Source organism: Staurois parvus, unplaced genomic scaffold (genome assembly GCF_062004578.1).
Source record: "Staurois parvus isolate SC_StPar_1 unplaced genomic scaffold, SC_StPar_1.0 ptg001379l, whole genome shotgun sequence".
NCBI classification, from domain to species: Eukaryota; Metazoa; Chordata; class Amphibia; order Anura; family Ranidae; genus Staurois; species Staurois parvus.
Window position 1 is genome coordinate 1 of NW_028319175.1, and position 111262 is coordinate 111262.

A 111262-nucleotide genomic window follows, 5' to 3' on the forward strand; every position below is an offset into this window, starting at 1 on the left:
GTGCAGTCATGTTGGAGCGACCCATTCTTTCACCAATGTTTGTAGAAGCAGTCTGCATGCCTAGGGGCTTGATTGTATACACCTGTGTCCATGGAGGGGATTGGAACGCCTGGATCACATGATATGGAGGGGATTGGAACGCCTGGATCACATGATATGGAGGGGATTGGAACGCCTGAATCACATGATATGGAGGGGATTGGAACACCTGAATCACATGATATGGAGGGGATTGGAACACCTGAATCACATGATATGGAGGGGATTGGAACACCTGAATCACATGATTGGAGGGGATTGGAACACCTGGATCACATGATATGGAGGGGATTGGAACGCCTGAATCACATGATATGGAGGGGATTGGAACGCCTGAATCACATGATATGGAGGGGATTTGAACACCTGAATCACATGATATGGAGGGGATTGGAACACCTGAATCACATGATTGGAGGGGATTGAAACACCTGGATCACATGATATGGAGGGGATTGGAACACCTGAATCACATGATATGGAGGGGATTGGAACACCTGAACCACATGATTTGGGAGGCGGGGACAATACTTTTGGCAATATAGTGTGTGTGTATATATATATATATATACATACACTCACATACAGTTAGGTCCATATATATTTAGACACAGGCACGATTTTTTTGTTTTTTTTCAGGTATTTTCCAAAACGTATCCCAACTCTGGTTCTATAATGGATCTGGGCGGACAGTGCGCACTCTCAGGTGTAATTGGAGGGGATGTACATCCAGATTGTGGGAGGGGTTTAGGAATTACAGCTCTTAAGATTCGCCATCCCCCCTTTTTCAAGGGACCAAAAGTAATTGGACAATTGAATATAATCATAAATAAAATCTTCATTTTTGATATTTTGCTGAGAATCCTTTACTGGCAATGACTGCCTGAAGTCTGGAACCCACGGACGTGACCAAGGACTGGGTTTCCTCCTTTCTGATGCTTTCCCTGAAGTCTGGAACCCATGGACGTGACCAAAGACTGGGTTTTTTCCTTTCTGATGCTTTGCCTGAAGTCTGGAACCCATGGACATGACCAAGGACTGAGTTTCCTCCTTTCTGATGCTTTCCCTGAAGTCTGGAACCCATGGACATGACCAAAGACTGAGTTTCCTCCTTTCTGATGCTTTGCCTGAAGTCTGGAACCCATGGACATGACCAGAGACTGGGTTTCCTCCTTTCTGATGCTTTGCCTGAAGTCTGGAACCCATGGACATGACCAATGACTGGGTTTCCTCCTTCCTGATGCTTTGCCTGAAGTCTGGAACCCATGGACATGACCAACGACTGGGTTTCCTCCTTCCTGATGCTTTGCTTGGCCTGAAGTTTGGAAGCCACATGTCCTTTAAAAATGCTCAGAAAGCACGACAAAAGCACAATAAAAACTCCTATGCATGTGACAGTTCCTCGTTTCTAGTAACCCCCACCACACCTGAAGATTATGGCATTAGGGGTGGGGAGGGCGTCAGAGGATGGAAGATTTCTACGTAAACCACATCTTCACCCTCCAAATTAAAGGTCCACCCCTCCTTTGGTCTGCTTCTGTGTAGAAGCTTTTTTGTTTGCCCCGGGGCTGCACTGAAATGAAAATTCTGGACTGGAACTGAAAATTCAGGATAAACACAGGAAGTCTTGGCATGTATGGGTAGCCATAAGCGGCCTGATGCTCAGTGATAGTCGGTCCTTATAAAAAGAGACGAAGGGGGTCACTGCCGGTTCTAGAGAAGAAGGGGGTCACTGCCGGTTCCAGAGAAGAAGGGGGTCACGGCCGGTTCCAGAGATGAAGGGGGTCACTGCCGTTTCTATAGAAGAACGGGGTCACAGCTGGTTCCATAGAAGAAGGGGGTCATGGCTGGTTCCAGAGAAGAAGGGGTCACGGCCGGTTCCGGAGACGAAGGGAGTCACGGCCGGTTCCTGAGAAGAAGGGGGTCACACCCGGTTCCAGAGAAGAAGGGGGTCGCGGCTGGTTCTAGAGAATAAGGGGGTCACGGCCAGTTCCGGAGAAGAATGGGGTCACGGCCGGTTCCGGAGAAGAAGAGGGTCACGACCGGTTCTGGAGAAGGAGGTCACGTCCAGTCCCAGAGAAGAAGGGGGTCATGGCCAGTTCCAGAGAAGAAGAGGGTCACGGCTGGTTCCAGAGAAGAAGGGGGTCACGTCTGGTTCTAGAGAATAAGGGGGTCACAGGCAGTTCCGGAGAATAAGGGGATCACGGCCGGTTCCGGAGACGGGGGTCACATCCGTTTCCAGAGAAGAAGGGGGTCACGTTCGGTTCCGGAGAAGAAGGGGGTCACGGCCGGATCCGGAGAAAAAGGGGGTCACGGCTGGTTCCAGAGAAGAAGCGGGTCACAGCCGTTTCTATAGAAGAACGGGGTCACAGCCGGTTCCGGAGAAGATGGGGCTCACAGCTGGTTCCAGAGAAGAAGGGGGTCATAGCCGGTTCCGGAGACGAAGGGAGGCACAGCTGGTTCCGGAGACGAAGGGGGTCACAGCCGATTCCAGAGACGAAGGGGGTCTTGGCCGGTTTCAGAGAAGAAGAGGTGACCCCAGTGACCGGCCAGTTCCGGAGAAGAAGGGGGTCACGGCCGGTTCCAGAGATGAAGGGGGTCACGTCCATTTCCAGAGAAGAAGGGGGTCACGTCCATTTCCAGAGAAGAAGGGGGTCACGTCCATTTCCGGAGAAGAAGGGGGTCGCGTCCGGTTCCGGAGAAGAAGGGGGTCGCGGCCGGTTCCGGAGAAGAAGGGGGTTGCGGTCAGTTCCGGAGAAGAAGGGGGTTGCGGCCGGTTCCGGAGAAAAAGAAGGTCACGTCCCAGAGAAGAAGGGGGTCAAGGCGGTCCTGGAGACGAAGGGGGTGACAGCCGGTCCCGGAGACTAAGGGGTCACAGATGGTCCCGGAGAAGAAGGGGGTCACGTCCCGTCCCAGAGAAGAAGGGGGTCACGGCCGGTTCCGGAGAAGAAGGGGGTCACGGCCGTTTCCAGAGAAGAAGGGGGTCATGGCCGGTTCTGGAGATGGAGGTCACATCCAGTCCCAGAGAAGAAGGGGGTCATGGCCGGTTCTGGAGATGGAGGTCACGTCCATTTCCAGAGAAGAAGGGAGTCATGTCCATTTCCGGAGAAAAAGGGGGTCGCGGCCGGTTCCGGAGAAGAAGGGGGTCGCGTCCGGTTCCGGAGAAGAAGGGGGTCGCGTCCGGTTCCGGAGAAGAAGGGGGTCGCGTCCGGTTCCGGAGAAGAAGGGGGTCGCGTCCGGTTCCGGAGAAGAAGGGGGTCGCGTCCGGTTCCGGAGAAGAAGGGGGTCGCGTCTGGTTCCGGAGAAGAAGGGGGTCGCGTCCGGTTCCGGAGAAGAAGGGGGTCGCGTCCGGTTCCGGAGAAGAAGGGGGTCGCGTCCGGTTCCGGAGAAGAAGGGGTTCGCGTCCGGTTCCGGAGAAGAAGGGGTTCGCGTCCGGTTCCGGAGAAGAAGGGGGTCGCGGCCGGTTCCGGAGAAGAAGGGGGTTGCGGCCGGTTCCGGAGAAAAAGAAGGTCACGTCCCAGAGAAGAAGGGGGTCAAGGCGGTCCTGGAGACGAAGGGGGTCACAGCCGGTCCCGGAGACTAAGGGGTCACAGATGGTCCCGGAGAAGAAGGGGGTCACGTCCCGTCCCAGAGAAGAAGGGGGTCACAGCCGGTCTCGGAGAAGAAGAAGGTGACGGCCAGAAACGCAGGATAGAAGTCATTGAAGTGTGACAGAACACATCTCGGGGCGGATCGCTGCATTTCTGATTGTGGATTGTTGGGAGAAATGTTGGATCTTTCCCAATATGGTTCCAGTTATGGAGGGCAGAATGAGATGAGGCTTTTGTTGTGATCTCTGCAATTTCCTGTGCAGATGATGTGACCCGTCGCTGAGACCTTTGTTATAATATGAAATGAATGGAATTATGGGATTGATGTGGCAGATAACACAGCACAACTCCCTCCTCCGGGACCGGCACCATCATTATTATTGGTGGAATTGGTTTCCATGCAGCCGGCTCATTTCATTGGTTTCATAAATTCATTTTCCCCAAAGTAACAACTCCGTTAAAAAAACCAAATCAGTCGGCAGCCGGCTAGTGTTACCTGGAGCAAGTGCTGCCGCTGTGATGGAGAATCTGAAGCCTGTGTGAACAGACGCCAACACGGCCAACAGCCAGAACCAATGTCAACCTGTACTTTTAAAGCTCTCAAAAGGGGACGTTTGGAATATATATTTTCTTGGGGGGGGGGGCAGGTATCTAGCTTTTGTAGGTATGCAGTCCCGCTTCTGCTGGAATCACCTAGGCCTTGATAACCCGGCTGAAGCTTTTCTTTATCGCGGTATATTATATTTACAGTTGTGACCAAAATTATTCAACCCCCACTGAAATTGAGTGTTTTGGCCAGTTTGACATTGCTTTTGATCATTCAGTCATCTTGCTTACATTTACATTAAAGAGGCACTTGTAGGTCAGACAAATATAACATAACAGTTATAATGAAATAACCACAAATGTCTTTTCTGTGCTCACAGCATTATCAGTTTTATTCAACCCCCAAGTGACATTCAATCTTAGTACTTAGTACAGCATCCTTTTACAGTTATAACAGCTTTTAAACGTGAAGCATAGCTTGACACAAGTGTCTTGCAGCGATCTACGGGTATCTTCGCCCATTCTTCATGGGCAAAGGCCTCCAGTTCAGTCACATTCTTAGGCTTGCGCACTGCAACTGCTTTCTTTAAGTCCCACCAGAGGTTCTCAATCGGATTTAAGTCTGGTGACTGCGATGGCCACTCCAAAATGTTCCAGCCTTTCCTCTGCAACCATGCTCTAGTGGACTTGGAGGTATGCTTGGGATCATTGTCCTGTTGAAAGGTCCAACGTCTCCCAAGCCTCAGGTGTGTGACGGACTGCATCACGTTTCCATCCAATATCTCCTGGTACTGAAGAGAATTCATGGTACCTTGCACACGCTGAAGCTTCCCTGTACCTGCAGAAGCAAAACAGCCCCAAAGCATGATTGACCCTCCACCATGCTTCACAGTAGGCAAGGTGTTCTTTTCATCATAGGCCTTGTTCTTCCTCCTCCAAACATAGCGTTGATCCATGGGCCCAAACAGTTCTAATTTTGTTTCATCAGTCCACAGAACACTATCCCACAACTTTTGTGGTTTGTCCACATGGCTTTTGGCATACTGCAGTCGACTCTTCTTATTCTTTGGAGACAGCAAGGGGGTACGCCTGGGAGTTCTGGCACGGAGGCCTTCATTACGCAGTGTGCGTCTTATTGTCTGGGCTGAAACTTCTGTACCCACATCTGACAAATCTTTTCTCAGTTCCTCAGCAGTCACACGGGGACTTCTCTCCACTCTACGCTTCAGGTAGCGCACAGCAGTCGAAGTCAGCATCTTCTTTCTGCCACGACCAGGTAGCGTTTCAACAGTGCCCTTTGCCTTGAATTTGCGAATGATGCTTCCTAAGGTGTCTCTTGGTATGTTTAACATCTTTGCAATCTTCTTATAGCCATTGCCCTTCCTGTGAAGAGAAATCACCTCTTCTCTTGTCTTCCTGGACCATTCTCTTGCCTTCACCATGTTTGTAACCACACCAGTAAATGTCTAGAAGGAGCTGAGTATCACAGTCATTTTAAAGCTGCCTAATTGGTGCTTATTATGCTTGATTGCTGCTCGGTGACATCCACAGGTGTTTTCAATACCTGATGGAAAGCACCTGTATGAACCTCTGTTCTTCAGAGTGGTAGTCTTTAAGGGGTTGAATAATTGTGGCAATGAAGAAACCACATAAGAACCATTTACTACTGTATTACATAAACAATTGATGTCATTTTAGTTGCATTTGGGTAGTTACAACGTCCTTGTAGGATTTGATTCTGAATACAATTCCAAATGTACACTATAGTCCCTAAACCCCTTTACAGCATTGGGGGTTGAATAATTTTGGTCACAACTGTACGTGTTTTAAACTTTTGTTTTTTCTTCTTCTTCCTGGTTTCTGGCCTAGGCCAAAATGATGTCATACACCCCAGGAGTCTTCATGGGAGGAGGGGAGGTGGGGCTTTCTCAGCTAAGCACACCCTCCTGCCTGCATGCCTGAGCTAAGGGCAGATGGATTCCAGTTAGTAAATGCTACATGAATCATCTTTCCTTACTCAAGATGGCCCCGGCTAGAAATGCTAGGGGGGGGGTTTTACAAACTCAGCAAAATAAAGCATGAAGACATGGATTTATGGTTTGGAGATGGATGGATGGGGGGGGGGGGAGGGAGTGGATGGATGGTTTTGGGATGGATGGAGACATGGATAGATGGGGGGAGTGGATGGAGACTTGGTTGGATGGATGGGGGGGAGCGGAAGGATGGAGACATGGATAGATTGGGGGAGTGGATGGATGGGGGGAGTGGATGGAGACATAGCTGGGGGGAGAGTGGATGGATGGAGACATGGATAGATTGGGGGAGTGGATGGATGGTGACATGGATAGATGGGGGGAGTGGGTGGAGACATAGATGGGGGGAGAGTGGATGGATGGGGGGAGTGGATGGATGGAGACATGGATAGATTGGGGGAGTGGATGGATGGGGGGAGTGGATGGATGGAGACATGGATAGATGGGGGGAGTGGATGGAGACATAGATGGGGGGAGAGTGGATGGATGGGGGGAGTGGATGGATGGAGACATGGATGGATGGGGGGAGTGGATGGATGGAGACATGGATGGATGGGGGGAGTGGATGGAGACATGGATGGGTGGAGTATGGATGGATGGGGGCAGAGTGGATGGAGACATGGATGGATGGGGGGAGTGGATGGATGGAGACATGGATGGATGGGGGGAGGGAGTGGATGGAGACATGGATGGATGGGGGCAGAGTGAATGGATGGAGACATGGATGGATGGGGGGAGTGGATGGATGGAGACATGGATGGATGGGGGGGGGGGAGTGGATGGAGACATGGATGGGTGGAGGATGGATGGATGGGGGGAGTGGATGGGTGGTTTGGGGATGGATGGAGACATAGATGGATGGGGGGAGCGGATGGAGACATGGATGGGGGAGAGTGGATGGATGGGGGGAGTGAATGGATGGAGACATGGATGGATGGGGGGAGTGTATGGATGGTTTGGGGATGGATGGAGGGATGGATGGGGGGGGAGTGGATGGAGACTTGGTTGGATGGATGGAGACACAGAAGGACGGGGGGGAGTGGATGGAGACATGGATGGGGGAGAGTGGATGGATGGAGACATGGATGGATGGGGGGGTGGATGGATGAAGACATGGATGGGGGGGTGGATGGATGGGGGAGTGGAGGGATGGAGACATGGATGGATGGGGGAGTGGAGGGATGGAGACATGGATGGATGGGGGGGGAGTGGATGGATGGATGGATGGATGAAGGAGTTTGGTTTGAATAATGAAAATGAATTATCCAGCATTTCAGTCTGTGGTGCTCACATCCAGTTCAGTTCCTCTGTAAGAGCCGAGTCACACCTCCACGGCACAGGAAGACGCTCCATGCGATTCAGTGGTGTGCGATTTTCATTGAATTCATTTGAATGGGCTAAATTCGCACTGGATCACGCCAAAAGTAACACATGCACTACTTTTCAAAACTGCACAGCACCAGATTGTATTTGTAATCTGCATTTAAGGTGTCATCGGGATTATACTGACCCCCGCAGCAGATTGCACACCCAGTGTGGGAAATGTTTACAGAATGTGGGTTTCCCGCACCACCTTCCAGTGTGAGCAAGCCCTAAGTGAACTTTGTTACCTGCATGGACCCGGTTTTATTTATTTATATATATTATTACCGGTACTTATATAGTGCCGTCAGTTTACACAGCGCTTTACATATATGTATTGTACATATACATCAGTCTCTAACCCTCAAGGGGCGTGTGTGTGTATATATGGTGGAGGACAGTGGAGGGATTGGCAGAGAGGGATGGAGGTCAGTGAAGGAATTGGCAGAGAGGGGTGGAGGACACTGAATGGAGGCCAGTGGAGGGATTGGTAGAGAGAGGTGGAGGACACTGAATGGAGGCCAGTGGAGGGATTGGCAGAGAGGGGTGGAGGACACTGAATGGAGGTCAGTGGAGGGATTGGCAGAGAGGGGTGGAGGACACTGAATGGAGGCCAGTGGAGGGATTGGTAGAGAGAGGTGGAGGACACTGAATGGAGGCCAGTGGAGGGATTGGTAGAGAGAGGTGGCGGACACTGAATGGAGGCCAGTGGAGGGATTGGTAGAGAGAGGTGGAGGACACTGAATGGAGGCCAGTGGAGGGATTGGCAGAGAGGGGTGGAGGACACTGAATGGAGGTCAGTGGAGGGATTGGCAGAGAAGGGTGGAGGACACTGAATGGAGGTCAGTGGAGGGATTGGCAAAGAGGGGTGGAGGACACTGAGTGGAGGCCAGTGGAGGGATTGGCAGAGAGGGGTGGAGGACACTGAATGGAGGTCAGTGGAGGGATTGGCAGAGAAGGGTGGAGGACACTGAATGGAGGTCAGTGGAGGGATTGGCAGAGAAGGGTGGAGGACACTGAATGGAGGTCAGTGGAGGGATTGGCAGAGAGGGGTGGAGGACACTGAATGGAGGTCAGTGGAGGGATTGGCAGAGAAGGGTGGAGGACACTGAATGGAGGTCAGTGGAGGGATTGGCAGAGAAGGGTGGAGGACACTGAATGGAGGTCAGTGGAGGGATTGGCAGAGAAGGGTGGAGGACACTGAATGGAGGCCAGTGGAGGGATTGGCAGAGAAGGGTGGAGGACACTGAGCAGCTGGTAAGATAGATGAGTCTGGTAGCATTGATGATAGACTGGAGGGGGATGAGCTTATGGAGGGAGTCAAAATGAGAGATAACAATGGCTTGAATAAGGGGCAAATTGTACTGATGTTACGGAGGTGAAGCTTTTGATCATCTATTATACACGGCTCAAAAAAATGAAAGGAAGACTTTGTAATCAGAGTCTAGCATTAAGTCGATGAAACTCCTGGAATATTGATCTGGTCAGGTAAGTAGCAGAGGGGGATGTTAATCAGTTTTAGCTGCTTTGGTGTTAATGAAATGAACAACAGGTGCACTAGATGGGCAATAATGAGATGACCCCCAAAACAGGAATGGTTTTACAGGTGGAGGCCACTGACATTTTTTTCCTTCTCATCTTTTCTGACTGTTTTTCACTCGTTTTGCATTTGTCTAGGGTCAGTGTCACTACTGGTAGCATGAGGCCATACCTGGACCCTACAGAGGTTGCACAGGAAGTCCAACTCCTCCAGGATGGCACATCAATACCTGCCATTGCCAGAAGGTTTGCTGTGTCTCCCAGCACAGTCTCAAGAGCATGGAGGAGATTCCGGGAGACAGGCAGTTACTCTAGGAGGGCTGGACAGGGCCGTAGAAGGTCCTTAACCCATCAGCAGGACTGGTATCTGCTCCTTTGTGCAAGGAGGACCAGGATGAGCCCTGCCAGAGCCCTACAAAATGACCTCCAGCAGGCCACTGGTGTGAATGTCTCTGAACAATCAGAAACAAACTTCATGAGGGAGGCCTGAGGGCCCGACGTCCTCTAGTGGGCCCTGTGCTCACTGCCCGGCACCATAGAGCTGGATTGGCATTTGCCATTGAACCCCAGAATTGGCAGGTCCACCACTGGCACCGCTTTTCACAGATGAGAGCAGGTTCCCCCCGAGCACATGTGACAGACGTGAAAGGGTCTGGAGAAGCCGTGGAGAACATTCTGCTGCCTGTAACATGGTTCAACATGACCGTTCTGGTGGTGGGTCAGTGATGGTCTGGGGAGGCATATCCATGGAGGGACGCACAGACCTTTACAGGCTAGACAATGGCACCCTGACTGCCATTAGGTATGGGGATGAAATCCTTGGATGCATTGTCAGACCCTATGTTGGTGCGGTGGGTCCTGGGTTCCTCCTGATGCGGTGGGTCCTGGGTTCCTCCTGATGCGGTGGGTCCTGGGTTCCTCCTGGTGCGGTTGGTCCTGGGTTCCTCCTGGTGCGGTGGGTCCTGGGTTCCTCCTGGTGCGGTGGGTCCTGGGTTCCTCCTGGTGCGGTGGGTCCTGGGTTCCTCCTGGTGCGGTGGGTCCTGGGTTCCTCCTGGTGCGGTGGGTCCTGGGTCCCTCCTGGTGCGGTGGGTCCTGGGTCTCTCCTGGTGCGGTGGGTCCTGGGTCCCTCCTGGTGCAGTGGGTCCTGGGTTCCTCCTGGTGCAGTGGGTCCTGGGTCCCTCCTGGTGCAGTGGGTCCTGGGTCCCTCCTGGTGCAGTGGGTCCTGGGTTTCTCCTGGTGCACGTCAATGCCCGGCCTCATGTGGGGAGAGTATGCAGTCAGTTCCTGGAGGATGAAGGAATTGATACCATTGAATGGCCCCCACGCTCCCCTGACCTAAATCCAATAGAACACCTCTGGGATGTCATGTTGCGGTCCATCCGACGCCGCCAGGTTGCACCTCAGACTGTCCAGGAGCTCAGTGACACCCTGGTCCAGATCTGGGAGGAAATCCCCCAGGACACCACCTGTGGTCTCATTAGGAGCCTCCCCCGACGTTGTCAGGCATGCATACAAGCACGTGGGGGCCACACAAACTACTGAGGACCATTCTGAGTTGCTGCATAGAATTTTCAGCAACATGGACTCGCCTGCTGCATCATTTCTTCACTTTGATTTTTGGGGTGTCTGTGAATTCAGTCCTCTGTAGGTCGATCATTTCCATCCAATGATGGGGTGTCCTTACGTTCCTCACCCATCCCCCGTCCATACCAGTATAGAGATCCAGCAGGAGATTCCTCCCCATTGAGATCTGATGGGTTTTCAAAGTCTTCCTTTCATTTTTGTGAGCCGTGTATATGTTCTCACCTTCAGTCTGTAAACTCTTTAGACCCGCATCACATAATACATGTTTTTCCTTCACAGGCACCCCATCCTGCCCCCCCCTGTACATACAAGTACTATGGACAAGTGCCGCAGTCGACCTCGCAGACCGGACAAGGCCTTATATGTGCCCAAAGCCAGGCGAAGTATGGATGAGCCGTCCAGCGGAGGAGACAAAACGTCTGAACACCTACCGGCTTCTATTTCCAAATCTCCTATCCAGAGGAGACACAAGAACATCAAAGCTGACTCCATTTCTCAGGTCCATGAACACGGGAAACAGCGGACTTGTAAAAGTGTAAAATCCCCCGATCCAAAGAGAAACACTCAGCACAAGAATGACAGGGAGCCGGTCTGCATGGAAACAGAGAGTGGAGACAATAATTCCTTGTGTGGCGGAGTTGGTAAATTAGTCCTCAATGAGGAGACTTTGTCAGGGGGCTCAGTACAGAACTTTCTGTCTGAATCTCTCCTCCTTCCCTCTGCCAAAGCCTCCCCATCAAAGGAAGAGGAACAGTTTGATGTCCATAGCAGACCTGCCAGCCATAGTCTAGAACAGCATGAAAATACAACACAAAGGTCAGCAGAAAGAACATTGCAGCCCGACAGGATGACGGTTACAGCAGAAGATCAGGGCACATGTCATTCTAGAGAGGCATCTCCGTCAGATGAAAGTCTAGACAATCCCAAGCTGTCCAAACATATAGACGTGCCATCAAGCACCATAGACCAGGTAACGGGGTGCTCCGTGTCTCCATGTCCTCAGGGAATGACGGATTTACCGACGGGGAGCATTCTTCATAGCGGCGAACCCAAAACGCACAATAGAAACAACACGACCAAAAAACAGAAAGCTGTTTTATTCCACGGCACAGACTGCACAGAAGTCATTACTACAAGTGGAATGGCTATGGAGCCGCCTGGACAGCTTACTGTCTGCACAAGCGATGCAGATAATGCGGCTCATGTCATCCTCTATAAAAAGCCAGAAAGTATTGCTGGAGGAAAATTAGATTCCACTTGTGCAATAGCGGAGAATGTCTCAGAGCTTGCAGAGAGGGATAGCAGTGCCATTCCGTGTGCCATTGAGCTCAGCATCAGAGCTGCAGATGAACACATCGCCCATTCTAAAGCGTGCTTGTCTGAGAGTGACGGAGGTGGAGTAGATGGCATTTATAAATCTGAATTGTCTGGACACTGTAATACAGAACACATTAGAATAGAGAATCACAGAGAATATGCTGGAAAGGGTGAGACTGAGAATGGCCCTAGGTGGTTTTCCCATGCAGATACACAGCAGGAATTCAGGGTGTACAGAACTGGAAGCAGTGGGGAACTCATTGACAATCCTGGATTAGAGAAACCATTTGTAGAGGTTCTACCAGCTATGGCCAGCATGGAGCCAAACCTGTGTGCGGCCAGTGCTGGACAAGTACCAGATGGGGCAAGCATGGAGGAAGAAGTACCTTCAAGGACTAAGCCCTTTTTGGATACTGAGCAAATGCCCCCAGCAGTGGTAGAACAGGTTTCTCCTATAGAGAACATGGAACTGGTGGTAAGTTCTACAACTGTTGGCTCTGCGGAATTATCAGAGCAGGTGACCTTCGAGGAGCATGTGCCATCGGCCAGCGAAGACATTGAGGAAGATGGACACGAGCGAGCTCAGAATGTAGAGTCATGGCCTGATGGGGGCTGTACAAACTCGAGGGAACTCTTGAAAAATTCTGGTGGTCTGAAAGAAGACTCTTCAGCTGGAACTGACTGTGAACTGCAGAGGAGTAAATATGCCCCAAAGGGCAACTCTATAAGAAGTCTAACTATGAAAATGTCAGAGAAGCGAACTACGTCTGCTGCAGCTAACCATGAGGAGGAGGAGAGCTGGGACTCCCTTTTCAATGATGATGGGGACTGTGTTGATCCTCGACTTCTGGAAGAGGTAATGCTTTGTTGGGAGTTCAGCCTTGATTTTTATAGCCTTCCAGTCTGGGATGGTGTGGGATTCTCTAAAATAAAATTGCGAACAATCAAGTTTTCCTTAGATTTGCTGCCCCGGTATACCTGTACTGATTGCACAGCCGTTCGGTGGGCACCTTAATGGGGAGTTTTGGCAAGTTATAGAACATACAGTTTTGGCAAATCTGAAGTAATGTATGTATTCTGATCTTTCAAACAAAAAGGCCGCAAAAGCCTAGAACGGGTGGGCAACTGTAGCCCTCCAGCTGTTGTAGGACTACAAGTCCCATGAGGCATTGCAAAACTGACAGTTACAAGCATGACTCCCAAAGGCAGAGGCATGATGGGACTTGTAGTTCACCAACAGCTGGGGGGGCCACAGTTGCCCACCCCTGGCCTAGAGCATTATCGACAGCACTTCACTGAACGATAAAAAGAGTACATACTCACAAAAGCCCACATGTAACCGTGTTGTACGTAAACAGACTGAAGGGTCTTACGATGCAAGTCTTCTGGTTCAAAGAACAGCTGACGTGTTTCGGGGGACATGCCCCCTTCTTCATAGCACACTATATATTTATATACAATATAAGAGTTACAGTGCCTTTAAAAAAGTATTCCTCCCCTTGAAATGTCCCCCATGTTGTCACGTTACAACCAAAAACGTCAAAGTATTTTATTGGGATTTGATGTGATGGACTGACACAAAGTGGCACATAATTGCGACGTGGAAAGAAAATGAGAAATGGTTTTCAACATTTTGTACAAATAAATCTGTGAAAAGTTAGGGGTGCATTTGTATTCAGCCCCATTTACTCTGATACCCCTAACTAAAATCTAGTGGGACCAATTGCCTTCGGAAGTCACCTAATTAGTACATAGAGTCCCCCTGTGTGTCATGTGATCTCAGTATAAATCCAGCTGTTCTGTGAAGCCCTCAGAGGTTTGTTAGGGAACATTAGTGAACAAACAGCATCCTGAAAGCCAAGGAACACACAAGACAGGTCAGGGCTAAAGTTGTGGAGAAGTTTAAAGCAGGGTCAGGGTATAAAAAAAAATCCATATGTCCAGAGAACAAACAGTGTTGTGAGAATGGATGGTACTTTAACCTCACACGGAGATGTACCTTTATTGGAAATGCATTAAAAACATCCACAGTACTGGTAGCCAGGGCAAGGAGGGAGAACCGTCCGCTCCTCGGATGTAACCAGGGGGAGAGTGCTCCCTACACTGCTGGAGTTGCCGGAGCTCGCGGCGTCCCAGAACTGACATTACCGCAATCTCGGAGGAAGTGGAAGGATCCTGCCTTGGAGCGCAAGCCGGGCCAGTGACCTAGACTTATATAAAATCTCCCAAGCTTTGCTCATCTCACGGAGCACTGTGTTCAATCCATCATCCGAAAATGGAAAGAGTACGGCACAACTGCCAACCTACCAAGACATGGCCGTCCACCTAAAAAACCTACCAAGATATGGCCGTCCACCTAAAAAACCTACCAAGACATGGCCGTCCACCTAAAAAACCTACCAAGATATGGCCGTCCACCTAAAAAACCTACCAAGACATGGCCGTCCACCTAAAAAACCTACCAAGACATGGCCGTCCACCTAAAAAACCTACCAAGACATGGCCGTCCACCTAAAAAACCTACCAAGACATGGCCGTCCACCTAAAAAACCTACCAAGATATGGCCGTCCACCTAAAAAACCTACCAAGATATGGCCGTCCACCTAAAAAACCTACCAAGATATGGCCGTCCACCTAAAAAACCTACCAAGACATGGTCGTCCACCAAAAAACCTACCAAGACATGGCCGTCCACCTAAACTGACAGGCTGGGCAAGGAGAGCATTCATCAGAGAAGCAGCCAAGAAGCCCACATTTTTGGTTGTGACATGACAAAATGTGGAAAATTTCAAGGGGTATGAATACTTTTTCAAGGCACCGTAGTTTTGTAATTTACACCTTTGAGTGAGCTCTGTAGGTTGATCCCACATCCGTATGCATGTCTCTTCTCTGACGCCACCCCTTAGTGGGAGGGACTGATGAAAGGTGCTACATATCAGAGAAGATGGAGAGCTCAGACCAGTGTTGCTCTGAAGAAGGGGGCACATCCCCCGAAATGTGTGTAAGACCCTTTTGCTGGTTTACGTACAACGCTGTTAGAACATTTACTTTTGTATGTACTCTTTTTATCCTTCAATAAAGTGCTGTTATCGCTCTAGCCATTTGCACCCTTTTTGTTTTGACTTTGTAGAGTTACAAGATTCCCTGATCTTAGGAGGGCTGCATCGGCCTAATTCCAGTCCGGGTTGAGAGTCTTCATTTGTGGCGGTCCATATGGTTTTTCTGGAATCTGCTACGGTGTCTATATATTCTTCTATGTGACGTTTATCTTCTGTTCCTTGTGAAAATCACACCATTACTTACCTTGAAAGTAACAGACGGGGGCGTTCAAGTCCAACCGGGACTTTCCATTTTCCAGGTATAAAACGTGATGCCGGCGTGGCGGTACTACACAGAGCAGTAAGTGGTAAGTGTGTCCTATTACTGATAGGGGCGCACATGTCGCAGGTCAGTCCAGAGACCGTTAGTCAAGATGCAAGACAACAGTTTTAGCGTGTGCATGGGACAGCGCGTGGCGATGATGTTTCTGGTGAACGAAGGCGTAAAACCTGCGATATCTACAGAAGACTTGAAGCGCAGTACGGCAATGAGACGCTTAGCCGCAGGAAGACATTTGAATGGTGGAAACGTTTCAAAGATGGTGGACACCAGTGTTAGTGCGTGCCTGGAGCAGCGTGTGGCGATGATGTTTCTGGTGAACGAAGGCGTAAAACCCACCGATATCTACAGAAGACTTCAAGCGCAGTACGGCGAGAGACGCTCCGCCACAGGAAGACATTTGAATGGTGGAAACGTTTCAAAGATGGTGGACACCAGTGTTAGTGCGTGCCTGGAGCAGCGTGTGGCGATGATGTTTCTGGTGAACGAAGGCGTAAAACCCACCGATATCTACAGAAGACTTCAAGCGCAGTACGTCGAGAGACGCTCCGCCACTGGAAGACATTTGAATGGTGGAAACGTTTCAAAGATGGTGGACACCAGTGTTAGTGCGTGCCTGGAGCAGCGTGTGGCGATGATGTTTCTGGTGAACGAAGGCGTAAAACCCACCGATATCTACAGAAGACTTCAAGCGCAGTACGTCGAGAGACGCTCCGCCACAGGAAGACATTTGAATGGTGGAAACGTTTCAAAGATGGTGGACACCAGTGTTAGTGCGTGCCTGGAGCAGCGTGTGGCGATGATGTTTCTGGTGAACGAAGGCGTAAAACCCACCGATATCTACAGAAGACTTCAAGCGCAGTACGGCGAGAGACGCTCCGCCACAGGAAGACATTTGAATGGTGGAAACGTTTCAAAGATGGTGGACACCAGTGTTAGTGTGTGTATGGAGATGAGGTTTCTGGTGAACGAAGGTGTAAAACCCGTGATATCTACAGAAGACTTCAAGCGCAGTACGGCAATGAGACACTCAGCCACAGGAAGACATTTGAATGGTGGAAATGTTTCAAAGATGGTGGACACCAGTGTTAGTGTGTGTATGGAGATGTTTCTGGTGAACGAAGGTGTAAAACCCATGATATCTACAGAAGACTTCAAGCGCAGTACGGCAATGAGACACTCAGCCACAGGAAGACATTTGAATGGTGGAAACGTTTCAAAGATGATGGACACCAGTGTTAGTGCGTGCTTGGAGCAGCGTGTAGCAATGATGTTTCTGGTGAACGAAGGCGTAAAACCCGCAGGTATCTACAGAAGACTTCAAGCGCAGTACGGGGATGAGACGCTTAGCCGCAGGAAGACCTTTGAATGGTGGAAACGTTTCAAAGATGGTGGACACCAGTGTTAGTGTGTGCATGGGACAGCGAGTGGCGATGATGTTTCTGGTGAACAAAGGCGTAAAACCCGCAGATATCTACAGAAGACTTCAAGCGCAGTGCGGCGAGAGACACTCAGCCGCAGGAAGACATTTGAATGGTGGAACGTTTCAAAGATGGCGGACACCAGTGTTTAGTGTGTGTATGGAGATGTTTCTGGTGAACGAAGGCGTAAAACCCACGATATCTACAGAAGACTTCAAGCTCAGTACGGGGATGAGATGCTCAGCCGCAGGAAGACATTTGAATGGTGGAAACATTTCAAAGATGGCGGACACCAGTGTTAGTGCGTGCCTGGAGCAGTGTGTGGAGATGATGTTTCTGGTGAACGAAGGCGTAAAACCCGCTGATATCTACAGAAGACTTCAAGCGCAGTATGGGGATGAGACGCTTAGCCGCAGGAAGACCTTTGAATGGTGGAAACGTTTCAAAGATGGCGGACACCAGTGTTAGTGCGTGCCTGGAGCAGCGCGTGGCGATCATGTTTCTGGTGAACGAAGGCGTAAAACCTGCAATATCTGCAGAAGACTTCAAGCTCAGTACGGGGATGAGACGCTCAGCTGCAAGAAAACATTTGAATGGTGGAAACGTTTCAAAGATGGCGGACACCAGTGTTAGTGTGTGCATGGAGCAGCGTGTGGCGATGATGTTTCTGGTGAACGAAGGCGTAAAACCCACCAATATCTACAGAAGACTTCAAGCGCAGTACGGCAATGAGACGCTCAGCCGCAGGAAGACATTTGAATGGTGGAAACGTTTCAAAGATGGTGAATGGTGGAAACATTTCTTAGATGGTGGTTCGTTCATCAGTGACCACCCCGGCCGTGGTGGTTCCCAGCCCACAGCAGTCATTCCTGTGAACATTCATCTCATGTAGAGCTGATCCCGGATCATCGATCGTGAATTGGAACAAGAGACGAATCTTTGAAGGAAACGGTGAACACAATGATGAGGAGGTGAAGCTGGCAGCCTTCGGGGGGTTCCAGCATCCTGACAAATCTTTCTACGCCAAAGCTTTCCAGCCGTTAGTGACACGCTGGGATACGTGTATAAATGTAGCAGGGGAGGATGTCGAAAAATAAATGCAGCTTTCACTCCTTGAAATTTGTTCTTTTATTATACAAACTCCAAAGTCCCGGCGTGACTTGACCGTTCCTCGTATGTGAAGTCATTGTTGGTGATTTTCATAAATTCCCTTTCAGCCACTGGACTTGCCAATGCATCTGACTACTTCAGTAGAGCGGATTCTTCTCCCTCCGTGTGTATCATAGCCCTCTGCTCTCCTGGGAGTGTGTAACATACTCTGTGTGCTGGCCCAGCTCCTCTTCACCTCCATAAGGGGAAGGAGCCAAGGGTGAAACTATAGAGTGACAGTCCTGATGTTGCTGACCTCACATCCAGGATGGCGGCACCCATGTGGTGTTGAATATTCGCCCCTCACAAAGAAATGATCGGTCTAACAATGGAATGTTCGCCCCTCACAAAGAAATGATCGGCCTAACAATGGAATGTTCGGTGTAACACTGAGAGACCGAATACAACAACAAATTCAGCAGAAATGCGTCTAACAAATGATGACTGATCTGCATGTTCATGAGGGAAAGAAGGATTTGATCCCCTTCACAACACATGACTTAGTACTTGGTGGCCAATCCCTTGTTGGCAATCACAGAGGTCAGACGTTTCCTGGAGTTGGCCCCCAGGTTCGCACACATCTCAGGAGGGATTTTGGCCCACTCCTCTTGGCAGATCCTCTCCAAGTCATTAAGGTTTGGTGGCTGACGTTTGGCAACTCGAACTTTCAGCTCCCTCCACAGATTGTCAATCGGATGAAGGTGTGGAGACTGGCTAGGCCACTCCAGGACCTTAATGTGCTTCTTCTTGAGCCGCTCCTTTGTTGCCTTGGCCGTGTGTTTTGGGTCATTGTCATGCTGGAACACCCATCCACCACCCATTTTCAATGCCCTGGCTGAGGGAAGAAGGTTCTCACCCACGATTTGAGGGTACATTGCCCCGTCCATCGTCCCTTTGATGTCCCCTTAGCAGAAAAACCCCCCAAAGCAGAATGTTTCCACCACCATGTTTCACAGTGGGATGGTGTTCTTGGGGTCATAGGCAGCATTCCTCCTCCTCCAAACACGGCGAGTTGAGTTGATGCCAAAGAGCTGGATTTTGGTCTCCTCTGACCACAACACTTCCCACCAGTCCTCCTCTGCATCATTCAGATGTTCAGTGGCAGACTTCAGATGGGCCTGGACATGTGCTTTCTTGAGCAGAGGGACCGTGCGGGCACTGCAGGATTTCAGTCCTTGTCGGCGTAGTGTGTTACCAATTGTTTTCTTGGTGACTGTGGTCCCAGCTGCCTGGAGATCATTGACAAGATCCTCACGTGTAGTTCTGGGATGATTCCTCACTGTTCTCATGATCATTGACACCCCACGAGGTGAGATCTTGCATGGTGCACCAGACCTAGGGAGACTGACACTTGTTTTGTGTTTCTTCCATTTGTGAATGATTGCACCAACTGTTGTCACCTTCTCACCAAGCTGCTTGGCCATAGTTTGGTAGCCCAGTCCAGCCTTGTGTAGGTCTACCATCTTGTCCCTGACATCCTTGGACAGCTCTTTGGTCTTTGCCATGGTGGAGAGTTTGGAATCTGATGGTTTGATGGCTCCTGTGGACAGGTGTCTTTTATACAGGTAACACAATGAGATTAGCAGCACTCCCTTTAAGAGACTGCTTCTAATCTCAGCTTGTTACCTGTATGAGAGACACCTGGGAGCCAGAAATCCTGCTGAATGATAGGGGATCAAATCCTTCTTTCCCTCATGAACATGCAGATCCGTCATCATTTGTTAGACGCATTTCTGCTGAATTTGTTGTTGTATTCTGTCTCTCAGTGTTACACCGAACATTCCATTGTTAGACCGATCGTTTCTGTGTGAGGGGCGAACATTCCATTGTTAGACCGATCATTTCTGTGTGAAGGGCGAACATTCCATTGTTAGACCGATCGTTTCTGTGTGAGGGGCGAACATTCCATTGTTAGACCGATCATTTCTGTGTGAGGGGCGAACATTCCATTGTTAGACCGATCATTTCTGTGTGAGGGGCGAACATTCCATTGTTAGACCGATCGTTTCTGTGTGAGGGGTGAACATTCCATTGTTAGACCGATCGTTTCTGTGTGAGGGGGAACATTCACCATCAGCAGGGGAGCAAATACACATTTCCTTCACTGTATGTGGTTGGTCCAAGCTGGAACAATGTGTCTCCGTATAAATATCCAGACCTGGAGTTCTTCTTATATAGTCTAAGGCTCCGTTCACACCTATGCAGTTTGCTTTTTTCTACACGCATTTGTGCCGTGTTTTTACCATGTTTTGTTCAGACTTTTTTTTGTATCTATCTCCTGTCTGATCGATGTTTATAAACAATGTTACTTTGTGTCTCTCTATTCCCCGTCTGAAAGATGTTTGTAAACAATGTTACTTTGTATCTCTATCTCCCGTCTAATCGATGTTTATAAACAATGTTACTTTGTATCTCTATCTCCCGTCTAATCGATGTTTATAAACAATGTTACTTTGTATCTCTCTATCTCCCGTCTGATCGATGTTTATAAACAATGTTACTTTGTATCTCTCTATCTTCCATCTGATCGATGTTTATAAACAATGTTACTTTGTATCTCTCTGTCTCCCATCTGATCGATGTTTGTAAACAATGTTACTTTGTATCTCTCCTGTCTGATCGATGTTTATAAACAAAGTTACTTTAAAGTGGAATTTTTTGGACTGTCGTGCGTTTCCGCAGAAGGCATTGGTGTGAGCGGAGCCTCATAGACGTTTGTTGTAGCAGAGATTGGTTTGTCTGTGGAGTCTCTGTAAAGAATACCGATTATTATAATACAAATATTCTAACTGAAGTAAAAGGTTGGAAGAATGGCGATCGTCCCGCCTTGTGGGGTTCCCTTCCTGAGCCCTCCAGGATCCCCGGGGCCCGGGTCACTCCATATGTCCGCTTCCAGATCTGAAGTCAGAGCTCCCCCCCCCCCACAAATGTGCGAATAATCCGCCTTCTCTGGGAATCGCGATTTCGCGTTGTCATTATTTCGGTGATAATTAAATCCGTGTTTTCCTCGTGTCTCTCTTTATTTTATAATCCTCCACAACTGGTTTTTAATTAGTTGCCGTGAATATTGTACATTGTGAAAATGTCATTTCTTCCCGTAGCTGACGGCGAGAGAGGAGAGCCAGCCGAGCGGAGAGGAGCCTCCATCTGATCACTATGAGCCCCAAGAAGCCGCCATGGACGATCTAGAACTGTCACATGTCATCGAGATCTATGACTTCCCCGCTGAGTTCAAGACGGAGGATTTACTGCGCACATTCGCCTCTTACCAGTGAGTGTCGTCTGTGAACGGCGCACCGTTCTCCTCCTCATTAATTATGCAGCGCAGGAGAATATTAAGTGTCCCTGTCAGCTGGATGGGATGTAACACGGCTTATTTATACATTATCGGGGCTAAAAGACGCCCGGCGCCGCGCCAATCCTCCGCCAACACGACTTCACTGATTACTGCAGGAAACACGTTCTGCTGCCTTGGTGTTAAAGGGAAACCAACTGCCATTGGCTCTGAGGCTCCATGTACACCGCGGCCAATAAACTGACAGTTAGGAGCTTCTCTGCATTTTCCCAACAGCCCCTGAACCCTCCCTAATGTCCTCCTGTCCGTATTCTCTATGTCTCCCGCTCCGTGTCTTTGACAACAAAAAAGATCCCAATTTGTGTAAATTAATCGGTTTACGTGAAATTTATAGCATTTACAAATGGCGGGATGGATACGAGGATTTTACATTTTTTTTATACTAGTAATGGCGGCGATCAGCGAGTTATAGCGGAACTGCGGCAGCATTCTGACACTGGGGGGGGGGGGGAGGGGACTGACTAACTGCCACTGACATCCCCAGTGACACCAATACAGTGATCAGTGCTAATACAAAGCCCTGACACTGTACTAAAAGCACATATTTTTGCGTTACGGCGCTGTGCTACTTTAACTGACAATTGCGCGGTCATGCAACGCTGCACCCAAATGAAATTTACACCCTTTTTTCCTACAAATTCTACTTTCTTTCGGTAGTATTTAATCTCCTTTTTTGCGCTATAAACAAAAAAAAGACCAACAATTTTGAGAAAAAAAACAATATTTTTGACTTTTGCTATGAAACCTGTCCAGTAAACAAAACTAAAATCAAATTTCGCCATAAAGTTCGGCCAAAAATCCCGCTCCGTGTCTTTTGGTAATAAAAAAATCCCGATACCTGTAAATTAATTGGTTTACGTGAAAGTTATAGCGTCTACAAATGGCGGGATGGATACTGGGATTTTTTTTTTTTGTTACTAGTAATGGCGGCGATCAGAGGCTTATAGCGGGATGTGGCAGACATTCTGACACTGCGGGGGAACTGACTTGGTGTCACTGATATCCCCAGTGACACCAATACAGTGATCGGTGCTAATAAAAAGCCCTGACACTGCACTAATGGCACTGGGCAGGAAGGGGTTAACATGTGGGGCGATCAAAGGGTTAACTGTGTGCTGTGTTACTATAGACATGCTGTGCAGAGAAATACAAAGCAGCATGTCCTTGCTGACAGGGGAGATATTTGTGCTGTTTACAAACAGATCTCTCCCCTCTCAGCTTTGCCGGGAATTGGCGACCGGGACTCGGTGATTGACATCTCTAGCCAGTCCACGTGCCCGGAAATGCAAAAGTGTGTGTGCGCGTGTGCGCGTGTGCGCGTGCGCGCCACCCTGTAGCAGCTATAGGGCAGAAGGAAAGTGGTTCAGTTTAATTTCTTTTCTCATTTATATACACATATCATTATATATATATATATACGTCGTTATATAATGACAAAGTGAAAACCAAATTTTTATGTTTTCAAATATATTAAAAAGAAATAACTGAAATATCCTTTTGGCAGAAGTATTCAGACCCTTTGCAACAACACTTGAAAATTCAACTCAGGTGCCTCCCATTTCTCCTGATGGGAGATGTTTCTACACCTTGATTGGAGGCCACCTGTAGTACATTAAATTGATTGGACGTGATTTGGAAAGGCACACGCCTCTCTATAAAATGCCTCACAGCTGACAATGTAAACTGTATCAGAGCAAAAGCGATGAGGTCAAAGAAACTGCCTGCAGAGCTCAGAGACAGGATTATGGCAAGGCACAGAGCTGGGGAAGGCAACAAAAAAGTGCTGCGCTGAAGGTTCCCCAGAGCACAGTGGCCGCCATCATTCTCAAATGGAAGAAGTTTGGCGCAACCAGGACTCTACCAAGAGCTGGTCGCCTGGCCAAACTGAGCAATCAGGGGAGATGGACCTTAGTAAGAGAGGTGACCAAGAAACCCAATGGTTACTCTGACAGAGATCCTGTGTGGAGATGGAACAAAGTTCCAGAAGGACAATCAACACTGCAGCCCTCCACCCATCTGGGCTGTATGGCAGAGTGACTAAACGGAAGCTTCTCCTCAGTGCACAACACATGAAAGCCCGCCTGGAGTTTGCAAAAAAGCACCTGAAGGATCTCAGACTCTGGTCTGATGAAACCAAGATTGAACTGTTTGGCCTCAATTCTAATCGTTATGTCTGGAGGAAACCAGGCACCTTTCATTGCCTGCCTGATACCATCCCAACAGTGAAGCATGGTGGTGGCAGCATCATGCTGTGGGGGTGGGACTGGAAGACTGGTCAGGGTTGAGGGAAAACTAAATGGAGTACAGAGATATCGTCAATGAAAACCCGTTTCACAGTGCTCTGGACCTCAGACTGGGCTGAAGGTTCACCTTCCAACATGACAACCAACCTAACCACACAGCCAAGACAGCGCAGATGTGGCTTGGGGACAACAAGGTGAATGACCAGGAGTGGCCCAGCCAGAGCCCTGACTTCAACCCTGTTGGGAAACCTGACAATGGCTGTCCACCAACGGCCCCCATCCAACCTGACAGATCCAAGAAGAATAGCAGAAAATCCCCCAATCGAGGGGTGCAAAGCTTGTAGAGTCATGGCTGTCCACCAACGGCCCCCATTCAACCTGACTGAGCCAAGAAGAATGGCAGAAAATCCCCCAATCCGGGGGTGCAAAGCTTGTGGAGTCATGGCTGTCCACCAACGGCCCCCATTCAACCTGACCGAGCCAAGAAGAATGGCAGAAAATCCCCCAATCCGGGGGTGCAAAGCTTGTGGGGTCATGGCTGTCCACCAATGGCCCCCATTCAACCTAACTAAGCCAAGAAGAATGGCCGAAAATCCCCCAATCCAGGGGTGCAAAGCTTGTGGAGTCATGGCTGTCCACCAACGGCCCCCATACAACCTGACTGAGCCAAGAAGAATGGCAGAAAATCCCCGAATCCAGGGGTGCAAAGCTTGTGGGGTCATGGCTTTCCACCAATGGCCCTCATCCAACCTGACTGAGCCAGAAAGAATGGCAGAAAATCCCCCAATCCGGGGGTGCAAAGCTTGTGGAGTCATCCCCAAAAAGACTCAAGGCTGCAATTGTACCAGAGGGGCTTCAACCCAATACTGAGTGAAGGGTCTGAATACTTAATACATGTGAAATTTGAGGTTTTTTTCTTTTTCATAAATTCACAGATATTTTTAAAATTATATTTTCACTTTGTCATTATGGGCAGCTGAGTGCAGATCAACGAGAGAAAAATGAATCGAGAAATCTGCAGAATGCAACATGACAAACGGTAGAGGAGGTCTGAATACTTCATGACGTCACTGCAGATTTCTGCTTTACAAACACTTTACCTCTGGAGGACCTAATATTCAGAGGAGTTTGTAATCCTCTTCAGCCAATCAGCATTCACCCTGACCCCGTGCATCGCTGGGCAGGTGACCCCATGCATCGCTGGGCAGGTGACCCCGTGCATCGCTGGGCAGGTGACCCCGTGCATCGCTGGGCAGGTGACCCTGTGCATCTCTAGGCAGGTGACCCCGTGCATCGCTGGGCAGGCGACCCCGTGCATCGTTGGGCAGGTGACCCTGTGCATCGCTGGGCAGGTGACCCCGTGCATTGTTGGGCAGGTGACCCCGTGCATCGCTGGGCAGGTGACCCCCGTGCATCGCTGGGCAGGTGACCCCGTGCATAGCTGGGCAGGTGACCCCGTCATTTCCTGTTTCCACTTCTAAATATGAAGACTGTTCTCTTCTGCTTTACCTACAGAGACTACACACATCACACTGGAAGTACATCTTTAAAACTGGTGTTCTCCTTTAAGTTTCCAAATGAATGTAAAGAGCCATTGTGCTGCCCGAGTGTTCGACCTGGGGAATAATCATTTCATTTATATCTCACTTTTCTTTGCAGGAAGAGAGGATTTGACGTGAAATGGGTTGATGATACACATGCCCTGGGCGTGTTCGCCAGTCCCATCACAGGTATGGCGGGCTCTGATTATTACCGAGGACCTAAATGTTGTTTTCCGGACCCCGCATTCACTATATCCGCTCTTCCCAGACCCGGCATTCACTATATCCGCTCTTCCCAGACCCCGCATTCACTATATCCGCTCTCCCCGGACCCCGCACTCACTATATCCGCTCTCCCCGGACCCCGCATTCACTATATCCGCTCTCCCCGGACCCCGCATTCACTATATCCGCTCTCCCCGGACCCCGCATTCACTATATCCGCTCTTCCCAGACCCGGCATTCACTATATCCGCTCTTCCCAGACCCCGCATTCACTATATCCGCTCTCCCCGGACCCCGCATTCACTGTATCCGCTCTCCCCGGACCCCGCATTCACTATATCCGCTCTCCCCGGACCCCGCATTCACTATATCCGCTCTCCCCGGACCCCGCATTCACTATATCCGCTCTCCCCGGACCCCGCATTCACTATATCCGCTCTCCCCGGACCCCGCATTCACTATATCTGGTCTCCCCGGACCCCACATTCACTATATCCGCTCTCCCCGGACCCCGCATTCACTATATCCGCTCTCCCCGGACCCCGCATTCCCTATATCTCCTCTCCCCGGACCCCACATTCACTATATCTGCTCTCCCCGGACCCCGCATTCACTATATCCGCTCTCCCCGGACCCCGCATTCCCTATATCCGCTCTCCCCGGACCCCGCATTCACTATATCCGCTCTCCCCGGACCCCGCATTCACTATATCCTCTCTCCCCAGACCCCGCATTCACTATATCCGCTCTCCCCGGACCCCGCATTCACTATATCCGCTCTCCCCGGACCCCGCATTCACTATATCCGCTCTCCCCGGACCCCGCATTCACTATATCCGCTCTCCCCGGACCCCGCATTCACTATATCCGCTCTCCCCGGACCCCGCATTCACTATATCCGCTCTCCCCGGAACCCGCATTCACTATATCCGCTCTCCCCGGACCCCGCATTCCCTATATCCGCTCTCCACGGACCCCGCATTCCCTATATCCGCTCTCCCCGGACCCCGCATTCCCTATATCCGCTCTCCCCGGACCCCGCATTCCCTATATCCGCTCTCCACGGACCCCGCATTCCCTATATCCGCTCTCCCCGGACCCCGCATTCACTATATCCGCTCTCCACGGACCCCGCATTCCCTATATCCGCTCTCCCCGGACCCCGCATTCACTATATCCGCTTTCCCCGGACCCCGCATTCACTATATCCGCTCTCCCCGGACCCCGCATTCACTATATCCGCTCTCCCCGGACCCGGCATTCACTATATCCGCTCTCCCCGGACCCCGCATTCCCTATATCCGCTCTCCCCGGACCCCGCATTCCCTATATCCGCTCTCCCCGGACCCCGCATTCCCTATATCCGCTCTCCCCGGACCCCGCATTCCCTATATCCGCTCTCCACGGACCCCGCATTCACTATATCCGCTTTCCCCAGTCCCGACATTCAATATGCGGGATAGATACTGGGATTTATTTTCTTTTTTATACTAGTAATGGCGGTGATCAGCGACTTATAGCAGGACTGCGGCGGGCATTCTGACACTGAGGGGGAACTGACTAACTGCCACTGGCATCCCCATTGACACCAATACAGTGATTGGTGCTAATAAAAAGCCTTGACACTGTACTAATGGCATTGGGCAGGAAGGGGTTAACATAAGGGCCGATCAAAGGGTTACCTGTGTGCTGTGTTACTAGGGAGACATGCTGTGCAGAGATACAAAGCAGCATGTCCTTGCTGGCAGGAGAGAGACCTGTGTTTACATACTGACCTCTTTTCTCTCAGCTTTGCCCCGACGATCGCCGAGTGCTGGCTGGGAATCGGCGACTGACATCCCCAGCCGCCAATAGCGCATCGGGTAGGGCAGTGTGCGCGCCTCCTACCCAGAAATGCAAATGACATACATACATCAGTGGTTCATATAGTGAACTCGGTGTAGTTATCCCCCCTGAGGTCATCACAGAGGACAAGGGGGCGCTCTTTATGTCTGGAGGAAAAGAAATGTCATCTCCAAACACGGAAAGGTTTCTTCACAGTAAGAGCTGTGAGAATGTGGAATAGACTCCCTCCAGAGGTGGGTGTGGCCAGCTCAGTGGATTGCTGTAGGAAAGTCCTGGATTCTTTCTTGGATACACAGAATATAACTGGATATAACATTTATAGGGAAAGTTGATCCAGGGAATATCTGATTGCCTCTCGGGGGATCAGGAAGGAATATTTCCCCTCCAGGAGCAGATTGGATCGTGCTTTGCTGTTTTTTTTGCCTTCCTCTGGATCAACTGTGGGTGTAGGATTATAACTTTTTTGTCTTTTTTCAGCCAGACTAACTATGTAACTATATACAGTTGTGTTCAAAATAATAGCAGTGTGTTGAAAAAAGTAAATAAAGCTGAAAATCCTTCTAATAGCTTTTATTTCCATCCACACAAATGCATTGGGAACACGACACATTCTATTCCAAATCACAACATGAAGAAAAATACATCAAATTTGTGTTGTTCCTCTGAAAAAATGGAACAAAAGTGAATATTAGACTGTAGCAAACTTGCTCATCAGAGTTGGACGCGGAGTTCCCCTTTTCTATTAGAAGTATTCCTCAATCCTTTATTTCCTTCTCCCTCCCTTCCTGAGGGGCACAGGGACAGATGTGGTGTGTGCTGGTTATGGGTCAGCCGCAGGCTAAGGCATCCTTAGTCCGGTGCCGGGCAGTCTGTGAAAGTGTAGCTTTCCTCACCTACGTCATGATAAGGCCAGCATTCCTCAGAATTGGGAGCCCTGACCCCAGAACCTGTGTCGGCTCCCCCATCATACAACACATAAGGCAGCATCTTCCAGGAATTGGAAGAGATTGTAACCTCATAAAACCTAACAGCGAAGGTGACAGAATGAAATGAACATTCCTCAAGTCAGTTTGTCCCCTGTGTTTCATATCATGGATTATGAAGATATTGGTTTTAATTCAGAGTCCGCCCGAGATCCCTCCCTAAACAGAGCCAGTTTGGCCAGTTACTCAAAGGCACACCCCCCCCCCCCCCCCCCCGCTGGAGGACTTTAAAAAAGCACAGTAGGCCTGAGGGAAGCTAAAGAGATCTCCTAATTTTACCATCGTAATAGCAGGAGATCAAAGACCTTTCCGCTACGCAACTTGGATCTGCTTACCTCAAGGCTGAACATGGCAAGCAACCTAACCTTTTAACTCCTCCCTGTTATCTCTGTGCTGTGCTGTTTTCTATATATAAATATATATATCTAGTTACATTTTCTTTGTAAATATTTTATTGCACCTGTTTGACTCTTTTAGTAATAAATCTTTCTTTCTGAAAGAGTTAAACTGTTTCTAAGCGCTTACTTGCAATTCACGAATTCCTGCCTTTTGAAGAGACGCTACAGTGTTTGTTTAATCCTCTGCCCAATTGGCCTGCGGTGACCGTATTGGACAGACGACTTTTCAACCATTACAGTGTATATTGGATAAAGAGAGTTTCCCCTTTCTCTGTACAAAAAGTGGTGGTGGCAGTAGAGGGTTAGTTGCGTGATTAACCCGACCCAGTAACAAGCGCATTCAGGCTGCCGGTGCGTCAATTGTGTTCCATTAGCTGGACAATCGTTGTGCAGGGTGCAGTTGGGTGTGGCATTGTTACGCGCGTCACATCACGTTTATAGATCGGCCGGTCCTTCGGTCACCAATTTGGTGAGAAGGTCTGGGGTCTGACGCCTCGGGCGTGACGTATTTATGTTGGTCACGGTCGAGCGATTGTCGCATATTGAGGGTGGCGATCGGGTGACCGTGACATAGACTGTTCAAAAAAATGGCCGTGTTTGTATTCTTCTTTACAAACTCCAACATTCACTATATAAACTGAGAAATGTTTGAAGATTTTGCTTTCCTTTGAATGACTTCATGAATATTTGGTTGTAGTCGCACTGTTTCTGAGAACTGCTGTACATCTGTGTTGCATGGAGTCCCCCAACTTCTGGCCCCTGTGATCAGGTATTCCAGCCCAGGATGATTGGACCACATTCCACAGTTCTTCTCGTTTTTTTGGTTTGGCCTCAGAAACGGCATTTTTGATGTCACCCCACAAGTTTTCTATTGGATGAAGATGCAGGGATTGGGCTGGCCACTCCATAACGTCCATCTTGTTGGTCTGGAACCAAGATGTTGCCCGTTTACTGGTGTGTTTGGGGTCGTTGTCTTGTTGGAACACCCATTTCAAGGGCATTTCCTCTTCAGCATAAAGCAGCATGACCTCTTCAAGTATTCTGATGGATTCAAACTGATCCATGATCCCTGGTATGCGATAAATAGGCCCAACACCGTAGTATGAGAAACATCCCCATATCATGATGCTTGCACCACCATGCTTCACGGTCTTCACAGTGTACTGTGGCTTGAATTCAGTGTTTGGGGGTCGTCTGACAAACTGTCTCCGCCCACTAGACCCAAAAAGAAAAATCTTACTTTCATCAGTCCACAAAATGTTGCGCCATTTCTCTTTAGGCCGGTCAATGTGCTCTTTGGCAGATTGTAACCTCTTCAGCACACGTCTTTTTCCCAACAGTGGGACTTTGCGGGGACTTCTTGCAGATAGCTTGGCTTCACATAGGAGTCTTCTAATTGTAACAGTCCTCACAGGGAACGTCACACCTTCTTTCATCTTCCTGGAGCTGATTGTTGGCTGAGTCCTCACAGGGAACGTCACACCTTCTTTCATCTTCCTGGAGCTGATTGTTGGCTGAGTCCGCGCCATTTTGGCTATTCTTCTATCCATTCCAATGGTAGTTTTTCGCTTTCTTCCTCGTCTTTCAGGTTTTGGTTGCCATTTTAAAGCATTTGCCATCATCTTAGCTGAGCAGCCGATCATTTTCTGCACTTCTTTATATGTTTTCCCCTCCAATCAACTTTTTAATCGAGGTACGCTGTTCTTCTGAACAATGTCTGGAACCACCCATTTTCCTCAGAATTTCAGAGAGAAATGCACTGTAACCAGCATGTCCAACATTTGCTGCCTTCCTTCCTTAAATAAGGGCAATAATTGCCACCTGTTTATCAAAGAATGAATGACGTCACTAATAGAACTCCACACGGCTATTATTGTGAACACGCCCCTTTCAATGAGTGATTCAATGACACAGAATCAGCAGCATGCATGTCATGACTGTCGGGTCTGTTGGATTTCTATGACTCTACTACACCTGCTAGGAAATTATCTGCCATGTAGAAATATCATTTCCACCAAAACCAGTGATTGATCCGGTTAGTGATGTCTGACGGCTAGTATTTTCAACACAACTGTGTGTGTATATATATATATACTGTATGTGTGTGTTGGTGATTTTGCGCAGCTGTGCCCCCCTGTAGCAGTACTTCTATAAGGCAGAAAGCAAATGGTTAAAGTAGGAGGAATATAAATGCCTCTTATTGCCTCCGCTCTTCTCCTACAATTTGTTGGCGCAGTTCTATAACACTGGATACAAAGCATTGTACTGATTACTGGATTACTTTGATTTTTTATTTTTTTTCCTTATTTATTGATATTTTCAGTGAGGACCGACTGACTTCAATGAGTTTCCTTCTGTTCCACAGCCCGTGATGCGTTGTCCTTTAAAAACCCTTTGCTGAAGGTGCGTCCGATGTCACAGGCGACCAGAGCGTCCCGAGCCAAAGCCCGAGCGTCTGCTGGTAAGAGGGAATGGGAACATGGATCACATTCACTATATCCGCTCTCCCCGGACCCCACATTCATTATATCCCCTCCCCGGACCCCGCATTCGCTATATCCACTCTCCCCGGACCCCGTATTCACTATATCCCCTCTCCCCGGACCCCGCATTCACTATATCCGCTCTCCCGGGACCCCGCATTCACTATATCCGCTCTCCCCGGACCCCGCATTCATTATATCCCCTCCCCGGACCCCGCATTCACTATATCCGCTCTCCCCGGACCCCGCATTCACTATATCCGCTCTCCCCGGACCCCGCATTCACTATATCCGCTCTCCCCGGACCCCGCATTCACTATATCCGCTCTCCCCGGACCCCGCATTCACTATATCCGCTCTCCCCGGACCCCGCATTCACTATATCCGCTCTCCCCGGACCCCGCATTCACTGTATCCGCTCTCCCCAGACCCCGCATTCACTATATCCGCTCTCCCCGGACCCCGCATTCACTATATCCGCTCTCCCCAGACCCCGCATTCACTATATCCGCTCTCCCCGGACCCCGCATTCACTATATCCGCTCTCCCCGGACCCCGCATTCACTGTATCCGCTCTCCCCAGACCCCGCATTCACTATATCCGCTCTCCCCGGAGCCCGCATTCACTATATCCCCTCTCCCCGGACCCCGCATTCACTATATCCCCTCTCCCCGGACCCCGCATTCACTATATCCGCTCTCCCCGGACCCCGCGTTCACTATATCCGCTCTCCCCGGACCCCGCATTCACTGTATCCGCTCTCCCCGGACCCCGCATTCACTGTATCCGCTCTCCCCGGACCCCGCATTCACTATATCCGCTCTCCCCGGACCCCGCATTCACTATATCCGCTCTCCCCGGACCCCGCATTCACTATATCCGCTCTCCCCGGACCCGGCATTCACTATATCCGCTCTCCCCGGACCCCGCATTCACTATATCCGCTCTCCCCGGACCCCGCATTCATTATATCCGCTCTCCCCGGACCCCGCATTCACTATATCCGCTCTCCCCGGACCCCGCATTCACTATATCCGCTCTCCCCGGACCCCGCATTCACTATACCCGCTCTCCCCGGACCCCGCATTCACTATATCCGCTCTCCCCGGACCCCGCATTCACTATATCCGCTCTCCCCGGACCCCGCATTCACTATATCCCCTCTCCCCGGACCCCGCATTCACTATATCCGCTCTCCCCGGACCCCGCATTCACTATATCCGTTCTCCCCGGACCCCGCGTTCACTATATCCGCTCCCGCCGGACCCCGCATTCACTATATCCGCTCTCCCCGGACCCCGCATTCACTATTTCTGCTCTCCCCTGCTTTAAACCTCTCCACAACTTTATCCCTGACTTGCCTGGTGTGTTCCTCGGCCTTCATGATGCTGATTGGTCACTAATGTTCTCTAACAAACCTCTGAGGGCTTCACAGAACAGCTGGATTTATACTGAGATCACATGACACACAGGGGGACTCTATGTACTGATTAGGTGACTTCTGAAGGCAGTTGGTTCCACTAGATTGTAGTTAGGGGTGTCAGAGTAAAGGGGGCTGAATACAAATGTCCCCCACACTTCTCACAGATTTATTGGTCACAAATGTTGGAAACCATTTCTCATTTTCCTTCCACTTTACAATTATGTGCCACTTTGTGTCAGTCCATCACATCCAATCCCTGTAGATACATTGTAACATGACAACATGGGGGACATTTCAGGGGGGGAGGGGGAATACATTGTAACATGACAACATGGGGGACATTTCAGGGGGGGAGGGGGAATACATTGTAACATGACAACATGGGGGACATTTCAGGGGGGAGGGGGAATACATTGTAACATGACAACATGGGGGACATTTCAAGGGGGAGTGGGAATACATTGTAACATGACAACATGGGGGACATTTCAGGGGGGAGGGGAATACATTGTAACATGACAACATGGGGGACATTTCAGGGGGAGGGGGATACATTGTAACATGACAACATGGGGGACATTTCAGGGGGGAGGGGGAATTCATTGTAACATGACAACATGGGGGACATTTCAGGGGGGAGGGGGATACATTGTAACATGACAACATGGGGGACATTTCAGGGGGGAGGGGGAATACATTGTAACATGACAACATGGGGGACATTTCAGGGGGGAGGGGAATACATTGTAACATGACAACATGGGGGACATTTCAGCGGGGAGGGGGATACATTGTAACATGACAACATGGGGGACATTTCAGGGGGGAGGGGGATACATTGTAACATGACAACATGGGGGGCATTTCAGGGGGGAGGGGAATACATTGTAACATGACAACATGGGGGGCATTTCAGGGGGGAGGGGGAATACATTGTAACATGACAACATGGGGGACATTTCAGGGGGGAGGGGGATACATTGTAACATGACAACATGGGGGACATTTCAGGGGGGGAGGGGGATACATTGTAACATGACAACATGGGGGACATTTCAGGGGGGAGGGGGATACATTGTAACATGACAACATGGGGGACATTTCAGGGGGGAGGGGGAATACATTGTAACATGACAACATGGGGGACATTTCAGGGGGGAGGGGGATACATTGTAACATGACAACATGGGGGACATTTCAGGGGGGAGGGGAATACATTGTAACATGACAACATGGGGGACATTTCAGGAGGGGAGGGGGAATACATTGTAACATGACAACATGGGGGACATTTCAGGGGGGAGGGGGATACATTGTAACATGACAACATGGGGGACATTTCAGGGGGGAGGGGAATACATTGTAACATGACAACATGGGGGGAATACATTGTAACATGACAACATGGGGGACATCTCAGGGGGGGAGGGGGATACATTGTAACATGACAACATGGGGGACATCTCAGGGGGGGAGGGGGATACATTGTAACATGACAACATGGGGGGGGGAATACATTGTAACTTGCAAAGGCAAACGCACGAGTCAGCCCCACATTGGTACGTAAACAGGGATCGCACCACAAATGTGAGGTATCGCCGTGAACGTCGGTTTGAGAACAGTAATCCTTGCTCCAGACCGCCTCTGTGAATCTAAAGCGGTAACCTGCAAAAGCTTTTAAAGCGTCACCTATGGATAATAAAATGTACGTAGTTTGTCACTGTTGCACGGGCGTGCGCAATTTTGGAGCGTGGCAGGTTTGGTATCTATTTACTCGGCGTAACAACATCTTATACATTTGTAACAATTAAGTATCATATTGTGTTTTTATGCAATAAAATTCATTAACCCCTTGGCGCCGGCGCCTCCCGGCCCTTTAAGGGTTTCAGAAGCCGGGAGGCGGGGCGAGGTTTAGGGTCATGTGACTGCCGTGACGGCGGGACACTGGGAGGCCGCACATTTGCGTTCAGCCGGCGTGAAGAGGTTAAAGTGTTTTTTTTCCAAATACTATGTGACATAAAAATTGCAATCCTCACCAATTTATTCTCTAGGGCCTCTGCTATGAAAATAAAACAATAATGTTTGGGGATTTTAAGTAATTTTCTAGCAAAAAAATACAGATTTTTTTACATGTAAACAAAAAAGTATAAAATAAAGTAGTCCTGTTCTTGAAGTGGTTAGTTAGCTTGGACTTTTGTCTGGCGATCTCATTGGACCGTGTGTGTCCGGATGGATTGGATCTGAATGAAACGTTTTGGATTGCCGCTCAGCTCCCTGTATGTGAATCCATTAGTCTCTCACCGTGGATGTTGGCAGGGGGTAAGACGTCATCACGGCTCTATGACTAAGGTGGGGGCAGGGTGAAACGCATCGGAGGAGGGCGTGGTCTGGACGGGCTGAGGCTGCTTTTACTCGGGTCTCTCTGGAGTGCAGCAATCGGGGTTCCCTTAGTGAAGTCAGAGACAGACAGGCGAGCAGCATTCTCAAGAAGGTCAGCTTCAGCAGCCTCCACGTTCCTGTCAGTACAGGTCTCCTCGGTGTGACGCCTTCCATGAATTATTCCTTCTACTTCTTCACACACCATCTATTAATACTTCATAATCCTTCTGATCCCTTTCAAATCCAAGTGTCCTGTAGATAATCCATCCAGGGAGTAGTAGTCGCACTTAACGCCTCTCGGTGGTTGTCAGGCGCAGGGCATGGAGATGCAATGACATCCAATGTCACAAGGAGCCGGCCGTCTATTTAAATCACGTTCCTCCCAGTCGGAGATTGCTGGCCTCACGCTGAGTTCCCTTCGGGATGCACGTTAGCAGAAGACGGCGTTTTACTTCTTCTTCCATCTTTCCAGGGCTGAAAAAAATGCAGCTTGAAAAATGTTTATCTTTTATCTACTTTCCTTTTTAACCTCTTGCAGGCCGCCTGCCACAGGTTTCCTGCAGCTGAGAAGCCCTGCTGCACCAGATCCTGTTACATGTTCAGGGGGAAAAGAATGATTTGATCCCCAGCAGATGGTGCAAGTTTGCCCACTTATAAGGAAATGAAGGGTCTATGATTTGTATCCTCGGTGTATATAAATGATGGAGATAGAATATCAAACTAAAATCCAGAAACAACGCAATAAAAAATGTTATAAATGGAGTTGCAGTTCGGTGAGTAAAATTAGTATTTGATCCCCTACCAACCAACAATGATTGTGGCTCCCACAGACTGGCGAAGAGCTCATGTGGTACACAGATCAGTCCTGTCACTGTAAGAAGGCGCTCCTAACGACAACACATTATGTGTATAAAAGATACCTGTCCACAGTATCGCCTTCTGCCATTCAAACCTCACCACCGTGGGCATGACCAAAGAGCTGTCAGAGGACGTCGGGGACAAGATTGTAGACCTGCACAAGGCTGGAATGGGCTACAAGACCTTCGGCAAGAAGCTTGGTGAGGAGGAGACAACTGTTGGAGCGATATTCGCAAATGAAAGAAATACAAACTAACCCTCAATCACCCTCCTCATTCTGGAGCTCCATGCAGGATTTCACCTCATGGGGTAAGGATGGTCATGAGAAAAGTGAGGGATCAGCCCAGAACTATACGGGAGGAGCTTATGAATGATCTCAAGGCAGTTGGGACCACAGTCACCAAACAAACCATTGGTCACACAATACGTCTCCATTGATTCAAATCCTGCAGCACCCGCAAGGTCCCTTCCTCAAGAAGGCACATGCACAGACCCATCTGAAGTTTGCCAACAAACATCTAAATGATTCAGAGAAGGATTGGGAGAAAGTGTTGTGGTCAGATGAGACCAAAATTGAGCTCTTTGGCATTAACTTGACTCGCCATGTTTGGAGGAAGAGAAATGCTGACTATGACCCCCGGAACACCATCCCTACAGTCAAGCACTGAGGTGCAAACATTATGCTTTGGGGCTGTTTCTCTGCTAAGGGGACAGGAAGACTTTGCTGCATTGAGGGGCCAATGGACGGGGCAACGTATTTTATAATCTTGGATGAGAACCTTCTTCCCTTCCAGAACACTGAAGATGGGTCGTGGATGGGTCTTCCAGCATGACAATGACCCAAACCTTCTGGCAAATCAATAAAGGAGTGGCTCAAGAAGAAGCACATTAAGGTCATGGAGTGGCCTTACCCGTCTCCAGACCTCAATCCTATAGAACATTTATGGAGGGAACTGAAACTTCGAGTTGCCAAGCGACAGCCAAGAAACCTTAAGGATTTAGAGAAGATCTGTAAAGAAGAGTGAAACAAAATCCGTCCTGAGATGTATGCCGACCTGGGAACCAACTACAAGAAACGTCTCACCTCTGTGCTCGCCAACAAGGGTTCCTCCACCAACTACAAGACACGTCTCACCTCTGTGCTCACCAACAAGGGTTCCTCCACCAACTACAAGAGACGTCTCACCTCTGTGCTCACCAACAACAGTTCCTCTACCAACTACAAGGAACGTCTCACCTCTGTGCTCACCAACAAGGGTTCCTCCACCAACTACAAGAAACGTCTGACCTCTGTGCTCGCCAACAAGGGTTCTTCCACCAACTACAAGAGACGTCTCACCTCTGTGCTCGCCAACAAGGGTTCCTCCACCAACTACAAGAAACGTCTCACCTCTGTGCTCACCAATAAAGGTTCCTCCACCAACTACAAGGGACGTCTCACCTCTGCTCACCAACAAGGGTTCCTCCACCAACTACAAGAAACGTCTCACCTCTGTGCTCACCAACAAGGGTTCCTCCACCAACTACAATAAACGTCTTACCTCTGTGCTCACCAACAAGGGTTCCTCCACCAAATACAAGAGACATCTCACCTCTGTGCTCACCAACAAGGGTTCCTCCACTAACTACAAGAAACGTCTGACCTCTGTGCTCACCAACAAGGGTTCCTCCACTAACTACAAGGGACGTCTCACCTCTGTGCTCGCCAACAAGGGTTCTTCCACCAACTACAAGAGACGTCTCACCTCTGTGCTCACCAACAAGGGTTCCTCCACCAACTACAAGGAACGTCTCACCTCTGTGCTCACCAACAAGGGTTCCGCCACCAACTACAAGAAACGTCTCACCTCTGTGCTCACCAACAAGGGTTCCTCCACCAACTACAAGAGACGTCTCACCTCTGTGCTCACCAACAACGGTTCCTCCACCAACTACAAGGAACGTCTCACCTCTGTGCTCACCAACAAGGGTTCCTCCACCAACTACAAGAGACGTCTCACCTCTGTGCTCACCAACAAGGGTTCCTCCACTAACTACAAGAAACGTCTGACCTCTGTGCTCGCCAACAAGGGTTCTTCCACCAACTACAAGGGACGTCTCACCTCTGTGCTCGCCAACAAGGGTTCCTCCACCAACTACAAGAAACGTCTCACCTCTGTGCTCACCAATAAAGGTTCCTCCACCAACTACAAGGGACGTCTCACCTCTGCTCACCAACAAGGGTTCCTCCACCAACTACAATAAACGTCTCACCTCTGTGCTCACCAACAAGGGTTCCTCCACCAACTACAATAAACGTCTCACCTCTGTGCTCGCCAACAAGGGTTCCTCCACCAACTACAAGAGACGTCTGACCTCTGTGCTCACCAACAAGGGTTCCTCCACTAACTACAAGGAACGTCTCACCTCTGTGCTCTCCAACAAGGGTTCCTCCACTAACTACAAGGAACGTCTCACCTCTGTGCTCTCCAACAAGGGTTCCTCCACCAACTACAAGACACGTCTCACCTCTGTGCTCACCAACAAGGGTTCCTCCACCAACTACAAGAGACGTCTCACCTCTGTGCTCACCAACAACGGTTCCTCTACCAACTACAAGGAACGTCTCACCTCTGTGCTCACCAACAAGGGTTCCTCCACCAAATACAAGAGACATCTCACCTCTATGCTCACCAACAAGGGTTCCTCCACTAACTACAAGAAACGTCTGACCTCTGTGCTCACCAACAAGGGTTCCTCCACTAACTACAAGGGACGTCTCACCTCTGTGCACGCCAACAAGGGTTCTTCCACCAACTACAAGAAACGTCTCACCTCTGTGCTCACCAACAAGGGTTCCTCCACCAACTACAAGAAACGTCTCACCTCTGTGCTCACCAACAAGGGTTCCGCCACCAACTACAAGAAACGTCTGACCTCTGTGCTCACCAACAAGGGTTCCTCCACCAACTACAAGGAACCTCTGACCTCTGTGCTCACCAACAAGGGTTCCTCCTCCAACTACAAGGAACGTCTCACCTCTGTGCTCACCAACAAGGGTTCCTCCTCCAACTACAAGGAACATCTCACCTCTGTGTTCAGCATCAAGGGTTCCTCCACCAACTACAAGACACGTCTCACCTCTGTGCTCGCCAACAAGGGTTCCTCCACCAACTACAAGGAACGTCTCACCTCTGTGCTCACCAACAAGGGTTCCTTCACCAACTACAAGGAACATCTCACCTCTGTGCTCACCAACAAGGGTTCCTCCACCAACTACAAGGAACGTCTCACCTCTGTGCTCACCAACAAGGGTTCCTCCACCAACTACAAGGAACGTCTCACCTCTGTGCTCACCAACAAGGGTTCCTCCTCCAACTACAAGGAACGTCTCACCTCTGTGCTCACCAACAAGGTTCCTCCACCAACTACAAGGAACGTCTCACCTCTGTGCTCACCAAGGGTTCCTCCACCAACTACTAAGGTTTTGCTCGGGGATCCAATACTTATTGTACTCCCTGAACTGAAACTCCATTTCTATCATATTTATCGTGTTGTTTCTGGATTTTTGGTTAATATTCTGTCTCTATCATTTATAATACACCGATGACCCATCCCATCCCATGGATCTGTAATGGAACGACTAATGTGGGCCTTTTACAACTCATAACACTTTTTTTTTTTTCCTAATCTGGTCAGAAGCAGCAATTTTGTAACTTTGCAGCTTTTCGCAGCATTTTCTATCACACGGAGGACATGAGAGGAATTCTCTGGTGGCTCAGCATTTGTGAACTTTCTTCATCTTCTCTCTTTCAAACCCAAAACTCCTTCAGTGGAACGATGAGCTCTGACCCGACGGCGTCTTTTTATTGGGGAACGCACAAGATCATTTTCTTAACAAGCCCTCTGCTATCTTCAGGCTGTCTGTAGAAGGAGAAGCCGAGAATGATCTCCGAATAACCGGTCACACATCAGCCTCTGCGCACTGTGAGAAATCGGGGAAATGTGGATGTCTTGTGTGCTGTAATGCCGCGGTCCATTAGGGGGCTTCATAATGAATGGCGTGCCGTACAACCACGCTCCCTCCCTAGGAGCGCGCACCACCGTGATCCGGTGTCCGCTGTGTCCTCCGGACACAGTGAAACACCGATCGTCGGACGGGACCTCTGTACGAGGTCCCGGTCATGTGATCACTGATTGGCGAATCAGTGATCACATGCAAAGTAGTAAGCAAGATGTCACTTGTGACATCATTGCTTACTACGTGTGAAATCTGTGAATGATCACAGAGATCACATGGTACAGGGCTATTCACAACAGCCTTGTACCATGTGACAAGCTGTGACCAATCACAGCTCACACAGTATTTCTCAATGACTGCAAGAATGCAGACAGAGAGAAAGAGAAATGATTGCTTTTACATCCTATATGGGTGTAAAAGCAATCAGTGTAAAAAAAAAAAAAAAAAAAATCTTCATCACCCCCCACAAGTAGTACAGTGTCACCATGGCGACTGTACTGCTAGGGTGACAGTATGTAAAAAAAAAAAAAATAATAAAAAATAATATAAAAAAAATAAAATAAAAATGTAAAAAAAAAATGTTTAAAAATTATAATTTTTGGTTATAAACTAATTTGGATTTTTTTTTTTTACTAAATAACGGAATAAATTTTGGCCAAGATTTAGGATGAAATATTATTTATTTGCAAAATTTTATTAAAATGTTACACTTTTTTCCAAAATTTTTGGACTTTTTCATTTACATAGTAAAAAAAATAAAAATCCCAGCGGTGAATAAATACCACCAAAATAAAGCTTTATCTGTCTCAAAAAAATGGTAAAAAATGTCATATGGGTACAGTGTTGCATGACCGCGCAATTGTCATTCAAAGTGTGATAGTGCTGAAAGCTGAAAATTGCCGGGACAGGAAGGGGGTAAAAGTGTCCGGACAGGAAGTGGTTAAAACCCCCAAACATTATATATATATTTTTTTAAAGGAGAGGCACTAGAGAATAAATTGGTGGGTTTTGCAGTTTTTTATGTCACAAGGTATTTGCGTAGCGATTTTTCAAGCACAATTTTTTTTGGGAAAAAAAATACACTTTAACCACTTCCTGTTAGGCCATTGTACATAAACATCCGGACAGGAGCAGTGCAGGAGCGGGTGGCCATTTATAAACGTCATCCCGCTTCCCTACCTGTGCACGCTCCCTGGGAGCGCGCAGCACTGCGATCCAGTGCTTACTGTGTCCTCCGGACACAGCGGAACACCAATCGCTGTACGGACCAATCGCTGTGCGAGGTCCAGATCATGTGATCACTGATTGGTCAATCAGCGATCACATGAATAGTAGTAAGCAAGATGTCACTTCCTGACATCATTGCTTACTACATGTGAAATCTGTGAATGATCACAGAGGTCACATGGTACAGGGCCATTCACAACAGCCTTTTACCATGTGACAGGCTGTGACCAATCACAGCTCTCACAGTATTTCTCACTGGCTGTGATCCAGCGCTCAGATCACTTTTATGAGAAACAGAATCGCCCGCTGAAATAAAACCCAACAGGGTTATGACTGATAGCTTCAGCCACAACCCCGGAAACCACTTGAAAGCCGCGACGTATACAGTGCAGGAAATGTGTATTTGCTCCCCTGCTGATGCTGAATGTTTGCCCCTCACACAGAAATGATCGGTCTAACAATGGAATGTTCGCCCCTCACACAGAAATGATCGGTCTAACAATGGAATGTTCGCCCCTCACACAGAAATGATCGGTCTAACAATGGAATGTTTGCCCCTCACACAAATGATCGGTCTAACAATGGAATGTTCGCCCCTCACACAGAAATGATCGGTCTAACAATGGAATGTTCGCCCCTCACACAGAAATGATCGGTCTAACAATGGAATGTTCGCCCCTCACACAGAAACGATCGGTCTAACAATGGAATGTTCGCCCCTCACACAGAAATGATCGGTCTAACAATGGAATGTTCGCCCCTCACACAGAAATGATCGGTCTAGCAATGGAATGTTCGCCCCTCACAAAGAAATGATCGGTCTAACAATGGAATGTTCGCCCCTCACACAGAAACGATCGGTCTAACAATGGAATGTTCGCCCCTCACACAGAAACGATCGGTCTAACAATGGAATGTTCGCTGTAACACTGAGAGACAGAATACAACAACAAATTCAGCAGAAATGCGTCTAACAAATGATGACGGATCTGCATGTTCATGAGGGAAAGAAGGATTTGATCCCCTATCATTCAGCAGGATTTCTGGCTCCCAGGTGTCTCTCATACAGGTAACAAGCTGAGATTACAAGCAGTCTCTTAAAGGGAGTGCTGCTAATCTCATTGTGTTACCTGTATAAAAGACACCTGTCCACAGGAGCCATCAAACCATCAGATTCCAAACTCTCCACCATGGCAAAGACCAAAGAGCTGTCCAAGGATGTCAGGGACAAGATGGTAGACCTACACAAGGCTGGACTGGGCTACCAAACTATGGCCAAGCAGCTTGGTGAGAAGGTGACAACAGTTGGTGCAATCATTCACAAATGGAAGAAACACAAAACAAGTGTCAGTCTCCCTAGGTCTGGTGCACCATGCAAGATCTCACCTCGTGGAGTGTCAATGATCATGAGAACAGTGAGGAATCATCCCAGAACTACACGTGAGGATCTTGTCAATGATCTCCAGGCAGCTGGGACCACAGTCACCAAGAAAACAATTGGTAACACACTACGCCGACAAGGACTGAAATCCTGCAGTGCCCGCACGGTCCCTCTGCTCAAGAAAGCACATGTCCAGGCCCGTCTGAAGTCTGCCACTGAACATCTGAATGATGCCGAGGAGGACTGGTGGGAAGTGTTGTGGTCAGAGGAGATTAAAATCCAGCTCTTTGGCATCAACTCAACTCACCGTGTTTGGAGGAGGAGGAATGCTGCCTATGACCCCAAGAACACCATCCCAACTGTGAAACATGTTGGTGGAAACATTCGGCTTTGGGGGGGGTTTCTGCTAAGGGGACAGGACAACTGCACCGCATCAAAGGGACGATGGATGGGGCAAGGTACCCTCAAATCTTGGGTGAGAACCTTCTTCCCTCAGCCAGGGCATTGTAAATGGGTGGTGGATGGGTTTTCCAGCATGACAATGACCCAAAACACACGGCCAAGGCAACAAAGGAGCGGCTCAAGAAGAAGCACATTAAGGTCCTGGAGTGGCCTAGCCAGTCTCCACACCTTCATCCGATTGAAAATCTGTGGAGGGAGCTGAAAGTTCAAGTTGCCAAACGTCAGCCACCAAACCTTAATGACTTTTAGAGGATCTGCCAAGAGGAGTGGGCCAAAATCCCTCCTGAGATGTGTGCGAACCTGGGGGCCAACTCCAGGAAACGTCTGACCTCTGTGATTGCCAACAAGGGATTGGCCACCAAGTACTAAGTCATGTTTTGTGAAGGGGATCAAATCCTTCTTTCCTTCACTGTCCGTATTGCAGTCGGTGAGTAATCGAGTACATACCTTGGTAGACAAGTGGTTAAAGAATTCGGCATTTTTTGCTCCCTTGGTAATGGATTCCTAGCGATTCCCTTGTTGGGCGTTTGAAGCTCGGAATGATATTTTTGTTTTACTGGTCAGATCTGGCAGTTTTTGTAAGTTGGCTTTTAGCAGCATTTCCTATCACATGGAGGACATGAGAGGAATTCTCTGGCGGCTCAGCGTTTTCTGAACTTTCTTCATCTTCTCTCTTTCAAACCCAAAACTCTTTCCGCAGAACGGTGATCTTGACCTGGCGATGTCCTCCTCTCGGGGAACGCAAAATATCACTTTCTTAACAAGCCTCCTGCTATCTTCAGGCCGTCTTTGGAATACCGTGAGAAGCGGAATATTTGCATTTTCACAAAAAAAAAAGACAAACGTTCAGGCGAGCACAGCAGGAAATGTCCCTTTCCTCTGGATACCAGTCCAGGTGTGGTGGGACCGGTGGAAGAACGGACCCTTTTCAGGATTCAATTAAAAAGGACAAAGTAACTCGATGACCCCAGTCCAAGTTTTCATCAACGGGGAACTTGTACCCAGCCGAGTCGCTCCTCACATGCCTGTATCTCTTCGGGCCTCAAAACGGAACTAAACCCACCTACAGCCAAGGAAGCTGCCATCTTGGCCTCTGTTTGATCTGCAGTTGCCATGGCGCTGCACATGTGATCAGTTCTGACCCCAGCCATTTGATGGCTCTGACACTTCAGTTGCCATGGTGCTACACATGTGATCAGTTCTGACCCCAGCCATTTGATGGCTCTGACACTTCAGTTGCCATGGCGCTGCACATGTGATCAGTTCTGACCCCAGCCATTTGATGGCTCTGACACTTCAGTTGCCATGGCGCTGCACATGTGATCAGTTCTGACCCCAGCCATTTGATGGCTCTGACACTTCAGTTGCCATGGCGCTGCACATGTGATCAGTTCTGACTCCAGCTATTTAATGGCTCTGACACTTCAGTTGCCATGGCGCTGCACATGTGATCAGTTCTGACTCCAGCCATTTGATGGCTCTGACACTTCAGTTGCCATGGTGCTACACGTGATCAGTTCTGACTCCAGCCATTTGATGGCTCTGACACTTCAGTTGCCTTGGCGCTGCACATGTGATCTGTTCTGACTCCAGCTATTTGATGGCTCTGACACTTCAGTTGCCATGGCGCTGCACATGTCATCTGTTCTGACCCCAGCCATTTGATGGCTCTGACACTTCAGTTGCCTTGGCGCTGCACATGTGATCAGTTCTGACCCCAGCCATTTGATGGCTCTGACACTTCAGTTGCCATGGCGCCGCACATGTGATCTGTTCTGACCCCAGCCATTTGATGGCTCTAACACTTCAGTTGCCATGGTCCTACACGTGATCAGTTCTGACCCCAGCCATTTGATGGCTCTGACACGTCAGTTGCCATGGTGCTACACGTGATCAGTTCTGACCCCAGCCATTTGATGGCTCTGACACTTCAGTTGCCATGGCGCTGCGCATGTGGTCAGTTCTGACCCCAGCCATTTGATGGCTCTAACACTTCAGTTGCCATGGCGCTGCACACGTGATCAGTTCTGACCCCAGCCATTTGATGGCTCTGACACTTCAGTTGCCATGGCGCTGCGCATGTGATTATCTCTGACCCCAGCCATTTGATGGCTCTGACACTTCAGTTGAGGGAGAGATCTAACGTGACCGTTATCATTCACGGCATGCCCTGAATTTAAATTCGAACTTAAGTCAGAAAATGAAGTCATGCGCGATGACGTCAGGCTGGCCCCTTCTGCGGCTATTAGGGATGCACCGAAATTTCGGTGGCTAAAACGTTTCGGCCAAAAACAATCCTTTTGGCCGTAATGAAAAAAAAAAGCACCAATACAGGTGTCTAAAAAAACCCCGCCCCCTCACCGCCACCCACCAGTCACCGCTCGGTAGTTTTCAGCCTTACCTGAGAATACATCGATCCCGGCACTGGGCATAGAGATGAGTGAAGGAAAGATGGCCTCCACCCATCTCTATGGCCTTGGAGGACCGGAGTGATGTCACTTCCCCTTCCAGCCATTTTTTTCTTTAAAGCGCTAGATGAATGCTTTTTTTTTTTCATCCAAAGCTTTACATAGCAGAGGGGAGATGTGGGGGTGGGGCTGGGGGAGGGTCTTATTGACCCCCGATGTCTCCATAAAGAGGACCTGTCACTAATTATGTCTCAGTGACCCCCCCCATATCTCTCCATAAAGAGGACCTGTCACTAATTATGTCTCATTGTCCCCCCCCATATCTCTCCATAAAGAGGACCTGTCACTAATTATGTCTCATTGTCCCCCCCCCCATATCTCTCCATAAAGAGGACCTGTCACTAATTGTGTCTCATTGTCCCCCCCCATATCTCTCCATAAAGAGGACCTGTCACTAATTATGTCTCATTGTCCCCACCCCCATATCTCTCCATAAAGAGGACCTGTCACTAATTACGTCTCATTGTCCCCCCCATATCTCTCCATAAAGAGGACCTGTCACTAATTATGTCTCATTGTCCCCCCCCATATCTCTCCATAAAGAGGACCTGTCACTAATTATGTCTCATTGTCCCCCCCATATCTCTCCATAAAGAGGACCTGTCACTAATTATGTCTCATTGTCCCCCCCCCCCCCCCATATCTCTCCATAAAGAGGACCTGTCACTAATTATGTCTCATTGTCCCCCCCCCATATCTCTCCATAAAGAGGACCTGTCACTAATTATGTCTCATTGTCCCCCCCCCCCATATCTCTCCATAAAGAGGACCTGTCACTAATTATGTCTCATTGTCCCCCCCCCCCATATCTCTCCATAAAGAGGACCTGTCACTAATTATGTCTCATTGCCCCCCCCCCCCCATATCTCTCCATAAAGAGGACCTGTCACTAATTATGTCTCATTGTCCCCCCCCCCATATCTCTCCATAAAGAGGACCCGTCACTAATTATGTCTCATTGTCCCCCCCCCCCATATCTCTCCATAAAGAGGACCTGTCACTAATTATGTCTCATTGCCCCCCCCCCCATATCTCTCCATAAAGAGGACCTGTCACTAATTATGTCTCATTGTCCCCCCCCATATCTCTCCATAAAGAGGACCTGTCATTAATTATGTCTCATTGTCCCCCCCCCCCCCCATATCTCTCCATAAAGAGGACCTGTCACTAATTATGTCTCATTGTCGTCCCCCCCCCCATATCTCTCCATAAAGAGGACCCGTCACTAATTATGTCTCATTGTCCCCCCCATATCTCTCCATAAAGAGGACCTGTCACTAATTATGTCTCATTGTCCCCCCCCCTAATATCTCTCCATAAAGAGGACCTGTCACTAATTATGTCTCATTGACCCCATAAACTCCCAGGATCAGCCCCTCCCTCTTAGATTGTAAGCTCCCAGGATCAGCCCCTCCCTCTTAGATTGTCAGCTCCCAGTATCAGGCCCTCCCTCTTAGATTGTCAGCTCCCAGGATCAGGCCCCTCCCTCTTAGATTGTAAACTCCCGGGATCAGCCCAACCCTCTTAGATTGTAAGCTCCCAGGATCAGCCCCTCCCTCTTAGATTGTAAACTCCCAGGATCAGCCCCTCCCTTTTAGATTGTAAACTCCCAGGATCAGCCCCTCCCTCTTAGATTGTAAACTCCCAGGATCAGCCCCTCCCTCTTAGATTGTCAGCTCCCAGTATCAGCCCCTCCCTCTTAGATTGTCAGCTCCCAGGATCAGCCCCTCCCTCTTAGATTGTCAGCTCCTGGGATCAGCCCCTCCCTCTTAGATTGTAAGCTTCCAGGATCAGGCCCTCCCTCTTAGATTGTCAGCTCCCAGGATCAGGCCCCTCCCTCTTAGATTGTAAGCTCCCAGGATCAGCCCCTCCCTCTTAGATTGTAAGCTCCCAGGATCAGGCCCCTCCCTCTTAGATTGTAAGCTCCCAGGATCAGGCCCTCCTATCCCTCTTGTATTGATCTGTATTGTCTCCCGTTATATTGTACAGCGCTGAGCACACTGTTGGTGCCATAAATCCTGTATAATAATGCCAAAGCTGACAGAACTCCCGTACGTACGCAAAAGTGACATCATCTCGGCCCAGCCAATGACTGTGATCGAGACCCAGAAGCCAGCCAACCAAAGATGTCAGCGGCTGGCGGGGGGGGGGGGGGTTCCGGGATGGCACACCGCTGGATTGAAGGTGAGTATAGTTCCATTTTAAAGCAAGCGGTGATGAGGCAATACTCACCACCTGTCACATGCTCCGTGAAGAGCGATCCAAGCATAGATTGCTCTTCAGAGACCATAGCTAGTGTGAATAAGTTGCAGAGTTAGGAAGACCCCTTGTTGTAAGATGCCCCCCCTTTGTGTGGATAGTAATGTGAAGGAATGTTCTCTCCCAGGATATACAAATCTCCTGAGGTCTCCTGAGGAGTTCCGCGTTGTCTGTTGTTGAAGCAGCGATTCCGCCTCCATCTTGGCCGGACGGCAGCCGGGGCCGAGTATTCTGGCTGTAATGACCTTCTGTGTTCTAGGTCACATGGTATTGCCCGTTCCATCCTTCCCAGAATGCCGCTCTTCCATTGTTCTGGCCTCGCGCTCAGCGTGACCTAATTATCATTCATCGCCGCGTTCATAATTATCATTTCTGAAAGAAACACGTTTTCATCATCAGCACATCGCGGCTCCAATCATCCCCAGAGTTACTATGATTGCATGATGGGACATGGACTGGTCATGGAGGAGGACTACGAGGTTCCTGTATGGTCTGCTGCCAGGGAGTAGGAGAGAGGATAGGAGGCTGCGATATACAGGAGAGGAGGCTGCGATATACAGGAGAGGAGGCTGCGATATACAGGAGAGGATAGGAGGCTGCGATATACAGGAGAGGAGGCTGCGATACAGAGGAGAGGATTGGAGGCTGCGATATACAGGAGAGGAGGCTGCGATACAGAGGAGAGGATTGGAGGCTGCGATATACAGGAGAGGAGGCTGCGATACAGAGGAGGGGATAGGAGGCTGCGAGACAGGAGAGAGGATAGGAGGCTGCGATATACAGGAGAGGAGGCTGCGATATACAGGAGAGGAGGCTGCGATACAGAGGAGAGGAGGCTGCGATATACAGGAGAGGAGGCTGCGATACAGAGGAGGGGATAGGAGGCTGCGATACAGAGGAGAGGATAGGAGGCTGCGATACAGAGGAGAGGATAGGAGGCTGCGATACAGAGGAGAGGATAGGAGGCTGCGATATACAGGAGAGGAGGCTGCGATATACAGGAGAGGAGGCTGCGATACAGAGGAGGGGATAGGAGGCTGCGATATACAGGAGAGGATAGGAGGCTGCGATATACAGGAGAGGATAGGAGGCTGCGATACAGAGGAGAGGATAGGAGGCTGCGATACAGAGGAGAGGATAGGAGGCTGCGATACAGAGGAGAGGATAGGAGGCTGCGATATACAGGAGAGGAGGCTGCGATATACAGGAGAGGAGGCTGCGATACAGAGGAGGGGATAGGAGGCTGCGATACAGGAGAGGATAGGAGGCTGCGATATACAGGAGAGGATAGGAGGCTGCGATATACAGGAGAGGAGAGGAGGCTGCGATACAGAGGAGAGGATAGGAGGCTGCCAGGGAGTAGGAGAGAGGATAGGAGGCTGCGATATACAGGAGAGGAGGCTGCGATACAGAGGAGAGGAGGCTGCGATACAGAGGAGAGGAGGCTGCGATACAGAGGAGAGGATAGGAGGCTGCAATATACAGGAGAGGAGGCTTCGATATACAGGAGAGGAGGCTGCGATACAGAGGAGAGGATAGGAGGCTGCAATATAGGAGAGAGGATAGGAGGCTGCGATACAGAGGAGAGGATAGGAGGCTGCGATACAGAGGAGAGGATAGGAGGCTGCAATATACAGGAGAGGAGGCTGCGATACAGAGGAGAGGATAGGAGGCTGCGATACAGAGGAGAGGATAGGAGGCTGCGAGACAGAGGAGAGGATAGGAGGCTGTGATATACAGGAGAGGAGGCTGCGATACAGAGGAGAGGATAGGAGGCTGCGATATACAGGAGAGTAGGCTGCGATATACAGGAGAGGAGGCTGCGATACAGAGGAGAGGATAGGAGGCTGCCAGGGAGTAGGAGAGAGGATAGGAGGCTGCGATACAGAGGAGAGGATAGGAGGCTGCGAGACAGAGGAGAGGATAGGAGGCTGCGATATACAGGAGAGGATAGGAGGCTGCGAGACAGAGGAGGGGATAGGAGGCTGCGAGACAGAGGAGAGGATAGGAGGCTGCGATATACAGGAGAGGATAGGAGGCTGCGATACAGAGGAGAGGATAGGAGGCTGCGATACAGAGGAGAGGATAGGAGGCTGCGAGACAGAGGAGAGGATAGGAGGCTGCGAGACAGAGGAGAGGATAGGAGGCTGCGATATACAGGAGAGGATAGGAGGCTGCGAGACAGAGGAGGGGATAGGAGGCTGCGAGACAGAGGAGAGGATAGGAGGCTGCGATATACAGGAGAGGATAGGAGGCTGCGATACAGAGGAGAGGATAGGAGGCTGCGATACAGAGGAGAGGATAGGAGGCTGCGAGACAGAGGAGAGGATAGGAGGCTGCGAGACAGAGGAGAGGATAGGAGGCTGCGAGACAGAGGAGAGGATAGGAGGCTGCGAGACAGAGGAGAGGATAGGAGGCTGCGATACAGAGGAGAGGATAGGAGGCTGCGAGACAGGAGAGAGGATAGGAGGCTGCGATACAGAGGAGAGGATAGGAGGCTGCGAGACAGAGGAGAGGACAGGAGGCTGCGATACAGAGGAGAGGATAGGAGGCTGCGATACAGAGGAGAGGATAGGAGGCTCCAATATAGGAGAGAGGATAGGAGGCTCCGATACAGAGGAGAGTATAGGAGGCTCCGATACAGAGGAGAGGATAGGAGGCTCCAATATAGGAGAGAGGATAGGAGGCTCCAATATACAGGAGAGGATAGGAGGCTGCGATACAGAGGAGAGGAGAGGATAGGAGGCTCCGATATAGGAGAGAGGATAGGTGGCTCCAATATAGGAGAGAGGATAGGAGGCTCCAATATACAGGAGAGGATAGGAGGCTGCGATACAGAGGAGAGTATAGGTGGCTCTGATATAGAAGAGAGGATAGGAGGCTCCGATATACAGGAGAGGATAGGAGGCTCCGATATACAGGAGAGGATAGGAGGCTCCGATACAGAGGAGAGGATAGGAGGCTCCGATATAGGAGAGAGGATAGGTGGCTCCGATATACAGGAGAGGATAGGAGGCTCTGATATACAGGAGATGATAGGAGGCTCCGATATAGAGGAGAGAGGATAGGAGGCTCTGTTATAGAAGAGAGGATAGGAGGCTCCGATACAGAGGAGAGGATGGGAGGCTCCGATACAGGGGAGAGGATGGGAGGCTCCGATACAGAGGAGAGGATGGGAGGCTCCGATATAGAGGAGAGGATGGGAGGCTCCGATACAGAGGAGAGGATAGGAGGCTGTGATATACAGGTGAAACTGGAACAATGAGAATCTGGTGCATTCATTCATTCATTCATTGATTTCAGTGCAGCAGCATAAAAGGTGACACTAATATATGAGACTCATTCCATGCAAAGCAAGATAGTTCCAGCCGTGATTTGTCATCATTGTGATGATTATGGCTTACAGCTCATGAAAACCCCAAATCCACAATCTCAGAAAATGAGAATATTCCATGCAATCAATAAAACACGGATTGTACATAGAACAATATCGCACCTCTGAAAAGTAGAAGCTGCATATGTACTCAGTACTTGGTTGGGGCCCCTTTTGCAGCAATTACTGCCTCAATGCGGCGTGGCATGGAAGCTATCAGCCTGTGGCACTGCTGAGGTGTTATGGAAGACCAGGATGCTTCAATAGCGGCCTTCAGCTCTTCTGCATTGTTCGGTCTCATGTCTCTCATCTTTCTCTTGGCAATGTCCTATAGATTCTCTATGGGGTTCAGGTCAGGCGAGTTTGCTGGCCAATCAAGCACAAGAATTGAACCAGGTTTTGGTGCTTTTGGCAGTGTGGGAGGAGCCAAGTCCTGCTGGGAAATGAAGTCAGTGTCCCCATAAAGCTGGTCTGCGGAAGAAAGCATGAAGTGCTCCAAAATCTCCTGGTAGATGGCTGCGTTGACCCTGGACTTAATGAAGCACAGAGGACCAACACCAGCAGATGACATGGCTCCTCAAATCAACACAGACTGTGGAAACTTCACACTGGACTTCAAGCATCTTGCAGTGTGGGCCTCTCCATTCTTCCTCCATACTCGGGGTCCTTGGGCCTCTCCATTCTTCCTCCATACTCGGGGTCCTTGGGCCTCTCCATTCTTCCTCCATACTCGGGGTCCTCGGGCCTCTCCATTCTTCCTCCATACTCGGGGTCCTTGTGCCTCTCCATTCTTCCTCCATACTCGGGGTCCTTGTGCCTCTCCATTCTTCCCCCATACTCGGGGTCCTTGGGCCTCTCCATTCTTCCTCCATACTCGGGGTCCTTGTGCCTCTCCATTCTTCCTCCATACTCGGGGTCCTTGGGCCTCTCCATTCTTCCTCCATACTCGGGGTCCTTGGGCCTCTCCATTCTTCCTCCATACTCGGGGTCCTTGGGCCTCTCCATTCTTCCTCCATACTCGGGGTCCTTGGGCCTCTCCATTCTTCCTCCATTCTTGGGGTCCTTGGTTTCCAAATGAGATGCAAAAGTTGCCCTCATCAGAAAAGAGGACTTTGGACCACTGAGGACAGACCAGGTCTGTTTTTCTTTAGCCCAGGTAAGACGCTTCTGACGTTGTTTGTTGTTCAGGAGCGGCTTGACAAGAGGAATACGACATTTGAAGCCCATGTCCAGGATCCGTCTGTGTGTGGTGGCTCTTGATGCACTGACTCCAGCCCCAGTCCACTCCTTGTGAATGTCCCCAACACTATTGAATGGCCTTTTCCTGACAATCCTCTCCAGGCTGCGGTCATCCCTGCTGCTTGTGCACCTTTTCCTGACAATCCTCTCCGGGCTGCGGTCATCCCTGCTGCTTGTGCACCTTTTTCTTCCACACTTTTCCCTTCCACATAACTTTCTATTAATGTGCTTTGATACAGCACTTTGGGAACATCCAACTTCTTCTGCAATGACCTTTTGAGGCTTTCCCTCCTTATGGAGGGTGTCAGTGATGGTGTCAGGTCAGCAGTCTTTCCCATGATTGTGATTCCTACTGAACCAGACTGAGAGACCATTTAAAGGCTCAGGAACCCTTTGCAGGTGTTATGGCTGAATGAGCTGATTAGAGTGGGACACTTTGAGCCGAGATTATTCCACCTTTTCACAATATTCTCATTTTCTGAGATTGTGGATTTGGGGTTTTCATGAGCTGTCAGCCATAATCATCACAATGATGACAAATCACGGCTGGAACTATCTTGCTTTGCATGGAATGAGTCTCATATATTAGTGTCACCTTTTAAGTTGCTGCACTGAAATCAGTGAATGAATGAATGAATGAATGAATGCACCAGATTCTCATTGTTCCAGTTTCACCTGTAGAAGAGAGGATAGGAGGCTCCAATCTAGAAGAGAAGATAGGAGGCTCCGATACAGAGGAGAGGATAGGAGGCTCTGATACAGAGGAGAGGATAGGAGGCTCCGATATAGAAGAGAGGATATGAGGCTTCAATACAGAGGAGAGGAGACTCCAATCTAGAAGAGAGGATAGGAGGCTCCCATATAGAAGAGAGGATAGGAGGCTCCGATGTAGAAGAGAGTATAGGAGGCTCCGATGTAGAAGAGAGGATAGGAGGCTCCAGTATAGAGGAGAGGGTAGGAGGCTCCGATGTAGAAGAGAGGATAGGAGGCTCCAGTATAGAGGAGAGGGTAGGAGGCTCCAATACAGAGGAGAGGATAGGAGGCTCCCATATAGAAGAGAGGATAGGAGGCTGCGATATAGAAGAGAGGGTAGGAGGCTCCGATATAGAAGAGAGGGTAGGAGGCTCCGATATAGAAGAGAGGATAGGAGGCTCCCATATAGAAGAGAGGATAGGAGGCTGCAATATAGAAGAGAGGATAGGAGGCTGCGATATAGAAGAGAGGATAGGAGGCTGCAATATAGAAGAGAGGATAGGAGGCTGCGATATAGGCAGCGTCCTCCCAGAGTTCCCAGGATAGAGTCTTGCCCATCCTCAATGTCATCCCTGTACGGAGTCCGGCACTTTTATGATTCTTTTGTTCTTTTTGTGACTTAGATTCTCTGCAGCCGGCTAAAGACCGTCCGGAAACGTCTGCGGTTCTTGCAAGGAGACTGGTGATTAGTGCCTTGGGAGTGCGGAGTCCCCAGAGCCGGGCTGAGAGGGAGGCTGAACGTAAGAAGCTGCAGGAAGCCAGAGGTGAGAGGAAGCAATTAGATTGTAGACTCTTCTGTTCTCCACAATTCTGTCTGTAAATGCTGCTGAGTCTGTCAGACGGCATCAAGTGGCACAATCTTCACTCCGCACTTCTCGCCCCGCCGCTGGCTGGAGATGAGCGCCACTTCTCGCCCCGCCGCTGGCTGGAGATGAGCGCCACTTCTCGCCCCGCCGCTGGCTGGAGATGAGCGCCACTTCTCGCCCCGCCGCTGGCTGGAGATGAGCGCCACTTCTCGCCCCGCCGCTGGCTGGAGATGAGCGCCGCTTCTCGTCGGAGCACAATTGTTTTCCATGTCCCGCTAATATAATGGGGGGGGGGGGGTATTTATCATAATTGTATATCATTTGTGCTCCTCTTCATAGGAATACAACCTTTACAACCATTTCATTTTCCATCTTCTATGTCGGCATTTTGTTCTGTTATATATATTTGTCTGCAGCAGGAAATCAGGTTCCTGCAGTCATTTTCATTAAAGTAGAAAATATATACAGAAATAATAATAATGATAATAATAATGATAATAATAATAATAATAATAATGATAATAATGATAATAATGATAATGATAATAATAATGATAATAATAATAATAATGATAATAATGATAATAATGATAATAATAATGATAATAATGATAATAATGATAATAATAATGATAATAATAATGATAATAATGATAATAATGATAATAATAATAATGATAATAATGATAATAATGATAATAATGATAATGATAATAATAATAATGATAATAATAATGATAATAATGATAATAATAATAATGATAATAATGATAATAATAATAATGATAATAATAATGATAATAATAATAATAATGATAATAATGATAATAATGATAATAATAATGATAATAATGATAATAATGATAATAATAATGATAATAATAATGATAATAATGATAATAATGATAATGATAATAATAATAATGATAATAATAATGATAATAATGATAATAATGATAATGATAATAATGATAATAATGATAATAATAATAATGATAATAATAATGATAATAATGATAATAATAATGATAATAATAATGATAATAATGATAATGATAATAATAATGATAATAATAATGATTCCTTTCTACTTTAGCTGTAAAAGTATCCGAATCCTCCCAGCCCTTTCACTGCCAGGTCTGCGTGGTGTACGGACCTACAGTGCTGCTTCTAGCTGGCCAGGTATGTACGCTGTACGGACCTACAGTGCTGCTTCTAGCTGGTCAGGTTTGTACGCTGTACGGACCTACAGTGCTGCTTCTAGCTGGCCAGGTTTGTATGCTGTACGGACCTACAGTGCTGCTTCTAGTTGGTCAGGTTTGTATGCTGTACGGACCTACAGTGCTGCTTCTAGCTGGCCAGGTCTAGGCGGTGTACGGACCTACAGTGCTGCTTCTAGCTGGCCAGGTTTGTATGCTGTACGGACCTACAGTGCTGCTTCTAGCTGGCCAGGTTTGTACGCTGTACGGACCTACAGTGCTGCTTCTAGCTGGTCAGGTTTGTATGCTGTACGGACCTACAGTGCTGCTTCTAGCTGGCCAGGTTTGTATGCTGTACGGACCTACAGTGCTGCTTCTAGCTGGTCAGGTCTAGGCGGTGTACGGACCTACAGTGCTGCTTCTAGCTGGCCAGGTTTGTAGGCTGTACGGACCTACAGTGCTGCTTCTAGCTGGCCAGGTTTGTACGCTGTACGGACCTACAGTGCTGCTTCTAGCTGGCCAGGTTTGTATGCTGTACGGACCTACAGTGCTGCTTCTAGCTGGTCAGGTCTAGGCGGTGTACGGACCTACAGTGCTGCTTCTAGCTGGTCAGGTTTGTAGGCTGTACGGACCTACAGTGCTGCTTCTAGCTGGCCAGGTCTAGGCGGTGTACGGACCTACAGTGCTGCTTCTAGCTGGCCAGGTATGTACGCTGTACGGACCTACAGTGCTGCTTCTAGCTGGCCAGGTTTGTAGGCTGTACGGACCTACAGTGCTGCTTCTAGCTGGCCAGGTATGTACGCTGTACGGACCTACAGTGCTGCTTCTAGCTGGCCAGGTATGTACGCTGTACGGACCTACAGTGCTGCTTCTAGCTGGCCAGGTATGTATGCTGTACGGACCTACGTTCCTCGTGAACACTAAAGTAACCAGAAACTTATCGCAGAATTTCTGCTGAACTGACAGCTGTGATTATACAGAGATATGCAGGAGACAGAGGGGACTATACTGCCATTTTGTGAATGAATAGAGGTCTCTATACAGACTCCTATTCATTCATGTACAGTGCAGCTCAGGGGGCAGAGGAAGGGACTGTCTTCAGTCCCTTTCTTTATCTCAAAAAAGAGATATCAGGTCTGCTTAGACCTCTGATATCTCACTCATCAAACCCCCTTCCTATGAATCGGAGCCCCTCCCTACACATCAAACCCCCTTCCTATGAATCGGAGCCCCTCCCTACACATCAAACCCCCTTCCTATGAATTGGAGCCTTTCCCTGTAGATCAGACCCCCTTCTTATGAATCCAAGCCCCACCCTACACATCAGACCCCCTTCCTATGAATCCAAGCCCCTCCCTGTAGATCAGACCCCCTTCCTATGAATCCAAGCCCCACCCTACACATCAGACCCCCTTCCTATGAATCAGAGCCCCTCCCTACACATCAGACCCCCTTCCTATGAATCAGAGCCCCTCCCTGTAGATCAGACCCCCTTCCTATGAATCCAAGCCCCACCATACACATCAGACCCCCTTCCTATGAATCAGAGCCCCTCTCTACACATCAGACCCCCTTCCTATGAATCAGAGCCCCTCCCTACACATCAGACCCCCTTCCTATGAATTGGAGCCCCTCCCTATAGATCAGACCCCCTTCCTATGAATCCAAGCCCCACCCTACACATCAGACCCCCTTCCTATGAATCCAAGCCCCTCCCTGTAGATCCGACCCCCTTCCTATGAATCCAAGCCCTACCCCACACATCAGACCCCCTTCCTATGAATCAGAGCCCCTCCCTACACATCAGACCCTCTTCCTATGAATCAGAGCCCCTCCCTACACATCAGACCCCCTTCCTATGAATCCAAGCCCCTCCCTGTAGATTTGACCCCCTTCCTATGAATCCAAGCCCTACCCCACACATCAGACCCCCTTCCTATGAATCAGAGCCCCTCCCTACACATCAGACCCTCTTCCTATGAATCAGAGACCCTCCCTACACATCAGACCCCTTCCTATGAATCAGAGCCCCTCCATACACATCAGACCCCCTTCCTATGAATCCAAGCCCTACCCCACACATCAGACCCCCTTCCTATGAATCAGAGCCCCTCCCTACACATCAGAGCCCCTTCCTATGAATCAGAGCCCCTCCCTACACATCAGACCCTCTTCTTATGAATCAGAGCCCCTCCCTACACATCAGACCCCCTTCCTATGAATCAGAGCCCCTCCCTACACATCAGCTTCCCTGCAACATCAGAACTCCCTTATTAACATCAGATCTGATGCTCTTCAGAACATGCAAACTCCAGGCAGGTGGTGCCGTGGTTGGGATTTGAACCAATGACCAGAGTACTGCCAGAGATACCATCTAAGGAAGAGATAAGGCACATGGAGGTGATATATAATCTGCCATCAACATTTGAATGGATGCCAGAAGTAAACAAATCCTGCCGACTTCGGGGCCTTCATGGTTTTCACGAATGTCCAACAGGAAGAATAATACCTGCGGCAGGTAAGCAGAGCTACCGTCACATGCCTGACAAGGGGGTTCCGTGAGGCTCCGAAACGTTGCTGCAACAATGTGAGCGCTGAATAAAACTCACATTGGAGACCCACGGCGTGCTGGTGACTTTCTTCTGACTGTTCTCGGTTCCAGCCAATGGTCACGCAGCATCTGCTTACACACGCAGCCATCTCTAAACACCGGAACGCGTGCGTTGGGATTGTGCGTTTAGGTAAGCAGAGCTACCGTCACATGCCTGACAAGGGGGTTCCGTGAGGCTCCGAAAGGTTGCTGCAACAATGTGAGCGCTGAATAAAACTCACATTGGAGACCCACGGCGTGCTGGTGACTTTCTTCTGACTGTTCTCGGTTCCAGCCGATGGTCACGCAGCATCTGCTTACACACGCAGCCATCTCTAAACACCGGAACGCGCGCGTTGGGATTGTGCGTTTAGGTAAGCAGAGCTGGGACCTCCGAGATGGCAACGCTGGAGACCCCAAGAGTCATTCCAACCCGATCTGCGGTTTAACACTCCGGCATCCACAAAATAATACGAGTCCGAAGTGACGTCAGCGCGGCGTTATCTCGCAGGTTGGATGTTCCAGTAATGACATCATCAGACCTCAGAGAAATTCATCCGCTCAACCCCGGAAACTAGAACTTCTCACTATTAAGGCAACGCAGAGAGCGATGGCGCCCTGAAATCTGTGACCAAAGACGAAGATAATGAAAGAAATCTGTGACAACAGTCTGCCCAATACTCCCCTATGGTCTGCCCGTTGCCTGTTGTACAACCGCCCCCTTACATAGGTACATAGTTAGTCTGGCTGAAAGAAGACAAAAGTCCATCCAGTTCAACCATTAAAAAAAGAAAAAGTTATAATCCGACACCCACAGCTGGGTTATGTATTTTATTAGAAGGAGAAATGATTCCTCTTACAGCCTTTATGGGTTAAAAGCAATCCGTGTAAAAAAAAAAAAAAATCTTCATCCCCCCCCACAAGTAGTACAGTGTCACCATGGTAACACTACTGCTAGGGTGACAGTATGTAAAAAACAAAAAATAATATAAAAAAAATGTAAAAAACAAATGTTTAAAAATTATAATTTTTGGTTATAAACTAATTTGGGTTATTTATTTTTTTTTTTTTACTAAAAAGATAACAGAATAAATTTTGGCCGAGATTTATGATGAAAGATTATTTATTTGCAAAATTTTATAAGAAAAACACTTTTTTTCAAAATTTTGGGCCTTTTTCTTTTACATAGCAAAACAAATATAAATCCCAGCGGTGAATAAATACCACCAAAATAAAGCTTTATCTGTCTCAAAACAATGCTAAAAAATTCCTCTGGGTACAGTGTTGCATGACCGCGCAATTGTCATTCAACGTGTGATAGCGCTGAAAGCTGGAAACTAGCCTGGGCAGGAAGGGGGGGAAAGTGTCTGGACTGGAAGGGGGGGAAAGTGTCCGGACTGGAAGGGGGGGAAAGTGTCCGGACTGGAAGGGGGGGAAAGTGTCCGGACTGGAAGGGGGGGAAAGTGTCCGGACTGGAAGGGGGGGAAAGTGTCCGGACTGGAAGGGGGGGAAAGTGTCCGGACTGGAAGGGGGGGAAAGTGTCCGGACTGGAAGGGGGGGAAAGTGTCCGGACTGGAAGGGGGGGAAAGTGTCCGGACTGGAAGGGGGGGGGAAGTGTCCGGACTGGAAGGGGGGGAAAGTGTCCGGACTGGAAGGGGGGGAAAGTGTCCGGACTGGAAGGGGGGGAAAGTGTCCGGACTGGAAGGGGGGGAAAGTGTCCGGACTGGAAGGGGGGAAAGTGTCCGGACTGGAAGGGGGGGAAAGTGTCCGGACTGGAAGGGGGGGAAAGTGTCCGGACTGGAAGGGGGGGAAAGTGTCCGGACTGGAAGGGGGGGAAAGTGTCTGGACTGGAAGGGGGGGGAAGTGTCCGGACTAGAAGGGGGGGAAAGTGTCCGGACTAGAAGGGGGGGAAAGTGTCCGGACCGGAAGGGGGGGAAGTGTCCGGACCGGAAGGGGGGGGAAGTGTCCGGACCGGAAGGGGGGGGGAAAGTGTCCGGACCGGAAGGGGGGGGGAAAGTGTCCGGACCTGAAGGGGGGGGGAAAGTGTCCGGACCGGAAGGGGGGGTAAAAGTGTCCGGACCGGAAGGGGGGGAAAGTGTCCGGACCGGAAGGGGGGGAAAGTGTCCGGACCGGAAGGGGGGGAAAGTGTCCGGACTGGAAGGGGAGAAAGTGTCCGGACTGGAAGTGGTTAAAGGAATCCCTTGGGGCCCCCCAGGTCACCAGAACCGGTGTCCCCATTGAAAGATTTCCTCTGGGGACAACCCAAAATTTTGGATTTTCTTTTACTTTCACTTTTAATGATGATGGTAAACAGGACGAATAGAGAGGGAGAATCTCACTAACGGGGACTATTAACCTCTTGCCCTCCAGAGGATTCACCCCCTTTCCTGACCAGTCCGTTTTTTTTCGATACTTTAACAATTGCACGGTCATGCAACTCTGCACCCAAATGAAATTTCCGTCTTTTTTTTTCCCTATGGCTATGCAGAGCCATAGAAAGCAGTGTGCAGGAGCTGAGAGGGGAGAGATCTGTGTTGATTACAAACAGGTCTCTCCCCCGTCGGTGATACTCGGAGATCACCGGGTGATGGCGGGGAATCACCGGCCAGGACCTGGTGATTGACAGCCGAGGCCGCGAATGGCGGCGCTGGTAGGGCGCACACACCACTACCCGGAAATGCAAAATCACTTATATATGTGATTTTGCGCAGCCGTGCCACCCTGTAGCAGTATTTCTGCAGTTGGGTTCTAGAACCGTCTACTATATAAAAGCCTCTGATGCCCGAACGTTTTTTGAGAATTATTTTGGTATGCGACGCAGTAAGGAGTCGTTCTTCAGTAAGCCGACACATGGCAGTGCTGAAAAATGTGTGTGACAGGAGTCACTTTGGGTGGGGGGCCCATGGAACACAGCCCCCTTTGGAGAGGTGGGGAGACCCCTGTCTCAGCTCCCCATATCCCTCTTATGTGTAAGTCACCCTGTGCCTGTTAGGGGTACAGGGTGATCTGTCCTAGTATTGGTGTGGGGGGATGTTCATTGTTTACTGCCATGTGGTCTCATTGTTCTGTTGTGTGTCTTGCTTGGGAGCAAACTATTATGGGATGTATGTGTTTGTGTATTGGCTTGGTGGGGGGTGTCTCCAGCAGCCCTCCCTCCTGATGGGACTGTCTGTTGGTGTGTTTATTGTTGCTAAGTATAGATTGCCCCGCCCTGTGTCATTATACAGGGAGGGGGGATTTGTCCCCTGAGTGTATAAAAAGGCAGTTCGAGTTTCAAATAAAGAGTTCCATGTTTATACAGACTGGTGTCGTCTAGTCTTGTGTGGTCAGTGGTGGGGTCTGTGGTCGGTGATCGGACAGGGAAGCGGGAGTCTAACAGAAGTACCGTAGTGCAGTCGGGGTCCGGTTCCGTTACAATGTGGTCAGCCTCGGGGCAATGGGTTGAAGCTCCCGGCCAATGCTGAAGAGTGAAGAGAACCTGTCATGAGAATAGCAGCCCATACACCCCTCTATGTTCCGGGGATGCCGTCCTGTATGTCCGCCATGCTGGGGCTGGGATTGGTGTCAGAAGAAGTCATTACAACCGGCCGCTCAGCTACTGGGAGTGATTGCACTTTGCCGATTCCCCTTCCAATAAACCCGTGCGTTCAGTATGAAGGTGAACTCCGGACTGTGATGGTGTTGTGTGTAATCGGAGGCGCGGCACGCTTTCTGCTCTGCCCGGGCTTCGCTCTGCCGCTGCGATGAACTTGTCACCGCGATGGTGACTCGTGCCGACAAGCTGTGAATCCTCGGCGGGATCCGCTCTTGTGAGCCATCGTAAAGGAAATACGGCTCTCCGGTGAATTGATCTCGGATGCAGCCTGTTTGTTGATTCATATTTAGTGAGGAAGAACAAAGCCGTTGTCATGTCTAACAGATGTTCCGGCTAATGTTCCTCCCCGTGATTACATGCATCTGGTGCTGTATTGTCCTGAGAGTGTCCTCCTGAAAAGGTGAACGAACACTGTACACCCTTCTCTCCCTAAAATGAAAAGGTGAACTAACATTGTACACCCTTCACACCCCAACATGAAAAGGTGAACGAACACTGTACACCCTTCCCACCCCAACATGAAAAGGTGAACTAACATTGTACACCCTTCCCACCCCAAAATGAAAAGGTGAACGAACACTGTACACCCTTCCCTCCCCAAAATGAAAAGGTGAACGAACACTGTACACCCTTCCCACCCCAAAATGAAAAGGTGAACGAACACTGTACACCCTTCCCACCCCAAAATGAAAAGGTGAACGAACACTGTACACCCTTCCCACCCCAAAATGAAAAGGTGAACGAACACTGTACACCCTTCACACCCCAGAATGAAAAGGTGAACGAACACTGTACACCCTTCCCACCCCAAAATTAAAAGGTGAACAAACACTGTACACCCTTCCCTCCCCAACATGAAAAGGTGAAGGAACATTGTACACCCTTCCCTCCCCAACATGAAAAGGTGAACTAACATTGTACACCCTTCCCACCCCAGAATGAAAAAGTGAACTAACATTGTACACCCTTCCCACCCCCAAGGAAATACTGCAGACCCTGATGTAAAGGGGAACTCTGATGTAAGGTGGTCTCTGGTCACCAAAGCCACCCCCCCTTACATCAGAGTCCACAGGGTTCCCTCTTACTTCTGAGTTCCCATTTACATCAGGGTCTGCAGAGGCCCCCTTGCACTGTGGGGTGCTAGTGTGAAAGGGGCCTAATTCATCATGGGCAACAGCCAGGGCATTGCATTGGGCAAGGCACACATTTCGCTGTGTATTTCTTTTACTGACTGTACCTTTTCTGAGACTTCTCTGCAGACTTGATGAAAGGAGGATCCCTCAGTTAATGAAAGGAGGATCCCTCAGTTAATGAAAGGAGGATCCCTCAGTTAATGAAAGGAGGATCCCTCAGTTAATGAAAGGAGGATCCCTCAGTTAATGAAAGGAGGATCCCTCAGTTAATGAAAGGAGGATCCCTCAGTTAATGAAAGGAGGATCCCTCGCTTGACGAAAGGAGGATCCCTCGCTTGATGAAAGGAGGATCCCTCGCTTGATGAAAGGAGGATCCCTCGCTTGATGAAAGGAGGATCCCTCGCTTGAGGAAAGGAGGATCCCTCGCTTGATGAAAGGAGGATCCCTCGCTTGATGAAAGGAGGATCCCTCGCTTGAGGAAAGGAGGATCCCTCGCTTGACGAAAGGAGGATCCCTCGTTTGACGAAAGGAGGATCCCTCGTTTGACGAAAGGAGGATCCCTCGTTTGACGAAAGGAGGATCCCTCGCTTGACGAAAGGAGATCCCTCGCTTGACGAAAGGAGGATCCCTCGCTAGACGAAAGGAGGATCCCTCGCTTGACCAAAGGAGATCCCTCGCTTGACCAAAGGAGGATCCCTCGCTTGACCAAAGGAGATCCCTCGCTTGACGAAAGGAGGATCCCTCGCTTGACGAAAGGAGGATCCCTCGCTTGACGAAAGGAGGATCCCTCGCTTGACGAAAGGAGATCCCTCGCTTGACGAAAGGAGGATCCCTCGCTTGACGAAAGGAGGATCCCTCGCTTGACGAAAGGAGGATCCCTCGCTTGACGAAAGAAGGATCCCTCACTCGGTGTACTTCTGTGTCTTCACTTCACGCTGACATCTGCCCGCTGCACTGATGATGTGATGGTTGCCACATGCCACCTTCCAACCTGCCACTGATTCCCTCTCATCCCGAGGCCGCCCTTCCCTCAGCACTTCAGTATGAGTGATATCACTCTGCCAGCAAGGAATGTGAGCTGGAACTACACTCACCGACCACTTTATTAGGTACAGCTGTTCAACTGCTAATCAGCCAATCACATGGCAGCATTTAGGCATCTAGATGTGGTGCAGATGACTTGCTGAATTTCAAACCGAGCATCAGAATGGGGAAGAAAGTGGATTTAAATGAATTTGAACATGGCATGGTTGTTGGTGCCAGGCGGGCTGGTCTGAGGATTTCAAAAACTGCTGATCTAATGGGATTTTCCCGCACAACCATCTCTGGGGTTTACAGAGAATGGTCCGAAAAAGAGAAAATATCCAGTGAGCGGCATTTGTGTGGAGGAAAATGCCTTGTTGAGGTCAGAGGAGAATGGGCAGACTGGTTGGAGATGATAGAAAGGTAACAGTAACTCCAATAACCACTCGTTACATCCAAGGTATGCAGAATACCATCTCTGAATGCACAACACGCCCAACCTTGAAGCAGATGGGCTACAGCAGCAGAAGACCACACCGGGTGCCACTCCTGTCAGCTACAATTTGCACAGGATCACTGAAATTGGACAATAGAAGATTAGAAAAACGTTGCCGGGTCTGATGAGTCTGGATTTCAGCTGCAACATTCAGATGGTGGGGTCAGAATTCGGCATAAATAACATGAAAGCATGGATCCATCCTGCCTTGTATCAATGGTTCAGGCTGGTGGTGTCATGGTGTGGGGGATCCATCCTGCCTTGTATCAATGGTTCAGGCTGGTGGTGGTGGTGTCATGGTGTGGTGGATCCAGCCTGCCTAGTATCAATGGTTCAGGCTGGTGGTGGTGGTGTCATGGTGTGGGGGATCCATCCTGCCTTGTATCAATGGTTCAGGCTGGTGGTGTCATGGTGTGGGGGATCCATCCGGCCTTGTATCAATGGTTCAGGCTGGTGGTGTCATGGTGTGGGGGATCCATCCTGCCTTGTATCAGTGGTTCAGGCTGGTGGTGGTGGTGTCATGGTGTGGGGGATCCATCCTGCCTTGTATCAATGGTTCAGGCTGGTGGTGTCATGGTGTGGGGGATCCATCCTGCCTTGTATCAATGGTTCAGGCTGGTGGTGTCATGGTGTGGGGGATCCATCCTGCCTTGTATCAGTGGTTCAGGCTGGTGGTGGTGTCATGGTGTGGGGGATCCATCCTGCCTTGTATCAGTGGTTCAGGCTGGTGGTGGTGTCATGGTGTGGTGGATCCATCCTGCCTTGTAACAACGGTTCAGGCTGGTGGTGGTGGTGTCATGGTGTGGGGGCGATTTTCTTGGCACACTTTGGGCCCCTTAGTACCAATGGAGCATTGTTTAAACACCACGGCCCCCCTGAGTATTGTTGCTGACCATGTCCATCCCTCTATGACTCCAGTGTCCCCATCTTCTGATGGCTCCTGCCAGCAGGATAATGCTCCATGTCACAAAGCTCCAATCATCTACAACTGGTTTCTGGAACATGACAATGAGGTCACTGGACTCCAATGGCCTCCACAGTCACCAGATCTCCATCCAATAGAACCTTTGGGATGTGATGGAACAAGAGATTCCCATCATGGATGTGCAGCCGACAAATCTGCAGCAACTGCGTGACACCATCATGTCAATATGGAGCAACATCTCTGAGGAACGTTTCCAACACCTTGTTGGATCTATGCCACCAAGAATGAAGGCAAAAGGGGGTCCAACCCGGGACTAGCAAGATGGACCTACAGTTGTGTTCAAAATACTAGCCGTCAGACATCACTAACCGGATCAATCACTGTTTTTGGTGGAAATGATATCTCTACATGGCAGATAATTTCCTAGCAGGTGTAGTAGAGTCATAGAAATCCAACAGACCCGACAGTCATGACATGCATGCTGCTGATTCTGTGTCATTGAATCACTCATTGAAAGGGGCGTGTTCACAATAATAGCCGTGTGGAGTTCGATTAGTGACGTCATTCATTCTTTGATAAACAGGTGGCAATTATTGCCCTTATTTAAGGAAGGAAGGCAGCAAATGTTGGACATGCTGGTTACAGTGTATTTCTCTCTGAAATTCTGAGGAAAATGGGTCGTTCCAGACATTGTTCAGAAGAACAGCGTACCTTGATTAAAAAGTTGATTGGAGGGGAAAACATATAAAGAAGTGCAGAAAATGATCGGCTGCTCAGCTAAAATGATGGCAAATGCTTTAAAATGGCAACCAAAACCTGAAAGACGCGGAAGAAAGCGAAAAACTACCATTGGAATGGATAGAAAAATAGCCAAAATGGGGCGGACTCAGCCAACAATCAGCTCCAGGAAGATGAAAGAAGGTGTGACGTTCCCTGTGAGGACTCAGCCAACAATCAGCTCCAGGAAGATGAAAGAAGGTGTGACGTTCCCTGTGAGGACTGTTACAATTAGAAGACGCCGATGTGAAGCCAAGCTATCTGCAAGAAGTCCCCGCAAAGTCCCACTGTTGGGAAAAAGACGTGCTGACACTGTTGGGAAAAAGACGTGTGCTGAAGAGGTTACAATCTGCCAAAGAGCACATTGACCGGCCTAAAGAGAAATGGGGCAACATTTTGTGGACTGATGGAAGTAAGATTGTTCTTTTTGGGTCTAGTGGGCGGAGACAGTTTGTCAGACGACCCCCAAACACTGAATTCAAGCCACAGTACACTGTGAAGACCGTGAAGCATGGTGGTGCAAGCATCATGATATGGGGATGTTTCTCATACTACGGTGTTGGGCCTATTTATCGCATACCAGGGATCATGGATCAGTTTGAATCCATCAGAATACTTGAAGAGGTCATGCTGCCTTATGCTGAAGAGGAAATGCCCTTGAAATGGGTGTTCCAACAAGACAACGACCCCAAACACACCAGTAAACCTGCAACATCTTGGTTCCAGAACTGCAGCTAGAGAAAAAATAAAATGAATAACCCTAAAAGGTAAAATAATCGGCTTTTGCTGAAATCCTCCCTTCAATGCAGAGATTTCCTGTGCAGCATTTTTTTTTTTGTTGCCCCTAGATGTCCTCAGTCTGGTAGCCAGCTTCAGTCATCCCACCTTCCTTTATCCCATGTCATCATAGACCTGCCCACAACCTGTGACTGGACAGTGAAAGGAGAATCAGCTCAGTGATTAGCTCATCGCTCTGTCACTCTGCTCTCTCTCCTATCAGAATGCTTCTTGTCAGCACATGAATGGATTGGTTCCTTGTTCTGCTTCTTCCTCTCAAACTCCAGCACAGTCAGGTACTTAGTGATACTAAAGGATCTTCTTTTATTTTTTTAAATAACAATCATGTCACACTTACCTGCTCTGTCATGGTTTTGCACAGAGCAGCTGTCAGCTGTGGTCCCCTCCGGCTCTTCTGGCTCCTCCCCCCGATCAGTGCCCCCATAGCAAGCGGCATGCTATGGGGGCACTGGTGCTCATGCTCCCGAGCCTCTCTCTTATGTAAGACACGCCTCGTCCCCAACGTTCTTAAAGACTGTAGTTGGCATTTCACACAGGTAGGACTGGGGTCTCCCATTCTCTAAGTACCCCCCGGAACATTTTGTAAATACCGGCTGATCCTATTAGTAGAACCATTGGACAGGAACTTCCTTTGATTGGGTGACGACGCTTTTCTTCTGCAGTGAAATCATCACCGCTGTCACCCTTGCTGCTTTTGTAGCTGTTTAGATGTTGGCACCATAGTCCTATCGTTGAAGTGCCAAGCCTAGCTCCGCCCACAGCCTCTAAAGTGGAACTGAACTGTCAATCAGCATTTTCTATTTGTAATCTTTATACTGCTAGTATTAGTGAATAGAAGGAAGGAAGATTACATTTATTTGTTAAATAAATATAGCACAATATACCTCCCAGGAGACTTCATGAGAGGGGGGGCTTTCTCAGTTAAGTACACCCTCCTGCCTGCATGCCTGAGCCAACGGCAGATGGATTCCAGAAAGTAAATGCTACATGATTTAACTGCCATTACTTAAGATGGCCACAACTAGAAATACTAAGGGGGTGTTTTTCAAAGTGATTTGTCAGCAAAGTAAAGCATGGAGACATGGATGGATGGAGACATGGATATATAGATGGATGGATGGCTGGATAGATACATACATGGATGGATGGATAGATAGATGGATGGCTGGATGGATGGAGACATGAATGGATGGCTGGCTGAATAGAGACATGGATGGATGGCTGGATAGATACATACATGGATGGATGATAGATAGATGGATGGCTGGATGGAAACATGGATGGCTGGCTGAATAGAGACATGGATGGATGGAGACATGGATGGTTGTATAGAGACATGGATGGATGGAGATATGGATGGCTGGCTGGATGGAGACATGGATGGATGGATAGATAGATGGATGGCTGGATGGAGACATGGATGGTTGTATGGAGACATGGATGGATAGAGATATGGATGGCTGGCTGGATGGATAGATAGATGGATGGCTGGATGGAGACATGGATGGGTGGATGGATGGCTGGCTGGCTGGATGGAGACATGGATGGATGGCTGGCTGAATAGAGACATGGATGGTTGTATAGAGACATGGATGGATAGAGATATGGATGGCTGGCTGGATGGAGACATGGATGGTTGTATAGAGACATGGATGGATGGATGGATGGATGGATGGATGGATGGATGGCTGGCTGAATAGAGACATGGAAGGATGGAGACATGGATGGTTGTTTGGAGACATGGATGGATAGAGATATGGATGGATGGCTGGATGGAGACATGGATGGTTGTATAGAGACATGGAAGGATAGTTGAATGGAGACATGGATGACTGGATGGGTGGAGACATGGATGGCTGGCTGAATAGAGACATGTGGTTGGATGGAGACATGGAAGGATGGATAGTTGGATGGAGACACGGATGGGTGGAGACATGGATAGATGGGTGGAGACACGGATAGATGGGTGGAGACATGGATAGATGGGTGGAGACATGGATAGATGGGTGGAGACATGGATAGATGGGTGGAGACACGGATGGGTGGAGACATGGATAGATGGGTGGAGACATGGTTGTATGGAGGAGATTGCTTTGAATATTTGAAATGAATTCAGTGGCATTTTTGGTCTGCGGGGCTCAGATACAGTTTGGTTCCACTTTAAGCTGACGAGTTATAAAGGATTTTAAAATGCTGGAAATTTTGGCCTATCGAGTTTTTTGACATTTACTCAAAACAATCTCCACTTTTAAATTGTACAAAATTATAATGTGTTTGTTCGCTAAAATTAAACTGAACGAATCCTTTCCTGAAAATATACGTTTGGTAAACAATTGTGTGGCTGAAAAAAGACAAAAGTCCATCCAGTTCAACTACTAAAAAAAAAAAAAAAAGTTATAATCCTCCACCCACAGTTGATCCAGAGGAAGGCAAAAAACCCAGCAAAGCACGATCCAATCTCCTCCTGCAGGGGAAACATTCCTTCCTGACCCCCCGAGAGGCAATCGGATATTCCCTGGATCAATATTCGGATATTCCTGGGATCAATAATCGGATATTCCCTGGATCAATAATCGGATATTCCCGGGATCAATAATCAGATATTCCCTGGATCAATATTCGGATATTCCCTGGATCAATAATCGGATATTCCCGGGATCAATAATTGGATATTCCCGGGATCACCTTTCCCTATAAATGTTCTATCCAGTTATATTCTGTGTATCCAAGAAAGAATCCAGGACTTTCCTACAGCAATCCACTGAGCTGGCCACACCCAACTCTGGAGGGAGTCTATTCCACATTCTCAGCTCTTACTGTGAAGAAACCTTTCCGTGTTTGGAGATGACATTTCTTCTCCTCCAGATGTAAAGAGCGCCCCCTTGTCCTCTGGGATGACCTCAGGGGGAATAACTACACCGAGTTCACTATATGAACCTCTGAGTTCTTGTCTCTGCCTATAAAGAGCTGACTCCTCGGGATGGGGGGGATCGCAGGCACTTTTAGCATTTTCCAGATATATTTATTAATGTGCTTCTCTAGGTAGAGATGCAACTTTAGACCCCCCCCCCCCCCCCCCCCCCCCCCGCAGGCTGTCCTTTCCACTGCTACTGTTTCTACATACTTACGGAGGTGATAATGAAGATTACCAGAAGAGGGAAATATTATCAGCAACACAGAGACCAGTTATCAGTTAATTGGTGAATTACAAGAGAGTACTTGAGATCCTTCAGTGGAAGAAGCTGCAGTCAATGGTTCGGAGTGCAGGGCTGTGTACTAACTTGGTGTTCAGGAAATAAATACAATCCTGAGAGTCGGGCAGTCGCTGCGGAGAAGTCACAACGTAAACGTTTTATCTGTTACCCAGAAATATGATCGTGGAACCTCCTCTGTACAGTCCATAAATGAGGATTACGAAGGCTCCGCATATCGTTTACATTCCATGTGACGTCTGTGCTGCAGCATGTGCTGGGGTGGAGGAACCTGACTGTCCTGCACAGAGTCCTGACCTCAACCCCATAGAACACCTTTGGGATGATTTAGAGCGGAGACTGCGAGCCAGGCCTCCTCCCCCGACATCAGTGCCTCCTCCCCCGACATCAGTGCCCCTCCCCCGACATCAGTGCCTGACCTGACAAATGTGCTTCTGGAAGAATGGTCCAACCTTCCCATAGACACCCTCCTAAACCTTGTGGACGGCCTTCCCAGAAGAGTTGAAGCTGTTATAGCTGCAAAGGGCGGGGCCAACTCAATATTGAACCCTACGGACTAAGACTGGTGGACCATTAAAGGTCATGTGTGTGGGAAGGGCGGGGCCAACTCAATATTGAACCATATGGACTAAGACTGGGAGGCCATTAAAGGTCATGTGCGTGGAAAGAATGGGGCCAACTCAATATTGAACCCTACGGACTAAGACTGGGGGGCCATTAAAGGTCATGTGCGTGGAAAGGGCGGGGCCAACTCAATATTGAACCCTACGGACTAAGACTGGGGGGCCATTACAGGTCATGTGCGTGGAAAGAATGGGGCCAACTCAATATTGAACCCTACGGACTAAGACTGGGGGGCCATTAAAGGTCATGTGCGTGGAAAGGCGGGCCAACTCAATATTGAACCCTACGGATTTAAGACTGGGGGGCAATTAAAGGTCGTGTGTGGAAAGGGCGGGGCCAACCCAATATTGAACCCTACGGACTAAGACTGGAAGGCCATTAAAGGTAATGTGTGTGGAAAGGGCGGGGCCAACCCAATATTGAACCCTACGGACTAAGACTGGGAGGCCATTAAAGGTCATGTGCGGGTAAAGGCCGCCGCCCAATACTTTTGGCAATATAGTGTATATGCTCTGCGCTGCAGCTAAATGTTGGGCCTGTGACAGGACCTGGATCTGAACCCGGAGCCTCTGCTGTGTCTGGCAGTAACTCTTCTTGCTGAGCCACCTGAGATGTTGGACAGCATCTTATCTGATCATTTAGAAAACTTTGCATTGTCTCTTGTTTCTAGTGATCCTTGAACTCTTTGCTCCTTCCATGAACTTCCTGATTTAAAGCGGAGCTCCAGGCTCCCCCTCCCCCCAAAAAAATTAAAATACAAATACTGTATCTGCTGACTTTTACTTTAAGGGCACCTACCTGTCCAGGGACCGGCAATGTCCTTCTCTGAGCTGAGTCTTCAGTTGTCTTCGGGTGCAGGTGCTGGAATCTTCAATAAGGGAAACTGGCAACAAAGCCTTTCGGCTTCACAGTCGGTTTCCTACTGGGCATGTGCGAAGTGCGCTGCCCTTTGTGAATCGTTCCGCAGACTTCTGGGACCTGTGAAGTGTGCCAGAAGGCTGTAGGGGAAGGAGGGGGGGCTGATCTCCTCCAGCTCAGATCGCCGCGGCGCATCTGACCGGAAGTAGGAGCAGCTACTTGTCAAAACCAAGTACCCCATCCCCCCAATAATGTGGCAGTGGAGTGGGGGAGGATGTAAACAAGTAGAACGTCTCCTCTTGGGTGAAGTTTGGCTTTAAGCCATCTCTGTACTTTTTGGTTGCCGGATTATTGTGCTCTCTCCAATATCTTGCACCTTTCACTCCTGCCGCCATCCGTATTTTCTCTAACTTACCGACCTTTGGCTTCTGCTTGATCCCAACCTGCTATATCTGCTACTGGACCCCGGCTTGCTCATCTACCGGTGGGGCAATCCTGAGGACCACGACCTGGTACTATCACAGAGCAAAACCTATCCCCACCATCAGGAGCTCTGGTCAATACCGATTAGTGCTTAGACCCCGCCCCTCAGGTAAGCCCATTCACCGGGGTGACCCGCTCATGTATGTAACCTGTTGGTCAGTGGGTCGCTTCTCGGCCTTTTGGCTAAGATCAAGTGTAGTATCTGTTCTTATCAGTGTCCAGTGGGGGTGCTCCCGACCATTCTAGCTTTGCGGGGATGGTTGTTGTATAGTACCCTCACTGGTATGATGGGGGTCTGGATGGCTATTACGGGGGGAACAGAAACCGGGGAGCGCCATGATTCGTTCTGGGGCCACGGGAGTAATTCTCCTTTGGAACGTCTGAAGGACCCAGTACCTCCTGATTTGGACGATCTACCTTGGTCTGGCCAGGGGCTGGGGACGCAAAAAGTCCGCAAACTCAGTGCCCCCTGGGGAAGACGCTCTCAGGGGTGTCACTAGTAACACTTGGGTGTGGGACCCCACGGTGTGAAAATGACACATGGCCACTGTTTTTTCACCTCTTTTTGCACAGCGCCCTAAGGACCAGGTCTTTTGGCTAAGTCCGGGGCAATTTTTGCTACAGGCCTCAGGGCCTGGTCTGTGCACTATTTGGCACGGTACCACTTTTTTATTTTCTATTTATTTAATTTATTCACCTCCCACGTTTGTCACTTTTTGCTTTCGCTTATGTGTGTGTTTTTCACGGATGGAGGGTGTGGGTCCTCAGGCCTCTCCTGAAGTCTAGGGGGAGGATGTGTGGCCTTTTGGTTCCTTCCTCCCCTGATCCCTAGGGGGTTTTCTCTTCGGGAGAACCCCCTCGCCTAGTACTGGGTGTCCGGCTTCGGCTGGGCATAAGGAACGGTGGTCCACCAGGCCTTTTGGCCAGGAGGACCAAATGGGAACCTTGTCCCTGTCAGGAGCTTCGTGCCCCGGGGGATCAGGTGAACGGTCCAACCCCTTCGGGGGTAGGACAAACACACCCCTAAGTGCACTTTTTCGTGTGGTGTTCGCACTTGCACATTTTTTGTGATCACTTACGGGTTTTTCGTTGTAGTTTGCACCTTTGCGGACTTTAAAATAAAAAAAAAAAAAAAAGTTGGTCAGTGGGAGCCTCTCTGCTGCTATAGCTGCTGGTCTCCGAGCCTGACCCTTGTCTGTGACCGGCTGCAGCAGTTTGTGATCTCCAGTGATTACATGAGTGCACCGCACCATAACAGTCAATGATTTCATGAAGGATCAGAAGTAAATCAAAAGGTATGTGTTGTAGATCCCTTCCTTGGCAAGGTGACTATGAAGAGCTCCAAGATACGCTCCTTCCTTACCCCAGACACCACTAAACTACTCGTTCACTCCCTGATTATCTCACGCCTTGACTACTGCAACTCCCTCCTCACCGGCCTACCCCAGTGCAAACTCACCCCGCTTCAGACCATCCTGAACTCAGCTGCCAGACTCATCCACCTCACCAGCCGCTCCACCTCTGCCACCCCCCTCTGCCTCTCCCTCCACTGGCTCCCCATTGCCCAACGCATTAAATTCAAACTGCTCACTCTGACCTATAAAGCCATTCACAACACTGCCCCTAACTACCTCACCGACCTGATTCCCAGATACCACCCTACCCGTACCCTTCGCTCTTCACAGGACCTCCTTCTATCTTGCTCCCTGGTCTCCTCCTCCCACGCACGACTGCAAGACTTCTCCAGGTCCTCCCCCATCCTCTGGAACTCACTACCCCAACCCATCAGACTGTCACCTTCCCTCCTCACCTTCAGGCGCTCCCTGAAAACCCACCTCTTCAGGGAAGCCTACCCCACCCTCACCTAACAGCCGCTGCCCTTCCCTCCTCCTACCACTCCATCCCCCACAGCCATTTCCTCCTGTACCTCTACCCCCTCCCTCCTAGATTGTAAGCTCGAAAGAGTAGGGCCCTCTTACCCCTTGTGTGCTGTTTGATGTTACTGTACTGTTTCATGTATTGTCCCCCCTCTATTGTACAGCGCTGAGCAAACCCTTTGGCGCTATATAAACTCGATAAATAAATAAATAATAAATAAAGAGCTGTTATTTGTACTTTTTGTGATGAACTTCCCAATACGCCCAATCTATCTCAAAAATTCAATAAACCCACATATTCCAAAAGGTGATGATCCAATCTAAACAAAAATAATAATAAACCCCCCTCCAATATATAATCCAAAATCATCAAATATAGCAATCAAAATAATAAAATAACATAAGAAAAATAAAAATATATATAAGTGTCCAAATCTCCAAAAATAATAATAATAATAATAATAATAATAAGTGTCCCAATCTCCAAAAAGATATATAATAGATAAATAAATGTCCAAAAATTCCAAAAAAAGTTCTTTATGTGTTCAGTGAAGCAAAACGATTCCCCAAAAATGCCTTGTTATCCTCAAAATAAAAGAAAAATATCATAGTGTAATATCCTCAAACAAAGACATATATAAATGCTTCACACTGTGCAAAACTCAAATCACATCAAAAATAGTGAAAAATCAATAAATCAAAATAAACGTGAGAAATCGTGATCACTCCAATCTCAGGTGAATAGTGATACTAGGTACCAATATCCTATATACTCCAGCCAAAGTAGATGCTAAATACCATTACCCTCTTATGATATATTCAGGCATATACTGTTAGATAGGAAAGGCATTTCTCCATCACTCTTATCCCGGGGTATTCCTCATATGGACAAAGAGAAGGCTCAATCAGGCAGATTACATAAAAAGATATAAATTTTATTCCACACTTACGTGTAAAAACACTTTATCCAGCTCTCTGTACTGCACATTTCAATTCTGGTTGAAAAAACGATTGTTTCCAACCGACAAAATGGCCGCGGCGACACTTCCGGTTAGCGTGCGTGCGTGATGACGTCACTCCCCTAACGCGTTTCATCACTTCCGGACTTCATCTGAACAGTACAGAGAGCTGGATAACGTGTTTTTACATGTAAGTGTGGAATAAAATTTATATCTTTTTATGTAATCTGCCTGATTGAGCCTTCTCTTTGTCCATATGAGGAATACCCCGGGATAAGAGTGATGGAGAAATGCCTTTCCTATCTAACAGTATATGCCTGAATATATCATAAGAGGGTAATGGTATTTAGCATCTACTTTGGCTGGAGTATTAAGGATATTGGTACCTAGTATCACTCTTCACCTGAGATTGGAGTGATCACGATTTCTCACGTTTATTTTGATTTATTGATTTTTCACTATTTTTGATGTGATTTGAGTTTTGCACAGTGTGAAGCATTTATATATGTCTTTGTTTGAGGATATTACACTATGATATTTTTCTTTTATTTTGAGGATAACAAGGCATTTTTGGGGAATCGTTTTGCTTCACTGAACACATAAAGAACTTTTTTTGGAATTTTTGGACATTTATTTATCTATTATATATCTTTTTGGAGATTGGGACACTTATTATTATTAATATTATTTTTGGAGATTTGGACACTTATATATATTTTTATTTTTCTTATGTTATTTTATTATTTTGATTGCTACATTTGATGATTTTGGATTATATATTGGAGGGGGGTTTATTATTATTTTTGTTTAGATTGGATCATCACCTTTTGGAATATGTGGGTTTATTGAATTTTTGAGATAGATTGGGCGTATTGGGAAGTTCATCACAAAAAGTACAAATAATAGTTTATTCACTTCCTAGGGAGGAAGTAGTGTTTTGTGGCTGTATAGGAGCTTTTTGATTGATTTATGAAGAGCTGTGTTTCCATTGGCCTGGACCTTAGATTTTGGATAGAACAGGTGATTTTTGCATGTATAAATGGCTCGATTTCACAAGGGCCCTTACATCGGATGACCTTCCAGGAATGGACGGTTTTATCTCTTTGGTAGCAAATCGCAGTAAAAATTGGATTGCATTTAATTTGTGATTATTTTTGTTTTCAGCGCGGCGGCATCTAGAAGCCAAACAGCGTGAAGATGCCTGGGAAGGGAAGTGAGGGCCCCGCTCTCGGATCCACAGCATCTCGGAAATCGGACATTGGCTTTTAAAACTTTTTACTTTTCAGAAGATCATTTTTCTTGTAAAATAAATGTTTTTTGTCTTTTTGTATTTGAATGAACATTGCAAGTTTGTAAGATGTAAAATTTTAACAATAGACTCAACTCTTCGGGGGTTTGTTCTGTGGACTCTGTTTTTCATTTTGCTTCATGCCAAAGCCTTACAATCGAAAGGTTCTGTTCAATATCGTAATGTAAAAGGTCAACACGTCTAAAATGTATATTTCAGTAGGTTAAAGCTGAACTCCGGGGATAAAAAAAAACTTTTTACCCTTGCAGTGCTTCCCCACCCCCACCGCAAGGGGTATTTGCTCATTTTGCCTAGGGCTTGATGAATAAAGTGACTTACCTTACTCCGCGCTCCCCCGCCAGTCGGTGCTCTCCTCCTCTGACGCTCCAGAATGGGGGCGGGCCCTCAGCGTCATACTGTGCAGGACCACGTGTAATGCATTGCATGGGATGACATCAGAGAGCTGCGATTGGCTGAGACTTGAGGGGAACGGTCATCAAAGAGGCGGATGACTGCGGGAGTGAGGAGGAATGAGGTAAGTAAATCACAATATGTTTTTCTTTGTCCCCTATGCAAGACATGCAGGTAAAGTGTTCAATGAGCTGACGCTGTACACCCTCCCAATCCCCCCCCCTGTACTTACCACCATGGATGCTGAGCAGTCAGTGTCCAGGAAACCAATGTAGCCTTCTGGGGATTTGAAATCCCCGCTCTTCTCTGTGACGTGCTTCTGGGATGGATCAAAGCCATTCTGATTGGTCAACGGCACAGAGCATCACTCAGATCCAGCCCCCGCTGTACTTCCATGGATGCTGAGCTGTCGGTGCCCAGGAGAACAATGCAGCCTTCTGAGGATTTGAAATCCCCAATTTTCTCTGTGAAGTACTTCAGGGATGGATCAAAGCCATTCTGATTGGTCAACGGCACAGAGCATCACTCAGATCCAGCCCCCGCTGTACTTCCATGGATGCTGAGCTGTTAGTGCCCAGGAGAACAATGCAGCCTTCTGGGGATTTGAAATCCCTGCTCTTCTCTGTGAAGTGCTTTGGGGATGGATCAAAGCCATTCTGATTGGTCAGCAGGAGCACAGAGCATCACTCAGCTCCAGCCCCCGCAGTACTTCCATGGATGCTGAGCCGTCAGTGCCCAAGCAATCTACATAGTCGTCTGGGGATTTGAAAGCTTCGCTCCTCCCCCTCCTCTCTTTGAAGTGCTTCAGGGATGGATCAGAGCTATTCTGATTGGTCAGCGGCACAGAGCATCACTCAGATCCAGCCCCCGAGTACTTTCAAGGATGCTGAGCCGTCAGTGCCCAAGCAATCTACATAGTCATCTGGGGATTTGAAATCTCTACTCCTCCCCCTCTTCTCTTTGAAGTGCTTCAGGGACAGAGCAAAGCCATTCTGATTGGTCAGCGGCAGCACAGAGCATCAATCTGATCCATCCCAGAAACACTACACAGAGGAGTAGGGTGGGCACCAGCTGCATGGGCACTGACCGCTCATCATCCGTGGGGGTGGGGGGGGGCAGTGTTAGTTTTACCTTCTCGTTTATTCCGAAGCGGTGAACTTCCACTTGAACCCTTGCAGTGGGGAGGGAGGGGGGGCACGCCGAGGGTTAACATTTTATTTCCCTGTCTAGCTTTAAGTAATTTTTTGGAGACTATAAATGTCTTTTTTTGAAGACATCATTGGGAGGATTTACTAAAACTGGAGAGTGCAGAATCTAATGAAGCTCCTCATAGAAACCGAACGGCTTCCAGGTTTTATTGTTGCAGCTTCATTGAACAAGCTGGAGGTGGAAGCTGATTGGCTGCCATGCACAGCTACACAGACCATCTTTATGTAGAGCAACAATTCTTTTTTTCAGATCCTCAGAGTTCTTTGCCATGAGGTGCCATGTTGAACTTCCAGTGACCAGTATGAGAGAGTGAGAGTGATAACACCAAATATAACCCACCCGCTCCCCATTCACACCTGAGACCTTGTAACACCAACGAGTCACGTGATACCGAGGAGGGAAAATGGCTTGAAGGAAGTTTATCTTTAGTACACATCGACTTTTATTGTGTGATTATCTCATTTTCATCCTTGGACTCTCTGTATGAAGAATTTAGCTTTTTTTAATTTTGTGTCAAGTTTGGCCCTTTTTTGGAAAGTATTACCCAAACCCGATAGCCCTGCGTCATCTTCCATAAAAGGAATTTGTGAGGATAGACATGTGGGAGCAGATATGATGGACAACCTGGGCGGTCCGACATGATTATCCGTACATTACAAATCAATGAGCCTGGAAATGTTTGTATCCTGACCGGATCCTTTGATTCTAGAACTGGAAGCCTTTCTAATACGGTTTGATGCTCACGTTTTGATTGAGATATGTATGTATCTGGAATCAGTTGCAGAGGTCTGTGAGTTTAAAACTGAAATTACAAAAACTCTCCCACATGGTCTCAGGCCCCAACGTCAGCCACCAACAGACATACCACTGGCCAATGGGAGGATATAAGGATCAACTGTGATCTATATCCCTGAATGTACAAGTGTTTGTATATATACATGGAACCTAAGAGATTAATCCTCTGTATTGTGTAAAAAGGCTGTTTGATCCTGTCTTCTCTGATCCTCCCCCTTTTCAAGTATCCCCTTCTTATCTCCTGATCAGACATATCCTGTGGAGTATCTCTGCACATGATCATATTGGTGTGTATGGCTAGAGAGGTTTTTTTTTTTCTTGAGAGAGTGCATGTGATCAGCACCGTGCCAATCAGCACTGTCCAGACAGAGGTCAGGGGTTCTGCAACCTCCTAGAGAAACTCCCCCTCCAAGCTTTTACATGTGCTCTGCTGGACACTGCTAGAAGTCCTAAGACTGCTATATACTGCTGATGAGAAAAGGGATTTAGCAGTTTATATTACTAAAAAAATTGCATTTCCATGTTCTGTGTACTGTGGGAGACCAGATATAGTGAATGCGGGGTCCGGGGAGAGGAGATATAATGAATGCAGGGTCCGGGGAGAGCGGATATAGTGAATGCGGGGTCCGGGGAGAGCGGATATAGTGAATGCGGGGTCCGGGGAGAGCGGATATAGTGAATGCGGGGTCCGGGGAGAGCGGATATAGTGAATGCGGGGTCCGGGGAGAGGAGATATAGTGAATGCGGGGTCCGGGGAGAGCGGATATAGTGAATGCGGGGTCCGGGGAGAGGAGATATAATGAATGCGGGGTCCGGGGAGAGCGGATATAGTGAATGCGGGTTCCGGGGAGAGCGGATATAGTGAATGCGGGGTCCGGGGAGAGCGGATATAGGGAATGCGGGGTCCGGGGGGAGCGGATATAGGGAATGCGGGGTCCGGGGGGAGCGGATATAGGGAATGCGGGGTCCGGGGGGAGCGGATATAGGGAATGCGGGGTCCGGGGAGAGCGGATATAGTGAATGCGGGGTCCGGGGAGACCGGATATAGTGAATGCGGGGTCCGGGGGGAGCGGATATAGGGAATGCGGGGTCCGGGGGGAGCGGATATAGGGAATGCGGGGTCCGGGGGGAGCGGATATAGGGAATGCGGGGTCCGGGGAGAGCGGATATAGTGAATGCGGGGACCTGGGAGACCGGATATAGTGAATGCGGGGTCCGGGGAGAGCGGATATAGGGAATGCGGGGTCCGGGGACAGCGGATATAGTGAATGCGGGGTCCGGGGAGAGCGGATATAGGGAATGCGGGGTCCGGGGAGAGCGGATACAGGGAATGCGGGGTCCGGGGAGAGAGGATACAGTGAATGCGGGGTCCGGGAGGAGCGGATACAGTGAATGCGAGTTCCGGGGGGAGAGCGGATACAGGGAATGTGGGGTCCGGGGGGAGCGGGTACAGGGAATGCGGGGTCCGGGGGGAGCGGGTACTGGGAATGCGGGGTACGGGGGGAGCGGATACAGTGAAGGCGGGGTCCGGGGGAGCGGATATACGGAAGGCGGGGTCCGGGGAGAAGGGATATTGGGAAGGCGGGGTCCGGGGAGAGCGGACATAGTGAATGCGGGGTCCGGGGAGAGCGGACATAGTGAATGCGGGGTCCGGGGAGAGCGGACATAGTGAATGCGGGGTCCGGGGAGAGCGGACATAGTGAATGCGGGGCCCGGGGAGAGCGGACATAGTGAATGCGGGGTCCGGGGAGAGCGGACATAGTGAATGCGGGGCCCGGGGAGAGCGGACATAGTGAATGCGGGGTCCGGGGACAGCGGACATAGTGAATGCGGGGTCCGGGGAGAGCGGATATAGTGAATGCGGGGTCCGGGGAGAGCGGACATAGTGAATGCGGGGCCCGGGGAGAGCGGACATAGTGAATGCGGGGTCCGGGGAGAGTGGATATAGTGAATGCGGGGTCCAGGGAGAGCGGACATAGTGAATGCGGGGCCCGGGGAGAGCGGACATAGTGAATGCGGGGTCCGGGGAGAGTGGATATAGTGAATGCGGGGTCCGGGGTTTAGTAGCACTTTAAGTTATGAAATGTGTTTTGATTGAGATATATGTGTCTGGACTCACCTGTAGAGGTCTATGAGTTTAAATCTGGACCCGAGCAACGAAGAAGCTGTTCTTTTTCCAAAGGTTCCCATAAAACTCGTGTCTGGAATCACCTGCAGAGGTCTAGGAGTTTAAAATTGGAATTCTGGAAACTCTCCTTAAGTGCGCTCCAACGCCGTCTTGGGCCCCAACGTCAGCCACCAACAGGTATACCACTGATCAGTGGGAGGATATAGGGACTGACATAGATCCCTGAATGTGCAGTATATATATATATATCCTAAGTTTAGGGCACCACCTTATGAAGTGTTTGTATCCTGCGCAGGTCCTTTGATTCCAGAACTGGAAGCGGAAGGAGCCTTTTATAATTTGCTTTTGTTGCTTGTGTTTTTATTGAGATATATATGTGTCTGGACTCACCTGCAGAGGTCTATGAGTAAATCTGGACCCGAGCGACGGCGAGGCTTTTCCTAATGTTCCCATAAAACGTCTTTAGAATGGAAGGTCTGGGGTAACGCTCAGCTGATAAATTACTGACTTTGCAAAGGACTTAATTATGGTGAAGAAAATCACTGGAGTGAAAATAGTTCTTCATTCCGGACTGAACCCGGCGCCCGCTCCGTGACTGGACCTGACCTACAGCAATAAGTTCAGCCGCTCATTTCTCTCCATCCTTTTATACGGTGAAATGACCTTTACGATGAAACGTTTCCTGACGTGTGTGGTGGTGAGTCGCGGAGGACAATTAGACCTCAAATGGAAGTTGATCTTTCGGCTTTCACAGATGAATATATAATGTACGCAGGGGGGCAGGCGGGGGTTATGGAGGGAACTCGTCACCTATTTGCATTTCCTCATTTTATCCTAATGCCTTGATAAAAGGTGCCACAAATTGGCTCCATCTGATGTGGTCGTTTGTCTCGGGGATCCTTGAACGCTTTACTAAGCACTTTGTATCTCCGCTGACCACATGACGGGACCCTGAGACCTCCTCCGAGATCAGAGACCTTCTATGGATGAAGGAAACCGAGAGGAACTCTGTATGTGTTCTCCTGGCTTTCTCACACGCGAGGATGGATTACATTCCAGGGTCTGACCCATTCCATGTCCTTGTGACTTGTCTGAATCCGCACCACAGCTAGTGTTGCTACAATCAATCAAAAAGGGCTTTTTTTTTTAAAAAAATGTACTTTTTTTGTTTGTAAGATTTATGCACACACCGTGGCACCGGCAGACTCTGACACCAGTCAGATGAAATTAAGAAAACAAACGAGACATTCAAATGGCTAATACCTTCTGGTGTCTACATCAGGGGCATATTTACCACAAGGCACTTGCCTGGGGCGGCAGTTTTCAGGGGGGAGCACCTCCCTGCAGAAGAAGGGGCACATAATCCATGGGAACCAGTTGGGATCTGCATGAATCTGGCTGCTTGATGGTGTATGTAGAGCCTGCCTCTCATTCCTGGGGATGTCCAGAGCTCTGAAGATGAGTGTCTTTTTCACTATCGCCGGGGGGGGGGGGGGTAGTGGAATGCTCTCCTGGGTGGGGGGCAAGGGTGTTGTTGGTCAATGTCAGGCTCTCCACTGGAGGGGGAAGTGGGGGTGTTGGTCAGTGTCAGGCTCTCTCCACTGGAGGGGGAAGTGGGGGTGTTGGTCGATGTCAGGCTCTCTCCACTGGAGGGGGAAGTGGGGGTGTTGTTGGTCAATGTCAGGCTCTCTCCACTGGAGGGGGAAGTGGGGGTGTTGTTGGTCAATGTCAGGCTCTCTCCACTGGAGGGGGAAGTGGGGGTGTTGGTCAGTGTCAGGCTCTCTCCACTGGAGGGGGAAGTGGGGGTGTTGGTCAGTGTCAGGCTCTCTCCACTGGAGGGGGAAGTGGGGGTGTTGTTGGTCAATGTCAGGCTCTCTCCACTGGAGGGGGAAGTGGGGGTGTTGGTCAGTGTCAGGCTCTCCACTGGAGGGGGAAGTGGGGGTGTTGTTGGTCAGTGTCAGGCTCTCTCCACTGGAGGGGGAAGTGGGGGTGTTGTTGGTCAATGTCAGGCTCTCTCCACTGGAGGGGGAAGTGGGGGTGTTGGTTGATATCAGGCTCTCTCCACTGGAGGGGGAAGTGGGAGTGTTGGTCAGTGTCAGGCTCTCTCCACTGGAGGGGGAAGTGGGGGTGGTGTTGGTCAATGTCAGGCTCTCCACTGCAGGGGGAAGTGGGGGTGGTGTTGGTCAATGTCAGGCTCTCCACTGCAGGGGGAAGTGGGGGTGTTGGTCAATGTCAGGGAGGGGGAAGTGGGGGTGTTGGTCAGTGTCAGGCTCTCTCCACTGGAGGGGGAAAGTGGGGGTGTTGTTGGTCAGTGTCAGGCTCTCTCCACTGGAGGGGTAAGTGGGGGTGTTGGTCAATGTCAGGCTCTCCACTGGAGGGGGAAGTGGGGGTGGTGTTGGTCAGTGTCAGGCTCTCTCCACTGGAGGGGTAAGTGGGGGTGTTGGTCAATGTCAGGCTCTCCACTGGAGGGGGAAGTGGGGGTGGTGTTGGTCAGTGTCAGGCTCTCTCCACTGGAGAGGTAAGTGGGGGTGTTGTCAATGTCAGGCTCTCTCCACTGGAGGGGGAAGTGGGGGTGTTGGTCAATGTCAGGCTCTCTCCACTGGAGGGGTAAGTGGGGGTGTTGGTCGATATCAGGCTCTCTCCACTGGAGGGGGAAGTGGGGGTGTTGGTCAGTGTCAGGCTCTCTCCACTGGAGGGGGAAGTAGGGGTGTTGGTCAGTGTCAGGCTCTCTCCACTGGAGGGGGAACTGGGGGTGTTGGTCAATGTCAGGCTCTCTCCACTGCAGGGGGAAGTGGGGGTGTTGGTCAATGTCAGGGAGGGGGAAGTGGGGGTGTTGGTCAGTGTCAGGCTCTCTCCACTGGAGGGGGAAAGTGGGGGTGGTGTTGGTCAGTGTCAGGCTCTCTCCACTGGAGGGGTAAGTGGGGGTGTTGTTGGTCAATGTCAGGCTCTCCACTGGAGGGGGAAGTGGGGGTGGTGTTGGTCAGTGTCAGGCTCTCTCCACTGGAGAGGTAAGTGGGGGTGTTGGTCAATGTCAGGCTCTCTCCACTGGAGAGGTAAGTGGGGGTGTTGGTCAATGTCAGGCTCTCTCCACTGGAGGGGGAAGTGGGGGTGTTGGTCAATGTCAGGCTCTCTCCACTGGAGAAGTAAGTGGGGGTGTTGGTCAATGTCAGGCTCTCTCCACTGGAGGGGGAAGTGGGGGTGTTGGTCAATGTCAGGCTCTCTTCACTGGAGAGGTAAGTGGGGGTGTTGGTCAATGTCAGGCTCTCTCCACTGGAGAAGTAAGTGGGGGTGTTGGTCAATGTCAGGCTCTCTCCACTGGAGGGGGAAGTGGGGGTGTTGGTCAATGTCAGGCTCTCTCCACTGGAGGGGGAAGTGGGGGTGTTGGTCAATGTCAGGCTCTCTCCACTGGAGAAGTAAGTGGGGGTGTTGGTCAATGTCAGGCTCTCTCCACTGGAGGGGGAAGTGGGGGTGTTGGTCAATGTCAGGCTCTCTTCACTGGAGAGGTAAGTGGGGGTGTTGGTCAATGTCAGGCTCTCTCCACTGGAGAAGTAAGTGGGGGTGTTGGTCAATGTCAGGCTCTCTCCACTGGAGGGGGAAGTGGGGGTGTTGGTCAATGTCAGGCTCTCTCCACTGGAGGGGGAAGGGGGAGGTGTTGGTTGTTGGTTGTTGTCCATGGGGGCAGATGATTTTTGTCTTGCTTAGGGCAGCACAAAACCTAGATACACCCCTGGTCTACATGTACTTACCTCGCTCCGCCTGAGGCAAGGTTCGCACTTCTATGGAGTGATTTCAGTGAGTTTTGTTTCATGCGATTTATAGGATTACGTCCAGAGTGACTTATTGTGGGTCCAGCTGCGGTTCCAATGTGTTTCACATGTGATTTGGATGCAGATGCGGTCTCTCCCTCTCTACAGCATTGACTTGTAGAAATCGCACTGGAATCGCATTTTCTTTGAACTGCTATGCAGTTCCATTAAACTCTAATCCGCCCCCACAATCGCAGTGCACCGAACATGCGCAGGACCGGTTCTAAAATCCCACTGCATTCAGACTGCATATATGTGAACGCCCTCCACAGGAAATCATGCTTTTTCCATTGTCATGCGAATCCATGCGTTCTGGAACTCATCCGAAATCACATCAGCGGGAAAAATGGCTAAATTCATTCTAGACAGAAGGTGAGCCAATGGATTTTTGAATGTGGGGGAGGGACTTAGCTCAGTAGTCAGATGCTCAGTAATCAAGTCCCGCCCCTACAATAGCCAGTAGAGTCTGGCACCATGGATTCTAGAATACAGACAGAGCTGGGGGAGGAGTCTGCAGGGTCCTGCACCCGCCAACCGCTCAGCATTGTTGCAATGTGTTGCAGGCTGGTTTGCAACATTATAATAAATGTACAATTTCTTCTGCTTCAAATTTATATACATTTATCATTTTTTACCCACTTAAAGTTTAACATGAATAAACTGAACGTCTAGAACAGCGGTTCTCAACCTGTGGGCCGGGGCCCCTTTGGGGGTCGAACGACCCTTTCACAGGGGTCCCCTAAGACCATCAGAAAACACATATTTCCGATGTGTAAAGAGCAGCTACTGTGTAGAAAGCAGCTACTGTGTAGAAAGCAGCAGTATTGGAGGTAAAGCGACACTCATGAATTATAATTACTGGGTAAATAATTTAATGGTTGGGGGTCACCACAACATGAGGGACTGTATGAAAGGGTCCCGGCATTAGGAAGGTTGAGAACCACTTATCTAGAACATCCTATGGTCACCAAACTGCAACCCACGGGCTGGATGTGGCCCTTTCCTTGTTTTCATCCGGCACTTGGGGTACTTTTCCTTCCACTGATATGAAGCGCTATTCCTTCTATTGACATCAATGATGGGGAACTATTCCTCCCACTGACACCAATGATGGGGCGCTATTCCTCCCACTGACACCAATGATGGGGCGCTATTCCTCCCACTGACACCAATGATGGGGCACTATTCCTCCCACTGACACCAATGATGGGACACTATTCCTCCCACTGACACCAATGATGGGGCACTATTCCTCCCACTGACACCAATGATGGGGCGCTATTCCTCCCACTGACACCAATGATGGGGCGCTATTCCTCCCACTGACACCAATGATGGGGCGCTATTCCTCCCACTGACACCAATGATGGGGCGCTATTCCTCCCACTGACACCAATGATGGGGCGCTATTCCTCCCACTGACACCAATGATGGGGCCCTATTCCTCCCACTGACACCAATGATGGGGCGCTATTCCTCCCACTGACACCAATGATGGGGCACTATTCCTCCCACTGACACCAATGATGGGGCACTATTCCTCCCACTGACACCAATGATGGGGCACTATTCCTCTCAATGACGCCAATGATGAGGCACTATTCCTCCCACTGACACCAATGATGGGGCGCTATTCCTCCCACTGACACCAATGATGGGGCACTATTCCTCCTACTGACACCAATGATGGGGCACTATTCCTCCCACTGACACCAATGATGGGGCACTATTCCTCCCACTGACACCAATGATGGGGCACTATTCCTCCCACTGATACCAATGATGGGGCACTATTCCTCTCACTGACACCAATGATGGGGCACTATTCCTCCCACTGACACCAATGATGGGGCACTATTCCTCCCACTGACACCAATGATGGGGCATTGTTTACCATGAGCATAGTCTGAGAACCAGTAAACTGGCTTTTAATTTTGAGTTTGGAGACCCCTGCTTTACAGAATGGTAATCCCCATGGAAAGCACAGATAGTCAGGGGTGGACCGACCATTTGGAAACTCAGGCACTGCCCAAGGGCCCGGGGGCTGTACGGGGCCCCATGAGATGCCCCTGGTACCTTTTTCATAGGCTTTTTTGAGTTTGGGCAAGGACACAGGGACCCCATGATCCCCTATTGCCCAGGGGCCCCATGATCCCCTATTGCCCGGGGGCCCCATGAGTTGTCAGTCCGCCCCTGCAGGCAGTGTACATACAATGTATGAATACCCCTCAGCCTCCTGTACCCCTCTGACTAGCAGGGCTGTTGTAGGTCAGTGGAATCAGCCCCGCGTGTCCTTCTGCAACCCCCGACGTTCCAAACTTTGAACAACAAGCCCCAGGTGTACCCAGAGGGGTCTCTGGAATTTGGTCCATCACACTCAGTGCAGCTCGCAGCATCCTCAGGAGAAAAGCAGAGCATGCCGAGAATTCTGAAGAAAAGGAGAACTGTAGATGCAGAAACGTCCGGAAATCACATTTTAGATGCCTGCGGTGGCCTGAGGCCAAATAAAAGTTGTGAACATTTGGGAAGCATCTCATTTCTTCATTTTTCGGAGGTGTAAAAGGCGGAGTTGTGTTTTCGGGAGAGGACCATGAATACGTTCCATTGACTTTGGGCAGAGACGTTCCTGGCGTGAGGCCGGGGCGCGGAATGTTGCTTTAGGCAGCACCTCACTCAGAACATCGCAGGAAAGGCCAATGAATTTACTGGCAGCTGGAGAAGGTCAACCACAGCGACCCAGACAAGAGCTGAGCATTTCAGCAAATATTTCACATAATCTTCATTCCTGAAATAGCCAAACAGGTCCAGGTGCCGCCATGACACAGAAGTCTTCTTCACAGAGAAGGTCCCACATGCCAAGCCTGAAGCAGAACATTGGATTATGACTCGGGGTGCAAGTTCTCGCTGGTCTTTGGGTCCTCCAGGACAGGAACAGTCATTGGTCTAATTCCATCGTGTAAAGGAACGTGTTGTTCCATAAATGTTCTGGTATTTGGTTCAGGCGGGTGCAAAGTGAAAAACAAGTCTTATGTCTCCCCTCCCCCCTTACATCAGCAGTGCCAGTTCTGTAGAACCTTGGCTAAGCAACCATAACTGAGAAGAAAGGCCCTTCTAAGGCTTCCACCACTCCCTGCCTCTTGGGTTCCCCATCATTGGTGTCAGTGGGAGGAATAGTGTCCCATCATTGGTATCAGTGAGAGGAATAGTACCCCATCATTGGTGTCAGTGGGAGGAATAGTGCCCCATCATTGGTGTCAGTGGGAGGAATAGTGCCCCATCATTGGTGTCAGTGGGAGGAATAGTGCCCCATCATTGGTGTCAGTGGGAGGAATAGTGCCCCATCATTGGTGTCAGTGGGAGGAATAGTGTCCCATCATTGGTATCAGTGAGAGGAATAGTGCCCAATCATTGGTGTCAGTGGGAGGAATAGTGCCCCATCATTGGTGTCAGTGGGGGGAATAGTGCCCCATCATTGGTGTCAGTGGGAGGAATAGTGTCCCATCATTGGTATCAGTGAGAGGAATAGTACCCCATCATTGGTGTCAGTGGGAGGAATAGTGCCCCATCATTGGTGTCAGTGGGAGGAATAGTGCCCCATCATTGGTGTCAGTGGGAGGAATAGTGCCCCATCATTGGTGTCAGTGGGAGGAATAGTGCCCCATCATTGGTGTCAGTGGGAGGAATAGTGTCCCATCATTGGTATCAGTGAGAGGAATAGTGCCCAATCATTGGTGTCAGTGGGAGGAATAGTGCCCCATCATTGGTGTCAGTGGGGGGAATAGTGCCCCATCATTGGTGTCAGTGGGAGGAATAGTGCCCCATCATTGGTGTCAGTGGGAGGAATAGTGCCCAATCATTGGTATCAGTGGGAGGAATAGTGTCCCATCATTGGTGTCAGTGGGGGGAATAGTGTCCCATCATTAGTATCAGTGGGAGGAACAGTGCCCCATCATTGGTGTCAGTGGGAGGAATAGTGCCCCATCATTGGTGTCAGTGGGAGGAATGGTGCCCCATCATTGGTGTCAGTGGGAGGAATGGTGCCCCATCATTGGTGTCAGTCGGAGGAATAGTGCCCCGTAATTGGTGTCAGTGGGGGGAATAGTTCCCCATCATTGGTGTCAGTGGGAGGAATAGTGCCCCATCATTGGTGTCAGTGGGAGTAACAGTGCTCCATCATTGGTATCAGTGGGAGGAATAGTGCCCCGTCATTGGTGACAGTGGGGGGAATAGTGCCCCATCATTGGTGTCAGTGGGAGGAATGGTGCCCCATCATTGGTGTCAGTGGGAGGAATAGTGCCCAATCATTGGTATCAGTGGGAGGAATAGTGCCCCATCATTGGTGTCAGTGGGAGGAATTGTGTCCCATCATTGGTGTCAGTGGGAGGAATAGTGTCCCATCATTGGTGTCAGTGGGAGGAATAGTGCCCCATCATTGGTGTTAGTGGGAGGAATAGAGCCCCGTCATTGGTGTCAGTGGGAGGAATAGTGCCCCATCATTGGTGTCAGTGGGAGGAATAGTGCCCCATCATTGGTGTCAGTGGGAGGAATAGAGCCCCGTCATTGGTGTCAGTGGGAGGAATAGTGCCCCATCATTGGTGTCAGTGGGAGGAATAGTGTCCCATCATTGGTGTCAGTGGGAGGAATAGTGCCCCATCATTGGTGACAGTGGGAGGAATAGTGCCCCATCATTGGTGTCAGTGGAAGGAATAGTGCCCCATCATTGGTGTCAGGGGTACACAACGTTCCTGTATTTCCGCCGGCGCTCGGCTCACAGCCGTCTCTTCAGATTCTGATGTAGAGGAACTCTCCTTCCAAGACCCGGAAAATGAACCATCTGATAGCGAGGTCCCCTAACATGCACTCACGTGACCGCTGTGTATGTTGGCGTGTTTATGATCTTCATTTAAAGAGGTCGCCCCGCCTTCTCCTGAAATCTGACCACGGTGCAGTTCTGCTGGACCAGGATTGTATTGTCAGGCAAGTCAGTATATCTGCTTAACCCCTTCAATCCCAGACACATTCATGTGATTCAGGTGTTCCAATCCCCTCCATATCATGTGATTTGGGTGTTCCAATCCCCTCCATATCATGTGATTCGGGTGTTCCAATCCCCTCCCAATCATGTGATTCAGGTGTTCCAATCCCCTCCATATCATGTGATTCAGGTGTTCCAATCCCCTCCCAATCATGTGATTCAGGTGTTCCAATCCCCTAGATATCATGTGATTCGGGTGTTCCAATCCCCTCCCAATCATGTGATTCAGGTGTTCCAATCCACTCCATATCATGTGATTCAGGTGTTCCAATCCCCTCCCAATCATGTGATTCAGGTGTTCCAATCCCCTCCATATCATGTGATTCAGGTGTTCCAATCCCCTCCAATCATGTGATTCAGGTGTTCCAATCCCCTCCAATCATGTGATTCAGGTGTTCCAATCCCCTCCATATCATGTGATTCAGGTGTTCCAATCCCCTCCATATCATGTGATTCAGGTGTTCCAATCCCCTCCATATCAAGTGATTCAGGTGTCCCTGCCCCCTCCCAATCATGTGATTCAGGTGTTCCAATCCCCTCCCAATCATGTGATTCAGGTGTTCCAATTCTCTCCCAATCATGTGATTCAGGTGTCCCTGCCCCCTCCCAATCATGTGATTTGGGTGTTCCAATCCCCTCCATATCATGTGATTCAGGTGTTCCAATCCCCTCCATATCAAGTGATTCAGGTGTCCCTGCCCCCTCCCAATCATGTGATTCGGGTGTTCCAATCCCCTCCATATCATGTGATTCAGTTGTTCCAATACCCTCCCAATCATGTGATTCAAGTGTTCCAGTCCCCTCCATATCATGTGATTCAGGTGTTCCAATCCCCTCCATATCATGTGATTCAGGTGTTCCAATCCCCTCCATGTCATGTGATTCAGGTATTCCAATCCCCTCCATATCATGTGATTCAAGTATTCCAATCCCCTCCATATCATGTGATTCAGGTGTTCCAATCCCCTCCCAATCATGTGATTCAGGTGTTCCAATCCCCTCCATATCATGTGATTCAGGTGTTCCAATCCCCATCATATCATGTGATTCAGGTGTTCCAATCCCCTCCATGGACACAGGTGTATACAATCAAGCCCCTAGGCATGCAGACGGCTTCTACAAACATTGGTGAAAGAATGGGTCGCTCTCAGGAGCTGAGTGACTCCAAGCGTGGTCCCGTGATAGGTGGCCACCTGGGCAATAAGTCCATCCGTGACATTTCCTGGCTACTAAATATTCCACGCTCAACTGTTAGTGGGATTATAACAAAGTGGAAACAACTGGGAACAACAGCCACTCAGCCACCAAGGGGTAGGCCATGTCACATGACAGGGCGGGGTCAGCGCATGCTGAAGCGCACAGTGCGCAGAAGTCACCAACTGTCTGCAGAGTCAATAGCTAAAGACCTCCAAACTTGGTGTGGCCTTCAGATGAGCCCAACAACAGTGCGTAGAGAGCTTCATGGAATGGGTTTCCATGGCCGAGCAGCTGCATCCAAGCCTTCCATCACCAAGTGCAATGCAAAGCATCAGATGCCGTGGTGTAAAGCATGCCGCCACTGGACTCTAGAGCAGAGGAGACGTGTTCTCTGGAGTGACCAATCACGCTTCTCTGTCTGGCAATCTGATGGATGTGTCTGGGTTTGGCGGTTGCCAGGAGAACGGTACTTGCCTGACTGCATTTTGCCAAGTGTAATGTTTGGTGGAGGGGGGATTATGGTGTGGGGTTGGACTTGGCCCCCTAGTTCCAGTGAATGGAACTCTTAAGGTGACATTTTGGACAATTCCATGCTCCCAACTTTGTGGGAGGAGTTTGGGGATGGCCCCTTCCTGTTCCAACATGACTGCACACCAGTGCACAAAGCAAGGTCCATAAAGACATGGAGGAGCCAGTTTGGGGTGGAGGAACTTGACTGTCCTGCACAGAGTCCTGACCTCAACCCCATAGAACACCTTTGGGATGAATTAGAGCGGAGACTGCGAGCCAGGCCTCCTCCCCCGACATCAGTGCCTGACCTGACAAATGTGCTTCTGGAAGAATGGTCCAACCTTCCCATAGACACCCTCCTAAACCTTGTGGGGGGCCTTCCCAGAAGAGTGGAAGCTGTTATAGCTGCAAAGGGCGGGGCCAACTCAATATTGAACCCTACGGACTGAGACTGGGGGGCCATTATAGGTCATGTGCGTGGAAAGGGCGGGGCCAACTCAATATTGAACCCTATGGACCAAGACTGGAAGGCCATTAAAGGTCATGTGTGTGGAAAGGGCGGGGCCAACTCAATATTGAACCCTATGGACCAAGACTGGAAGGCCATTAAAGGTCATGTGTGTGGAAAGGGCGGGGCCAACTCAACATTGAACCCTACGGACTAAGACTGGGAGGCCATGAAAGGGAATATGTGTGGAAAGGGCGGGGCCAACTCAATATTGAACCCTACAGACTAAGCTTGGGGGGCCCTTAAAGGTCATGTGTGTGGAAAGGGCGGGGCCAACTCAATATTGAACCCTACGGACTAAGCCTGGGGGGCCATTAAAGGTCATGTGTGTGGAAAGGCCGGCGGCCCAATACTTTTGGCAGTAAAGTATATGTCTGAAAATCGATCAATGCTGATGTACTGACAGCCGATCTCATTTCTTGAAGTCCCGAAAATGTCAGGACAGTACAAATACCCCCCAAAAAATGTATATACTCATTCACATGGGGGGGCCCAAAATCTGGGGGGCCCCTTGTTAAAGGGGGTTTCAAGATTCCCCCACCTGCAGACCCCCACAACCACCAGCCACGGTTGTGGAGAAGCATGGGGACAAGGTGCTTTGGAGGGGGAGCCCCCCTGCCCCAAAGCACCCTCTCATTTAAAGGGCATATGGCCTGGTATGGTTCAGGAAGTGGGGTGCTCCCTCGTCCCCCCCCCTTTACTGACCTGCTTGGATAAGGGTCTGGTATGGATGTGGGAGGGGGAGGGTCCACATCATTTTTTTTTAAATTTTGGTTTTGGGCTTCCCTTCAAAATCCATACCAGACCTAAAGGGCTTGGTATGGATGGGGGGGACCCCACGACTTTTTTTTCTAATTTTGGCATGGGGGTTCCCTTCAACATCCACACCAGCTGGGCGGTATCGTACCGCATACTTCGGAGACCAGATACCGCGTAGTGAGTTGTCCCCTCTGTTCGAAGTTTGTGGTCGAACTTTCGTTAGGTTCAAATGTTCCGTGAACTGAACAGGGGGGTGATCGTCCATCACTGATGTGTTGCTACTTTTTAATAAACGTCTATGAGCCGTACTTCTGGTGGAGGTGATTCAAGTACAGTCCTTAGTTGGGGGTGGGGTGGGCTTCCCTGAAGAAGTGAGTGTTCAAAGATCACCTAAAGGCAGACAGGGTGGGGGCTGACCGGACATGCTGGGGTAGGGAGTTCCAGAGGATGGGAGAGGTTCTGGAGAAGTCCTGGAGGCGAGCGTGGGAGGAGGTGATGAGGGAGCTAGAGAGGAGGATATCATGGGAGGAGCAGAGCGGGCGATTTGGGCGGTATCTGTGGATGAGGTTGGTGATGTAGCCGGGGCAGTGTTGTGGATGGCTTTGTAAGCTGTGGTTAGTATTTAGAATTTAATACTTTGGGTTAGTGGAAGCCAGTGGAGGGATTGGCAGAGAGGGGTGGAGGACACTGAGTGGAGACCAGTGGAGGGATTGTCAGAGAGGGGTGGAGGACACTGAGTGGAGGCCAGTGGAGGGATTGGCAGAGAGGGGTGGAGGACACTGAGTGGAGGCCAGTGGAGGGATTGGCAGAGAGGGGTGGAGGACACTGAGTGGAGGTTAGTGGAGGGATTGGCAGAGAGAGGTGGAGGACACTGAATGGAGGACAGCGGAGGGATTGGCAGAGGTGGGTGGAGGACACTGAGTGGAGACCAGTGGAGGGATTGGCAGAGAGGGGTGGAGGACACTGAGTGGAGGCCAGTGGAGGGATTGGCAGAGAGGGGTGGAGGACACTGAGTGGAGGTTAGTGGAGGGATTGGCAGAGAGAGGTGGAGGACACTGAATGGAGGCCAGCGGAGGGATTGGCAGAGGGGGGTGGAGGACACTGAGTGGAGGCCAGTGGAGGGATTGGCAGAGAGGGGTGGAGGACACTGAGTGGAGGCCAGTGGAGGGATTGGCAGAGAGGGGTGGAGGACACTGAGTGGAGGTTAGTGGAGGGATTGGCAGAGAGAGGTGGAGGACACTGAATGGAGGCCAGTGGAGGGATTGGCAGAGAGGGGTGGAGGACACTGAATGGAGGCCAGTGGAGGGATTGGCAGAGAGGGGTGGAGGACACTGAGTGGAGGCCAGCGGAGGGATTGGCAGAGAGGGGTGGAGGACACTGAGTGGTGGCCAGTGAAGAGATTGGCAGCGAGGGGTGGAGGACACTGAATGGAGGCCAGTGGAGGGATTGGCAGAGGGGTGGAGGACACTGAGTGGAGGCCAGTGGAGGGATTGGCAGAGAGGGGTGGAGGACACTGAATGGAGGCCAGTGGAGGGATTGGCATAGAGGGGTGGAGGACACTGAGTAGAGGCCAGTGGAGGGATTGGCAGAGAGGGGTGAAGGACACTGATTGGAGGCCAGTGGAGGGATTGGCAGAGAGGGGTAGAGGACACTGAGTGGAGGCCAGTGGAGGGATTGGCAGAGAGGGGTAGAAGACACTGAGTGGAGGCCAGTGGAGGGATTGGCAGAGAGGGGTGGAGGACACTGAATGGAGGCCAGTGGAGGGATTGGCAGAGAGGGGTGGAGGACACTGAGTGGAGGCCAGTGGAGGGATTGGCAGAGAGGGGTGGAGGACACTGAATGGAGGCCAGTGGAGGGATTGGCAGAGAGGGGTGGAGGACACTGAATGGAGGGCAGTGGAGGGATTGGCAGAGAGGGGCGGAGGACACTGAATGGAGGCCAGTGGAGGGATTGGCAGAGAGGGGAGGAGGACACTGAATGGAGGCCAGTGGAGGGATTGGCAGAGAGGGGCGGAGGACACTGAGTGGAGGCCAGTGGAGGGATTGGCAGAGAGGGATGGAGGACTCTGAATGGAGGGCAGTGGAGGGATTGGCAGAGAGGGGTGGAGGACATTGAGTGGAGGCCAGTGGAGGAATTGGCAGAGAGGGGTGGAGAACACTGAGTGGGGGCCAGTGGAGGGATTGGCAGAGAGGGGTGGAGGACACTGTATGGAGGTCAGTGGAGGGATTGGCAGAGAGGGGTGGAAGACTCTGAATGGAGGGCAGTGGAGGGATTGGCAGAGAGGGGTGGAGGACACTGAGTTGAGGCCAGTGGCGGGATTGGCAGAGTGGGGTGGAGGACACTGAATGGAGGCCAGTGGATGGATTGGCAGAGAGGGGTGGAGGACAGTGAGTGGAGGCCAGTGGATGGATTGGCAGAGAGGGGTGGAGGACAGTGAGTGGAGGCCAGTGGAGGGATTGGCAGAGAGGGGTGGAGGACACTGAGTGGAGGCCAGTGGTGGGATTGGCAGAGAGGGGTGGAGGACACTGAATGGAGGCCATTGGAGGGATTGGCAGAGAGGGGTGGAGGACAGTGAATGGAGGCCAGTGGATGGATTGGCAGAGAGGGGTGGAGGACAGTGAGTGGAGGCCAGTGGATGGATTGGCAGAGAGGGGTGGAGGACAGTGAGTGGAGGCCAGTGGAGGGATTGGCAGAGAGGGGTGGAGGACACTGAGTGGAGGCCAGTGGTGGGATTGGCAGAGAGGGGTGGAGGACACTGAATGGAGGCCATTGGAGGGATTGGCAGAGAGGGGTGGAGGACAGTGAATGGAGGCCAGTGGTGGGATTGGCAGAGAGGGGTGGAGGACACTGAATGGAGGCCAGTGGAGGGATTGGCAGAGAGGGGTGGAGGACTCTGAATGGAGGCCATTGGAGGGATTGGCAGAGAGGGGTGGAGGACACTGAATGGAGGCCAGTGGATGGATTGGCAGAGAGGGGTGGAGGACACTGAATGGAGGCCATTGGAGGGATTGGCAGAGAGGGGTGGAGGACAGTGAATGGAGGCCAGTGGTGGGATTGGCAGAGAGGGGTGGAGGACACTGAATGGAGGCCAGTGGAGGGATTGGCAGAGAGGGGTGGAGGACAGTGAGTGGAGGCCAGTGGAGGGATTGGCAGAGAGGGGTGGAGGACAGTGAGTGGAGGCCAGTGGAGGGATTGGCAGAGAGGGGTGGAGGACACTGAATGGAGGCCAGTGGAGGGATTGGCAGAGAGGGGTGGAGGACACTGAATGGAGGCCAGTGGAGGGATTGGCAGAGAGGGGTGGAGGACACTGAATGGAGGCCAGTGGAGGGATTGGCAGAGATGGGTGGAGAACACTGAATGGAGACCAGTGGAGGGATTGGCAGAGAGGGGTGGAGGACACTGAGTGGAGGTTAGTGGAGGGATTGGCAGAGAGGGGTGGAGGACACTGAATGGAGGCCAGTGGAGGGATTGGCAGAGAGGGGTGGAGGACACTGAATGGAGGCCAGTGGAGTTATTGGCAGAGAGGGGTGGAGGACACTGAATGGAGGCCAGTGGAGGGATTGGCAGAGAGGGGTGGAGGACACTGAATGGAGGCCAGTGGAGGGATTGGCAGAGAGGGGTGGAGGACACTGAATGGAGGCCAGTGGAGGGATTGGCAGAGAGGGGTGGAGGACAGTGAGTGGAGGCCAGTGGAGGGATTGGCAGAGAGGGGTGGAGGACACTGAATGGAGGCCAGTGGAGGGATTGGCAGAGAGGGGTGGAGGACACTGAATGGAGGCCAGTGGAGGGATTGGCAGAGAGGGGTGGAGGACACTGAATGGAGGCCAGTGGAGGGATTGGCAGAGATGGGTGGAGAACACTGAATGGAGACCAGTGGAGGGATTGGCAGAGAGGGGTGGAGGACACTGAGTGGAGGTTAGTGGAGGGATTGGCAGAGAGGGGTGGAGGACACTGAATGGAGGCCAGTGGAGGGATTGGCAGAGAGGGGTGGAAGACTCTTAATGGAGGGCAGTGGAGGGATTGGCAGAGAGGGGTGGAGGACACTGAATGGAGGCCAGTGGATGGATTGGCAGAGAGGGGTGGAGGACAGTGAGTGGAGGCCAGTGGATGGATTGGCAGAGAGGGGTGGAGGACAGTGAGTGGAGGCCAGTGGAGGGATTGGCAGAGAGGGGTGGAGGACACTGAGTGGAGGCCAGTGGTGGGATTGGCAGAGAGGGGTGGAGGACACTGAATGGAGGCCATTGGAGGGATTGGCAGAGAGGGGTGGAGGACAGTGAATGGAGGCCAGTGGATGGATTGGCAGAGAGGGGTGGAGGACAGTGAGTGGAGGCCAGTGGATGGATTGGCAGAGAGGGGTGGAGGACAGTGAGTGGAGGCCAGTGGAGGGATTGGCAGAGAGGGGTGGAGGACACTGAGTGGAGGCCAGTGGTGGGATTGGCAGAGAGGGGTGGAGGACACTGAATGGAGGCCATTGGAGGGATTGGCAGAGAGGGGTGGAGGACAGTGAATGGAGGCCAGTGGTGGGATTGGCAGAGAGGGGTGGAGGACACTGAATGGAGGCCAGTGGAGGGATTGGCAGAGAGGGGTGGAGGACTCTGAATGGAGGCCATTGGAGGGATTGGCAGAGAGGGGTGGAGGACACTGAATGGAGGCCAGTGGATGGATTGGCAGAGAGGGGTGGAGGACACTGAATGGAGGCCATTGGAGGGATTGGCAGAGAGGGGTGGAGGACAGTGAATGGAGGCCAGTGGTGGGATTGGCAGAGAGGGGTGGAGGACACTGAATGGAGGCCAGTGGAGGGATTGGCAGAGAGGGGTGGAGGACAGTGAGTGGAGGCCAGTGGAGGGATTGGCAGAGAGGGGTGGAGGACAGTGAGTGGAGGCCAGTGGAGGGATTGGCAGAGAGGGGTGGAGGACACTGAATGGAGGCCAGTGGAGGGATTGGCAGAGAGGGGTGGAGGACACTGAATGGAGGCCAGTGGAGGGATTGGCAGAGAGGGGTGGAGGACACTGAATGGAGGCCAGTGGAGGGATTGGCAGAGAGGGGTGGAGGACACTGAATGGAGGCCAGTGGAGGGATTGGCAGAGATGGGTGGAGAACACTGAATGGAGACCAGTGGAGGGATTGGCAGAGAGGGGTGGAGGACACTGAGTGGAGGTTAGTGGAGGGATTGGCAGAGAGGGGTGGAGGACACTGAATGGAGGCCAGTGGAGGGATTGGCAGAGAGGGGTGGAGGACACTGAATGGAGGCCAGTGGAGTTATTGGCAGAGAGGGGTGGAGGACACTGAATGGAGGCCAGTGGAGGGATTGGCAGAGAGGGGTGGAGGACACTGAATGGAGGCCAGTGGAGGGATTGGCAGAGAGGGGTGGAGGACACTGAATGGAGGCCAGTGGAGGGATTGGCAGAGAGGGGTGGAGGACAGTGAGTGGAGGCCAGTGGAGGGATTGGCAGAGAGGGGTGGAGGACACTGAATGGAGGCCAGTGGAGGGATTGGCAGAGAGGGGTGGAGGACACTGAATGGAGGCCAGTGGAGGGATTGGCAGAGAGGGGTGGAGGACACTGAATGGAGGCCAGTGGAGGGATTGGCAGAGATGGGTGGAGAACACTGAATGGAGACCAGTGGAGGGATTGGCAGAGAGGGGTGGAGGACACTGAGTGGAGGTTAGTGGAGGGATTGGCAGAGAGGGGTGGAGGACACTGAATGGAGGCCAGTGGAGTTATTGGCAGAGAGGGGTGGAGGACACTGAATGGAGGCCAGTGGAGGGATTGGCAGAGAGGGGTGGAGGACACTGAATGGAGGCCAGTGGAGGGATTGGCAGAGAGGGGTGGAGGACACTGAATGGAGGTTAGTGGAGGGATTGGCAGAGAGGGGCAGCAGTTGCTGATCGGTTGGTAAGGTGTATGAGTCTAGCAGCAGCATTCATAATACACTGAAGGGGGTGTGGCCTGTGTAACGGTAGACCAGTGAGGAGGGAGTTGCAGTAATGGAGGCGGGATATAACCAAGGCGTGGATCAGTTGTTTTGTGGTGTCATTGGTCAGGAAGGGGTGGATTTTGGAGATGTTTCGGAGGTTGAGGCGGCAGGATTTAGCCAGTGAGTGGATGTGGGGCCCAAAGGAGAGGTCAGAGTTAGGATTTTTGTAGAGTGTTATGGGGGATCTGTGAACACAAGGAATGCTGGGATTATTCCACGGACCAGGGGTGTACTAACCATTTGGAAACTCGGGCACTGCCCGAAGGCCCGGGGTCAGTAGGGGGTCCCATGAGATGCCCCTGGTACCTTTTTCATAGGCTTTTTTGAGTTTGGGAAAGAACACGGGGCCCCATGATCCCCTATTGCCCGGGGGCCCCATGAGTTGTCAGTCCACCCCTGCACGGACCGTCAGCTGTAAACACTGATGAAGGGACATTGTAGGACATCCATTGTCCATCAGACATCCGGGACACCAGAAAATCCTATACAAGACCATTCCTGGTCTGCAGGCCAGATTCACGTTCATGGTTTGCGGTTCCGCATGCCATTCAGAGCACATTCCTGTGACACATGTAACATGCAAAGCGGTGCCATTCATCCTGAGCACACGTGGTGATTGGGCTCCTACCGATAGCAGAAATCTGGGACCTGTGAAGCTTCGTATGCAGACCTCCACCTTTGATACGAGTCAATGTGTAGAACTAATATTGGGACCATTTCCATTTGACTCCATCTTTCCCGTATTTGGTGGACAGTTTTCCACACAAACTCACAACTTTGGATTCAGCAATCCCACATTCCTGTCGTCTGGCCGAGGTGTGCAGATGCAGAGTTCTGTTTGCTCTGCTTGTGTATATTGGGTACACGGCCAACACCAAGCCTGCAGAACGCCATCAAATATTCAGACTGGAAACTAACTCTAGAGCCAGTTGGGAAGGTTTTTCATGTTTTTGTGACCACAGATGTACAGATCATAAAACTACGAATGTGAGGTCACCATTGTCTGATGTTCTTAAAGGTAAACCCACCTATTGGTCGTGCAAACAGCATTACCGGTACAACACTCTAATGACTGCTCTCCTTGGCTGCTGCAGTGCACCTGCTTCAACTTCCAGATCACATGACTGACTACATGTTCCATAACAACCCGACTTCCTCAGGGTCCCTTCTTCTATAGGAATTGGATGTTTTACATGATGTACATCTCTGGTTTATGCAATGATTATATCAAGGAATCATTGACCATAATCAGGTGTAATGTGAGATGGGGAAACAGCTCTCATTGTTTGAACACTGTTTGTGTGCAGCAAATTATTGTGTGGAGTAAATTAAATGTTCAGGACTGAGATTCTGCGGTTTAGCCACAAGATGCCACTGTTTTCCTAACACAGCCTCAGACTGCATAGATATTTCTATATTCATGAAGAGGTGAGGTTTTCACACGGGGTTGAGGGAACAGGAAGAGGAGAGAGACTGCAGCCATGTTCTGTGGATGGTGAATGCAGGAGCCATGTGAGCAGAGAATCTGATGGCATCCAGGTGTGAGAGCATCCCTCAGTAACCAGAGCTGCAGCTAAGTGAAGCTGATCGTGTCCAAGACCCTGATCCTGTTCAGAGAAAGGAAGATTGCTGCCAGGAATGCTGATGAGAGCAGAGGAACAAAGCAACATACACTGCGATTCCGCATGCTTATTGGAGAGACATTTGTTCTGTTCAGAGTCACCAGCGGATGCAAAGCAGACCCGGGTCGGTAAGATCGTGCACGCACCTCATTTCAGTGTTGGCACCTAGAGACTGAGTCCAGGCCTATAGTTAGTTAGTTAGTTAGAGTCTCTGTGTCAGGCCACAAGTGTTGTTACTGATCATTGGAAGGACTCCACAACTTAAAGTGACATTTCACATTGGAGAGCTGATAAAATCCTACAAACTCACCCCAGACTGGCGTTTTGCTCAGAAGGAATACTCCGGCACATGCTACAGGACCAGTTATGGGGGGGGGGAATACTGTAGATTTGTGTAAGATTGTAAGCTGTTGTGCTGCACCGCAGGCTAGCCCATCCCGTACCCCCATACACTGATTCCTGCTCTGTAGGGTAATAACAGGTAAGGTGTGGCAGCTTAGTTGTGCCCCCCAGTAGGTAAATTACTTCACTTTCTACCTTCATCCATCAGGGGGCGCCGTGCTGTGCAGCACAAGGGTCTCAGCCAGCTGGGTGGATGTAAATTTATTGTATGTTCCCAGCATTTGTGGTTGTTTATTTGCCACATCTAAGTAAAATTCTATTGTGGGAAAAGCTGGTGTTGGGGTGGCTTTCCTCGTTCGTGACTTCACTGTATCCTGGGGAGCCCCCCCCCCCCCGGTACGAGGCTTACACATTCACTGTATCCTGGGAGCCCACCCCGGTACACGGCTTACACATTCACTGTATCCTGGGGAGCCCACACCGGTACACGCCTTACACATTCACTGTATCCTGGGGAGCCCACCCCGGTACGCGGCTTACACATTCACTGTATCCTGGGGAGCCCACCCCGGTACACGGCTTACACATTCACTGTATCCTGGGGAGCCCACCCCGGTACACGGCTTACACATTCACTGTATCCTGGGGAGCCCACCCCGGTACACGCCTTACACATTCACTGTATCCTGGGGAGCCCACCCCGGTACACGGCTTACACATTCACTGTATCCTGGGGAGCCCACCCCGGTACACGGCTTACACATTCACTGTATCCTGGGGGGCCCTCCCCGGTACACGGCTTACACATTCACTGTATCCTGGGGAGCCCTCCCCGGTACACGGCTTACACATTCACTGTATCCTGGGGGGCCCTCCCCGGTACACGGCTTACACATTCACTGTATCCTGGGGGGCCCACCCCGGTACACGGCTTACACATTCACTGTATCCTGGGGAGCCCACCCCGGTACACGGCTTACACATTCACTGTATCCTGGGAGCCCACCCTGGTACACGGCTTACACATTCACTGTATCCTGGGGGGCCCACCCCGGTACACGGCTTACACATTCACTGTATCCTGGGAGCCCACCCTGGTACACGGCTTACACATTCACCGTATCCTGGGGAGCCCACCCCGGTACACGGCTTACACATTCACTGTATCCTGGGGAGCCCACCCCGGTACACGGCTTACACATTCACTGTATCCTGGGGAGCCCACCCCGGTACACGGCTTACACATTCACTGTATCCTGGGGAGCCCACCCCGGTACACGGCTTACACATTCACTGTATCCTGGGGAGCCCACCCCAGTACACGGCTTACACATTCACTGTATCCTGGGGGGCCCACCCCGGTACATGGCTTACAGTAGCACCCTCCCAATATAAAGTAGGTTGCTGGGTAAATTTAGTTGGTTCCTCTGTAATCAGTGGGGCGGGGGCTGATTGTTCAGATATGCTCAGTGTTTCACAGGCTGCTGCTCTGATCGCTTCTCTCTGTATTCTAGAACGGGTGGGCAACTGTGACCCTCCAGCTGTTGTAGAACTACAAGTCCCATGAGGCATTGCAAAACTGACAGTTACAAGCATGATTCCCAAAGGCAGAGGCATGATGGACTTGTAGTTCACCAAAAGCTGGAGGGCCAGAGTTGCCCACCCGTTTTAGAGGATTCTTCTAGAGGAAGAGTAGAGCAAGCAACCTGAATATTTATGGGGCTCTAGCCAATCCTTGGGGAGGTGTGCACAGAAGGTGGTGAGAGAACCTATAAATAGTCTGAGACCTGAGCAGCGGGAAGTAGAGTTCCTGGGTCCAATCCTGCAGGAGGAGACCCCTGTGCAGGGGTTCTGCCCAGGGGCAGACTGACAACTCATGGGGCCCCCAGGCAATAGGGGATCATGGGGCCCCTGTGTCCTTGCCCAAACTCAAAAAATCCTATGAAAAAGGTACCAGGGGCATCTCATGGGGCCCCCTACTGACCCCGGGCCCTCAGGCAGTGCCCGAGTTTCCAAATGGTCAGTCTGCCCCTGGTTCTGCCCCTGGTGCAGAATACTAGAAGAATCCATCAGAAAGATACTTGAGTCCAAGCTAGGCTTATCGGGGGGGGGCCTGTTCAAAAGCTCAAGTCTGGGGATCAAGTTGGATCTGGAGATGCTCACTGGAGACGCTGGAGGAATGGTGGGGAAGAGTCCATAAATAGTCTGATGCCTGAGTAGTAGAGTTCCTGGGTCCAGTCTTACTGGAGGAGACCCTTCTGCAGAGGGCTCTACCCCTGAGGCAGAATACCAGAAGGCGCCATTAGGAAGACACCGAGATCCCAGCTAAGCTTAGCTAAGGGTCTATTTGCAAGCTCCAGGAATCAAGTTGGGTCTGGAGGAGCTCACTGGAGAGAGTCAGGAGGACGTTGGTGGGGAAGACTCCAGCTGTCCTGTGGTGGTGTGAATCTACATCTCCCTCACTGAGAAGAGCCTGATGGATATCAGCAGAAGACAACCGATGATCCTTTGGCTGTGTGAATAAATGACCCCAGTGCTGGAGAGTCTGTGACTGTGTGTAGCTGTAGTCATCAGAAGGAGGACAGGTCACCATCAGCATAGAGATCCTAGGAGACATTACTTTTATTTTTTGTACAGAACTGCCAGAAAGCCAAGGAGTCCTCAAGGTAATCAGGTCTTCAGCTTATTGGGTATCCTATGCTCCCTCATTCTACCCAAGTTCAACATTCCCAATAAAAAACCCAAAAAGAAACCCCGAGACTGTTCCTTGGAGCCAGTAGAAGGTTAAAGAAAATGCTGCACGCCTGGCTGTGTGTACTCTAAGTGGGGAAATAGGACGAAGTTCACCAGCAGCTCTTTAGGGGGTGCGCTACGCGGGGATTAGGATCAAAGGCAAAGCATCGCCCCAGGAAATGTATGTGCCTCTACCTCTCCCTAATAGGCAGATATCCCAAGGGGTGCATTTTTGGGTGAGGTGATGGTCTACAGTCGATATTGGAAATTAGATGAGCAAATGGAGGATCAGCAAGAAGGGTTTCTGAGAGGATTGATGGGACTTTTATTAATGACTTGTTCTGAAACAAACTGATACATTGTTTTTATGACCTGTTATTGGATATACAGTATATACTGCGGTTTGTGGTGAGAGGTTGTACGGTGGTAGGACTGGCTATCAGGTGGAGCTGATGTATATTATGGAGAAACAAAGCGCTCACAACAAGGAGACCATTCAATGTCAGACCTGGAGTCCATCAATGGGTGCTCCAGCCCCAAACGGTCCTCCAGCCGCCATATACAAATGGAATGCAGAGGAGAGCCGGCAGCTCCAAATCCATATAAATTGCTTGTCGCATTTCCCTGCGTCGGGGATCTACTGTGTGGGATATTTTGCTGCAACAATACAATGATTGTACCAGAAAAGGTCGGAATCTGCAACAACGTTTGCTACAATCCCTGCAATGTTCAGCCCTGGCCAAAAGTCTTGAGAATGACACCAATATTCATTTTCACAAAGTCCGCCGTGTCGGTGTTTTTAGATCTTTGTGTCAGATGTTCCTCTGGTCTACTGAAGTATAATTACAAGCGTTCCATACGTGTCCGAGGCTTTTATTGACAACGACAAGTAATGCCCGGAGCGAAAAAAGGAAAGGAAAATTAGCGCAGGGCAGGCATGACTAGGCCTAGAGTGGGAAGGAGAATAGAAAGGGTTAATGATGTGCCAGGGGGTGTGGAAAAGTATAGCTGGGGGTGCTGGTTGGTGGAGGGAGAGCGTGGGTGGGCTCTGCCGCACCTTAGGGTGGGGTGTCCCGGGGGGGCATCATTCGGAGCTGGACGTTGGTGAGTGAGATTCCCTCCCGCCCTCCCTATTATAGGGAGTATTGTGTTCCTCTCGGGGGAAAAGGGGGTTATTTCGGTCTTGGGCGGTTGTTGGTCTTTGGAGGCGGTTCTTATCTTGGAGGTACAGATAATGGTGTGGGACCCATCGGTGGTATGGGGGGCCCGGGGACATTCCAGTTAACCAAGGTTGAACTGGAAGGTGGTGGTGCTGCACTGCGGACGGTATGGTTGTCTCCGAGCTGGTTGGTTGCGGCTGGAGGCCTAGTGTAATATGGTTGTCCACAGGTGCATTTCAGATCATTTTTGGGGGGGTGCCTTCGAAGACCAACAACTCTGTATGTTTCTGTTATAAGGAATGGTTGGTGTTAAAATGTTTGTTAATAAAAGGCCATGTTGGCCATTTACTCCAAAATTGGTGTCATGGTTTTTATTTAAGTATAGTAAGGGGGGGGGGGGGATTTGGATGACCTATCTCTGGTGCTCTAGTCATGAAGTTCATGCAAAGAGTCCATATTTGCAGTGTTGACCCTTCTGTATCAAGACCTCTGCGATTCGCCTCGGCATGCTGTCAATCAACTTCTGGGCCACATCCTGACTGATGACCATTCTTGCATCATCAGGGCTTGGAGTTGGTCAGAATTTGTGGCGTTTTTATTTTACTCTCCCGCCTCTTGAGGATTGACTCCAAGTTCTCAATGGGATTAAGGTCTGGGGAGTTTCCTGGCCATGGATCCAAAATTTTGATGCCACTGAGTTATGACTTTTGCCTTCTGGTTGGTGCTCCATCATGCTGGAGAAGGCATTGTTCCTCACCAAACTGTTCTTGGATGGTTGGGAGAAGTTGCTCTCGGAGGATGTTTTTGGACCATTCTTTATTCATGGCTGTGTTCTTGTGGGTGAGCCCACTCCCTTGGCTGAGAGGCGACCCCACACATGAATGGTCTCAGGATGCTTTACTGTTGGCATGACACCGGACTGACGGTGTCGCTTACCTTTTCTTCTCCGGACAAGGTGTTTTCCGGATGCCTCAAACAATAGAAAAGGGGATTCATCAGAGAAAATGACTTTCCCTCAGTCCTCAGCAGACCACGTCCTGGACCTTTTGCAGAATATGAGTCAGGCCTGGAGGTGATCTGTGTGCTCCTCTGAGTATATGATCACAGTGAGCAGGGCAGGCTGAGAGCGGCTTGAATCCAAGTCCCTAGAAATGTTCACTTAGAATTACTCCACAGTTTCCGCACCAGAAGGATTGGAGAGATAAAAGTCATACTAGATACCGCGTCTTCTACCCCAATGAATTCCCAGCATCAGTGTAACTAATGCCCCAGTAACCTTCCATACGCCCCGCCCCCAAACACCTATCTGCAGTCCAGAGCGATCTCCACTGTTCCCCGAACATCCAGGTTATACAATTGAGACTGGGGGGGTCCATATTTCAAATTGTACCCTAAACATGGCTGTAACATAGAACACGGCCGGAAAGTTTCACCTCCATGTGGCTTTATTGCTCCACAGAACGATGACTCCAGAACGACCCTCACTGTTCCCCGAATGTCCAGGTTATACAGGAGAGACTCGGGGGGTTCGTATTTCAAGTTGTACCCTAAACATGGCTGTAACATAGAACACGGCCGGAAAGTTTCACTTCTGTGTGGCTTTATTGCTCCACAGAACGATGACTCCAGAATGATCCTGTTCCCCGAATGTCCAGGTTATACAGGAGAGACTCGGGGGGGGGGGGGGGGGGGGGGGTTCGTATTTCAAGTTGTACCCTAAACATGGCTGTAACATAGAACACGGCCAGAAAGATTCACTTCCCTTGTAAATGGCTTTATTGCTCCACACTGCCTGCAGCTATAGAGCTGAGTGGGGGCCCCAAACACTTATCTTCAGTCCCTTGTCACTGCTGCTGACTCCAGAACGATCCTCACTGTTCCCCGAATGTCCAGGTTATACAAGTGAGACTCGCGGGGCCATGTTTCAGGTTCTACCCTAAATATGGCTGTGACATAGAACATGGCCAGAAAGTTTCACTTCCCTTGTGGCTTTATTGCTCCACAGTACCTGCAGCTACAGAGGTGAGTGGGGGCCCCAAACACTTATCTGCAATCCCTTGACGCTGCTGACTCGAATGATCCTCACTGTTCCCTGAATGTCCTGGTTATACAGGAGAGACTCGGGGGGTGGTCCATGTTTTAAGTTGTACCCTAAGCATGGCTTTATTGTTCCACAGTGCCTGCAGCTACAGAGGTGAGTGGGGGCCTCTTTTAAAGCGTATTTTCTGCTTGATAAGAATAGCTGATTGATCACAGCTTGCCCAGAGGTTTGCTTAAAACTCCAAAATTGTTTCCATAAATCAGTCCCCCTAGCTTTAGAGGGCCCTTTTTTGGGCCCTCAAGAGCAGCTTCTGACATCTACGAATGGCTAAACAATGGCTTAAATCTGATATTACAGAAAACTGTCAGACTGCGGCCGTGCATTAGGAGATAGCCAGAGTCTACAAACACTCTGTAGGAGTTGGTGAAGGCCGGGGACAATATTCAACAGTCAAGGACTGCACACCTGTAACATGAGACTGCTAGAGATCACGACTATTACAGCGCCTGTAAGTGCATGCTTCCACATGTGTGCTCCCTACCACCTACACATGACAAGATCCACTATAAGGCCCTATGCACACGGAGGGTTTGCCCGGCTCTCCTAAATGCCTTTCCTCCTGGCAGCAGCGTTTCGGCAGAAAAAATGTTTGTGGGGCACGGAAATGAAAGTTCTGGTGCTGAAACCGATACCGAAAATTCAGAATGCATGAGGCCGGGCTTCTTAGGTTTTGCTAAATAAACTAAAAAAGGCTGAAAATTTTGAAAAAAAAAATGTTTCTTCAAAAAACTCACCATGCCTTTTACTAAATACCTAACAAAAAGGGGTCACTTGGGGGGATTTGTACTGTCCTGACATTTGAAGGGTACAGCGCCTTGAAAAAGCCCCCCTCCCCCTATAAATGCCCCCCATGTTGTCATGTTACAATGTATTCCCCTCCCCCTATAAATGCCCCCCATGTTGTCATTTTACAATGTATCCCCCCATGTTGTCATGTTACAATGTATTCCCCTCCCCTCCATGTTGTCATGTTACAATGTATTCCCCCCCCCATGTTGTCATGTTACAATGTATTCCCCCCCCCATGTTGTCATGTTACAATGTATTCCCCTCCCCTCCATGTTGTCATGTTACAATGTATTCCCCTCCCCCCATGTTGTCATGTTACAATGTATTCCCCCCCCATGTTGTCATGTTACAATGTATTCCCCTCCCCCCCATGTTGTCATGTTACAATGTATCCCCCCATGTTGTCATGTTACAATGTATTCCCCTCCCCTCCATGTTGTCATGTTACAATGTATTCCCCTCCCCTCCATGTTGTCATGTTACAATGTATTCCCCTCCCCCCCATGTTGTCATGTTACAATGTATTCCCCCCCCATGTTGTCATGTTACAATGTATTCCCCTCCCCCCCATGTTGTCATGTTACAATGTATTCCCCTCCCCTCCATGTTGTCATGTTACAATGTATTCCCCTCCCCCCCATGTTGTCATGTTACAATGTATCCCCCCCCCCATGTTGTCATGTTACAATGTATTCCCCCCCCATGTTGTCATGTTACAATGTATTCCCCTCCCCTCCATGTTGTCATGTTACAATGTATTCCCCTCCCCCCATGTTGTCATGTTACAATGTATTCCCCCCCCCCCCATGTTGTCATGTTACAATGTATTCCCCTCCCCCCCATGTTGTCATGTTACAATGTATTCCCCCCCCATGTTGTCATGTTACAATGTATTCCCCTCCCCTCCATGTTGTCATGTTACAATGTATTCCCCTCCCCCCATGTTGTCATGTTACAATGTATTCCCCCCCCCCCCATGTTGTCATGTTACAATGTATTCCCCTCCCCCCCATGTTGTCATGTTACAATGTATTCCCCCCCCCCATGTTGTCATGTTACAATGTATTCCCCTCCCCTCCATGTTGTCATGTTACAATGTATTCCCCTCCCCCCCATGTTGTCATGTTACAATGTATGTATCGGGATTGGATGTGATGGACACAAAGTGGCACATAATTGTGAAGTGGAAGGAAAATGAGAAATGGTTTCCAACATTTGTGGCCAATAAATCTGTGAGAAGTGTGGGGGACATTTGTATTCGGCCCCCCCCCACCCCGGAGTCAATACTTTGTAGGACCCCCTTTGGCTGCCATTCCAGCTGCAAGTCTTTTTGGGGATGTCTCTTTGCACATCTAGAGAGGGACATTTCTGCCCGTTCTTCTCTGCAGAATCCCTCAAGCTGTCAGATTGGATGGAGGGCGTCTGGGAACAGCAATTTTCAGGTCTGGCCACAGATCCTCCATTGGATTTGGGTCTGGACTGTGACTGGGCCATTCTAACACATGAAGATGCTTTGATGGGAACCATCCCATTGTAGGTCTGGCTGGATGTTTCGGGTCGTTGTCCTGCTGGAAGGGGAACCTCCGCCCCGGTCTTAAGTCTTTTGCAGACTCTTCACCATATGATGCTGCCACCACCATGTTTCACGGTGGGGATGGTGTGTTCAGGGGGATGGGAGGTGTTAGTTTTCCCCCACACATAGTGTTTTGCTTTTAGGCCGTAAAGTCCCATGTTGGTCTCCTCTGACCAGAGCCCCTTCCACATGTTTGCTGTGTCCCCCACATGGCTTCTCACAAACTGCAGATGGGACTTCTTATGGCTTTCCTCCAACAATGGCTTCTTCTTGTCACTCTTCCATAGAGGACAGATTTGTGGAGTGACGACTAATAGTTGTCCTGAGGACAGATTCCCCCCCTGAGCTGTGATCTCTGCAGCTCCTCCAGAGTTCCCATGGGCCTCTTGGCTGCTTCTCTGATGAATGCTCTCCTTGCCAGTTTAGGTGGACGGCCATGTCTTGGTAGGGTTGCAGTTGTGCCGTACTCCTCCCATGTTCGGATGATGGATTGAACACAGTGCTCCGTGAGATGGTCGAATCTTGGAATATGTTTTATAATCTAACACTGGTTTAAACTTCTCCACAACTTTATCCCTGACCTGTCTGGTGTGTTCCTTGGCCTTCATGATGCTGATTGGTCACTAATGTTCTCTAACAAACCGCTGAGGGTTTCACAGAACAGCTGGATTTATACTGAGATCACATGACACACAGGGGGACTCTATGTACTAATCAGGTGACTTCTGAAGGCAATTGGTCCCACTAGATTGTAGTCGGGGGATCAGAGTAAAGGGGGCTGAATACAAATGCCGCCACACTTTTCACAGATTTATTGGTCACAAATGTTGGAAACCATTTCTCATTTTCCTTCCACTTCCACAATTATGTGCCCCTTTGTGTCGGTCCATCACATCCAATCCCGGGAAATACATTGTAACATGACAACATGGGGGGGGGATACATTGTAACATGACAACATGGGGGGGATACATTGTAACATGACAACATGGGGAGGGGAATACATTGTAACATGACAACATGGGGGGGATACATTGTAACATGACAACATGGGGGGGGGGATACATTGTAACATGACAACATGGGGGGGATACATTGTAACATGACAACATGGGGGGGGATACATTGTAACATGACAACATGGGGGGATACATTGTAACATGACAACATGGGGGGGGGATACATTGTAACATGACAACATGGGGGGGGGGAATACATTGTAACATGACAACATGGAGGGGAGGGGAATACATTGTAACATGACAACATGGAGGGGAGGGGAATACATTGTAACATGACAACATGGGGGGGGATACATTGTAACATGACAACATGGGGGGATACATTGTAACATGACAACATGGAGGGGATACATTGTAACATGACAACATGGGGGGATACATTGTAACATGACAACATGGGGGACATTTATAGGGGGAGGGGGGCTTTTTCAAGGCGCTGTACCTTTCAAATGTCAAGACAGTACAAATCCCCCCAAATGACCCCTTTTTGTTAGGTATTTAGTAAAAGCCACGGTGAGTTTTTTGAAGTTGCAATTTTTATTTTTTTGCATAAAAGGGGAAAAAAATGCTTTTTTTTTTGTTTTGTTTTTGTACGCACTGTCACCAGAGCAGTGCAGCGTCATCATATGCCTGGTGTGGCGGTGATCAGGGACACTGACTGGTGACAGGATGCAAAAAAAAAAAATTTAATCAATTTTTTTTTATTACATTTCTCCCTGTGACCAGAGCAATACCGTGTTACCATAGCAACATTGTACTACTCTCACTTGGCCACAGCTAGTCACATGGTACAGAGAGGGCCAATCACAGCCCATCTGTTCCATGTGATCACTGTGACTAATCATAGCTAGCAGCACAATTGTGAGCAATGAATGGCACGAAAGGAAGCCATTGTTTACAGTTGTCATGTGATCTGATGTGATTGGTCACAGTGATCACACGGTAATGGCAGCAGGCTGGTACAGTGATCAGCCATTGGCTTTGTCTGGTGAACACAGCTGGTGACAGATTGCGCCGCACACAAGGTGCGTTCTAGGAGGGTGTCATACGACGTCCACCAGCAGTGAGGAAAGTCCTGTCTGGCCGTCATATTACAATAGGCGGGGCGGGAACTGGTTAGAGCGTGCTCAGTCTGGTCTCAGGTTCCTACTTGTAGCCAGATCTGGTCATCCCTGCTGCTGATCCCTGACACCCGGGCTGGAGAACAATTGCCCTTTACGGACCTGAGGGAGCACCTAGGGGAGGCCAACTCCTTCCCGCTACACAAGAAGTACCAAAGGAGTGCAGGCTGTAAATCCGGTAATAATAGAACATCAGACGGCACACATGACACCGTGACACCATGACACCACGACACCACGACACCACGACACCACGACACTATGACACCGTGACACCATGACACTATGACACTATGACACCATGACACTGTGACACCATGACACCACGACACCACGACACCACGACACTGTGACACCACGACACCATGACACCACGACACCACGACACTGTGACACCACGACACCATGACACCATGACACTGTGACACCACGACACCATGACACCATGACACTGTGACACCACGACACCATGACACCACGACACCATGACACCATGACACCATGACACCGTGACACCTTCTCTGATTCACTTTCACCTAGTTATATTTGGAAATATCACTTTCAGAGCAGATTTCCCAATCGAATGTCCAATCCTGTGTGTGGGGGGTGTTCTCCTCCGCCATGTAAACAAAGTCAGTTTATATTCCCCATGTTGGCTGAAGACCTGAGATTGACGCTTTTCCCGCTGTGACTCGTGTGACCCTCTTCTGGTCCTGGGCTGGGTGTGGGGCAGTATGTGGCATGAGTCCATGAGATGTCCCGGGAGCACCAGGGGGGGCGCTACACCAGGTTGTTGGAGAGTCTTTGCTGATTCTCAAACTCCTCCTCCAGATCTGCGCTGTAGGCGTCACCTGAGGAGATATGACATCACAGAGAACGGCTTAGACGGGAGATCTCCGCTGGCGTCACATTGTAACATCATCATCATACATTGATACATTGTTATCTCTAACGGGGACACAGAAAG

The 111262-nt window shown here is 49.8% G+C and overlaps 1 protein-coding gene and 1 pseudogene across 1 annotated transcript; both read left to right on the forward strand.

Moving 5' to 3' along the window:
* Positions 1 to 10947: 10947 nt before the first annotated feature.
* Positions 10948 to 75603, forward strand: LOC149436322 (uncharacterized). The gene is made up of 6 exons (XM_089661727.1): positions 10948 to 12866; positions 21061 to 21230; positions 25217 to 25287; positions 30915 to 31010; positions 53479 to 53619; positions 75375 to 75603. Exons 1-6 carry the CDS (start codon positions 10956 to 10958, stop codon positions 75425 to 75427), a joined length of 2442 nt encoding a protein of 813 aa, XP_089517853.1. The 5' UTR covers positions 10948 to 10955; the 3' UTR covers positions 75428 to 75603.
* LOC149436323 (U2 spliceosomal RNA) lies at positions 71538 to 71697 on the forward strand (annotated as a pseudogene).
* Positions 75604 to 111262: the final 35659 nt, after the last annotated feature.

Coding starts and splice junctions, on each gene's coding strand:
- LOC149436322 (XM_089661727.1), top strand. CDS start 10,956: ATGTTTTTCCTTCACAGGCACCCCATCCTGCCCCCCCCTGTACATACA. Junction 25,288..30,914: donor GTTCGCCAGTCCCATCACAG/GTATGGCGGGCT, acceptor TCTGTTCCACAG/CCCGTGATGCGTTGTCCTTT. Junction 53,620..75,374: donor GAAGCTGCAGGAAGCCAGAG/GTGAGAGGAAGC, acceptor TTTTGTTTTCAG/CGCGGCGGCATCTAGAAGCC.